The 111,940-nt window shown below is 45.6% G+C and overlaps 2 protein-coding genes across 2 annotated transcripts; one reads left to right on the top strand and one right to left on the bottom strand.

The window, feature by feature from the left end:
* Window positions 1-1,980: 1,980 nt before the first annotated feature.
* ptpn4a (protein tyrosine phosphatase non-receptor type 4a) lies at window positions 1,981-84,450 on the bottom strand. Its single transcript, XM_061233814.1, has 27 exons — window positions 84,008-84,450; window positions 51,174-51,328; window positions 42,302-42,409; window positions 41,127-41,169; window positions 40,959-41,037; window positions 36,323-36,367; window positions 35,970-36,022; window positions 34,030-34,150; window positions 33,579-33,666; window positions 31,381-31,469; window positions 29,452-29,515; window positions 27,441-27,613; window positions 26,120-26,188; window positions 23,341-23,475; window positions 22,607-22,765; window positions 17,949-18,108; window positions 16,922-17,005; window positions 16,787-16,843; window positions 15,581-15,737; window positions 13,537-13,703; window positions 11,673-11,763; window positions 11,530-11,591; window positions 10,763-10,909; window positions 10,304-10,432; window positions 9,801-9,949; window positions 8,317-8,452; window positions 1,981-7,212 (listed from the first exon to the last, which is right to left on the bottom strand). The coding sequence occupies exons 2-27, from the start codon at window positions 51,309-51,311 to the stop codon at window positions 7,126-7,128; spliced, it is 2,790 nt and encodes a 929-aa protein (XP_061089798.1). The 5' UTR covers window positions 51,312-51,328; window positions 84,008-84,450; the 3' UTR covers window positions 1,981-7,125.
* A 12,363-nt stretch (window positions 84,451-96,813) lies between these two features.
* On the top strand, window positions 96,814-111,134 carry mrasa (muscle RAS oncogene homolog a). Its single transcript, XM_061234463.1, has 6 exons — window positions 96,814-96,988; window positions 101,274-101,480; window positions 102,287-102,440; window positions 104,333-104,432; window positions 108,140-108,219; window positions 109,592-111,134. Exons 2-6 carry the CDS (start codon window positions 101,288-101,290, stop codon window positions 109,692-109,694), a joined length of 630 nt encoding a protein of 209 aa, XP_061090447.1. The 5' UTR covers window positions 96,814-96,988; window positions 101,274-101,287; the 3' UTR covers window positions 109,695-111,134.
* Window positions 111,135-111,940: the final 806 nt, after the last annotated feature.

Below are 111,940 nucleotides of genomic sequence, written 5' to 3' on the forward strand. Positions count from 1 at the left end.
CCACTGCTACGTGGATGATACGCAACTCTTCATCTCATTTCCCCCATCTGACACAAGTTTCAGCCCGCTCTCTGCTTGCCTGAGTGACATCCAGAGCTGGATGGACAACCACCACCTAAAGCTCAACCCAGGTAATGGATAAGAGAGTCTGCCAAATGCCATTAATGTAATGTAACAAGATATTGTGTCTTCTGAAGGGAAACACTGCACCACCCACATGTCCACGGCTACCCTAGGACAGAGACCACAGCATCTCTTGCCATTTTCCCAAAAAGCAAAGATGGATTTTCACTGGAGGATGACTCTGGATCCATTTTGTTTTTTCTTCCTATCAGTTATTTTGGGTTAATTTTCTATGCAGTTTGTATACTGATGCTTGGTTACTCCTTTGAGACCAGCGTAAAACATTTTCATGAACTGTAGTCTGATTGGGCTAGTTAAAAAATGAAAGAGGACTTTTAATTAGATACCAAAATCAGATCAGCTCGTAAGCCCCCACTATGGAGTATTGACAATATCTTAATAGCTAGCCACCTGAAAACCTGGATTCACATTGTTAAAATGTATAGCCTATATATTCTTTGAAAGTTATATTGTGAATTCGTAATTGTGACTCAAATACAAGTAGGCCACTGGCACGCGTTTAGCCCAGATCAGGGAAACTCTTTTTCCCCTGGCTAAGTTTCTGCTTCCTTGGACAACATATATTGATGCAAAGAATGATCTTAAAATATTGCAATTACAAATTCAGTGTTCTTTTGATTGATTGGAGGCAACCTTTCTTACAATTATGGTACCGTAAAGATGTTCAGATAGATTTTCATTTTTTTAAATCACAAAGTAAGGTTAGCGCGTTCTTTTGAGTTTGAGTATGCCTAGGCTGTTATGTGCAAGCTTCATGGGGGGCGACATTGGCTGGTAAGAGATGTCTTCTGGCAGTGTGTCGAAGTGTCCCTGAGCAAGACACCTAACCCCTAAATGCTCCTGACGAGCTGGTTGGTGCCTTGCGTGGCAGCCAATCGCCATTGGTGTGCGAGTGTGTGTATGAATGGGTGAATGAGAAGCATCAATTGTACAGCACTATATAAATGACAACCATTTACCATTCATGATTACTACACATCCACACTCAGTGCCTGTCATATTTGCTTAGTGCTTGTGATGACAAATCATTTTATGGAATCATAATTCCAGAAAATTATGCATCAAGGTCACTTTATAATTTCAGATTGTAAGGTCAGTTCATGCTTCACAGAAGCCCCTCCACTTGACAACAGCACCACCCCCTGGTCAAACTTATGAGTCACACCTTCAGGGTGGATTCAGTAGGCCAGGGATCAGCAGTGCACAGTCCACGAGGGCTGAGAACTGCTGGTTTTACAGTCTCCGTTTACCTGGAAGTCATGTATGAAGACAGTCTGGCCAATCAGTATCACTAATTACCCAGGAGAAAAGAAAACCAGGGCTGGATTTGGATTCGATGGGCCAGAGTTTGATGATCCTTGCAGTAGGCAAATTACCACTCAACGATTTTGAATCAATGCTGACCAGGCTTGAAGACCAGGGGGCAATGGGGGGGGGGGGGGGGGGGGGGGCTGTCAATTTCAAAACCCTGGGCACAAAGCAGCCCTGTGTATGAGCACCTTCATGCCTTTGAGTTTGGAGCCCAGAAGACGAGACACCGAAGTCGAGGCAGAAGTGACAAGGCACTCAGTGCCACATCAACTAGCTTCATTTTAATAGTCAAGTCAGAGTCTATTGTACAGCAATTTACACAGATTTTCTGTTGCTTTTTTTTCTTTTTTTCTTTATATATCCACGGCAACCTATTCTACTATTTTGCATGGTGTTCACCCAGACGGAAAAAAAGGAAAAAAGATTCTGATGAAAGAATTCACACTGACTTAAAGATCCTGAATGAAACCCTTCACATACCATAGCTGTTGACAGGTAATAGGGAAAAAAACATTACAACAGAAGTAGAGGAAGAAATCTTTTAAATTGACAACAAATCAGCATACTTCAATCTTTAAGCAGAAATAAAAGACTTTACAGAACATTGGCACTAAACTGACATGATATTGCTCTTATTTACAATAAAAACACATTTAGGGGTCATTCCACAGCTCATGTCATGTCCCAAGCTAGAGTTAAATTGTAGATTTGGACGAAGACCTGTGAAATAACCCTTTCAACCTGCACAGACACACTCACACACCACCGTGTGTACTGTATATTTATATATCTATGGAAGTGTTACAAACTATTGTCCTTTTTACAAGTGGTATGAAAAAATATCTTTTTCCTCGAAATCCAACAGTCGAGATTCACTATCCCCTTTGATTTCTAGTATCCGAAAGATTGATACATTCATTTTCGTACAGTATGACACCAAAGAACATTTGTATATCTTTCTATAGTCAGTTGATAATGTACAGCCTCCCAACAATAGCTTTAATTAAGAGCAGCCACTGATAAAGTCTAGCTATTTATATCAATTGTGCAGTTTGAGGAAATAACTCTTGAGCAACTCAATCTATTTAACATATAATGAGAGAAAGGATGACATTTATGAGAAGTCAAAACAAAATACTTGAGTTTTGTAGAAAAGCTAAATTTTTGATCAAGGACAGGCCCACACTTGGATGTCTCAGCACTGCAAACTCTGATCATAGTCTTGAGCACATGGTTTAAGCAGCTTATGTAAACACAAGTGAATTTTCATCTGACAAGCATTCATTAATTAATGATTAATGCAGCTGAACAAATTCAAAAGAGCTATCTGCGTCCCCTTGTGAAAGAGGATGTTCATAAGTTAGGCAAAGATGTTTCAAAAGCAATATCAAGTTGCAGTTTTGACAAAGCCAGCTTTTCAAAATATCTAACAGACCTTAAAAGTAGATACACTTCTCTTATCAGGTCTATAAACCTTAACATTGATTACTGAGAAGAACAGTAATATTCACAATGGGATTTTCAAATCAAAAGGTCATGGTTTTCCCATGCTCCCTTGTCATTTGCACAAATATTACTAGCACATATTCCTTTCAGCATTTAAATATCTGGAAACATCCAAAGGCAGTCTCATGACAGTCAGTACCATCAGAACTTTTGATCTTCTCATGCAATATTAACCAGATTAATATGTGCAATGACACAGCAAAAGAAAATCCCACTCATAAACATTTAAAATTCACATTTTAATTTCCAAAAAATACGTTTCATTTGAGAAGGAATTTCTATAAAATCAGTGGCTTGAAAGAAAAATGTCTGAATGTGGGAGAGAAACTATTCAATTTGAACTGCCTCCCCTCTCTCAGCATCGGTTAAGTCTCACGGTGTTAAGGTGCAAGCTTCTTTTTTTAATGGGGGGGGGAGAAAAAAAAAAAAAAAGGAAAAAAATAGAAAAACTGTAAGTGAAACTGATCAGCTATCACAAGACCAGCAGCTCAGCATAGCAACCCGAAACACATCTTACAAGATGAATGCGATTCCTCCATTTGTCCACATGCTACAGAAACCCTGCAACATGCAAGCGTCCTGCATTGTGAGCTCAGCCCCTCCCATTCTAATCACAGCCCACCACTATGTTCCAGTGGATTATGGGAAATCTACCAAAAAAAGCATCACATAATAAGCAGACCTGGGCCAAATACGAAATGTTTTGGATACAAATACTTTTCTGTGCCCGACTAATTGTGCCTAGTGCAACTGCGCCAACCAGGAGGACCAGAAGGCTGGGTCAGGACTTTTTTTTTTTTTTTTTATTAAAATTTTTTTAAATTTTTTTTTTTAAAGAGTGTTTTTCATAGACCAGTACACCAGACGAGCTCTGTAAAGTGTTGAAAAGTATTAGAATCCAAAACAATTATGTGTTTGACCCAGGTCTGATAATGAACATGTTCAGAAGTGACAGGGTTGCGAAATAAAGCGTTAAGACGAGTTGCTCTTTTTTGGCGTATCTTCTCTCCCGGTTTCTCCGAGACGTACCTTTCATTCAACCGTGCTTTCGCCCCTCTCCGCATGTGTCTGGAACAATGGAGAGCACTTTATACCAGCAATCTTTTCAAATGTTGTCCAATCTTTAAAGTTGCTGCATTTGTTGTGTCGCAGGGAAACATGCATTTCAAATGCATTTCCCAGACCTTTTTCCAGTTTTTTTTTTATAAAAATAACATTTAAACTCAGACATGATTTTCCTTTTTATTTTAAAGATTTTTAATATACAACATTGTATTTACACGCTCTAATTTATTTACACAAAATTAACAAGTGGCACTATGAAGTTTAGATTTTTTTCCCTATAGGTGTCTTTATTTAACAAATAGTAAATGATAAATAAAATTTCAAAATCACGTAATTTCTTTCCCCCCCCCCCAGGACGACTTGTTGAGTAGCACTAAAGGCTACATAGTCAGCTGCAAAGTGCTGTCCATTCCCAAGAAGTGTTTCTTTTACAAAAATACAACCTACCCAACCCTAACCCAGTAATATCCCATAGCAAATCTATAGCTTATGCTATTACAACACTTGGTTAATTCAGACAAAGCTCTTTGCTGAACATTCGAGAGGATGAACAAATATTGGTCCTGCAACCCCAGTCCTCTTATGTGTCCCATTTTCTTAGCTGAATGAGTGAAGAGCACCGAACTGGCTAGGTGGCCATCTTTAAAAGCCTCTGACATTTCTGTGGAGATCGTTAAACGCCGCTTTGAATGCAGGGACGGCCGTACGGGTGACGAGAGTCTCCGCGGAAACGGCAGACTTGCACGTGTCGTTTTAAAACGCGCTACCACAACCGTCAGGAGGTCACTGCTGACTGCGGCCTCCGGCGTTCAACCTCCTTCCCAGACACCACATTCAACTCACCGGGCCGGTGACTCGGCGTCCACGCCAGCGAGGCTCGGACAGCGTGAGAGAGAGCGAGCAAGGGCTTGAAACCCTGGCTGAGACCTACGTATGGACCGTCTGGGTTTTTATATCAAGTCTTGCTTGGTAGTAGGAAGTAGAACTGTGATGTGGCATTTCCTTCCCAGGGTAAACGGTTGTGTACCTAATCGAAGGAACGGATCTGAAGCACCCTGCTAGCCACAGAGCGGGGGGCCAATGGCTGAGAGTTTGTAATTTGCCTTGCCGAAAGATTTGAGGTGACGCTGTAAGGACCTAAGGGGGTGCGAGGGGGGAGGGGGAGTCACCACTGGAGCTGAAGTCAGTGCTGATGTAATAGTGTGTATAAAATTAGTACTGTACAGCCTACTGCAGGAGGGGGGTGTTAGATAGACTGGATTTTGTGTGTGTGTGTGTGTGTGTGTGCGTGCGTGTGTGTGTGTGTGTGTGTGTGAGAGTTGGGTGGGGGGATGAGTCTTATCTACACCAGCCGGCATTGTCGAATGTGTTTTTATCAGCGCAAATGATGACCTCACACAGACCACATGCTCTCCAGCACCCCCTACAGGGCCATGCAGACTGTGCAAGGAAATGTGATAAACAAGAACCTGCCCTGCCCACCCACCCCACCAAAAAAAAAAAAAGCTGAAATAATATGACAAGTACAAAAACCTCACTTAAAACCTAACGGCAACAACAACACAGTTCAACTACTCAGAGTACAAATTCTACGTCAAGCTTAGTGGCGTTAGCATCACTGCAAAGAACCTGGTGTGAATGCCAAACCTCAGTCGCTTGTACCTCATTGACCTGTACCCAAATCTCATTTGCCTGTACCCAAAGCGCAGTTATCTGTACCGAAACCCAGACATTATCTCCAATGAAAACGGAGTACCTTACAAAAAATATATCTTCAGTCTAAACAAATAAAACTAACTGGAAACACTCATTTTTTGCAAGCTCGCATTTTAAGATTCGGAAAACAAAAAGAAATAAAAGAGAGAAAATAATTTAAAGGGGAATTCATACTGATAACTTAGGTTTCATTTTGTACCAGGACTGTGTCTCAGAGCTTCATTCCCAACCAGACCTGGGTCAATTGCTTCAGCATTTTGGATTCAAATAACTTACTGCTCGTGTGATCTTGCCTGAAGCAATTGAGCCAAACAAGAGGACCAGAAGACAGGGCTTGAACTTGGGAGTATTTCATAGGTTCCAAAACAAGACAACCCAGTAAAGCGTAGCATATTTGAATCCAGAACGATTATATATTTGACCCAGGTCTGTTCCGTGCCTCTCAGACGTACGATGCTTTGGCACGGTGAGAAGCCTGAAGCCTCTGCTGCACCAGACAGCGGCCATTTTGTAACTACAGACACACTTAAGGATGGGAAATGCAGGCAGGCAGAACGTTCATCTGATTTGAGCAAAATAATCACGAGCGATACTGATGGCGAGAGAGATCGTCTGAAGCTCACCGCGAGAGAGATAATATAGAGAAAAAAAGCATGTGTGGCTCAAAGTGCTCTACAGTACCTGTCTACCATGGAAGTACCTTTCAAAAGAAAGCAAACAGGATCTTCCATTAAAAAAAATTATTAACAGGATCTTAGAGCAATTAGCACTACCTTATGATCTCTGCTGCAGAGGGATAACCTAGAGGACAGAAATGGAATCCATAGTCAATAGACTTTAACATTAACCTAAAACAATAAATATCCTTTAAAAAGAGCTGCTGTTCATGGAGGTGGACCGTGCGGGTGAAAAACAATGTCCGTCTCGTGGATTCGCGTGGTGGTGCTGGAGGGAAGTTGGGCAACTAGAAAGAATCAGAAATGCTTTTTTTTTTTTTTTTTTTTTTTTTTTGACGGTGAAGGTTCTGGCCCTTCTTAGTTATGGCACTACAGCAATCTCTGTTTTCACACTTCTCTTTACCCTGAACACACGCTGTCCCTACGAGTCCCTATTCATTTTGTGGTGGATTTTTTTTTTCTGTTTTTGAATGCATCTTCTAGTTTCTTTTTTTTCTTTCTTTTTTTTCGTCAACATAAAGTGCAGCAGTGCGGTTTTCCCCAAAAATGTCGGAAGCTCCCAAGGTTCCGCCCGGCGTCTCCCCTGGTGGAGTGGTGGAAGAGGAGGAGAGGAGGACGGCGAGAAGCCGCTGGGCGGTGCCGGCAGCCGGGCGCAGCCCGAGCCGGTCTCCCCGCCGTGCTGGGCTTCGGTCGCCGCGCTCCCCCTCTACTCGTACAGGGCGGCCTTCAGGGGCTTGACCAGTCCTTCCTCATACACCTTCAGGATGGCTTCACACACAAACCTGTACTGGCTCTGAAAGACAGGGACACAGACATCAACATCGGCTATGCTTTACTGCTGAACCCGCTGCCCAATCACTGTTTATATTACATCACAAGCGTTTGACGCCGTTATTTGCCTTATTATTTGTGCAACGATTGGTCATACTTCGCACGGTTGGAGCCGGAAATGGCAATTGTCAAAAAGCTGACCAATCGTTTCAGACTTTAACGTCACATGGTGGAATTTGCCTCTGGAAAATGCCGACCTGTCTGTCTGCTAGGCAATGGGCTTCAGGTCATAAAGGAAAAGCCACCCAGACCAGAAGCCCAGAACTGGAGAAACCTAAACAACACTTAGCTGCGGTAATATCAGCTTTCTGCTCCGGGTCATTATTATTATTATTGACCAAACGTTAGGAAAAGGCCAATTTTTAAGTCCAAAAGGTAGTCTTTATATGGCATTAAGCTAAAGTTAATGGCAATGCCTAGCCACAGGATGTTTATTTAGGGTTAAACTCATATTTTAATCCTGATATTTATGTTCATTTGCAGAAATTTTTGGTTAGCCTTCCTACTGAAAGCACAGCGGAACAAATGCTTGAGGTTTTTGTTACGGCTAAATTTACACTGGCTCGTATCCTCACACTGAAAACAACCAGCCGGCGGAATTAAGTCAGCCGTTGGGAGTCTAAGTCTTTGGCAAAATGGCATTTACAGTATGCAGAGGCGCTCGTAATGAGCATTATGAAAATGCTAAACCTTACGTAGCGCTTACACCAAGCTTCTTTTTATACGCCCCACGTGCAAAACGAGAGGAGAACGGATACACAACGAGAGCCGCTCTCAGGAAGCGCTGTGGGTGGATTTTAAACAGAAGAAATTTGTTATGCTACAAGGTAAACATCTCTAAACAACTAATATTTTATCGCGAGAACAAACACACCGTAATAACTGTATTCACGATGTAGTAAACGATGTGGTGTGGTGTTGTCGTGTAGCCGAGTTCCTATTTAGGCCTCCCCCCCCCCCCCCCCCCCGAATTTTGGGCGCGAGTTCATGGGCGATTTGTGGAAAGGACACCCGTGTTTTGGAACAAACGAGCGCAGGCCGAAGGAGGAGGAAGACGAGTACTTACGGGGGTCTGAATCATCATGGCTCTCTGGTCTCGCATTGTCCTCACGATGTCTAACGGGTACACGGGCTGATTGCATTCGATCAAACACATCGCTGTTTCCATGGTGATGAGAACTCCGGTCCGGCCAATCCCGGCGCTGGGAGACAGAGAGAGCATAGGCTGTCATTGGACTGAGGGCTGGGCTTCGCTCAGCGCGTGCAGGGCGGGGGAGACGGGGGGGAGGTTTGTGCTCGCCGCAGCTGGAGGGCTTCCAAGAGAGGAACGAAGGACAACAACATGAGCAACATCACTTGGAACACTCCTTTCGAATGGCGCGTGCAAAATGACGTTACAAAAACGTTCCCTCGTTTTAAAAAATGAGTGCCGTTTCTTCCTTCCGTTTACTTGTGTGTTTTTGGAAGATCTCCTCCTCTTTCGAGCTTAGAAACCCTTCAATCTACAGGCTGCAGTCGAGCGTTCGAGACGAACGAAAACTGCCTTTAAACAGAATGGACTGTTTCCAGCAGGTCACCTTAGGTCAACTCTGACTCATGGACTGGAAGTTTTATATATATATATGTATATATATATATATATATTAAAAATCACTTTGCAACAAAGTGAGCAGTAAATGGACTAAACAGACACACTCTTGGATTCAGACAGATCCCACCAGCCCGGCACAAAACCGGAGAAGACGACGAAGTGCTTAATTTAAGGGTGCAGCTCATTTGTCACGCCAGTTGTGTCTGGGTTGCAGCCCCTCTGTAATAATGCCCTCGTGCAGACTGCGCAGCTTAATAAACCCTGCTGGTTAAACTCAACCCACATCTCTCAAACGCTTCCTCTCTTTAAATAGCACACTGCCAGCCAAGAACGCGGCAGTATTCACACGTTTACACACCGACATGTAGCTTTATGCTTATAGAGTGCGTCAACCCTACCCCACCCAAAGGTGTCTCTTTCTTCTTGACTGGTTCTATTTCTATTCAGGTCTGTCAGGATTTTATGTATTGGGCCAAATATTAGGATATCCCTGGATCAGGACCCAAAATACAGAGGGATATGCAGGCATATGGTACATGCTTCAGAAGCGCACTCAAGGCAGCAATAAAACCTACCTGGAGTGTATGACCACTGGAGTAAACCCTACCTGCAGTGTACCAGCACTGGAGTAAACTCTACCTGCAGTGCACTACCACTGCAGTAAACCCTACCTGCAGTGCACTACCACTGCTGTAAACCCTACCTGCAGTGCACCAGCACTGGAGTAAACCCTACCTGCAGTGCACCAGCACTGGAGTAGACTCTACCTGCAGTGTATGACCACTGGAGTAAACCCTACCTGCAGTGTACCAGCCCTGGAGTAAACCCTACCTGCAGTGTACCGGCACTGGAGTAAACCCTACCTGCAGTGTACCGGCACTGGAGTAAACCCTACCTGCAGTGTACCGGCACTGGAGTAAACCCTACCTGCAGTGTATCAGCACTGGAGTAAACCCTACCTGCAGTGCACCACCACCGGCTCGTCCTTCCCGGCCCTCTTGCTGCGCACCAGGCTGACGAAATCCAGGAAGTCGGTGGAGTCGTCCGGCACTCCGTGATCGGGCCACGCCAGGTACTGGATCTGGGTCAGCTGCCGGCTCTCAGCGGCCTGCGACAGAACCCCACCCCCATTCCCGTCAGTGTAGATTTCCACGGAAACAAACACCGAGCGCCGCGGTTGGCCACCACGGGAAACAGGCAGTCGGAGCATTCCGCACTACTGCAAAGCGCGGTCACCATGACAACTCTGCGAACTTCACCATGGTAACACAGTCAGGCCTCTGCTCTAATAGTCTCAGTCACCATGGTAACTTGGCCTACTGCTCCAAAGCAATTCAGTCAACTGCCCGGGGAACACAATCGGTGCAGGCAAACCACATGTTACAGCCCAATGATTGATGAGATATTATCAACAGTTAACACGGTAAACTGGAGGTAACACAGGGAGGATTTTTAAACTCACTTCCAGGTTGGTGAGAGTCATTTCCCTGACGAGAAATGCAGAGTTCCCTTCTTCAGAGAGACAGGCCACCTGGAAGTTCCCGTAAGTGCAGGTGACAGAGGGGTTGGGCCAGTACTGATGACACTTCACCTGGGACAGAAGGAAACACCGATAATCAGCCGACAGTATCACACAGGAAGGATCCACCGTCAGTATGTTTTAAATGAGCCAGTCAGCTTCAGCCCCTTCAGTAAGCATGCTCTTAGACTCAGGGCCAGTTCCAAACTATTGGAAGCCCTCTGCAAAATTCTTTGGAGGCCCCCATTTGAGGTGTATCCTACACAGGCAGAGGGGGATTTAGCAATTTGTGGACCTAGATGGAGACCGAGTCGATTGCCTATGTCGCCTATGCCTAGAAGCTCCACTGCTCGGGCTGCTGTGGGCTGCTGTGGGCGGGCGGGGTGGGGTGAGGTGACATACCCGTCCTCGCTCCACCTGGGTGGTGAGCATGACCACCATGGAGGAGCCCTGCTCCCAGGTCATCTGCCAGAAGTCTGGGCAGGTGTTGGGCAGCGGGCCCTGGCAGGCGATGTAGCGGTTAATCAGGCTGGAGGCAGGGATCTCCATCTGAGGGGAGCAGAGCCGGGGGTGAGACGTGTGGCGTGAGTGTGTGTGTGTATGTGTATGTGTGTGTGTGTGTGTGTGTGTATGTGTGTGTGTGTGTGTGTGTGTGTGTGTGTGTGAGTGTGTGAGTGAGTGAGTGTGTGAGTGAGTGAGTGTGTGAGTGTGTGAGTGTGTGAGTGAGTGTGAGTGAGAGAGAGTGTGTGAGTGAGTGAGAGTGCGAGTGAGTGAGTGAGTGTGTGTGCGTGTGTGCGCGTGAGTGTGCGTGTGTGTGTGAGAGTGCGTGCGAGTGCGTGCGAGTGCGTGCGAGCGCGTGAGTGCGCGTGCGTGCGCGTGAGTGCGCGTGAGTGCGCGTGAGTGCGCGTGAGTGCGCGTGAGTGCGCGTGAGTGCGCGTGAGTGCGCGTGAGTGCGCGTGAGTGCGCGTGAGTGTGCGTGAGCATGTGTGATTGAGATTATGTGGGCACATACGCGTGTGCGCATGTGTGAATGCATACGAGTGTGTGCATAGGCGTGCCCGCATGCATGAGCGTTTGTGTGGGAGTTTGCTGTAAGTGTGCGTGTTCATCTTGAACTGAAAGAGGCACTCCTGTGGGGAGATATGAGAATGAAGAGCGCGTCTGCTCACATTGATGTAATTTGCGTTGATGTAGTCGTCCGCGCCCTTCAGAATAACACGCGTCGCATCATCTATGAGAAGAAACAGAGTTCACACATCACAGCTGACATGCAGCCGTGTGAAAAACGGCAGGCAGGTGAGGATATACTCACAAGGTGAGATGTCTCTGTATCGGTTTTTGGAAATGTTCTGAGGTAATTTGGCACACGACATTGTCATTCCAGGCCTTTTCCGGTAAAGTTGCTGCCAAAAAAGAAAAAGAACAATAATCGATTCACAAACATTAGAATAACGTGAAAGTAAATGTTTTGCATCTGCAACGCCCCTTAAATACGTTTAGCTCTCTTGTTTATCTGCCAGGACCACATTTTATAGATATTTTAGATTGTTATCCCATTTGGCTCTAAATCACAATGTTTTAGACTGCCCTCTGGGGGAAGCCATTTTCCTTTCTTTTAAACAAACAGATGGCTCCATTTTGATAGAGCATGATGCAGTGCTAATAGGTAATCAATTGGTTAATTCAACAAAATGCGCTTCCTGGGGAGATAGCTCAAAGAAAGCAACAGGAAGAGAGACCAAGGCAACCATTACGCAAGATGACTGCGTGGAATGTCTCCAGAGTTTAGCTATGATACTATATTTAACTACACTGCAGCACCCATTAATGCAATACTAATGTAGCCTCGTACAAATTAAAGAATTGCACAACAAATGCAAATGAAATAGTGATTTATGTCTGAGGGGGTTAGTGGATTCAGTCATTTAGATGACAAAATGCTGAACAGACTAATGTCAGCTCATTTGTAGTGCTTGCATCTTTGCATATAATGTGAATTACTTAATTATCCTATTTTTTTTTGCATATAAACCCCCCACCTAAGGTCCCAAGGCAACGGTGTCAGGAATTACAATACTGCATAATCTACCAATTTAATTTAGCACAGCTATAATTTGCTCCCAGAACAACTATATTAGATATAATTACGGAGTTTGACTTTTCTGCAAAAACTATATACTATATACAGGTAGTCTTGGCTACGATCTCAGCAACCCTTTCCTGTGCGTACTTTAAACGACAATCTCTATCGCTAATGGCTTATCGGGGGGAAGCAAACAGGAAACTGTTGAGGCTGCTCAAAGAATAACAGGAAGTAATAGGATTTTACAAAAGACATAACCTACTGTCAGAAAAGCAGCAAGTCTGACCGAGTGTCGCATGCTAAAAGCCAGCCAACGAAAGGAGCGGAGACCAAAATGCAGCATTAACCAAATGTGAATTTTACAGTTGAAAATGGAGGCTATCCTTTATTTATCTTGATGGTGATTGGCTAAAAAAAAGGACTTTATAACTAAAGAGGGTCTTAAGTGGTGTAGAGGGTGTAATCCTGACACAAATCTTCTCAAATGTAGTGAAAAGGACAAAACGTCCACAGCTCTAGTCTTGGAGGGCTGTTGGTCTGCAGGAAGTCAACGGAGCCGGATGAAATGTGTAATCGTTTTGGATTCAGATACTTTTCTACACCTTACTAATCGTGTCTGGTGTATTGGAACCAATGAACTTCTCAAAAACTGCAATCCCTGCCTTTTGGTCCTCTTGCTTGCAGCAAGGGGCAAGATAAATCGAGCAAAGAAAAGTACTTGAATCAAAAACAATTATGTATTTCACCCAGGCCTGGCTGGCAGTCAGTAAACCATTGGTCCTCACTCCTGGCCCTGGAGACCCGCAGGGTTTCTGCCTTAATATCAGCAACCAATTCAGACCCAAGAAAGCAGGAGAGGTGAATAAACTGTGTACTTAACTGCTTTAATAGATCAATTACATGCGGAGTAACAACAAAAGCCAGCACACCCTGCGGCTCTCCAGGACCAGGAGTTGCACTAAACCAACCCCACTCGGACCAAAGTTATCCGGACTACTTCTTTGCCGGGCTCTGAGAGCATTGAGGGGTTTCAGTAACGGAAGGGGGGGGGGAGATGGCGTTCACTCGTGTGTCAGTTGACGGGTGGACTCACATCGAACTGAGCCAACAGCGCACCGCTGCTCAGACCCTCCTTCAGCTGCTGCATGGCGCCCCTCCACGCGTCCTCGTCCAGCTGAGACGGGTCCACCGGGGACTTCTCCGGGATGTACTGGAAGTCCGGCTCCGTCTCCAGCTTCTCCTCCACCACGTCGTAGATGGCTGCGGATCGGGACACATATATGAATAAAAAATGGACAGAACGGGTCCGGGGGACCGAAACGAAGACCGGAAAATTCCAAAGACAGGAAGCCAATTTAAGAGGCAGCAGCGAAACTCTGACATGCGGGTTTGATGCTAAAATGGTAAAATGACACCGGAGGAGAAGAGATCAAACGATGTGCAGATTAGGGTTGTCAGCTGGACCGAAAAGCCCTATTTGAACATTGCATTTGAAAAAATAGCAGATTTGATTATATTTGAATATTTATAGAAACATTTGCATAATTGCTTGGCATACTTTTAGGCACTTCCTGTTATGTTCCCATTATGTCCAAAAGAGGGTGCAAGAAGGGCACAAAGGGCAAATGAAGGTAGCGACACTTAGATTTTACGGAAATTGTTAGCGAATAGTGACCAAAAAAACAGAGTAAACATTCACATCATAAAATAAACAGTCTTGATGATGAATTTTAACATAATTAATTTATTTTACATTTACCACACATTCTCTTTCTGTAATGACCTGGGTTCGAAATTAGGCTACGTTGTGGTGAAAAATTCAAACACAGCAGCCTGTGTTAGCCCCTTCCTTTTTTCAGATTATCCGGTAAAAAGCCTTCATGGTCGACTTGGTTAGAGACGAGCAGGACGAGTATGTAGTCTCTTTACCCTGCTGAGGTAAAAACCTGCTTCAGTTGAGCAGGAGTCGCAAGAACCCTCAGTTAATCCTGCGCTAGCTAAGCAGCCAGTTTTCCACAGCAGTAGAAGATTCTGGTCCGCTGGTGGCATAGGCCTAGGTTTAGTCTGAAATATGGACCACACCTATGGCAGGACCACCTAGTAGCAGTAGCTACGTAAAACATCAAGTCTCTCAAGCATACTAGCTAGTCTAGGAATTGATTCGTACAAAAAGCTTTCGCCTTTGAACTTTAATTAGCAGTGCCATTTTTTTTTTTGTTCAAGACCTGATTGGCCAAGCACCAATGGTAAAAGGGACAGAAAAGAGGCCACATTTTTCATTGTGCATACATGATAAAATGATTACATATTCAAATGGTAATTTTAGCAATTTGAGGAAAATTCACATTTTGAGTGCATGTCTGACTGCACAAGACAGAGCGGTCTGTGCTGAAGAGCACCGACCCCTCCAGCAGCTAAAGGCAGTCGGAGACGAAAGGCTTTGAGGTCGACTTCGCTCCAGGAAACAAGAGGCTGCAGCCGTCTGAAAAGACAAATCTCTATCCTCTCTCTTGGACAGGCTCGCTCAATAACCTTTCCATGGATACGAGCTAGGCAAGATTTCCAGCCATCAAGCAATCTTTTCACACTATTAGAAGAGATGAGAGGCTATAATTTCACTGAAGTATGTCATACAGGAAGATGCAGCAAATCAGCGTTAAGGCGTTATGCTGGAGTGCTAAACAGGCCAAAATGATGCTGGGATTCACAGCAAAAAGTACTGAGAATGACTCAAAAGAAGGTCATTTTGCTGTTATCTAGTGCCTTGTTAGACAACGCTTGCAGTATTGAGTACAGACAATGATATGTAGAAGTTCCAGAAAAATGCACTGAGAGCGTGTAGTGCGTAGGCAGTGTTTAGTGCAGGGATCATCAACTCCCGGTCCCCAAGGCCCGAGAACCGCTGGTTTCCCTCCCTCCCTTTACCTGGGAGTCAGTAGCACTAACTGCTCAGTTAATGACCCGTGAGAAAAGATAACCAGAGCAGGATTTGGATTTGAGCGTGAGATTTGATGACCCCTGATCTAGTGTACTGGTGGGTTTGGAATGCAAGAGCGGTTAGGTGTGTGGGCAGGGTCTGGAATTAGGTTTGGGGTGAGGGGGGAAGTGTGGGCGTGGCCTGGCGTGGGGGCCCTCACCATTGGGCCGGACCAGCAGAACGAGCTCTCCTGAGTGGCTCTCGCAGCTGGCTTTGATGAACATGACCACCTGGTCGTGGGTGTGCTCGGAGATGTCCCGCCCGTTGATGAGCACCACCTGGTCCCCCTCGTTCAGACGAGGCACGCACAGGTCGGCCTGCGGGCGGGGCCGGCACACGGAGCGTTAGCGTCAGCTGCAACACACTCAGTGCAGTCTGATAACACCGCTACACTTTTTATTTAACATGCGCGGTACACTCTCAAAGGCATGGGCCTTTATCTGTATCAGTATAATGCTGGGCCTGAACATCACCAGGAGAGACCAATAGGTGTCACTGACTCTCAAACAGACACGGACACATACAGAAACAAAGACACACGGACATGAACAGATGTATAGTCACACACACCCACAGACATGCGCGCACACACACACACACACACACACACACACACACACACAGAGGCGCGCACACACACACGCACACATACACGCACACATACAGATAAGCACACACAGACAGGCGCACATACAGATAAACACAGACACAGACAGACACAGACACACACACACACACACACACACACGCGTGCGCGCGCACACACACACACACACACACACACACACACACACACACACACACACAGACAGACAGACAGACAGACAGACAGACAGACAGACAGACAGACAGACAGACACGCACACATACAGATAAACACACACAGACAGACGCGCACACACACACACACAGACACACACCCACACAGATAAACACACACAGACAGACGCGCGCACACACACACAGACACACAGACACGCACAATCAGACACACACACACACACACCCACAGACACGCACACACACCTACAGACACGCACACACACCTACAGACACGCGCACACACCTACAGACACGCGCACACACCTACAGACACAGACACACACCCACAGACACGCACACATACAGATAAACACACACAGACAGACACGTGCGCGCGCACGCACGCACGCACGCACGCACGCACGCACGCACACACACACACAGAGACAGACACAAGGATACCGGTCATGCTCACATACGTGCTACTGATCTGAGAACAAACATTATGTCACCACGTCATTTCCCTGAGTGCTAAACGATGGAGCATCATCAGGCAGTTACAATTACAGCAGTACCGGGGGGATGAGACGAGCCCAAAACATACCGACGTTCCGGGAGCCACCCGTGACACTATGATAGGCATCTTCTGATCGGAGCCACCCTAAAGTGCAGAGCGGGACACGGGTTAGAGAACGATCCACCCTGCAGAGAGAGACTGCAGACAGGGGCGCCCACTCACCTTCACGTTGAAGCCGAACCGGCCGTTTTCGTCAGGCCTCATTTTGATCAGGACAAGATTGTCATGAGGAACGACCCCGTTCAGCTGCAGTGAGAAGAGGAGCGGACTCAATACAGCATTGATTTCCGCAGCCGCAGCCACAGCCACAACATTTCTAAATGTTCACAACTATTTTCTCAAAACAAAGGACACAGCCAAATTGATTTCAGCCTTTTTATCTCTAAATTATACTGGTTTTGTTAAATAGGCTACAGGGGAAATGTGTCGTGGCATATTGCAGGCACGCAGAAAAGTGCTAAAATGTACCACAAGATCATTTCATTTCTTCAGCCATAATAAATTCAGCACGCCTCTCCCATCCCCTGCTCCTATTCATCAATTCCATAGAGAAGGCTCAGCTTCGGTGGTTTGTGTGAGCAGAGACCACGTTCAAATCGGTACATTTCCCACAGTCGTCATGCAGTCCACTCAGATCTCAAATTCACAGTTTCAGAGAAAAACTGAAAATACAGCAGGCACCACCTCATCGGAGTTATAAACCTATCATTTCTATAACGACAACTTCCACAATTATTCATTTCCAACCTAAAGGTCGTATCATGGCATCATTCAGTTGTTGAATAGTGTTGGAGAAGAGGGACCCATTCACTGCTACGGACCAATACCTGTTGCTTATGGTCTGGAGTGGATCTTTTATGAAAGAATTGGCTGAACTGCCTGAATTGCTTTTTTGAATTTCAAAAAAGCTATTATTTTAAGCCCAAATATATGGTGGCGGTGGCTCTGGCTTGTCTAGCGTTTAAAACATGTAATAAAAATATGCTTGTGATGTCAAAAAGGGAAAAAACAGCTTGGGAAAGGGTGGAAAACACCCTCACGTTACATGCGGTCAATTGAACCACAATGGACCAGCTTTAAACGGGGGGGGGGGGGGTGTAGGGGAACGTGAGCAGCACTGTGTTTATCCCTCAGCTCAGAGGCACAGTGCTGAATGATAGAGTTGGGGGGGGGGGGGGGGGGGTCTCACCATGGATTTGTCGGAGGTGGCCGGAACGTCGTACATCTCGTTGACGTGGTTGTCCAGCTCCTGCTGGGAATGGGACTGGATTATCTGGCTATAGACGGTCTTCCGGGACTGTTTGGGTGGCAAAGCGGGAGGCTGCCCATCGATGGTACCATCCGGAGACCTGGGGGACAGACAGAGAATGACGGACTGAAAGACAGACAGACAGAGGGACTGCCTGTAGCCTAGTGGCTAAGACGTATGACCGGGACCCGGAAGGTTGGTGGTTCAAGCCCCGGTGTAGCCACGGTAACATCCACATAGCTGTTAGGCCCTTGACCCCACATTGACCCAGAGGGGACTGCCCCTGGCTTAGTCAAATCAATTGTAAGTGGCTTTGGATACAAGCATCAGTGAAATAACAAATTATATTATTATTGTAATTATTATTATTAGACAGACAGACAGACAGGAGGGTGTACAGGTGGAGAAGGTGTAAAACAAACTGCGGCAACGCTGGCCCTCCTGATCCTGTAAAGGAGCGTCAGAGGGAAGAGAATCGGGCTGCGTTCCCCCGCCCCTAATGGCGGTGACGTGTAGCCCTGTGAGCTGTGCCAAACCTTCTGTTAGCGGGCGGCAGGGGAGCGTTTGGCTTGGAGCTCAAAGGTTTCGGGTTTAACTGCCGGCTGAGAGCTGCTGCCATCGTAACCTTCAGCGAGACGTGCCAGCCCACAGCGCGCCGGTGATTCTGGGTAATGTGCATACGCTGCATCTGTGTGTGTGCCACGGATAAGGCCGCGCTAATAAATAAAACACGGGTGGTGAAATGCAATCTGGAGGGTCGCGTTCCAGCATGCAGGTGCTCTGGAGGGGGGGGACTCAGATAAAACGTTGGTTGTCTTCTATGGCCAGTGTTTACATTTCACATGTAAATGGCTGATCTCTGGGCACAGTGTCTGCACTTGTGCACATCGTCCTGTGCCCTGCACTCCTTCCACTGCATGTGTCAGGAAGAGCGGGGGAGAGCGGGGGAGAGCGGGGAAGAGCGGGGAAGAGCGGGGGAGAGCGGGGGAGAGCAGAGGAGAGCAGGCTGGGGCAAGAACAAGTAAGGAAAAACAGGAAAGACCAGGGAAGGACAGGAACAAGTAGGGAAGGTTAGGGAACGGCATAGAACGGCAGGGAAGTACAGATTACATCGACATCGCACACTGGGCCACCCTGTATGAAGCGCCTCCATTCGACATGGATTCTGTGACCAGATCATCACCACCCTAGAGAAGTCCTGCTTTCTTCAGGAGGGGGCAGCAGTGTGCACTGTGATACCGCATAAGCCGGACAATGACAGGGACCTCTGTAAATAACACACAGCCCTGCTCCACTAGCACGCTAATGCACTGACCAGAGCCCGGGGCCTCAGTCAATCCATCACCACACCGCCTGCGACAGTCTTAGAGGCTGCAGGTGCAAGGCCTCCCCCCTCCCACTCACCCCAAACTCAAACTGACCCCCTCCGGCTTCCCCAGCCAAGAAAACACAACCCCACAACACAGCATTTAAACTCCATCAACTCGAAATACATGCACCGCACATCAACAGAGAAGAGGAGGAAGCCCTTTTTCTCGGTGTCAGATAAAGAATTTAATGGCGCATCCCACTGTAGCGTATTAGCATAACAAGCTGCGAGCACTAAGCATTATGCCCACAGCCCAGACTCCAGGTCTTTATGTTTGCCCAGCCAAGTTCCAGCCTCATTATGAATGCTTAGATGACAGCCATGAAAGCAGCCTGTTTTGTAGTCTGGAGGCAGAGCTTGATGCTACAGCCCAGAGGCCATTTACATAATAAAAACAAACGGTTCAGAAACATTGGTAAAATAAACAGAGACGTGGAACGAGGGGGGAAGGGGGCGGGAGGGGGAGGAGTGCGTGGGAGTGTAGTCAGATTATACATCCGCAATACTCTCCTACTGCCGGGATGTGCATCTGCGTTTTGGAATATCTGTTTACCCTGCGCCGGGGCGGAATTTATAGGACTTAATTACAAACAGGAAATTCTTTCCTGTGTTTTAGGAGCGGCGAGGAGACGCCGAGGTGTCCCGTGGGGGCAGGGCATCAGGGCAACGAGAGCCGCTCGGGGCCGAGGGCTTCAGTGCGCACACGACTCCCCGACAGAACGTTTTCACGAGCATCATCACCGCCCAACTCGCTCCTTTTTAACGAGAGCGCCGTACGCACGTTTTACGGGATTTATTTGAAGCGCTTCGTTTCAGACGGGGCTGAACGGCCTTTGAGGTCGCGGCGAGGTTCGCTTTCAGACTTGCGGTCAAGACAAAGTGGAGGGGAAAAAAAGGCTTTTAATGCAAAATAAGACGGAAAAACCTAAACGGCACTGTTGTTTGCGCAATTAAAATGCAGACTCGCCCTGCGAGCAAAAAAGCCCTCAAACCTAAACTGTTCCAGTTTGGTTTCTGGTTGGAAGGGGCAGGCAAACGGGACTCAATTTTCCACACAGTACAGTGTTTACGGTTTACATCTTAGCTCCAGAATGGTACAATCTGGATTGTAGAAAGTATCCCAAACCACTAGGGGGCAGTCTACCCGGGGGGGCGGGCACCCTCAAAGGGCAGCAAGCCCTGCAGGGCACACAGCACTGTTTTGGCTCTTTCGTTCTGTGATGCAGCACCTCTTTGTCTGAGCAACACAGTACGAGTCCATGGCGGTGTCTGACATAGCTTTCTTGCCAACTACTGCATAGGTAAATTGAGTACATTGGATGAGAGAGTTGTTAATTAGCCAAAAAGTAGTTCTAAATGTAGTACTGATCACAGACTCCAGGGTTTCGCAGAGCGTGGGATTGCCCGAAACTATTGTGTCCTCAAATACACTCAGTGAGCACTTTATTAGGTAGACCTGTACACCAGCTAGATAAAGCAAATATTTAATCAGCCAATCATGTGGCAGCAACTAAATGCATAAAAGCATGCAGACATGGTCAAGAGGTTCAGCTGTTCTTCAGACCAAACATTAGAATGGGGAAGAAATGTAATCTAAGTGACTTTGACAGTGGAATGGTTGTTGGTTTGAGTATCTCAGAAACTGCTGATCTCCTGGGGTTTTTGCAGGAGTCTCTAGAGATTGCAGAGAATGGTGAGAAACAGAAAAAACATCCAGTGGCAAAAACACCACATTGTTAATGAGAGAGGTGAGATGAGAAGGGCCAGACTGGTGGAAGTTAACAGGAAGGTGACAGTAATATAAATAGCCACATATTATAGCCACACAGTGGTTTGCAGAAGAGTATCTCTGAATACACAACACGTCAAACCTCTAAGTGGATAGGTTACAGCAGCAATAGCCTATCCAATAAGTCTAAAAAATTCAAATTCTAAGTCTAAAAAATAATAATAACCTAATAAAGTGCTCACTGAGTGCATGTAGTTTCCTAAACATACTGCAGATTGTGCGACATGCTGTTTTCCAACAGTACAGCAGAATTTTGTAAGCTTTCAGCCCTTGTAATAAGAGACCCCCAAACTATTGGTCTGTGATTGGACCCAAAGTTGGCTCCACCTCTTCCTTTCTGTAGGACCTCCTAAAAAGTATGGTTTATTTCCCGAAAATCCTGCTCGCGAATACACTCAGCGAAACCCCAAATATGTGTATTTACGTGCACTACATTTCACCTACTTAACATTCGCATCCAGGGTACTTGCATTTGGTATCCGGGAACATTGCGTGATAATAAAAGTAGGTAAAGTAAGTTTAGTAGACGGTATATACTTTAAGGATGCAGTATATACGTTTCGGACACGGCCCACTTCATAACCTGGGAGACTCAAACGTTAATACCGCCTACTTCCCTCCTCAGGGCGCAGAGGGGCACCCCCCTATCCCAGAAGCCCCAGGTCGCGTGTCGAGAGCAAACAGAAAGAGCGTTCATCCAGCACGCGCGGAACGGTCATAAGAACCAACTGCGAGGGGCTACAAGGCCCAGAGACTCGCCAAATCTCCAGAAATCTCAGAAGCTGCCTTCATGCGACGCGCTTGTTTATCCTCTGGGCTGACGCGGGTATCCAGGGAGACTAACGCAGGCCTGCGGTTTTTACAGCTGGATACTTAAGAGGAAACGGAGGTTCAGGACGGACCCCCGAGGGGATGCCACCCGGGATCTGAACCCTTTGGCCTTCGGGGGATGGGTTTCCGGTTCATTTAGCTTCCTTAAACGTTCCCCCCCCGTAGCCCACTGGGAGGTGTGCGAGATCAGGCCGCACCGAGGTTAATGGAAAATCCAGGCGTTCGCTGGCCATAAACACAAATCCCTGGATCAGTGAGCTCACACTAATGTGAACAAATCATCACTGAGGGAGAAGCCTCAGCTGATCCTGGGTCAGTGAGGAAGGTTTATCTGAAACCCCAGAAAAAGCACCTGCGACGTCACCCATTTTTACTTTCCACATTTTGACACCGGGGAAGTGGAGTTTTCGGGTGCCGTTGTACACACTGGAGTCAGAGACAGTGCAGTAGGGAGAAGGGGGACCCACGGGCAAGACGTTCCGCTAAATCGTCCACTAAGCTCATGAGATACAGTATTTTTACCTAATTGCAACCTCGCATTCAGTGAAGCTGGTGACTGGGGTTATCTGCAGAAAGGGTGGAGGAGCAAAGGGGAGAGCAGACGCTTACGGTGTGGAGTCCAAGCTGATGCTGTTGGCCTGGGTGGAGGAGGCTGACTTGTGGTTGGCGAAGACCTGACCGGGCGAGGTGTGGATGATGTGATCCACCAGGTGTCCGACGGAAGACGGTCGTATACGGGTCCCCTCTTGTGCAAACATGGAGTTTCTGCTGTGGGGGGAAGGCACAAGGGTTCAGTCCTGCTCAGAGCACAGGGCCCAGCCGGGGGGGGGGATATCATAGGGGGAGACAATGCCTGCCTGCCTGTGCGCATGTGCCTGTAAATGAGTGTGTGTATACACGTGTGTGTGTGTGTGTGTGTGTGTGTGGAAAAGAGCAAAATGCGTGAGTAAAATGGTAAAAACGGCGGTGTATGGAAGTGAAAGTTTGTGTGTGACAGTAAAAGTGTGTGTGTGTGCGTGAGAGAGAGTGTGAGTGAGTAAGAGTGTGTGTGTGTGTGTGTGTGTGTGTGGTTCCGCTAACAGGCTGTGTTGGACACGGTACATTTGGAACTGCTGCTTCCTGACCTGATTTCTCCCCCAGAGCTGGAGGGCTGAACGCTGCTGCCCAATCCCCCCTGCCCCATACCCATATTCTCCTGCTCCTATGACTGCCAGCCCCCCCACACCGGGCTTCTGTCCCCCTCCCCCCCGCTCCAGTCCCCACCACCTTGCACAGGATCTCAGCGTTTGGACATTTGGGCCGAGCAGCAGGCGGGGGTGGGGTGGGGTGCCTCCTGTACTCACTGGTTCGGCGTGCCGGGCGGAGAGCGTGTGGGCAGGCTCTGGGTCTCCAACCGCTCGTCCGACAGGGAATTCCGGCTGACCGTTTCCCAGTCCGTTCCGCTGATCAGCTTCCGGGCCAGGGGTTTGCTGGGAGACCTGCGGGGACAGTGAGGGTACAGTCCATCACGTAACGACAGGGGAAAACCCTCAGAACAAAAATGGAATGACGGGGGTCTGAGCCGCGACTGACCCCAGGGTTTGGCCCCTGGTGCTCCCCAGGCCCCCAGGGAGGACACTGCTTTCACTGTATTCTCGGGACACTGAGGCGCTTTGAGCCTCGCCAGATCTCCTTTACACATCTGAGTGCGGCAGATCTAAACCCTTTTCTAACAGACACGTTCAGGCACTTCTCCATATACCCTATGATGGTTTTCCTGTGGCCATCGTGGGTTAGAAATGAGTCAAAGAAATGTGTCTCAGAACGTCAGTGGAAAATGTACTTCAGGCCACATTCTCCTCCCTTGTATATATCATTTTACACAAAATTATGAAAAGAAATGAGCACAACACACACTGAATTAAACTGGGTGTTGGTCCTACATACCAATGAATGAGAAAAGAACAATTCATTTAGAAATCTCACCGGCCAGTCAGCACTGCCAGTGACACTAGTACAGTCAGCATTAGCACAGTCAGCACTGGCACAGCCACAATAGCACAGCCACAGTCACAATGTCGCACTGGCACAGCCACAATCTCACTGGGAGTCACCCTGCGGCCGTTGGTGCTGGCACAGTGGGGATGCAGTGTCACTCCACACCCAGGGCTGAGACTCGTTGAGCGAGCGTGCCGATAACGTGGACAGGCCTAGATCGAGCTTCAAGCTCTGAGGTGCAACATCCAGACAGACTCACGCGCAGCAGCCGAACCGTTAATGACCAGCTTGCCCTGGCGATGCCCTCCGAGCCTCGCTCCCCCTCCAGCTTCGCGTGCGGGACAAAAGTTTCATAAATAATTAAAATAACGAAGCACTACACAAGTTGGAAATAGCACAGGCCCCGCGCAACCTTCCAGCGGAGAGACGTTTCCATGAGAACGGAGCGCACGGCGGCAAGGATTTCTAACCGGGAACGACCGAGCGGGGTCACGTCTGGACCGCGGAGGCCACTCTGTGAAGCGGCCGGCATCTCCAGCACCTTCCACATAATGAAAGCCTCACCGAGCGGCCGTGATACTCTCACACACGAGGGCTCCAGCCTGCAGAGACGTGACAGGAAAAGTTATACTCCCGTATCTGCTGCTGGCTGGAACAGACGTTAAAATATTGAAGGTAGAAAAAAAAAAAAAAGGAAGCTCAGTCACACAGGAGAAAATGTGCTCAACTTCCATCTTATCACCAGCCGCAATTTACACTTAAAACGTGCAGTCACCACATTAATTCATATTCTTTAAAGCCGTACTAGACATTCTGGAGGTTTGTTTCAAGCCAGCACAAGTGCAAACATCGCAAGAATGAGCTGAGTATCAGCCTCAGCTCTGAGGTCATCATTTTCGTCATCAAGCTTACAACAGACAACCTAGGTTAGAACCCGTGTTACGGCCCCCCACACCTGCACGAATTATGGAAACGCTCGTTCTGCCTACCTCCCCTGCACCTCAAAAAGCTCCGAACCGCTCAGCTGGGCGACCGTCGACATGACTGCAGGCGAAGAGAAGTTTCTATGCTCTCACCCCCCGACGCAACTGAGAACACGAACGTGTTCAAAACAGGCGCGGCTGAGGCAGGGTTTGGAGGGGTCGAGAGAGAGAGGGGGGGTACCTGACAGCAAGGGGGGAGGGGGGGGGCGTGGGCGAGGTCTGCTTCAAGCCAGGTGCTTGGGTGCCGCTCTGTCCTCCAGAGGGGACGGAGGGGGAGAGAAGGAGGAAAGGGAGGGGAAGGGCGTGTTTTTCGTGTCGTCGAAGGGCTGAACCCTGCAGCTACTTCCTGTGTGGCTCGGCTCGTTTCTCAGAAAACGCAGACCACAGCGGGTAACTCTGCGCCCGTGCGTGTTTGTGTGTATGTGTGTCTGTGTGTTTGCGTGCGCGTGTGTGTGTGTGTGTGTTTGCGTGTGTGTGTGTGTTTGTGTATGTGTGTGTGCATTTGTCTGTTTGTGTGTGAGTTTATCTCAGTTGCTCTATAGCGCAAGCCTTCTACCGCATCACTCTCCTGCCCCCGACTGCGCAAGGCTGCAAAATTCCAGCTCCCAGCCATACCGCTGGGAACAAACCGGGATGCTCATCGGGGAATTTCCCATTCCTGCAGTTCCCGGCTGCTGTGCTGGAGTAACCTCATGCGCGTTGGGTCTCATTCAAACATGAATCGCAGTTCCTGAAGTATGCGGCCCGGCTAATTGCATTTAATTAGACACTTTTAATAACTCATGAGGAATGACGTACCCTCCCATGGCAGACATTTGTGTTACAAAGAATGATTATTCTGGGCTCCAGAAGCCCTGCCTGAGGTGTGATGCAGTAACTCTGGGCTCCAGTACTCCAGCCTTATTCGCAATACAGAATCAGTAACTCTGGGCTCCAGTACTCCAGCCTTATTTGCAATACTGAATTAGAAACTCTGGGCTCCAGTACTCCTGCCTTATTTGCAATACTGAATCGGCAACTCTCGGCCCCAGTACTCCTGCCTTATTTGTGATACAGAACTGTGATATCCAATAGCTAGGTGTTGATGTGATTTGTCAGTCAGTGCTCTGAGACACTTAGTCCAGCATGACTAAGACATGCACAGTGACACAAGATGCCTTACCTGGCGAACACCCTGTCTTTGATCCCCTTCTCCTTTCCATACTGTACAGACTGCACCTCCGTCCTTCCACTGCAAGAGGAAACACTCATCTGAGACATTTCAAATATCGCTCACCCCAGACACACAATCCCCTCTGCACACCAACCAATCAGGAACATTTCATTTTTTGTGACAAGATTTAGTCCCACAATTGCTTAGATGCGATTTCTCCAATTTGCGAAGGGTAAGGGGATTTTACTCTGGCACCAATCATAAGGGGGTTTTGTTTCTCAACATGCAGTGTCCAGTGAGAGGAGATAAATATCTACAGTTTGTGCCATGTAGTGGCGGGGAGAATTCAGTCAGCTCATAAAATAAAAATAATTCATTCCAGCATGTGAAATTCTCAGCGCTGTTACCCAAGTAATTAAATCTGTTTATACAGTTAGAGCTCTGTTAGTAAGTGACACATTAAAGAAGTATATCTTTTTAAATTATTAAGTATTTCCTTTCAAAAAGAAGCCTAAAATACCCTCCCTTTTAAAAGTACAGTGATAAAAATGGCCTCTGTTTTTGGAGCCTAATAAATATTGCAAATGTTTCTTTATTTCTGAAGAATACGAGTACATGTGACAAGCAACAACAGTTTGATCAAAACGCTCTAGATTTTAACACTTTGCCGAACAACAGCATTCCTGCATTCAAGGTCTCCGTGGTGGTAGGACCACACGGGTCATTTTTAGCAACTGAAAAGCCTGGCAACTCCCACAGACAGACACTGCTGCCCAGTGGTGATGTCATCGCATACCGTAAAGCGCACAGAGCATGTTCACTGAGACTGAAAACAACAAATATTCACACGGAAAATATAGAAATTCTGTACTGCTTTCTTCTGCCGCCTGGTACTCCGAATCACGTTCCATCGCTGACTCGCCCTGGCCATGCACGTTTTCCGAGGACACCAAACTGGGTCAATTACATAACTGTTTTGAATCCAAACAGTTTTCTGTGCCCGATTGATCTTGCCTGGTGCTACAAGAGGACCGGAAGGCAGGGTTCGCACTTTTTGAGAGTATTTCATTGGTTCTAATAAAAGTAAAGTACCTGAACCCAGAACAATTTGACCCAGGTTGGACCAGCCATTGCGAATCACTAGCTGAGCTGTACAGCTGCAGCCACTCACTTGACCAGAGGGGTCGCTATTGTGCAGCAGGGAGTGAGATGCCCACGAGAGAAACACTCACTCCCTGTTTTTTCCACAACACAGCACCTCTGCATTAAGGTAGGCAGTGGTCGTTTTAACCCCCCCCCCCCCCCCTTAAGCCACACAGACGACACTGACCAGTAGCGGAACTTGGAGCCCAGGGTGAAGTAATGCGCGAAGAAGTTCTTCTGCGGGGGGAGGGGGCGGTCGAGGCGGAAGAAGGTGTGGTGCTCCACACACGCCTTCCACAGGTTCTTACAGGCCCTGTAGTTCACCATGTTGAACCCCAGCAGAGTCTCCCGCGTCTCATGCTGGGGAGGGAGATGGAGAGAGAAAGGGCGAGACGGAGGAACAGAGGGAGGGAGATGGAGAGAGAAAGGGCGAGACAGGGAGGAACAGAGGGAGGGAGATGGAGAGAGAAAGGGTGAGACAGGGAGGGAGAGAGGGAGGGAGATGGAGAGGAGGACAGAAATGGCGTCAGGTGACGTGAGGCTTATGGGTATACTCCCAGGGCGGGGGCGTGCAGGTGGATTCTGAGTGTGCGTGGGATTATCACCGTCACACCATCGGCAGTGCAGGATTAGCACATGTAGCCAGCGCCTGGTGTCATGTGAGAGTGCTAATCCACCCCTGCATCATTACTGGTCAAGGTCTTTCCTGACATCATTAGTTCAGAGAAATGGATGGTAAGAATTGCTACCTGGACTGCCTTATTAGAAAAAAACAACATGCGGGAATTTTGGTGCTTCCTTTTTTCTGTAAGAATGAACAAGTTGATAATATGACTATGATTAAAGAAAAGGGAAGTGGGATCTTTTACGCAGGAAATTTGCTCTGACTGTAGATAAGCTATAATGAAATATCCAACCATTTTAGATTTTTTTTTTTTCCCCCCACACGTCAGGCAGGGCCAGGGAAGCGATGGCTCTGACTTTTCTGCGAGACGGAACTTATTCAGTGGGCCAAACGCACCGAACTGGGCCGTCTGGGTCTAAATTATGAATCATGAAGCCACCGAATCCTGCTTTTAGTACAACTGCTTTAAAAGTCTCCCATGCATTTTTAAAGTTGGTGTTTCTGTGTGTTTGGCAGGAGAAAGTGTGGCCTGTGCTTCCCTGCGAGTTTGAGGCCCGTGGTGTTTTAGATTCCTTTCCAGACTGCGCACAGGCCACACTTTCCATGGTCAGTTTGCGCATAATGCGTCCATTATCCATTCTCCATAACGAATAACTAGCAAAGACTTCTCCTTGACTCCTGGTAGGAGTAATAAGTTATGAAGAACAGATGATGGACACAGCACACACCGCATCCATTATCAATTCTTCAGAACTAATAACTCGGAGAATCCTGACAGAAGCAGCAGGTAGCAGCTAAACAGATGTGCTTACGAGACCGTGAACATTCAGCAAACAGTTACCGTTGGAACGATTTTAAATGAACATTCCATTTAGTTTGCCACCAACTTTTAATACAAATGGGTGCGATTTAGGCCAGTAATGCTAGCTAACTGATTTGTTGCTTACCTGTGATTTATTAAAGGTAAGAAGAAATATTATATTGACTAGTGTATCTTAACAAGTGTATCATAACAGCCAAATAGCTGTAAACTTGTTCTCTCAATGTTTTACCCATCAGCAGCCAATTTTGTTTGTGAACTGACAGCTAATGTTAGACAACGTTCATGGCGAACAGAAAGAAAAAAAAAAAACTTTGTTGCCAAAGGTTAGTTAACATTTTCAGTCTTGAACGCACGTCAGATAAACACATTTTTCTCTCACAACCTGCAATACACTCGTTAATGCAGCAGAGGAACACTCAGGGAACCAAACGACAAAACAGCGATTCATGAATTCAAAATTAATTAATGGACAGCGCTACAGATGCTCCTCGTTTTGGACACGCTGAAAGTCTCGGCTGAAATGCACGCTTTCAATATTTAATCCTTTCGTTATCAAGTATAGTCTAGCGAAATTGCTCCAGCAATGCTAATCAAGCCACGAGGCCAGTTTAAATGTTACAGTCCTTTGGAGGTTTGAATTTCAGACCGCGGTCCATGGTAACTGGGCAGACTGTCAGCGTGTACAACAAAGACAGGGCAGCCATAAAAACGGTGGCAAAAGCTGAGAGCCGCAGGAAACGGGATACCTACCAATTCTCTCCGGAGTTGAATAAAAAACTGTTTACATTTAAAAGATATTTTTACAATCTTCAACCTGCGAAAGAACAAGAAAAAAATTCAGTTGTGACCATCACAGACCATTCTCACTTTCAGTACATTAAAGCAGCATTACTCCCAATATCCCTGGCTCCTGACCTAGTTCCCTTTCTCTTACCCAATACATGAGTCAGAGGTGGTCTAAATATAACCTTAAGTTGCCAAATGGACACCGTTCTGATGACTAATGGCAGTTACAGAAGAACACTGTTTATTAATCACAATGTATTAGTCATAAATAGGTTCCCGGAAGAATCTTCATAAGGTAGGGAGGCCTATTGAGGTCACAGGCTTCAAGGACACATGAAGAAGAACTGGATGCATCTATGGCAATGGACAGTTTCAAGCGCTAAAGGCCATTTTATAGTCCGGCCATGTATGATCGCTGACACCAGCGATCATCACAGTTGAGGGTTGGTCGCAACAACTAATCAGCTAGCTTCCCTGTCTTGAGCTCGCAATGACTGCACTTCAGCAATGCGTTCTACTTTTTATACACTGCCAAACTATAAATTGGCCTTAACTCTCTAGCCTTGGTTAGCACAAGTTTCGCCAAAAACGGGTCAGGGAAAATCCGCCCCAGGGATTTTAAGAATCAAGGCACCTCTTCCAACACCCGGTGACATTTCAACACCTGCCATTTCTAAGTTTCGGAAGAAGCCCCCGTAAGTGAAGCCTGCAGATTTGGCTCAGGTGCGGGAGAACTCAGTGGATCTCACTCAGCTCCCAGCACTCTTTCTGCCAAAAAACTGGAACGTTTGCAGATGAACAGACATTACATATCTGCAGTGTTGATATATTGGTACACAGATTACTGTGAAGGCCAATTTATAGTCCAGTGGCAAGAGTGTAGCACGACTGACATCTCAGAATGTTCATGAATGTATTGTCACCCGACATAGACTGTGGTCACTGTCCTTAGCAAAAAAAAAAAAAAATAAAAATAAATAAAGAAGTATAAACGCACTCCAGTCGGCTAGAGTATAAATCAAATGTCGCTGCGACGGCGACATCCAATGGATGTCGCCGGTCGCAGAGACGCTCTGTCACTGGACTATAAACTAGCCTTGAGGCTGAAGAACCCATCTGATGAAACGGCCCTGCAATCACGGTTCAGAGGCCCGAGATGATCCTGGATCAGGATGGACGTGCTAACGTTGAAGCTCTCACTTGCCAGAGTGGATGCTTCTGCCTCGTCCACCTCAGTCATGTCAGACACACGCACGCACGCACGCACGCACGCACGCACGCACGCACGCACGCACGCACGCACGCACACACACACGCACACACGTACACACGTACACACGTACACACAAGCATGCACGCGCACGCGCACACGCACACGCACGCACGCGCATGCACGCAAACGCACACGCACACACGCACACGCACACGCACACGCACACGCACACACGCGCACGTGTGGACGTGCTAACGTTGAAGCTCTCACTTGCCAGAGTGGATGCTTCTGCCTCGTCCACCTCAGTCATGTCAGACGCACGCACGCACGCACGCACGCGCGCACGCGCACACGCGCACACGCGCACACGCGCACACACGTACACACGTACACACGCACACACACGCACGCATGCACACGCACGCACACGCACACGCACACACACACACGCACACACACGCACATACACGCACACATACACGCGTACATATACACACGCACGCACGCGTACACGCACACACACTCTCTCGCACCAAGTCTAGGTTCACCCAAGCTTCAAATCTCAGTCAATCCCTAACCCGCGTCATTATAAGCCTGTTGGTTCACGAACGCATCGGCCGGATTTCTCAGACTCAATAACGGCTTAATTAACAGAGGAATCGAAACTCTGGCGAACTCACCATGGAAAGCAGTTGATTCGTACCCTGTTCTTATAAATGACGATCCCTGCTGACATCACCCCAATTAAAATCTCAGTGTTACTTTGATCCTGGAACAAAAAGAAAGTAGACAGGCAGTCAATCGATGGGAACGGGCAGGATTAAGCGTTTAACCACCCTGATAGAGAGCGAGGCCTACCGAAACCCTGCGGGGTTCGCACCGAACCGCCGCTCATCACAGCCTGAAACCTGGCCGCAGAGGGGTTCAAACGACACCTAAGCCACTCCTCGGATTAACATTCAACATCTTACTCGTCTTTATTCTACCTTGATTTGACTCTATATTTTCATGGAAGTTTGCTGGACTTCCATGAAGTTTGGTGCTTTGCTGTAATGTCTACCAGTTAAATTAAAGCACATGAAAGAAGCACATTTAACTGCCGTGAGTTCTGGTGACAACACGAGCACACAGGGACCTGCACCTAGGAAACGATTGTTCCACTGCAAAAACCAAGTAATAAAACGAAATGAAAAAATCTCAACATGCTCTTCTATTTAGACTTAAAATCGTATTTCCTTAAAAATCTTTTGCTAAATAAGACAAAAATATCGCCAAAGGGTTGAGATGGCGTGACTCATTTCACGATTTGCTAAGGTGGCAAAGAAAATTTCAGTGTGCACTTATTCCTCTTTTTTTTTTTTTTAAGAGAATTTCAATGCTCTAGCAAACAGTGACTTAAATAAGATTTTAGGTCTCATTACAAGGCTAAAATACTTGTGATGGTTTTTCTGTGACGTTATTCTTCACACATTGTGATTCTGTGATTTCCTCTGGACAATGGAGTGTTAAATGTATATGTAAAATAAATCTGAAAGTGCGCGCGCACACACACACACACACACACAGGCGAGACATGTCTCCTGCACTTTTAGATGGCCGTATCAAACTTAACAAAGCCCCCTCACCCACACTCTCCATACACCCGCACCCCCTCACCACATTTTAAACTGAACTTATGTCCCGGCTGTCTTGCGAGTCCAACCAGATACCCGATGCAGTCCCACAACTAGGCTGCTGGAAAACACTAAGGAGTGCGTGAAAGAGAAAGAGAGAGGGATGTGGGTACACAGGAGGCTTTTCGTGGCATGGGGCTGTGGCTGTTCTTTTGTCTGTGCTTGACGTTATGGATAATGAGATGCGTTTGAGATGCATCTTTGCCAGTTGTTATTTTAATATCCGTACTTGTTGTAAGAGGTCTCCCTTGAAAAAGACTACCTGTTTGAATAAAGGAATAATAATAACAATAATAATTAACGTCTCAAACCAGCACAGTGTTAAGCCGAACACTTCAGAAGTGAGGGGAGAGATCGAGCAGCCTAATCTAACGAAGTAAAGCGAATGAGACTCATTTCAGGTCTGAGCAGTGAGGACACAGAACTTCATCCCAAATGACCTCCCGATACCCCGACTCATTCCTTGACGTCCTCAACTCCCGTTTTCATTTTGAGCTGCCGTGCGCAACAAGACCCCCGTCGGATACTCACAGAGAAAAGAAATCATCTTCATACAGGATTTGATGAAGACCTTTTGACATAAGAGCTCTTTGCCATAAAAGTACACAGTAACACAGACTCTGTCTTGCATGATCGTCCGTACCTCAAGCTAACAAATCAGTGGCAAGGCATCCATGAGCTTATATGCTTTAAAAGGTTCCAGGGGTCAGGGCTTTTCAGCACGTATGCATTGATATGACAAGCACATCACCAGATATTCTTAGAGGTAACCGACCACCTTAAGAGGTTATCCTCTACGAACTGGGTTACTGTCAACAGACCTTTCAGAAAAAAAGAAAAAAGAAAAAGAAAAAAAAAAGATCTCTGCTTACACTTTGTTTTGCTCTAGAACTCCACTCTCGGAAACCTGCGTCATTTTACATGTGCAGATCAATATCACGTTTACTCAGAAAAGGCTCTTTGAAAAATTAACAACCCCGGGCTACATTAAAGATGGATGGTTTAGAGTTCTGCATTTGGCCGTCAAGTCTGTATGTGCCGTGTTGTCATAGTGAAAATCTGTGTCTGTGTCTGTAACCTAAACAGACTTAGATCACGCCAATCAGGTTGGTATTGTCTGCGTGGGCAGTGATGAATGCAAATGGGGGAAAAGGCTCATTGGACTCTCGGGGGGTGGGGGGGTCTGGGGCTTGCTGAACACTCACCCTTGCATAGTGCAACTCGACTCCGTAGAGCTCCAACGTGCGCGCAGAGTTAAGGTAGCTGAGCTCAGCCTGGGCGGGGGACAGTGCTCTGTGTGGAGAGAGAGGAGAGAGGGAATGAGAGGGAGGGAGAGAGAGAGAGAGAGATCTGCAGGTGGGGCGGAGAGCGGCGTGTTCGGACAGGACGGGTGCTCAGAGGGACGCCCCGGCGAGCTGCCTGTCACAACGTGTCTGCCGATGCTGCCCACTAGTGCCGCATGTGTGCGTGCGTGCGTGCGTGCGTATCTGGGTGAGTGACATGCATCTCTGTGTGAGATTGCAATGTTTATTTAAGTGCATGTTTGCACCTAGATTTGTTAGTGCGTGCGTGCGTGTGTGCATATGCACACTGTTGGGGAGTGTGTTCGGAGATCACAGGTCAGGGGTCAGAGGGCAGGCCGCGGCGGGTTCTTACGTGTGCTGCTGATGGTGCTTGGCGATTTCCTTCTCAAAGTCCTGGGGCGGGTTTTGGATGAAGCAGAACTCGGAGAGGTAGCCGGGCAAGTGCTCAGAATGACTGTAGTCTCCCAGCTCGGCTGCGGACACAAATCAAGAGAGCATGTGCGTCAAGACACAACGCAGCGGTCTGAGTGTGTGTATGTGTGGATGTCATCAAGACACAACCCGCATTGGTCTGTGTGTGTGTCTGTGTGTGCGCCGTCAGGACACAACACGCAGCGATCTGTGTGTGTGAGTGTGTGCGTGTGTGTAGGCATGTGTGTGTGTGTGTGTGCGTCTGTGTGTGTAGGCATGTGTCTGTGTGTGCGTGTGTGCTTGTGTGTGAGTGTATTCGTGTGTCTGAGAGTCTGTAGGTGTGTGTGTGTGTGTGTGTGTGTGTGTAGGCGTATGTGTGTGTGTGCTTCCGACACAATGCACAACGGACCCCCAGCCCCACCCCCCCCTCCTCTCAGACCCTCGCAAGTGCTCCTTTCCCTTTTCTGCTCCCACCCTTTGTGCTCCGCCGAGGAGCATTAAAGAAAAGAAAACGGACGCTGGCCTTTTTCAGCGCGGGCGGCCGAGGGTTCTGGCCTTCTCCTGCACGTTTCACGAGACGAGAGGGAGAAGTGTGCTCTCCCGCTAACCGCGCGAATAAAACCTGCCCGGAGATTAAAGGGGCTCGGGAGGACAGAGAGGGGGAGGGCGGGCGGAACCTGTTTAAGTGCCTTTCACTCGCGGGGGTAAGCGGTAAATGGAATCAATTAATAAAGTGCCTCCCGCGGCGGACGGTCCGCCGGGTTATTGACGGAGAGAGACGCGTCGATTGATCCGAGCACAAAGAAAACCGTATGGGGGGTGGAGAAGACCGACCTTTGTGGGGGAAACGCAGTCCCAGACCGCACAAATTTTTTAATAGGCGACGCAAGAGATGTCCGTGCACCTCTTTTTAAAGCACTGCAGTCTCGTTGAAGGCAAAAAAATATAAATAAAAATGGAGAAATAAAAACAAATAATTTTATCCCAGCAACCACACTTGGAAACCACTCTTGACCAGTCTTGGAAATAATGTTTGGGGGGTGTGGGAAGAAATAAAAATAAACATGTACAAACCGCCACAGGGAAAGGTTTTAAAACTTCACAATTGTGGAAATGTTAAAATCGCCACAGTTATGAAGGGGGTGGGGGTGGGGGGGGATCAAGACAAAATCCATCCTGACCTATATACTGCCCAAATAGCAGGTTTAAAGCCCCCTGAGAATTTAAGCGCTCTATTAAAGACAAAACAAATGTGCTTTGCTTCCCCCCCCTCCCCTGTGAGGATATTGGGGTCAATATGGAAACAAAGGAGAGCAACTCCCACAATAAATAACCTCATCAACGCACATCATTTAGAGACAGCAGGGGGTAGAAATGGCATAATTATATTACCATTGTGCCCCGGAACGACCATCAGTGTGAGGTTTAGAGGAACAAAGAGGCACATTAAAAACGTTTGCTTCAGAGTGAAAGAGCAAAATGGATCAGATATTCTGAATGCATAAATGTTACGTAAGCGAGTCAAAAAGGGAAATGTATATATAGAACCATGAAAGCATACGGCCAGGAATTGCGTGGATGCGGTGATAAGATGATGGGGGGAAAAAATAGTGCTTTAAATGAGTCAAAAGCAACTTCTGAAGAATTAGCATGTTCAGCGCTAACTGGAGAAACAGTATGGCTTTTTAGTTCCTATAACAAACTGACTTCAGAAGAATTAGCACGTTACCGGTGCCGCTCCTTAGCGCTAGGAGCTAATAACAAACTGACTTCAGAAGAACAACACTAGGGAGACAACCTGGCTGTGGTGCTGTCAGAAGCTTGGAGTGAGCGAGTCAGAGTATGAGGACAGGGGAGGTGTGCGAACAGGAGTGTACTTACACTGAACTGAGAATGAAGCCAGCAGGGCGGCAGTGTTGTGGGGGCAAGGCAGCCTGTGGAGACAAACAAACACATCACCAACTGAGCAACAGTGTTCAAACATCCTCCTGAAACCAGGCAGAACAATTGTTTAAGTGTTCCATTTTTTTTTACACAATACACGTGCATGGATGACAAAAACATTTGTCAAAGAAAATATTTTCTAAAATAAGGGCACTCACTTTTATGTTGTTTTATATCCAGAGACAAAAACTGGCAGGTGTTAGGAGGATAAAGATTGTTACAGCGGCTTCAGAGCGCGGCAGCAGAGCCAAAGCGACTTGAAGAGTATTGGCCGTACGAGAAGGACTCACCTTCCACTGAGGATGTCCTGTTTGATCTGCAGGAAATACTGGTACCTGCAAGAGAGGGGGACAGTATGTTTGGGGGGACGGCAACATAGGAATTATGCATTAACTTCAGTAAACTCTACCTGGTCTCTCACAGACAACCGTGATTACTGTAGGTAGGAAGAACTGTCACGTGGTAACTAGTCTTGGAAATAATAATAATGAAATAACCACCTGGCAGTAGTATGCCTTGCAGTTTACATCCCTGTCTGCCCAGCAAAAACTAACTTCTGAACTTGATGAATCCACAACAAGTAGAGCTTAATTAATTTTTTAATGATGTTTATACATTTCATTAAAGAATTCATGTTCTATTCCTTTGTCATTTGTATTACCTATAATATAAACAACATTACATGTGTCATTACAACCTGAATATTTATTTAAAGGCAGAGTAGTGGAATGATAAGACCAGTACATTTTTAAAATACAATTGCACATGTTTAACCAACATTGTAATAATTTATTTGATTAGCACCATAATTGATTTCTGTCAAACCAACAACAATTGAAAAATATTCAAACAAAAACTGTTTGATACTCTAAAATATGAACTAATAATTACAACATGAACCAAAAAACGAAATAACCCTTCATCAAAATAATTGTTCTCAGCTCAAGTGATTACCAAAACATTGTATGTCACGGCAAAGTTGACCTTTGACCTTTTGGATATAAAATGTCATCACTTGAAGCTTTTATCCGATTAGACATTTGTGAGAAATTGTCATAATTAGCATATTCTTGAATTATGTGCAAAAACGTCTTTTGTGAGGTCGCAGGGACCTTGACGTTTGACAACAAAATTCTAATCGGTTCATCCTTGAGTCCAAGTGGACATTTGTGCGAAATTTGAAGACATTTCCTCAAGGTGTTCCTGAAATATCGGGTTCATGAGAAAGACGTGAAGCCACAGTGACCTTGACCTGTGATCTTTGACCACCAAAATTGAATCAGTTCATCCTCGAGTCCAAGTGGACATTTGTGCCAAATTAAAAAAAAATCCCTCAAGGCGTTCCTGAGATATTGCAAGAATGGGAAAGAACGGACGAACGGACAGACAGACAACAGATGGATGGACAGACGGACAACCCAAAAACATGCAATGCCTCCAGCCACGGCTGTCGCCAGTGCGGAGGTACAGTGGGAGCAATAATTATTTGATCCCTTGCTGATTTTGTAGGTTTGCCCACTTACAAAGAATGGAACAGTGTAGAATTTTAATCATAGGTACATTTTAACACTGAGAGACAGAATATCACAAAAAAATCCACAATAACATCATATACATTTTATAAATTTATTATCGTATTTTTGCATGAAATAAGTATTTGATCCCCTACCAATCAGCAATAATTCTGGCTCCCACAGATCAGTTAGTTTTCCATTAAGAAGCACTCCTAATCTCAACTCACTACCCAAAACACCTGTGTCAACTCGTTACACCGTTATGTAGCTGTATAAAAGACACCTGTCCACACAATCAATCAGATTCCAACGTTTCCACCATGGCCAAGACAAAGGAGCTGTCTAACGACATCAGGGACAAAATTGTAGACCTGCACAAGGCTGGGATGGGCTACAAGAAAATACGCAAGCAGCTTGGTGAGAAGTTAACAACTGTCGGAGAAAATGGAAGAAACACAAAGTCACCGCCAATCTCCCTCGGTCTGGGGCTCCACGCAAGATCTCGCCTCGTGGGATATCAACGATCATGAGAAAGATCAGGGATCAGCCCAGTACTACACAGGAGGAGCTTGTTAATGACCTGAAGGCAGTTGGGACCACAGTCACGAAGAGAACCATCAGTAACACACTACACCGTGAAGGATTAAAATCCTGCTGCGCGCGCAAGGTTCCTCTGCTGAAGAAGGCACATGTACAGGCCCATCTGAAGTTTGCCAAAGAACACCTGGATGATCCAGAGGAGGCTTGGGAGAAGGTGATGTGGTCAGATGAGACCAAAATAGAGCTATTTGGCATCAACTCGACTCGCCGTGTTTGGAGGAAGAGAAATGCCGAGTACAACCCCAAGAACACCATCCCCACTGTGAAGCATGGAGGTGGAAACCTTATGCTTTGGGGGTGTTTCTCAGCTAAGGGGACAGGACGACTTCACCGTATCGAGGGGAGGATGAATGGGGCCATGTACCAGGAAATTTTGGTTCAGTGAGAGCACTGAAAATGGGTCGTGGATGGGTCTTCCAACATGACAATGACCCAAAACGTATGTATGCCAAGGCAACAAAGGAGTGGCTCAAAAAGAAGCATATTAAGGTCCTGGAGTGGCCTAGCCAGTCTCCAGACCTAAATCCCATAGAAAATCTGTGGAGGGAGCTGAAGCTTCGAGTTGTCAAGCGACAGCCTCGGAACCTTAAGGATTTGGACAGGATCTGCAAAGAGGAGTGGACCGAAATCCCTCCCAAGATCTGTGCAAACCTGGAGAAAAACTACAACAAACGTCGGACCTCTGTGCTTGCCAACAAAGGTTTCTCCACCAAGTATTAAGTTCTATTGTTCTATGGATCAAATACTTATATCATGTGAAAATATGATATTACATTTATAAAATTTATATGATGTTGTTATTGTGGATTATTTTGTGATATTCTGTCTCTCAATGTTAAAATTAAAATTCTACACAGTTCCATTCTTTGTAAGTGGGCAAACCTACAAAATCAGCAAGGGATCAAATAATTATTGCTCCAACTGTATAAACTCCATCCTGGATACTTGGGTCAAAAACTTAATAGTTTTCTATATTTTACTTAGCTAGTCTGGTGCATTGGAACTTATGAAATACTATCAAAACTGCAAACCCTGCCTTCTGTTCCTCTTGGTTTGCTCAATTGCTCCAAGCAAGACAAATAGAGCACAGAAAAGTATTTGAATCTAAAACGATTACGTATTTGACGTAGGTCTGGTGGTGAGCTGCCCACACAGATAAACAGCATCTGAATCAGGACAAAGACTCATATTTGAAGGCAGTGGCTGAATCTGCACCTACCCTGCATGCTTACGATCCTGTTTAACAAGCGCTCTCCAGCAATTCCGCTTCTCCCGAGTTTAACACCCCCATCCTTGTCACCTCATTGGCCCCCTGTGGGATCGCCGAATACGGGCACCACTGTGTCAATCAACCTCTCCGAAAAATAAACGCTGGCTAAATGTGCTTTGGGCTTTTTTACAAGGCTGTTAGAGCAGTGCAATCAGCCTCCCGGTCACAGATGGCAGACAGTTTAAGGGCAGTCCATCTTTAAAGAGTAGGGGGAGGGGAGGGTGGTTTCTAGGTTGTGGCCTAATCTGAAATAAGCAAAATATGGGTGGAGCGAGCGTTTCCCTGAGTGAGGGGGGGAACAACACCTTTGGAGAAGGCTGCTACTACCAGACGGGCTTGCGCAGAACGGCCGATTTGAGCCTCTCGGGCCTTCCTGATTTCAGGGGAACCGGAGGAGATGCGAGCGGCCGGCTGATAAAAATAGCGTCAGCGGCAACTGCCATTTTCAGCAAATCCCAGCAACATACACCCCCCACTGCTCAGAGCGTGGGCTACATCCAACAGTCAATCTGCCCCCGGCGTTCCTGGACTGCGCTCTTACCATTACGGACAAATCAAATGCAGGCCCTGACAAGTAAAGATGTGCAACTGAGCCAGCGAACGAGAGGGCAGAGAGATAGGTGCTGGGAGACTTGGCTCACCGCTGCATGCCTGCACTGACGCAACCCGCAACCGGCGCCGCCATTTTGGCTCTGCCTGGGGTTCACAGGCCTTATTCTGAGTTTTACTTCTATTGAGTTCAACTGACCGTTTTAACTAATCTCACGCCACAGCAGGACCGGTGCACGTCAGGCTACACGCTTCATCAGATTAAGGCTGAAAAGGGGGTGCGCGGCCCAGGTCCAAGGGGGCACGGCTGTGTCGGATATCGACTCGACTCCCGCTCTTAATTGCCCGATTAGATAAACGAGCCGGCTGACAGGGTGACGGGTTGTTGCGTTTGATCTTCTGGAAGCGGATGCTCAGAGAGAGACCAGAGGAAGGCCTTTTAACCGCAGCTCTCCAGCACACAGTCAGCAGAGGTAAAGCCGATTGAAAGGGAATCTAAGGCTCCCGCATAGTGGGTCACATTATAATTATAATGTAACGCCACGTTTCCCAGAGACTGTGCTGTCAGGCAACTTCAGGTGTGCCGTGTGAAGAAATTGCAATGTAAAAAAAAAATACCAAAAAAAATGTAATTCACATGAATAAAAATTTTTTTAAAACATCAATGAACAAATCCCATTCACGAAAGCATACAGCTATTAAAACGCATATTGCATCATTTAAAACTATGAAAGAACATTTCGGTCTACTACTGACATCACATCAGCTCACTCGTCCCTGGTTATGGTCATGCACTGTGTTGTACGTCGCGCTGGATAATAGCGTCTGTCAAATGCCTACAGTGTAATGTAATGTAACATCAATGTCAGTAAGTGGCAGGCTTTTGAGCGAGGTGTGCCATGACATTCTGTGAATTTGTGAAGTGTGTCGTGGAAATGTTTGAGCGCACATTTATAAAACATCCACCCGCCCAATCTCACGGCCTGTGCTTACCTTGTGTAATCTTCCTGAAGCTTATTCGGGTCGCTCACAAAAAATTTTACTCTGAAGTTTAAATTGTGAGGAGATCCTCCTGAAATGAAATCGACAGGCAGATTAACATTCTGCTTAACAAACCTAAAGCAAATACAATTATTCATATCAAATTAAAGATTGACCTACTTTTTAATTGTTTTCTAATGGGTTTGTTTGAATCCAGCCACCTCTGTAAAATATTAATGCACAAAAATCAATGAGAGTACAATTCCAAAGACAAACAAATACAACTGAATAATTCAATACATTGTATTCCTTGCAAAAACAAGAACAGATATGTAATTCAATACAGTAACTGAAGTACAAATAAAGATCTCAGTTGTGAAATATGAACCCCGTCCCCACGTAAATTCTTTCAACTTTAACAACCTGAGGGCCCTTATCACACTCCCGTTACACTTCCCCAAGGACATTTACCACACTCCCCCAAGGGCCCTTATCACACTCCCATTACACTGCCCCAAGGGCCCTTATCACACTCCCATTACACTGCCCCAAGGCCCCTTATCACACTCCCATTACACTGCCCCAAGGGCCCTTATCACACTCCCATTACACTGCCCCAAGGACATTTACCACACTGCCCCAAGGGCCCTTATCACACTCCCATTACACTGCCCCAAGGACATTTACCACACTGCCCCAAGGGCCCTTATCACACTCCCATTACACTCCCCCAAGGGCCCTTATCACACTCCCGTTACACTGCCCCAAGGACATTTACCACACTGCCCCAAGGGCCCTTATCACACTCCCATTACACTGCCCCAAGGACATTTACCACACTGCCCCAAGGGACCTTATCACACTCCCATTACACTGCCCCAAGGACATTTACCACACTCCCCCAAGGGCCCTTATCACACTCCCATTACACTGCCCCAAGGCCCCTTATCACACTCCCATTACACTGCCCCAAGGGCCCTTATCACTCATTACACTGCCCCAAGGGCCCTTATCACACTCCCATTAAACTGCCCCAAGGACATTTACCACACTGCCCCAAGGGCCCTTATCACACTCCCATTACACTGCCCCAAGGGCCCTTATCACACTCCCAGTACACTGCCCCAAGGGCCCTTATGACATGCCCCAAGGGCCCTTATCACTCATTACACTGCCCCAAGGGCCCTTACCACCCTCCCATTACACTGCCCAAAAGGCCCTTATCACACTCCCATTACACTGCCCCAAGGGCCCTTATCACTCTGCCCCAAGGGCGCACAAGTTATACATTAAAAAAAACCCCAATTCTGTTATGGTTCCTCCACAAAGCCTCAGACTGGAGGCAAAGTTCTCACCGGACTATCAGAAGAATCGTCGGCAAGCTGCAGCCCAAAGTAGTCCCTCTCCGTCAGCTCCAGGTGTTTGAAGACTACATCCAGCAGGACCTGTCCTTGATCGTGCTTCTGCAGAGCGTGCCAGGCAGAGAGAGAAAAGGAGAGAGGAGAGAAGTTTTAGGCACAAGCCCCTGTCACATCGCTATGTCCTGGACTGCCAACAGTTTCCAATGCTCAAGAACCCCGCCCTATATCGGATAAAAATATTTTATCCACTTTAAAACTCCGGGTATGGCGATCCTGAGACATGGAATTGTCTTCCTTTGCCCATATAACCCTTTCCCTGTTTTCCACAGATAGGAGAGTGCTGTCCTGCCCACATATTGCACAACGTGAATTATGGGTAAATATGGGCGTCTCTCTGGCTCGGCCACACAGCTCGTACACTGAAACAAAACTCCATGGCATCTTCAAAGCCTGCAGACTGCCGTGTTTTGCTGGGACCGCTTGCAGGGGTCCGCTAAAGGCCATCACAGAAGATAAAACACCAGCAGGAAGAGGATGGCAAAGTGGGAAATAACAAAGGCCAGAAACATCAGGCTGGATTTATGAGGATGGAACAAACACAAACACACACCAACACACACCAACACACAGCAACACCCACACACGTCTCTCACACCCACACACACACACACACACGTCTCTCACACCCACACACACACACGTCTCTCACACCCACACACACACACGTCTCTCACACCCACACACACAGCTGTTGTGACCCGTAGTCTTACCCACTGCAGTGAATTAATACACTAGGTTAATTGGGTTATAAATTTAAAGCGATTTCGATCAATTAACTGCCTGGCAGAAAATAAGACAACAGAGAAAGAACTCCGCAGACAGAAAAATCAATGGCTGCTTTAAACTGACCTCAAGTCAATCTCCACGCAGGCGGCGGTTGCAGCCGCATTGCCTCTCGCAGTTAGGACAGCGAGCGGCCCAGTCGGGCGTCTAAACTGCACCATGACGCGATGGCACTACTACTGAAGGGGACATGTGACCAACCCCCAACCCAGGCAGCACGTATTGCAGTGAGGACTGAGAAAGAGCCCTGACGCACTGTCATTTCTCATTCACGCATGCTAATGCTAGCGCATGTACACTTCATACACTGGTCATTCAGCCAGAGGACTGGGTGGAGAGGCTGAAGGTCCTGTCCAAGCGTACGAGTCTCAGAGAGGCCTGGCGACGGCGCACTTAAAGGAAGGTCAACGTGACTAGGGGGCGGCATCTCCGGAGGTCATTTACGCACGGAGGAACTTGTGCGAGATGTAACCCGATCGGCGTATCACCCCGAGCGTAGGGCTCCACTGTAACACAGGGCTGAGTGTGTCGTGGGCATTCCACCCGATCTTTAACGCTCTGCGCGTGTGTGTGTGAGGGTGTGCATGTGTGTGCGTGTGTGTGTGTGTGTGTGTGTGTGTGTGTGTGTGTGTGAGAGAGAGAGAGTGTGCACGTGTGAGAGAAATGCGCAAGATCATTTGAAATGATTTCAAATAGAGCAAGAGCAAAAGGGAAAATGGATTTAAACTGTGGCTGTGATTTTCTCACACAGGCAAAAAGAGAGAGCTGAAATTTGATTTGGAAAAGGACACGTTTACATAGCAGCTTCCTCTGTCATCCCTTTTCTCTTATTAAAAGCCCTTGCCTCCAAGCTGCTGCCCCTGACAGGCGCTGTTAGTGGGGCTAGCCGCCCGGAGTGCGCTTTTTGCAGAACTGAAAGTTGGGGCAGTGGCGCTGCCGAGCTTTTTATAACAGCCCCGTATATCCAGCTGTCTCTAGCTTTTCTAAAAGTGTCAGGGCGACGAGCAGAAGCAGGCTTTCAGGACTGGGGCCATGCATTATTCACAGAGTAAGCGCTGAACACGCGGGCCTGTTTCCAGCCTGGTAGGGCGGCCCGGCGTCCGCCCAGGGGCGGGACAGGCCTAGAGAAGAAAGGGAGAGAGAGGGAGTGGTGCAGAGGGGAGTGAGAAGGCGTGAGGTGAGAAGGAGAGGTGTGCAGAGAGAGAGAGGGAGATATGGAGAGAGGTGTGGAGAGAAAGAGGGAGAGGCAGAGATTGGTAGAGAGGGAGATGCATAGAAATAGGGAGAGAGTGGAGAGGGGAGAGGGAGGGAGAGATGTAGAGAGGGAGAGAGGTGTGGGGAGGAAGGGGGAGGAGGAACGCACTCCACTTTCAGACCCTGGGGGGACATAATTTCATAGTTGTGGGGGGAGGGAGGGGTGGGGGGGGCTATCTGGCAGAAGGGCTGCACTCGTACTTGACTGACTGCCCTTCCAGCCCCGCCCCGCCCCACCCACATCAGCCTCGCCCCACAACGACTAGCACCGTCACCTGACAGGGCATTACCTCTATGACTGTGTCGCTGACGGAGAGGGATAAATAATGTAGCGGACATGAATGAAAACGCAACACCTTGTGTACGAATGAATAAATAAACCGTCTGTGAGGAGTCGACCTGCCAAAGAAGACAGGCCTCCTCGGTGAGTAGGGGTATGTATGTCGAGATGGGGAGGAGTCGAAGGGGGTGTCACAGCACAGCGGCCCCCGGCGGCCAATCAAACTGGGGGGGGGGGGGGGGGGGGGGGGGTGCAGGGAAAGGTGGAGGGAGTGGTCTGGAATGCAGCCACAGAGGGGACACAAGTCTTGATGCCTGACTGAAGCAGTGTGGAGCCTCTCTCTCTCCAACCGCCTCCCACCCCCTTTTCTCTCTCTCTGTCCTGCATCCCCCTCTCTCGTCTTCTCTTTCTTTCCATTTCTCGTTCTCTTCCTTTCCCCCTCTCTTTCCCCATCTCCCTTTCTTTCCTTCTCTCGTCTTCCCTTTCTCCCTCTCTCTATCCCCATCTCACTCTTTCGTTCTCTCTCTCTTAGGAATGTTTGAGGAAATGTCAGGGGACATGAAGCAGCGTGCAGTGCGCAGTGGAGTTATGCGTGTGTGTGTGTGTGTGTGTGCGTTTACACACATACCTGTACGCACACAGACTCAAACACGCACACATTCATAAACATCTGCTTGAACACCAAAACACGTTCAAACGTACATGCCAGAAGTCAAACGTGCTCACACGCTCGTAAACATGCGTGTACACACGCATAAACACGCACATTCATAAACACACTCATAAATGGACAAACACATTCATAAACTCCCACGCACACTCAAAACACGCACGTACACATGCAAACACATTCATAAACACACCAATAAACACGTGCTAACATACATACTGCCATTTTATTCGAATTTGAAAGCAGACACCAGGCGCACGGACACGCACATGCACGCACTCGCACGCAAACTCATTCATAAACACACAATACAGAAATAAATATACGATAACATAGTCATATGTATTCCAATTAGAAGGCAAACATCACACAGACAACACAAAGACACACACATGCGTGCGCACACATATACACACTCATACACATACAGATACACATTCTCTGAAACACAGCCATTCCCCACAGGTCTTCAGAGAAACCACTCAGGCGATGCATCTTGCTCTAGAAACAGCGCATGCCTTCGCGCCCCGCCCGGGATTGAAACCCGCAGCCCCGCTCCTGACACAGCAGGCCTATTTAATCTTCCCCCGATTCTCCACGGGGGCCGCGGAGCAGGCCTGCGCAGTCCTGAAAAGCAGTTTAACAGGCAGCCGGGGCCAGGCCGCACGCAGGCCGACCCACAACAAAGCCGGCCGGGTCAGGCGGAGGTATTTATATTGTGTCTGCTGAGGGAGAGGGTAACAAGAGTGCCTCGCAAAGGGGGGGTGGAGGGGGCGCGATCGAGCGTCTGCTCCAGTGCCCTGAATGCAGCTCTGCATCCATATGGAGCTTCGAAACCCCCAAAGGGTCCAGGGTGGGGGAGGGAGAGGGGGAAATCGGCTCTGCTCCCTGTTTGTGTGTCCGACAGAACAAACAAGGCTCCTGAATCAAAATATTTACAGTGACCTTCCCCTCACACCGGCCAGCTTACAAACACCGGCTCAGTTCCGGCTCGTTCCACCGTCCCGACCCGAGTTCGATGCTCTCCTCTCAGCTAAACACATCGATCACGTCTGGAGCCTCCTTCTGAGCCTTCCGCTGGTATCTACTCGTTACCGCCGCGTTCCTGCAGTTAAATAGGTCACGGCGCAGCACGGCTCCGCAACCCACCCGCATCACCACCCAAAAAAAAGTTTACTGGACTCCTGTTAGGCCAAGGTAGCTTTCCAGGAAACGGGCATATAGTAAATCTGATTTTGTGGGTGGAGCGAAGGAGCTGCCGGTTGTCTACCTTGGATAAAACGGGCAGCTCGTACTGAGCGTGCCCGGCCACCCGGGCCGCCACACTCCCGTTACCGCCCCCTATCGGGTAACAACGGGCCACTGCCCCGAGGAGTATTTTCAGTTTACTGCAAACTTATTTTCGTCTGTCCGTCTGCGTTTGTTAAACCGTTTAAAATTAATCTTGTCGTAAAAGGAGTTGTTTTTTTTGGGCGGCGCCACTGCCGGAGTTGAAGCCACGGTGGTCTGTTCGGAGCATTAACGAGGGCCGCGCGGTTCCGGTCCTTTCCGCGGGCGTGTTTACATAAGCCCCGCGCGGGGACTCTGGCTGGAACAACGGGGCCCGACGGAAGCTTCCAGAGGACCAGCTCTCCCAGCGCGTGTGACAGGAGAAGCCGGATTGGCACTGAAGGGCGCACTCGCCAGACCTGGGTCAAATACCTAATTGTCTTGGATTCAAATACATTTCTGTGCTTGAATCATGTTGCCAGGTGAAATTGAGCCAACCAAAAGGACCAGAAGGTGGGGTTGGCACTTTTCGAGAGTATATCATAAAACACCAGACAAACTCAGTAAAGCATAGAAAAATATTTAAATCCAGAACAATTACGTATTAGACCCAGGTCTGGCCCTCACTGAACACGGAGTGGATGAGCACCAGAAAAAGCTGCCCAAAGGGAGGGCAGACATGCCCCCCATCGGGTGAACGGCCCGTTTATTACATCAACACACCCTGCCCAGAGCCCAAGTCTATATGACCAGTAACAAACCGGCCTGCCTCAACTGTGGCCCTAGGGTTTAACCAGTGTGGCTCCTATTACAGTTACAGTGCACTCCATAATGTTTGGGACAAAGGCTCATCATTTACCTATTTGCATCTGTACACAACAATTTGAGATTTGTAATTTAAATTTTAAAAATCGGATGTGGTTACAGTGCACACTGTCAGATTTTAATCAATGGCATTTATACATTTTGGTTACACCACGTAGTAATTACAGCACTTTGTATACAGAGTCCCCCCCATTTTAGCTTTGAAAAACTTCAGCAGTACGTTTGGGATCACTGTCATGCCGTAGAATGAACAGCCGGCCAATGAGTTGAGACAATCGCTTGAACTTGAGCAGATAGGATGTGTCTATACACTTAATTTTGCTACTACCGTCAGCGGATACATCATCACTGAAGACAAGTGAGCCAGTACCTTCGGCAGCCATACATGCCCGGGTCATAACACCCCCACATGCTTTGGATCTTGGGCAGTTCCTTCTCTCCTCCATACTTTGCTTCTGCCATCACTCTCATATAAGTTAATCTTCTTCTCATCTATCCACAAGACCTTTTTCCAGAATGGGAATCGTCTTGGCAAACTGTAACTGTAACCTAGTCATCAAGTTTCTGTATTTCTGTTCTTTGGCAGACAGTGGTCATTGACAAATCCACACCTGTCTCCTGAAGAGGTTACTGAATTGTTGGACAGGTTTTTGGGGATTTCTTGTTTATTATGGAGAGAATTCTTCTGTCATGAGCTGTGAAGGTCTTCCTTGGCCTGCTTGTCCCTTTGCGATTAGTAAGCTCAATAGTGCTCTCTTTTTTCTTAAATTATGGTCCAAACAGTTAATTTTGGTAAGCCCATTGCCTCTAACAGATTTATTTCTGTTTCTCAGTCTCATAATGACTTCTTTGACTTTCATTGGCACAGCTTTGGTTCTCATGTTGATAAACAGCAATAATAGTTAAAAGACTAGAGGAAAGACTAGGTGCGGAGAGTGCTCTTATACCTGAGGCAATTAAACACACCTGAGCAATTACAAACAGCTGTGAATCATGTGTCCCAAACATTATGGTGCCCTGAAATGGGGGGGAAGACTATATATATATATATATATATATATATATATATATATATATATATATATATATATATATATATATATATATAAACACTGCTATCATTTCTACCTTGTGAAACCAAAATGTATAGAAAAATACACACCGGTTCTTTAGAACTGAGCTCAAAGTCACGTTATGGCATTTCACTGTTGCTGTAACATGTATTTAATACCAGTCGCAAGCCACTTGGGAGAAGAGTGTTAAGCAAATAAATAAATAGATATATGCTTTTAGACGTGCGGCGAAATGCCCTCAGTGTGGAAAGAATGCACGATAACAGAAAACAGAACTGTGCTTTCTGCAGCTCTGTCATGACTGAAGGATCTTGATAAGCACCTCAGGAGGCGTGCCGTGCGCACTCCTAAGACGCCCCGTGCCAGTACATACTTGAGCTCTCTCATAGCCCCGGGAGAGACTTTTAACACTGGAATGCCAAGCATTTAACCATGAATAGACCGCAACGCCTCCAAGCTCTCCGGGCTGTAAATGACAGGGGCGCTGGCGTCTAAAATTAACCCCCTGGCCCTGGCCCTGCCCCCACCCCCCCACTCCATAACTCGCAGCTTCTAGATGTTTCTGGTCTGTTTGGACATCTTGCTCATCGTTTCGGTCATAAAGGACAGGATTCAGCCTTTTCAGTACAGTGTACATGCAGGGCTAAGACTCTACAGACAGTGGAGTCGAAGCTGGTGTGTGACTCTCCTCAACAATCAGTAGAGCTGAGGGTGGAGGGTTTGCCTTAAAAATCAGTGTGTTCCTTCAACGCAACCACTTAAAAGGCACCCAAAGCTTTAGGTCACAAATTACAACCAAGAGCCAGTGTTTGGTTGAATGGCAAAGTATTTATAAGCATGAACCGTGAAATAAACAAAAACCCACTAATGGCACATCCACTAAAACAGTTTCTCTCAGGTTCATTTCTTTAATACTGATTCAAGTTCTTTCAATCACTTGACATTCTGTTGAAATTGCCATAGTATGCCTGAGCTTGAGTGCCACTTTTCCAATAATAATAATAATAACAATAATAACAATAAATGGCTTCCATTACAGTGCTTTTATCACGCTCAAAATGCTAACAGTGATGCGGGGGAAACCCAAAGCACGGGAGCCATTTTGCACCTGAAAACACACCACACATCAGCAGGCGGAGACAGAGAGAATGGACCGGGGGATGATTAGGTTCCAAGTTGAGGAAAGCCAGGCTGGGAATTAGCCAGAACACTGGGGAACCATAACCTCTTTGCAATGAGTGTAACACGATCTTTCATGACCACCGTGAGTCAGGAGCCCAGTTCATCCTAGTGTCCCCCATCAATGCACTGGTGCACATTTGACCAAATGGAAGATTGCCCCGTAATGGTCCACCAATATCAATTCCAGCAGCAACCATGGGCTCATTCCGATCACTTCATTTTCTCATCTTTTTTTCCTTTTCTTGCAATTCTCTTATACGCCTAGCTCCACCCATCGAGAGAGGCTAGGGAAGGGGCAAGAAAAAGAAATGAAGCTGAAATCAAGAAAATGTGAAATCAGCAAATGGAATGTCCTTGCTCCTTCAAACGTCAGTGGCAGAAGGGGAGAGATGGATCCACAAGTCGATCATTTATATGTCACACTTTCCAAAAAATACTTCCACAAAGGATGCGCAAAGACTGGGAGTTCCTAACTTGTACTTCTAACACATAGAACGAACATTTAATGGGTCAAAAAAGGCGGCCCTCGATCGATTTCCAGATCAGGAGCAAGTAAAAGATAAGACGAGGAAAAAAAAGCGAATGGAATGAGCCCCTAGTTTTTCCCAGGATGTCTCCCATCAAAGTACTAACCTACTTAGCTACAGCCATTCAGCAGCTCAGGGATAATTAGCAATATTTGGGCTGGAATACAATAGCAACAGGAAACACTGAGGTCAACAGTGTAAGAGAGGAGTTACCTTATGTTACCGTTATTCTGCCTATGGCTGATCCTTTCAGAAAATGAGCCTCTTATTCTACAAAATGCACACTGTTCATATTTCACTGGCAGGCTTGGCAGAGACCTGCAGTTAATTCGAAAATCAGGTGATCTCATTCCAATTTAATGATATTCCAGTTATGGACAGGTCGACAGTTTCAGAGAGCTGGTGTGCAGCTGCTCTTTGGCTTCAACCTTATTTGTAAGGTTTTGTTCAGCGGTCTTATGAAGGCTGGTGTTTTCTTTCCTATTACTCCCTGTATTGTATTAATAACTTAAGAAAACAGTTCACAAAGAGCACCAGACTACTGTGTTAGCAATAAAATAAATAGCAACAATGCATGATAAAAATGAATGACATCCCCGCTGAACAATTTATTTCTAATTTCACGCTCTCTCAGTGTTTTTGGGCAATCATAATTTCTTGTAGCACAAACCAAAAGTGAACCTCCTAAAAGATAATATAAATCCACAGAGAAAAGCTTAAAGCTCCAGAGAAAAATGCTAATTTTGGTTTATTTTGTAGGAACTTTTATCTTTAAAACAAAAATTGCATAACAATCTCAATTATTAATTATTTTAATTTTGAAAGAAACTTGTAATCCAATTAGTGAGGAGAAGCCCATGGGAACAAGGGCGGAGGCTTACACCTTTGTGGAGTGTCTGAGGATGGAGGTGGGGGTGGGGGGTGGGGGGGATGCAGTACTTACGTTAACTCTGAAGGCCTGAACAGTGTTGTCGAGCAGAAGTACGTTACAGACCACCTCTGTGTGCTGTCTGTCTCGTGCCAGCTCCGACGCTCGGACATTGTAGGATCTGCCAGCAGGCAATCGGAAGCGTGCGCTCATTACTGTCCACACAAAGTCTGCAGCAGATGGAGAGAGGGAGAGAGAGAAGTAAAGAGAGGGAGAGGGGGGGGAGAGAGTGAGAGGAGAGAATTACACAACATTCTAGAACATCACCCGCTCCCTGCTTTCTTTCTATGCGAATTCCAACCAATAACGGACTAACAATAAGACTGCGTCTTCCAATAGGAACCCCTCACACTTAATCTGATGAGAATGGTTATGAAATCTAGGCTGTTCTTCTGTAGAGGATAAAAAAAAAAACATTAGCAAGAAATCCACTGGAAAGGGTTTATTGCAGATTAACCAACCGGGTATTACAGAGAAGTAGTTATACATTTGATATCAAATGTGAGTCTTGGACTCTTTTCTAACAACTTTAAAAATAGATTAATATTTCACATATGAAAATGCTGAGAAAATCTTACTGAAAGCAGATGGTTAACAAAAAAAAACATCAGTATAGCAGAAAAAGAAAATGACAGGAAACACAAAACAGACAGGAGCTCAAATGGACAGCATTGTAACACTGGGCAGGGATTGATTGTAGTTTGTGGAGTGATTGGGATTGATTGTAGTCCTTTGCTTGCCATTAGCATCAAAGGAACACTCCCATAAATAAAGAAACATGGTAATGACCATCCTGCATGCCCAGCAAATTCATGCTTTCATCTTAGCCCCTCAGGGGTACAACAAGAATAGTGTTCTCTTGTTAAATAGCTTCATAACAACTACAAGCTACATAACCAGCTAGTTCAACAAAATGAACGGCATAACAGTTCCACATAAAATATGGCGTACTTCAAATTCTTAAACAGGGTATTTTTTTTTTTTTTTCTAACATTTGCCAGCTCGGCTGAACTAAACCTCTCATTGCGAAGTCAGACTATTTTTTATTTCTTTGTTCGGAAAAGCAAATCAACACAATTTCGTCCCCAACATTAAAACCGTATTTCACTCCGATGACTCCTGTCGAGCTCATAGAGGAAGACCTTTCATAAGCGGCTTTGACAAGGAACACGATAGATCAGTGGGGCTCGCTAGAGAGTGAAAGCACACCCCTTATCAATAGAATCCTCCGATACCCTAGGTGATATACATTACATTAATGCCATTTGGCAGAGCGACGTACAGTTGATTAGACAATCCAACCTCGGAGACATGCAGGGTTAAGGGCCCAACGGCTGTGCGGATCTGATTGTGGCTATAACGGGGATCGACCACCAACCTTGTGGGTCCCAGTCACATGCCATAACCACTACGCTAAAAGCCTTCTACAATCATCAATTGCAGAACGGCCACAACTGGCACTGGCACGGTCTGGACTTGATCCGAGGCCATGAGGTTTATCAATGCACCATAGCCTGGTGTTGCAAGTATTCCTGGTAAACATTTTACTCTGTAAGCTGCCATGTCCTGCTCCACTAAAACATGTGGCAATCCCTGGCACCTGGTCAGAGAAATTCTAACATTCATTCACTGCAATGTTTTTCATTTCCAGTGCTATTTTCAACCAGTACAGTTTCTCTCAAAATATTAAAAAAGTAGCTCAAGGAGTTGTAGTTGTAGTTGTCCAGTCTGCATTTTATTTCAATTATAATGTGCTGGAGAGCCAAAACAACAAAAATGGCATCACTGTCCAAATACTTTTGCATTTGACTATATATGAATAACAACAATAAGTAAATTCACAGAGTAGTTTAATTTTCAAATCCGTTCGTAACCACACCTCACGCAACAGTTTCATCCAAAATGATAAAACATCCAACTTTTCAGATATCTTAACACATTCACACACACACACACACACACACACACACACACACACACACACACACACACACACACACACACAAAAGTGGGCAATAATTAAATCCTGAGGGTCTTAACATTCAGCTTGTTTCAGAAACAATTAGTGTCACTTGTCAGGTTCATAACTATAAGCCCGACTAACTCCTGAAGAATCACTTTTGCAGGGGGAGGGGATTCAGATTACAGGGAATTCAAAGCCACGCGGTCGTACTTTGGAAAGTGATGTACAGTGAGGTCCGTAAGCATTTGTACATTGGAGCAATTTCTGTTCTTTTGGCTCAGTACTCCAGCACATTGGATTTGAAATGAAACTGGAATATTTAGGGACCTCAATGTACACACTGTCCTATAACCATCCACAATTTGACCTCAAAAGACACAAGGATACCTCCCCGCTGGGTCCACAGCCATGCCATCCATCCAAAGGCTGGGTCCTCTACCGTGCCAAACACACTGCCAGAAAAACGAAATGCGGAACCGACAAAGAAAAAAATCTGTCGGGCATTGTGGGTAAAATGAGGCACTGCATCTCTTTTGACATGATACTACGTCCCCAGAGAGTGTGAAATACATTGATGCTAAAATTATAAAGGAATTGAGAAACATGAACATGCAACAAACACACCCTTCGATGTGGTCTCCGAAATTAACTACATCCGAAAGTAATTTTGTTTCACACATGGACATCTATCGCTTGGATAAAAAAAAACATGACATGTAAATAAAATATGAGCCTTTAATATTTTAGGAGGGGGGAATGTTGACCCCCCCCCCCCCCCCACACCCACTTCTGTGAAGTATTCCTAGGGTGAACATTGCCTTGGGAACGTTCTCCAAAAAACTCCCCAGCAAGACCTCTTGAATGCCTTGTGCTCAGTTCAGACCAAAGACTTGCAATGCAACGAGCTGCAACTGGCAACTCTTTGCAAGCTTCTAAAACTCGCCTGCACCGGCATCAGACATTCTGAGACGGGCAGGAAACACTGCTGTAACTCCTCTCGGTTTGGCCAGAGCCTAGAAGGGCCCCTCGGGTCAGCGGTGCTAGCTCTCCTGCAGCACTGCTATTCCTGTAGGGTGGAACACGGGTCACAATGGCACAGGAAACTGTGTGGGAAGGGTGCGTGCTGAACTGCATGTGTGGGAGGCTAGCAGATACATCAGAGCCCAGCATGTTACAAAAGAACACCGCATCACAGCCCCCAATAACTGCTCCATAAGACCAGTCCTGGTTCAATTATGTAATTGTTTTGGATTCAAATACTTTTCTATGCTTTACTGAGCTTGTCTGGTGTATTGGAACCTAGGAAGTACCCACACATTTTGAGGGTATTTCTCACCTTCTGGTCCTCCTGGTTGGCTCAATTGCACCAAGCAAGATCAATCGAGCGAAGAAAAGTCTTTGAATCGGAGAGAATTACGTGAGTGACCCAGGTCTGAATAAGACACAGGCAGCTGGAACGATCCAGAGAGAACGTTAGAGAAACCCCATTACAATGTCAGCAGAGCAAACGAAGGCCAAAGGACTGAGGCCCGTTGCAGAGAATCGTTCTTCAGGGCCAGACATTGGTTTTGCCGACTCTAGATTCTCGCCCAACACTGAGAACCGAAGATTGCCCATCCCCCAGAATTCCTCCACATGTATTTCAGACAGTGAAAATCACAGAAGATCCCGAAAAGCCTCATGGGATGCTCAACGAATGCCAAACAAGACATGGATCCTGTGCAACAGATGGTCAATTATAGGTGTGCATGCACAACACTGCTTATCGCTTGTAATCTTCAAGCTGACAATATCAAAAATAACATCAAGTGCCCAAGGACAGCTGATGAAATTCACAGCATGACAATAGTAAATGGTTTCAATTAAAGCAAGCAATTAAAAAAAACCTCTGGTTTCAGACTTTTGGTTTACTACAATTTACGAAAATAACAGTCAAATGTCGTGGATAATTTTTATAAGTGAACTGCACTAAGAAGCTTGAGCTTTATTGGAAGAGAAGAGAAGCAAGCAGAGATCTGCCACAATATCCCTTCATGTTCCAACAATGTCTCTGAAACGAGAAATCAGAGAAATGAGAGACACTCGGTTAAGTGGAGAGGTCACATCTTGTAAGAGCGCAATATTAAAAACAAAGATAGCCTGAAAGGGTCCTGCATTACTCTGGGGGAAGGGTTCTATGCCAGCATGTTTTCCAAGAAGCACAATCCTAATTCACAAAAAGAGTGGCACACTAATGTATCCCAATTAGTAGATGCTAAATTATTTTTTGAGTCAGCCCACATCAAATTTTAACCATAGGAAATCCTGGGAGCACATTGTGATTGGACAGTGACTGAGGGGGGAGAATAGATTCGGGGGTGGGTGGCAGCAATTGTACTATGATCTCCTTTCCCCAGTCAGACACCCACCCATTGTAGCAAGGGGTACGCCTCGTATTAATTCCCGCCATCATCTGGGCGGCTGTCAAAGTCACGACAATGACAGGGCGACATCTGAACGAAAGGGAAAGCCCCGGGGCCAGACAGGACCTCATAATTCATCACCTCAGCCAAGCAAGTCATTTTAATAGAAAATGGTTTGCTTTACCCTGTAAACTTTCCATTTACCATGCTCATTTCTGGGAGCCCTACACCAGGGATCATCAACTCCGGCCCTCAAATTCAAATCCAGCCCAGGTTTCCTTTTCCCCCAGGAACAATTACTGTTACTGATTGGCCAGACTGTCTTCACACAAACAGTGGCTTCAGAAAGTATTCATACCCCTTCACTTTTTGCACATTTTGTAGATTTCATTTTAAATGCCCTTCTTACCAATCAATAACCCATAATGACTTATTGAAAACATTTTTGCAATTTATACAAAATCAAAAACTGTAATCTAACTGTAATGTAACATTTATATAAGTGTTCAGACCCTTTGCTGTGCCACTCCAAAATGGGGTCAGGTGCATACCGTTTGGCTTTAATTACATTTGAGATGTGTCTTCATTGGAGTCCACCTGTGGCAAGTTGAATTGATTGGACACAGTTTAGAAAGGCACACACCCTTGTATATAAGGTTCCACAATTCACACAGCATGTCAGGTGACAAATCCAAGAAGACCAACAAACACAGTGATAAACATAGTGAGGCATAGATCAAGGCAAGGGTATAAAACCATTTATAAAGCTTTGAATGTTCCCAGGAGCACAATGGCCTCAATAATTGTGAAATGGAAGAAGTCTGGAGCCACTCTTCCTAGAGTTGGCCATCAGGGCAAGAAAGGTCTTGGTCAGAGAGGTGACCAAGAACCCAATGGTAACAGAGCTTAGGAAGTCCTCTGTAGAGTTGGGAGAACCTGCCGGGAGGATGACCATCTCAGAAACACTCCATCAATCAGGCCTTTATGGTATAGTGGCTAGACAGAAGTTACTCTTGAATTTGGAGTTTGCTAAACAACATTTAAGCGACTGAGAGCATGAGGAAAAATATTCACTGGATTGACAAGATAAAAATTAAACTCTTTGGGCAGAACTCCAAGTACTATGTCTGGCAAACACCAGGCACTGCTCATCACCTGGCTCATACTGTAGCATCCCTATGGTGAAGCATGGTGGTGGCAGCATCATGCTATGGGGGTGGCAGGGACAGGGAGACTGGCCATAATTGAGGGAAGGATGAAGAGGTCCTTGAGGAAAACCTGCTGCAGAGTGCACGTGACCTCAGACTGGGGCGACGGTTCACCTTTCTGGAGGCCAATGATCCGAAGCATATAGCAAGGACAATACTGGAGTGGCTCTGACTGTCCTTGAGTGGCCCAGCCAGAGCCAAGACTTAAAACCCCCAAACCCCATAGAACATCCAGGGAGAGACCTGAAGATGGCAGTTCACAGATGCTTGCCTTCGAATCTGACACAGAATGAGAGGATCTGCCAGAAAGAATGGGATAAAATTCCCAAATCCAGGTGTGCAAAGCTTGTAGAGACATGCCCAGGAAGACTCAAAGCTGTAATTGCTGCCAAAGGGGCTTCTACACAGTACTGAATTAAGGGTCTGAATACTTTTGTCATTATTGGTAATTGAGTGTACATTTTTCCATTCTAAAGTAAATCTACAACAGAAGTGTGCAAAAAGTGAAGGGGTCTGAATACTTTCTGAAGCCACTGTAGGGAAAGCAGCAGTGCATGGCCCTTGAGGAACACAAGTTGATGATCTCTGCCAGTGTCGTTCAGCGGATTTACGGAACGACAACAAAAATAAAATAGTTTGTCTTGCGTTTTATCTTCCGGTGCTGCGCTTCCATTTTTGAAAAGGCTAAGTCAAGCAAGCTTGAGTCACCCATGGCCGTTTGTAAAATTAATACCGCTTTTGAAAAAAGACTATGCGTGGGGAAACAACATAAAGAGGTGACTGAGTCACGTTTAGCCTCTATCCCAGTTCCACAGCATTGGCTTATTATTTTGCTTTCAAAGACTATGGCTTCACAGGTTGCATCCTCTCCCCAACAAAAAATAGTTATAATGACACTTCCTAAGAGATTCACTTGTTCAGTTTGGTAATTGCAATATTTATCAGTTGGGCAATTGTGATATTTGGGTAATTAGGACATGTATCAGTTGATTATCAATGTGACGACATCAAAACTAGAACAGCCCGGACCCTCAGGGGCCCTCGGGGCCGCACCACAGAGGCCCCCCCGGTTTGTTTGTTTGTTCGGGACTCGCCAGGCTGTACAGCAGCCACCACGCTTGGAGGCACCAACATGGCGTACGGCTCCGTAAGGTTTCCCTCATGCTTCGTCTTTCTGAGCTGGGGCCTCTCTCTGTCCTCCACCTCGTCCGTCACCACACCACCCAGCATCAGGCACATTTATCCTGTCCGATATTAAACAGAGCTTTCACCAAAGTGAGATAAATTAAATTACAGAAAGCGGGGTTGGGGGGAAAATTGGCTTCCCGGACATGTTCTCCAGCCTTCCATATTTTAATATTTTTAGTCCTGATTGGTCTCAGTCTGAGAGCTGTGTCAGTCATGGGTAGCCTTCTCAAAAAGCACAGACTTCATTTGGAGTAGTTTGCTCTCTTTTTTTGGGGGGGGGGTTTATTTAGCTAAATGTTTTTGCTCACTGGACCTTGTGAGGAAAATGACTAACTCATATCCGACCGGCCAGCAAGCCCAGGGGCAAGACTGAGGCTGTTCAGAAAACCGCCGTTTTTCACACAAGACTTCTTTTCCAGGAACCTGGATTTAATGTATTCTGGACACACAAACAGTGTGCAAAGGTCAACACGGAACGGCAGTCAGAACGTCCGAGTGCACACGCCGTTCCGTAGCCAGCCCCCGCGACCTTTATGGAGAGATTTCCTGGGGTTGCGATGCCAAACAAACGCACGCTTGTTTCTCCTTTTTCCCCCTGCCCTTGGTAATTCAAACCGCTTTTAACCCCAAGTTCATTCCTGGCAGCTATAAAAATTCTGGTAAAAGAAAAAAAATTTTAAAAGAAGAAAACTTCAACTGGGGGTATTTTGCCAAATCTTGTTCCCTTACCAAGCTATCAATTTAGCATATGACTTCTAAGACTAACTACACTCTCATTAATATGGCTAAAATAACTAGTTCCATCAGCAAGACCATTCACACCTTTTTATTCATGGAGTTGTTACACTCATTAAATTATTATTTGTTATATGTTGGAGGTCTTGCTCTAGGTGCACTGACCACTACAGCACTGCGCCACCACACTCAAGGCTATATTGGACACGAAACACAGACACACATTAAACCCAACACACAGACTAACACACATTTGACTCAACACACAGACTAAGACACATTAGACCTAGTATGCGGACTAAGACAAAATAGTTGTATTTTGTGTCCCACCCAGGGATCAGAGTTTATCTACTGTCCAATCAGCAGTCGGCATGGTCACGGCGATTACACAGCACTCTGGGAAGGAGTCCCATGACCTGCTGATGGGGTCACCAACCAACAACACACTGGTACAGAAAGACCCACAGGGGACTTCTATTTTTACTCTGATACTGTGACTGCACACACACACACACACACACACACACACACACACACACACACACACACACACACACACACACACACACACACACACACACACACACACACACACACACACACACACACACACACACACACACACACAGCTCTGTCACAACCAGCTGCTTGTCTCTCCTGCTTTGTGTGCAGTGCTTTCAGCCTCTCGGGGAGTCTGGAGCGTCCATGTCTCAGCTGACTGCTCCACTGGAGGGCCACAATGGCGCAATGAGAGGCTTGGGGGAGCAGGGTGGGGTTAGGGTGGAGCGTGTGTGGCTGCTGCACCATCAGCTGACCCCACCACCCAGAACGTGCTGTCCATCCATCAGCATTCCACAACAGAGAGAGGGAGGGAGAGAGTGAGAGGGGAAAGAGAGAAAGAGAGAAGAGCGAGCAAGAGGGAGGGAGGAAGGGAGAATGTGAGACAAAAGGAGACCGAGGGAGAGAGCGTGAAAGAGAGATCCAAAACAGTCAAGGCGAGAGAAGAACGGAGGGATGACAGAGGGAGACAAGTAACGAGAGAGAGCAGAGGGAAGCGAGAGGAGGAATAAAGAGAAGTGGGCGAGAGGACGCCAGCGCTCTTCACTCCTCCAACTTGGGCCCCGCCCTTTCAGTTACGTAATCCTAATGTGTTCCCTCACCACCCCCCCTCCCAATACATAGAACAGCGCAACAGCGCGCTATAATCCTGCAGCAGCACGAAAGGCACCGTTTAACGCTTCAGCTCGGTCACGGCTGCTACTGTGGAAAATTACACCGCTGGGCTAAACCACAATACACACTACATCCATATTCTGCCCCTTCAACAGAAAAGGAATACCCTTGCTCCAGGGGAAAGATGCATTAAAATAATCGAGAAGTGCCAGGCGAGGCTAACAATTGCGGAGAAAAATGAACAGCGCCCACATCGTACCCACAGCAGTCTTTGTTAGATACGAGCGCTGGTTACGTAACCTCATGAATACTTGAGAATGAAGAAAATAAACATCTCTTTTGCACGACGCGGGTTCAAGAGAAGCCGGCAGCTACCATGTATTTAGAGGGGCACGTTCATGAGCGGTTTCTGTTTTCTACAGCAGGTTGAGGGGTAGAGTACCCCTGAGATGATACGCCCGGTCTGAGTCCCTTCATGCACGCCCCCCCCCCCCCACACACACTTAGCAACCTGCCTGGGCTACCAGTACACACAAACCCTCCCCTGCTGTGAAGAAACACGCATCTCAGAGCAAGCAGACAGCCAAAAAGACAACAGCGCTCATGAACATCAAACGTCAAACGAATTTGATATTTCCCCCGAAATCCTGTTCCATAAGTGCTAAATAACTGCTAACGACTGACAGCCAGCAGGCAATCGACGGTTAGCGATTAGCAGCTTGTCAGGGGGCGGGTTGAGCGTAGCCCCGGGCATCAGCCTGGGGATGCCTCCCACCGTCTCGTGCTGAAGGCTGTCGCTGCACCAAGGACATCCTCCGCCCTCTCCGAACATCAAAAGCTACCCAGCCATCTACCAAATGAAGCCTCATTTAGTGACCTGTCCAAACTAGTGATGAAGAGTATGGAGGGAAACATTACAGCAATGTTTACAACCGTCAAACTGGTAAATGGTAGGCATTTATATAGCGCCTTCATCCAAAGCGCTGTACAATTATTGGTTCTCATTCACCCATTCATACACACACTCACACATCAACGGTGATTGGCTGCCATGCAAGGTGCCGACCAGCTCGTCAGGAGCATGTCCCTTGCTCAGGGACACTTCGACACAGCCCGGTCAGGGGATCGAACCGGCAACCCTCCGACCGCCAGACGACTGCTCTTACTGCCTGAGCCATGTCGCCATACAATGTGATCTACATATCATTTAGTGACAATAAGACACTCTGAACTAGACAAGCTGTTTGTCATCGTCAAATTAATTGTTTTCAATTGTTCGACAAACTGTGTGGACCCAGGACCTTCTGGGCTTCAATGCATTGCTTAACTTAAGTGACTAATATTAGTCACTGAGTCCACTCACCTGATTTCGCAGACCTAAATTGACTGCTGATTGAAAGAAAATCTACAGCAAACACTACAAACCTTCAGGACGTGAGCTTGAGAAAATCAGGTTTTTTCTTTAACATTCCTGCACTGGACAGAATTGGACGGTGAGCAATTTATCGAACCATGTTAAGTTCTGCAACGGCTCTGCAAATCAGCATTGGCAAGCGAATAAATAACTGGTTAGCAAGGAGGATGCAGCAGTGTGCAACACCGAGATCAACGTGAGTTAGGGCCCCGCGGCAGAGCGAGCGTCAGGGCCCCGCGGCAGAGCGAGCGCCAGGGCCCCGCGGCAGAGCGAGCGCCAGGGCCCCGCGGCAGAGCGAGCGTCAGGGCCCCACGGCAGAGCGAGCACCAGAGCGAGCGCCAGGGCCCCGCGGCAGAGCGAGCGTCAGGGCCCCGCGGCAGAGCGAGCACCAGAGCGAGTGTCAGGGCCCCACGGCAGAGCGAGCACCAGAGCGAGCGTCAGGGCCCCGCGGCAGAGCGAGCGCCAGGGCCCCGCGGCAGAGCGAGCGTCAGGGCCCCGCGGCAGAGCGAGCACCAGAGCGAGCGTCAGGGCCCCGCGGCAGAGCGAGCGCCAGGGCCCCGCGGCAGAGCGAGCACCAGAGCGAGCGTCAGGGCCCCGCGGCAGAGCGAGCACCAGAGCGAGCGTCAGGGCCCCGCGGCAGAGCGAGCGTCAGGGCCCCGCGGCAGAGCGAGCGTCAGGGCCCCGCGGCAGAGCGAGCACCAGAGCGAGCGTCAGGGCCCCGCGGCAGAGCGAGCACCAAAGCGAGCGTCAGGGCCCCGCGGCAGAGCGAGCGCCAGGGCCCCGCGGCAGAGCGAGCGTCAGGGCCCCGCGGCAGGGCGAGCACCAGAGCGAGCGTCAGGGCCCCGCGGCAGAGCGAGCGCCAGGGCCCCGCGGCAGAGCGAGCACCAGAGCGAGCGTCAGGGCCCCGCGGCAGAGCGAGCACCAGAGCGAGCGTCAGGGCCCCGCGGCAGAGCGAGCACCAGAGCGAGCGTCAGGGCCCCGCGGCAGAGCGAGCACCAGAGCGAGCGTCAGGGCCCCGCGGCAGAGCGAGCGTCAGGGCCCCGCGGCAGAGCGAGCACCAGAGCGAGCGTCAGGGCCCCGCGGCAGAGCGAGCGTCAGGGCCCCGCGGCAGAGCGAGCGTCAGGGCCCCGCGGCAGAGCAGCCTCGACTCACAGGATTTCACAGCAGTTCGCTCATGATGCCAGTCAGCTTGATAAAAAGCACATTGTGTCAGCACAGTTCTCTAGACACAGCTTTAAGGAGCCCAATGACAGAACGGCATTTAGGAGCCCAACTACTGACAGGAATAAAATAGGCTAGTCTTTTTAAATGTTGCCATGGGAATTGGCTAATATGTATAAACTGCCAGTCTAAAGGTGCTGTTACCGAACACAGTCCTTTCGGTTATTTGTCAAACACATAATTATGTTTTGCAATGCAATTATAAAGCTGCACATCAATGGTCTGTAATTATTACATTATGAATGGTTATTTCCAAAGCGCCTTTTAATATAGCCAGCCCCCCTTTAGCCTACATTATGACGGATCATCCATAACGGTATTTCTCACGATGCTTCCACTCTTACAGGACAGTAGCAGCTTCTCGCCTGAATGCAGAACTCCTCAGAGCCTGTCCTTCTCACGTGTAAACTGACACGGTCTTGTCAATAAAATGGCACAATACATGTATGCTTAGTAAGCGGTCTTACCACAGCGCCGCGGCAAGTCCCTTCATGCCCTCAGAATGGAAATAAGAAGTCACAAAGCTCTCAGAAACAGACCAACTTCCTTATTTTCCTTTCCAGACTTGTTACTCAACATGGAGACTGGAAACGGGAGGAAATGTGTTATTTTTATCGCTCTGGACAGGCCCGGTCACAGATGAAAAAGCACATCACAGCTGCTCTCAATCAATATGAGCAAACTGTCCCGCACAATGGATCACAACTCTGAAACACAATAACGCTGCCATTTACATGCTCTTTGTGACCAAAAAGGGCAGAAGCCACGGGGCTTTTCATTGGGTGTACAGTTTGTGTTGGGGGGGAGATTACCGAGTGTTCAGTGTGGGTTGGGTGGGAGTTCACTGGCTGTACAGTGTGTGTTGGGTGGGAGTTCACTGGCTGACAGTGTGTGTTGGGTGGGAGATCACTGGCTGACAGTGTGTGTTGGGTGGGAGTTCACTGGCTGTACAGTGTGTGTTGGGTGGGAGTTCACTGGCTGTACAGTGTGTGTTGGGTGGGAGTTCACTGGCTGACAGTGTGTGTTGGGTGGGAGATCACTGGCTGACAGTGTGTGTTGGGTGGGAGTTCACTGGCTGTACAGTGTGCGTGGGGTGGGAGATCACTGGCTTACAGTGTGTGTTGGTTGTCAGTTCACTGGCTGTACAGTACATGTTGGTTGTTAGTTCACTGGCTGTATAGTGCGTGTTGGTTGTTAGTTCACTGGCTGTACAGTGCGTGTTGGTTGTTAGTTCACTGGCTGTGTAGTGCGTGCTGGTTGTTAGTTCACTGGGTGTACAGTCTGTGGTGGGTGGGAGTTCGCTGGGTGTGCAGTGTGTCTTAGTTGGAAGATGACTAGGTGCAGTGTGTGTTGGGTGGAGGTTTACAGGCAGTAAATTTTGTGTTGGGTGGAAGTGGTTTGTGGATTCTAAAAATCACCAGCCATTTTCAACATTTTAAGAGACACATTACCTTTTAAAATGGAACATAATCGGGTTTGTTACCTGCCGGAGTGGTTGCTTGGGTAGAAAATCTAGAAAGCAAAACTTTACCAGTGCTTGCTTGGTGCTGGGTATATATTTCATACTGGCAGACAAGGAATTTCACCAGTTGTACAACATCTGATGTAAAAAGAGCCCAGCTTGACCCCTGAACCAGGGCCACTGAGGTCACACTTGGCAGGTGGCACATCTGGTTTCGGGTTTCACTGGCTTTTACCGCGAAAGGGATCATTTATGAAACTGGACCCCATATTTTTCAGGTCCCCAGAAGGGTGGTTAGAACTTTCAACAAGTTGCCATGCGGAGGAAAAGGGCGGCGGTTTTGATCCAGGGGATTATTTTCCCCCTTCAGCGCAGCGGAGATCTGCGCAGTAAACACCTGTACAGGTCATGGAGTGCCACAGTGCCTGTGCCAGCTCATTGTGCCCAGTGACAAAGGCCGAGGTGTCTGAAGAAACTGCTAGTGATGTCTTCCTGTGTGTGCGCGTCTGTGTGTGCGTGTCTGGGTGTGTGTGCATCCACGGGTTAGCACGTGCGAGTGCGAGTTAGCACGTGCGAGTGCGAGTTAGCATGTGTGTTAGCTTGTTAGCGTGTGCGCTAGCTTGTTAGCGTGTGCGTGTTAGCGTGTGTCTGCGTCTGGCATATAGGGCGGCTGTTATTGTTCAGTTGGCGGAACACAAGGCCAGAACGATGAGCTGCTCAGGGTCAGACTGGGTTACACATGCAGCGATCTTTCACCACAAGTGTGGGTGGGGGGACTCCATTCACTATTTGAAAGGTTAGAAACAAAGTAAACCGGAACAACAGACTGGTTCGGTATGTGTGCAAGTCAAATGGTCACACACATACCGAACGGTTCAAAAGTTGGGCAAAAAAAGAAAAAAGGACCACGGTGCCAAAGGACCTGACAAAAGAACTATAAGAGCTGTGGCATCAGGAACGTGAGACGGGTCGTCCGAGCTGGTCCGTCAGGACAGAGCGCTCCCATTAGCGTACACTGAGCCTCACTGCACAGACATGGCAGCACTGAGCCTGGGGCTGTCATTAGCTGCCTCTGCCCACAGAAGACTGCGGAGGCTGGAGCGTTTACCCCTGTCCGCTGCACTGCCCGGTGCCATGTTACAGACCCGACACATCAGTGAGGCAGCTACTGAACAGCACAGCTCTGAAACAGCAGGGATGTGACGGGGCGCTGCGTACAGGGCAGGAGGAGCTCGGCTCAACACGACTCTTTAGCTTCGGGGCCTTGGGCTGAAGAAAGGGAAATTCCACTGATAGGTAATGAGCTTAAGAGCAGAGACTCCATAACATGGGCTCATGGACTGGAGGGAGCTAAATATAGGAGTAAACAAGTACAAGTCATACACGGCACTATGAGTTAAACAGAGCGCCAGTAATGGCACTGTACTACAAGTTAAATTCAGCCCCAGTTATACACTGTACTACAAGCATACAAGACCAATAAACACAAACAATACAATACGGCTTTGAGTTAACTGGATCCTCTGTGATATTGAGGTGCAGTACTCACAATAGCACTGTACACAGACTCAACTTCATATTTAAAAATGGACTGCCATTACACATAGCAAAAGAGCTGCATATTGTGGTGACAAACTATTTACTTAAAGGGATTGTTCACTTTCCAAATTATCTCAGTTTTAGTGCGCTTGCCGTTTTTGAATGCGATGAAGGAGATTCTAGAAAAAACTGGGTGTTTGTCATATAAGTCACTTGTATTTTATGTGATTTTTTTGGACGCTAACTGTCAACCCTAGCGCAGCCTAGAGGGTCAGTCGTATCGGCAATCACATCTTTTAACAATATTGCCAGATGCTGGGAGAAACAAAGTGTGACAGTGTTGGCTGTTCTGGTTCTGGAAGGGGATAAAGATTTCCGTCCCTGTCCGTTGTTGCAATCCGATGTTTGAAGTGCCCTGTCCACAATGTTGATGCCAAATGCTCCTTCCCCCATTTCCCATGACAGTCACATTCAGTGACAAAACATTCAGTTTTGTACAAAACAAACTTTAGAGGAATAAAGGACACACAGTATCTGTGTTTTATCTTAGTAATGCATTTTGCTCTATTTTGAATAACATTCTGCTAACGTTGCCGTGACTGCTCTGTGACTTCAGCCAACATTTTCGGTGACAAACACCAAACCTGAATTACAGATATTTAAAAAAGCTCATTTATGATAGCTGTTAAAGGGCCATTTTGAAGTTGGTGGTCTTAGGAAAGGATCACTCCAAAGCAGCTAGGACAGCAACACCAATTCTTAAGTACAGTGGAGTTGCATGGAAGTACACAGGAGTTGTGTTGAAACAAAATTAAGCCTGTTGGTAAATGAAAATGAGATCATTGCAAGCAAGCACTTCCAGTAACAACGTTTTAAGAAAGCCCTGATGAGAAATGTTCAACCAGTCAGTTTCATCCGTTCAGAAATGTATCGGTTTTTACAGAGAAACAAAGTAAAAACACGTTCACTCCGGCCCCAGAGACCCCAGGCTGTGTCAGTCAGAAGTCGGGTTTCCCGCGGGTGCTGCAGATATAAATTACAGCTGCTGTCCTCCCAGACGCCAGAGTGTTTAGGGGCGACACCGTGTTAACCCGAAGCACCCCCCTCCCCCCTCCCGCCCTCTTGGCCCCTCCCCCAAACCCCTCCCAACTCCTGCTCCTGTTTCAAGTTTCAGTTTTCCCAGATATGAGGACGTTTGACCTTTCGGCCGTGGTAACTGGGACCTGGGTTCCTAGAGCAAGCCCACGCCACCTGCCAATGCAAATGACACATTCCGACACCCGGCCGCATCTGCTGCCCCCACCCCCACCCCCACCGCCAACTGCCCCATGCTCCCCACCCCCTGTCCCACAACCAGTCCGGGCACATCTCCAGATCACCCAAAAGTGCTGCAGGAGGTGGCCTCAATTACATATGACGGGAAGATACAGTTTGAACATTCGGCTGCTGATGTCACGATCACTGCTGGTAACTGTAGCAATGGAGTTCCAGAACACCGACTTAGAAGTGTGGAAAAACAAAAGATGAACCCCTCCCCCATCCGTAGAGCGGGGCACATCAGGCACCTGAAGCTCCGTCACACACTCAGAGCCTACTGGGCACCCTGAAGGCACTCCAGTGTTGCTCAACTGCCGAGCGCCGCAGTCAACAAGCGCAAGCATTCGACACGCCGGTGAAGAAACCGCAAAAATGCGCCCGGCACCATCTTTATAACAGACCGACCACCTCCTCCACCCCAGAAATGACCTCACTCCGACACACTGCGGGGATCTACATCTACAGGGCCCTACACTCTCCACATTTTTCTCCGAAGAACATTTGTTAGGAGCTCCTAAATTATGTTCCTAGTTAGCAAATGGCCCAAAAGCAGAAGCACTGTAGAGCCAAGAGATTCCTGTAGATAGTAAATGCATTTTTCCCCCTGCTACAGCAGCAAAATGTCCCTATTTTCTTCCCCAAAGACGTACATAGAGCAGCTAGCACTGCTCAGCGGAAATGTGATTCCAAAGTGGAACCCTCCTGTTACTCTCGCTACGTCCGGAGGTGTGGAGGACCGGCGCGTCCCATCTTCCTCGGGCCCACAAACGGCGCAGAGTGCCTGAGGGAGAGGGCGTGGCCTTGCTCTGGCGCAGGTGAGCAGACTCACGCTGAAACTATGCGCGCGGGCCCGGTAAGCCGATCCGCCATCGGCTCGCTCTGATGGGGCCGGCCCATTTCACAGCCTCCAGCTACATTTGGCACCGTCGCCACGGATACGACGGCTCAGGGAAAACAAGGTTGTACTGATCCTTTTAAAACAAGCCCGGCAGGTAGAGTTTGGGAGCAAATGGGGAAAAAAAAATATATATGCACAGAAAAAAGGCTGTATACAGTAAACACAAACATATAGGAAAACTATATACTTTCATTTCAATACATTTATTCTCATGGTTGCAATGTTTTTTATTAAGTATTCTTTTTTTTCTGGTATAGGTGTTGGTGTCAAAATGATTGGCATCCATAACAATTATTGTAAATTAAATCAAACAAAGTGAAATTGGCAATAACATTTCACTGAACATAGTTAATCTCAGTCTAAAGGGACTATTTTCTGTCATCCCATCACTTGCCGTTTCACTAGAGTATAGAAATGAAGTAACAAGCATGCAAAAATTTAGAGAATTCAAGAATTACACCATCGACATGTTTGGCGGTAGAAGAGGAATGCATACAAGGAGAAGCACCTCATACCTACTGCCAAATATGAAGGTGGGTCATTGGTTCACGGTTTGGCATGGCATAATGCATTTAACAAAGGACCAGGTAATTTTGGCAGAAGATCTGGTTGTCTCTCAGTGGCAGAAGCTTGTTATGACGAGCTTATCATCTCCAGAGCAAGATTTATTTTAGACATCTCGTTTCGTGTTGTTCAGTCCCTCCCGACACGAAGTTAACAAACGTCCTAATATATTGCTTGTAAAGTTACATCCCTGTCCCAATGTTTTGGTACAGAGCCGTTACCTGTATATTTTGAAAACTGAATTTAAGGACTATAAACACAGGCTGCAGATAATTCAACATGTCAGTGAGCCTTTTTCAATGATAGAAAGGGATTTACAGTGGTCTTGTAACAATGTTTCAACACTTACCTAATCTTACCTATTGTACCTTTAATACGACTTTCAGAAAGAGGATCAGCTAACTCATAGCCAGTACTGACTCTCTTGTAGTTGGACGTAACTTATGGGTGTTTTGTTAACTTTCTCTTTTTTAGTAGGACTACAATTTTGGCCTATTTTACTTCAGTCCCTAAGTGTTAGACGGATTTCACCTAGATAATAGAATTCACTTTAGAGAAGGAGCATTTTCCTGTGGATTGCACCAGTTTTGCTATTGAAGTTCTGTGAAATGATGAAGGCGATACACTACATCTGTTTGCTTCCGCTCTATGAATGTTCGACGTGAAATAGGCGCGCACTCCGAAGGCTGGTAAGTGCCTGCAGGAAGGTTCTGAATCCTGTTAAGGGCACGTCAAGATCATCGCTGCGGGGCCCCTGCCCATCGTCCGGGATTTTGCAAAAACGCGTTGTTAATGAGAGAGGTCAGGGGAGAAGGGCCAGACTGGTCAAAGCTGAGTGACAGGAAGGTGACAGTAATGCAAATAACCATGCATTAGCTACAACAGTGGTATACAGAAGAGCATCTCTCAGTGGATAGGTTACAGCAGCAGAAAACCAGTAAGTCTAAAATAAGTTGTGCTCACTGAGTGTATTTTTTTATATCTACATCCCAAATATGTTCACAGCCATATTTCAATTTGGCACACAAAAAATATTCCACTGTATTGTCAGCTTCAGTGGCCATTAAAACAGTGAGAATAACCACTTCTCAAATTCTTAACGTTCTGAATTATTCTTGCCTGTCCCTTGTCGCACAGATAGTAAACAGGAATTATGAATGGTGAAAAAGAAATTCCATTCACAAACCAGCTCCCGTGGATTTAAGAATGAAGAGCGGGGCATTAGGAAGTTTATGGCTTTACAATGCTGCGGCTAAGCGGGTGTCATTAACGGCTCTTTCTAAAAGTGCGGAGTCAATGGAGTAACAGGAGTTAATCTCTCTGGAGCGATACCTCTGCCTCAGTCGCACGCGCTGGGGGACGTGTCACGACAGGCGCAGCCGATCCGAGGCAACAGGAACGTTCCAGAAACGTCCAGGGGCTGCGATAGCGCCGGCTGGAATGCGTCGCCTCGAGCACAAGGCGACTGCAAATTTAACTTAAAAAAAAAATGAACTCCTGCTTCACCGTTTAAACAGAAAGGTGTAGCAGCAGGGGGGGTAAGGGAGGCGCGTGTTGGTGTCGTCGAGCTTAATCTAATTTCCGGCTGGGGAGCGGTTCACGACCCTCTCTGCGGTGCTGGTTTATTCCTTCGTGGAGCAGACCTCCGGAGAAATCCTCCACACAAACTTAAGCACATACACAGGACACGAAGGTTCGCTAATAACGTTTAAGTGAGCTAAACGGCAAGGGGAAAGCCCTTTGAAGACCTGCAGATATGTGCACCTCTGTTCCGCTCCAATTACACACCACACAATGCAATCATGCAGGAACTTTCAGCTGGGAGTGCGATTCCAGCTGCTAGGCAACCGCAGCCATATCTTCATGCCTGCATCTTTCCTAGAAGGTTCCGATTAACTGCAGCCTTTTGTTCTACCAGAAGCTTTGCACAGTATATTAAAAAAAAAATGTCTCGACCCTCTCAGACGGATTAATGCACGCAGACATCATAAACTGCGAAAAGGAGACCTGGAGCCATTTTTCAGGTTAAAGGATAATTCCGTTTTTTTCCAACCCGCGTCTTATTTTTGTAGTATGATTATTCCTATCAGTTCTGATAATATTTTACAGATCATTGAGTTTTCTTTTTTGATGTCAGTTGCTTTACAAAGGCATCATTGGAAGTAGTAGGTTCAATTTAACTGAAACAATTCCAGTTTATTCAGAAGTGAAAACAAATGTGAAAACCATTCATATGCATACATTACCATCAGAAACCATAGTAAAGATGAAAATAATATGTCCATATAAAAAATAAAAAATAAATTCTCCTTTGAGACCATTGCTTTAGTTCAAATACACTATTGAGCAGTGATAAAGCAGTTGGTACAATGCTTGATTTTCATTGGTTTAAATCCCAGGAAGGACAAACCTATTCAAACTTGAATTACATTCTTTAAATCAAAAAATCAACGATTCATCAGGATCAATACACATCTGTGAAATACAAAAAAATACAAATAACAAAAACATAAGGCCTTTCTACAAGTACATTCTAAACGCGCGTCATATTGCACACCTGACCAGGAGAGTCAGGTGTTACCCATGGAATACAGTAATTATGGGTTGATCATGCAAATCGGTTAATCTGCTTACTGATCTACCTTCAAAGCCACAGCAGCCTCCTTAATCTGTTAATCGGACCTGGGCTGGGCTGATGCGACACGCGTAGCGGGATTAGAGCCGCACACCTCATTGCCGGTCACGTCACCGTGGGGACGTTCCGGGGCGGGGGGAACCTCCGCTCCGCTCCGCACAAAGGACCGCTTCCCCGGTTCCACCAGCGCCCACCTGACACGCTCCGCAGCCTGTCGCGAGCCTCCAATCAAGCGTCCTCAAACCTTGTCGTTCCCATTCCGTCTCCACAAGCTGTTGCTACGCCAACTGTTGTGATAGCGATTTTCAGCAGCCGCTTAGACCCCCCCCCCCCCCCAACCCTATCCCATCCCCCAACACACACACACACACACACACACACACACACACACACACACACACACACAGACAGACAGACAGACAGACAGACAGACAGACATAGTGCATGCATCTGCAAGAGAGGCACAGAGAAAAGAGGAAGAAAAAGAGAGCAGCGCAGATGAACGATTGGAGCTGAATGCTGTCCTTTAACAGCTCCAGAGAAGCCCAGCGCGTTACCATTGGCCGAATCGCCGCCCGCCATTCTCATTCTTCGCCCTGCGGTTCCTTTCATTCTTAAAAGCTCGGCAGCGATCGGCGGCAGCGGGGGGGTGCCTTCATTCATATTTCTCCACGCCGCACACACCCCCAGCCCCCCCCCCAGCTGTGCCGAGGTGCCCACAGGCCCGGTGGAGCCTCCGCCTCTCGCTCACACACGTGGGCCGCCAGCCCCGTCCCCCTGCTGCAGCACAATGCTCTCATCTCATCCAGCGCCCGCACTTCCTCCCTCTCTCCCTTTCACATCTCTCTCTCTCTCCCTTTCACATCCCTCCCTCTCCCTTTCACATCTCTCTCTCCCTCCCTCCCTCCCTCCCTCCCTCTTCATCTCCCTCCCTCTTTCACATCTCTTTCTCCCTTTTACATCTTTCTCCCACCTGCTCTCTCCCTCCCTCTTTCACATCACCCTCTCCCCTTCACATCTCTCTCCCTCCCTCCCTCCCTCTTCATCCCCCTCCCTCTTTCACATCTCCCTCTCCCTTTCACATCTCTCTCCCTCCCTCCCTCATCTCCCTCTCCCTCCCTCTTTCACATCTTTCTCCCTTTTACATCTCTTTCTCCCACCTGCTCTCCCCCTTCCTCTTTCACATCTCTTTCTCCCTTGCACATCTATTTTTCCCTCCTGCTCACTCTCTCCATTTCACATCACTTCCTCCCTTCCTTTTCATCTCTCACATCTTTCTCCCTCCCTCTTAATCTCCTTCTCCATTTCACATCTCTTCCTCCCTCCTGCTTAATCCCTCTTTCACATCTCTCGTTCTCCTATCCTCTTCATCTCCCTCTCCATTTCACATCTTCATCCCTCCCTCTATCTCCCTTTCACACCTCTCTTGCACTCCCTCTTCATCGCACTCTCCCATTCATATCTTTCTCCCTCCCTCCCTCTTCCCCCTCTCCTCATCCCCTCTCTCCCTTCCTTTCTCATCTCTCTCGTTCTCTTCCTTCACCTTCTCTCTCCCTCCTCTCTCCCGCTCCCCCACCCCCTCCCTGCAGGAGAAGGGCACGCAGCACACAATACCTGGCCCACACTCGCGGGCTGAACCCTGCGCTGCTGTTATGGAGACGTTGTGAGGACTGAGGTCTCCATCTGGCTCGGATCGTCACTCTGCACACTATTCTGAGCGTGTGTGTGTGTTGGTGTGTGGGGGGGTTGTGCGGTGTAATTAACAGCGGCCGGCTCTTCCCGCTGCCTCCCTCCGCGCTGCTGGGAGAGCAGGAGAGAACGGCATGACATCACAGGGAGAGATGCGATTCTCAGAAGCGCGCTACGCCAACCAAGAAACCGCGGAGAGCGCAAAGCGCCGTCTCTCCCGTTTCACTTAATGCACCACGCGAGAATAATTACCATCCTGACCAGGTCCGGGCTCTGCCGCGACTACGAGCAGGTCTACGCTGCTGTTGAAGAAAACAAAGCAAAGGAGTGACAGCAAAACGGCTAAAAAGGCGAAGGTTTGAAGAGATTCAGCGCATGGAAATGGCTCAAACACCGTACCTTCACATGCTAACGGGTCTCCCACCTGATGCCTGTCAACAGCGGTCATTTTCCTAATGTGGGCTGTAACGCTGTCAGATGCCCCCTGCTCTCCCCCACCGCAGCGTAAGAAGCCCTGAAACTCCTCACAGCCTAACAAGCCCTAAGACCCCTGCGCTACAGAGCCAGCAGCAGAGGCAGCAATGCCCCCTGTGCCCAGACTGAGAGCCCCTGCCCCAGCCATTAAACACTGAAGATCCACTGTCCCCAAGGAGCTCCATTAAAACCCTTTTCAACAAAGCCTGAACAAGAATTTTGTCAATAAGCATCCCATTTTCATTCATGGTAACAGAAAATAAAATGAAATAAAATGTAGTCTGTGCCAAACTAAACTAATACATGGAAAACTGAATAAATGCAAGGGTATGAAGATTAAATTCATGGCAGCTTCAGTTCATGTGGGCTAGACCGGCTGCAGTTTCCCGTGTTCTCGCACATTCATGTGCAACCTAAACTACTGCATTCATTTGGTCACCGATTACTCATTGTGTTCATTGAGCACACCGCGTTTATTGTACTGTGAAACTGCCATGTTCGTCAGGGCTCCCAACTGCCCAAGCACACTGAACGGGGAGACAAAGGTCAAAGGTCACATCGATATGTTTGCCGCGAGGGATTGTCTGATACGCCACATCTACTGCGTGAGGTCAAATAACTGCTGCTAAGCAGGGGCTTACATCAGTCATGCGAGTTAGAGATCTTTGTGCTTCTCACCTTTCAAAAGCCCAAATTAACTGACAGAGAATTTATCAGTGTGACAATAAATGAGTGAAACTAGTTTTCCTGAGGCTTAAATTCAGCCACCCCCCTCAGCTCCTCTCACGTGTATCTGAAGGTACAGAAACGGATCAGGGAACAAAGGGAACTGCTGAAATGCAGTCACCTGACTGCTAGCATTGGACTGCACCAAGGCAGCAGACGCACTCTCCCTCATGCAGGAAGCGTGTGGAAGAGGAAGCAGCCCTGGCCCGGACCGTAAGCCAACATCGACTACAGGAACGGCAACAGTCACCCGGAATAATCAGCACACTGACCACCCGGGATAATCAGCACACTGATCACCCGGGATAATCAGCACTAAGCAACACGAGGCAACCGATCTTCCCTTCGTTATCGCCAAAATTAAACTCGCAAGCACACCTACGATGCGCCCCCACAGCTTTCCTAAACGTACCTCCGCAAATAATTAACGGATTTGAGAACCCAAGGCTCCAAAAACGTCAATGGGCTTCACGTGCAGACGGGTGCTGGCTCGCAAAAAAGATGACATTTTACGCCCTCTCATGAGATTAGGAGGAGGCTTCTAAAGAAAGATTGGGACTTCATGGTGAGAACCCAGCACAACACAAAGCGTTCTCACAATGTTAATGGAATGTTTTATGAACGTTATAACATTGCCACAACATGGTAGGAACATCGTGAGAACTGGCTGGGAAGTCGAGTCAGGAAAGGAAACGCAAGTCGTCGTAAAAAGAGCGATAAAGATTACCCCACCCCTAGCGGCACGTCTGCATGAGGGTGTGCCAAAGCCGGACTTTGCTCAGGGTGTAGTGTCACGAGGGTGTCAGAGACAGGAAGGGATGGGTATTGTTTAGATTTCACCGAAACCGCTGGTAAAATGATACTTTTAAAATGGTGCCAGTGTCTAAACAGTGCCTGAACACATGAGCAAAGGCAAAGAAATTTCACAATTTTCTTGTTTTACTTTAAGGCCCGCCCAGTAATCAAGCTAATGGCTAATGGAGAAGAATTCTGAGGATGGTAAGGAATTAACCGGCTACAAATTTGCTTAGCCATTTTTATGGTCACATACCAATACTGCGGTAATGACAAACACATGTAAGGTGGTTAAGCATGGTTGATTTGGAAAAATAATAGCCAACTATTTATTTTGATATTTTTACTGACGAGTGAGCAATGACTTGGTATCTGAAAAAACACTGATATCAAAAACGAAGAAGAATGAAATGTTGAAGCCTGGAGATGAAGAAGGAAGTAGTGCCTGTCCGTCACTTATTTTAAATACCTACATCTCCTCGTTAACTACTTTGATGAGGATCTTTACCGTTACTTTTATTAGAAGAATAATTCAATATTGTAGTATCTTGTCTTGGTCTTTTAAACAGGGTTGTACCGTTAATAGAAGCATTACTGTTAACGTTAGCATACTCGGTTTAACCATGCTTAAAGTAACGGCGGTAAACGCTACGACCAGGGCCTTTGGGGGAGAGGGTGTGTTGCAGATAACTTGCAGATTACTTGCAATAAGAATCAGTATAAACAATACATGTGATTAATGAAACTACAAAATGTAATGTAAACAGTCACAGAACCGCAGTTTTGAATAAATGGCTCTGAGGAGCCACATTTCTACTTGAAGGAAAAATATGATGTTCTTTAGTTACAATGAATGTGCTATTAATGCAGGCTACCACTCGACATAATTATAAGTTTGTGTGTGAGGCACTGGAATGGTAACTGTACTCTGTGCTTGAAGCAGAAAAAAAAGAAATCAGACGTAATCTACAATTTTACTAGCATCAAGTAGATATGCTCAGAATTCAAAATTTCCGTTAATGTACTGGGAGGTGACAACTGCAGTCAGAATTCTAGTGTCATAAACAGTGCGTTCCACAGGCAGGTTATCCAGTGGATACACAAATGTATCAGGAGGTATTAGCTGCTGTTAGGATCAGAATTCCTTAGACGGCAAAGACCGTACCTATATTGTAAAAGTTTGCAAATACAAACTTGCAGCCTAAAACTCGTCTTGTGGTAAATAACTAGCTTGAGTTCCAATAGCCACGCACAAGTGGCGTTATGCGAAACGAAGCTAGGGGAGGCATATGGGCAAAAAGTAAGAGTGAGTACCGGCCCAGATCAAGAGCTGACAGGGCAGAAAGAGTACCAGGAGCTGAAAAAACCAAGGTACTCCAAAGAGCAAAACAGATAAGTGCCGGTACTGTACTCTTCAACCACTGGCTACACTAGTGTCTTGCTTGCTATGTCGTGCGCAAAACAAATAAATGAATGACCTAGATTGGCCCATCGTCTCTTAATTTTGCTTTTCCGCGAGCAGTAAGTGCACAGAAGAGCTGGCGTCACCGTTGATTCAGGACAAGACTAAAGGCTTGCCGCACAGTGAATTTTTTATGTTGTCGCCAGTGCAAACACCACCCCCGGCGGGTCAACACCACCGCCCACTAATAAAAAGTTTGTAGGGGAAACACTGCCTGCTGTCACTGACTTGACGGAGCTATCGTGAAACGCCAGGGTCTGAAGGCATGTGGCACCAAAATGTGTCGCGATTAGGTTCAGAAGGTACCGGTCATATGGGAACCAGTGTTGTAGTGGTACCAGGTTTGGGTAATGGAGGATGGACTGGTCAGTGTGTAGCACCAGGTAGCATCGTAAAAATGTGAGCGTGTACAATTTTAGATTCCTAGGACCCTATGGAATCACAAAGGCCCAACATCCGCACAGATACACCACCAACCTCCCAGGTCGAAGTCAAGCACCGTAACCATGCTACAGACCTAGGACCCCGATTGAATCACCCTACGTGCCTAGGACCCAATGGAATCATCCTATATGTCTAGGACCCTATGGAATCACCCTATGTGTCTAGGACCCTATGGAATCACCCTATGTGCCTAGGACCCTATGGAATCACCCTATGGGATGACAAAATACAAACAAGAAGAGCATAAGGAATCTTTGATCGCCACCAAAGAATAAGCTTTCTGCTTGTACACCAATTTCAGGAGGTTCTAACTGAACCAAGCGGAATGCAGCCAATTTTGCGCAAGCAGTGTCTAACTGAGTAGGCTTGTATTCTGCATTTCGCCCATATAGGCCATTCTGTCCAGGTCAGTGCTGCAGTATTGAATAATAATCTGGCACAACCACGCATCTCAACCAAGGCGCATAAAAAAGAAGACAAAAACTGAATGCAAATATATCTGCCGCTCTTGGAGAGCAAGGTCAATGCTGCAGCCCCTAAAACATAAAAACCTGACATGCTAGCACACCATCTACTAGCCTACACCATCAAGCTCTCAAAGTGACCTTTACAGGTTGATTTGATTTGTATTATTCATCTATTTGCACATAAGAAAAGGTTTTTGTTTTTTTTAAAGAAAAAAAGCAATTAAATGGCACGGAAATACAAACAGAATGTGCAGGTGAGGTAAAAAGAAACCCCGTGGAGCTGATAACAAGGGCATTCAAAAAGAATCACAACATGATAATCAAACAAAGACACATTCACAGCTGTAGTGACAGAAAAGTGTTGAAAAAACTCAATTCTTCAAAAAAAAACAAATGACATCTACGGTAGTGAGGGGGTTGCTTTGTAAACTCTCAATATTCTGTTGTGGATATCAAAATTATGCTTATTATGATTAGATGCACAATACGAAAATTCTGGGAATGTTTGCGTGGCTATATCCGCAAATACCACCCTGTTTTACATTACAGGACAAAAGCAAACTGCCAGTAAGTTAGCACATTCATGGCACAATGAGCAAAGAAGGAAAACGTATTTGTATAAGATATTCCAACCTGCTGACTCAATTATTAGAGAGTATGAGTCTTGAGCTACTCTCCGAATACCTTTCCTTGCATGTTTGACGAAATAAATATAATAAATAAGGCTAGTATCAGAGCAGGTCATGTTTACTTTATTTACAGCATTATCTATTGATGCTGTAAATACCTCTCTGGCGTTTGCATGTTGGACCATTGTATCACCCAATCACATTGGCCTTAATATGATGGAGCAGTGATAGAGCATTTGTCAAGCTTTACATTTATTTCTATCAGTTTATAAATATAACGGAATCCTTTTTTTCCTGGTCAGTTGATATAACTTAATATCAAAATATAAAATATACTTTTCCTCAATTCAAATCCATTTCCATGCATTTGTGACCTTTCATTCCTCCGTTTGGCATTCTTTTGTCTTATGTGACAATTCTTATTTAATGTTCAAAAATATAAATGTCTGGTTTGGCCTTGACAGAAGCACAAAGATGATAAATGTGCTAAAGTTCAGTTTGATCTTCCTGCCTTTGGTTGTCAAGAGACCTACAGCAACTTACGTAAACTTCCATAACTGCTTAAAGAGAGCGAATGCACAAGCACACCTAATTGTCCCATCATGTATGGTGCATAATGCTGTTCACCACAAATAACTGTCTGAACAAATCAGTCCGTCGGCACAGAGGGGAGTACATGGCTGCCAAGCTAGTACATTTTGATTACAATTCATTGAAGAACTACAAAGAAGACCCTGTTTGTTTAGAGGCTACGTTACACAAACCAATAAAGGCTCTTTCACACTGCATCAGCCTCCAATGAAGCGCTGATGCGTTTTCCTCCATTAATCTGCTGACTCTCCTTCGGTGTGAATGGAGGCTAAAACAGTTGGCGTATTGGCCTGAATTTCTTCCTCGCATCGATCCAAGTGGGGAAAGGTTAAAAAAAAAAAAAAAAAGTATCCAAATGCGAGCAATAGCTGTGAGTCAGTGCATGCATAATGAAACATGCTTAGCAATCGGAGACCGACTGGAACAGGCAGTTGAAAAACCACACATCTGCGGAGGTGCTCATACTGAAAGCCCGTGGGCTCAATAAATCACTGCAAACATTCACCTTGCCCTGTATTTACACCAGCAAAAACATTCTTGGAAAAAAAAACAAAAAAACAACTTCATCAGCATCATATGCTCAATTACATTTTCATCGTCAGTTGCTGAAGACAATCATCCAGATTTGAACATTTATGCAGAACTGCAAGATCATTCAACACCATTGTTCACATCTCGAGCAGCACACTACTTAATTGTTTGGACAGAGCTGAACAAAGTATTACAAATGAAAGCATTTGCATTACACATTTCTTATCAGATAAGAAAGACCATGAATCTGTTCTGTAACTTGGTTAAATGATATAAATTCTGCCCAGCTGCCCATAAATTCCACCTCCAATAAGCCCCGCTGTCCCTCCCGAGCAGTAAACTAGGTACCCTCAGGCAGGCTGACAACTATAACTACTCACGGAGAGGCAAATCCAATTACAATCGATATAGCTAGCTAGCAATGTATTCCCCTTGGTTTTTCAAAGGGGCTTGGTGTTTTTCCCCTTGTTTTAGATAGTTGGGATAAATGAGTAGTGAAACAGAACTTACAATACAATTAAAGTATAGACAAGGAAAGTTTTTTTTATACTCTGGAAAGTAGTTTACCTGTCTAACTGGTGAAGCTGACTGCAATAACCGACCCTTCCCACAAGGCTCAAGCGGCTAGCATTAGCGTAGTGCTAACATACGGCAATGGCCAATTGCAGTCTTGCTTGCAGTTTCTTACTCTGGAAATAACCCATCTAAAATATTTAGGTTTATCTAGGTTATCAGAACTGTCTTCATAACTTGTTTTTCTGCCTGTGCCTGCCATTGCCTGCCATGGTAACTCCAGGGAAGTGTGGGGCTTTGGTAAGCGAGCGCATGCAGGACAAGTGTCCAGTGCCAATTACCATTTCAATTTCCTTTTTGAAACAAGCTTCACATCTTCCTTCTGAACAATTTGTTTGACCTTGCTACAATTCTGCAGCATGTGATCAACGCTTCAGCACCGATAACATTTTGGTTCACTACTTTTTGAAGAAAAAATGTATGTGGTTGACCTGTTAAAACAAAAAGGATGTACACCACCTGTGTGATCTGAGTTATTACACTAGTCTTGCCCATGTCTATACTATACGAAGTGTTCAACCTGGGATCTAAAAGCTTGGTTTCTGGGAGGATACAGTAAATAGTTGTTTGTTTATACAGCATCTTTCAGTGTGGATTTTAATAAACATATGTTGCCTAATTGTAGGCTATATCAATGTTTTTTTTAAATAAAAAGTAACAACACCAGAATAATTCATAGGGGATCATCAGCTTTAATTGCACATATGGAGGCTTGTATAATGTGAAGGATGTTTAAGGCAGTCACAGACTACATAAACCACATGGACACCACAGTGAATCTTCAGTTCCTGTCATTGTTGAAGTTATGTGCTCAGATTTGTTACCTCTTAAGTATTCATTCCAGTTGCGGTTTAAGACCGAACATCCCTGGCTTGCAATGTGGACAGTACCGGAACATTCCGCTGCCAACCAGAATCTCAGAGATGCAGAGGTCAGCAGAAAGGGAGGAATGCAGAACTGAATGTGTGTTCATTAGACGGAATATCTGCAACACTGCTCCATTTCATAACGCAAGCCAACGCATGCAGTAGTATCGCTGTAGTGGGCGTAAGCATGGCATTACATGTAATTCTCGCTCTGGGACTGAATGGAAAAAATATATCTGACTTGGTAATCTATTTATTTTCAGTTTTGCATTTAATTACATACAAAGTGGGGAACAGGTAGGTATGGAAATTACATTGCGCTCTCAGCCGATATGACGGGGAAGAGGCATTAATGACTGCGCTATAAAGGGGATACCTCGTGGGTTACAGTATGATGGCGCTCCTGTGAACAATGAGGGTATGCACTTCTACGTGGCATGTGTATTAAGGATAATTGAAGCTTCCTGAATACTTGAATGGCCTTAGATCTGTACAAATGACTATTTTAAATTACACTGCTTATTCTGTTCCACAATATGACCATATTTATATGGCAATATGAACCCAAAGATTGACATATCTTCAATAGGAATATTCAAGGCTGTGATAACATACGTTATGCATACATTACAGTATATTTATTTAATGAACATTCATCTTGCACTCTGTTGGCCTACATGTCATTTTAAAATGAACACATCTGAACTGACAGAATTCCTCCTTGTAGAGGAAAACAGGATGAATATCCCAGAGTGTAGCTCTGGGCACTAGTATGCACCGGCAGATAAAGACTTGAGTCAGAGTTTCTTATGCCAAATGCTCTCAAGTCTGGACGCCGCTCTGAAACCTGGAGCAGAACCTGCCGTACTGTGCCTTTCACTCGGTTGCTTTCATGCGTGTGCTAGTCCAGCACGAGAGGTGGTCGGCCTCGATTAGTCTTGTAACCAAACTGAACCCGGGACAGATGTCTCGCCTCATAGAAAAAGAAGATTATTTCTTTCCTTTTGGGGTCTGCTCAACCCGGACAGAAAAAAAAAACAGCAAAACCCCAAAGCAAACAACCTCCCCTACTTCAATGAGGCCTGAGGTAGGCGTCCGTGGAGTGGAGATAAAAAATACCTGAGCATGTTCTGAACTTAACATTTTTTTAAAAATAAAAAAAACATGCACACACAAAAAACTTAACTGGTGGAACCACAGCAAAGACATGTCAAAAGGACGCAAATGGAGCCTTTGACTGCTTATGGTGTCTCGCCCTTGAGAAGAGGGGGGGCATGCTGGTTTCAGAGACACAGAGATCCCCAGCATGACTGAATATGACAGGGTGTGGCCTTTCCCAATCATCCAGGCACCTGGTCCCCTCTTTTATTCCTTCCCAGAGGGCATAGAGTCTCAGGTGTTCCTCGCAACACAAATGCGCTTCGCCCAAACTATGTCCACTGAGCCAGCTGACTCCTGCCTCTTCCTTCCCCTACACCACATCCTGCCCTGTCCCTTCATTCTTAAAAAGCCCAAGTGCAGCCTCCATACTGGGACCTTTCGCATGCGAAAAAACGGTTATATGCTACACTGATACAACAAGTATGGCAAGGTTTTAATTAAGCTTACCGCAGGGCTCCCATCAGCGTTTAACTCCTGTCTGGATCTCAGCATGGTCTTCCTAGCCCTGTGCGCTTGATCTAGAGCAGTGCTTCCCTAACTCGGTCCTGGAGTACCCCTGTGTATGCTGGTTGTTGTTCAAAACCCCAGTTGACGTCAGATAATTTTAACAAGCTGTTAATCTTTCTTAATTGGGTACTTTTCATCTTAAGATGCATTTACCTTAAACATTATACCAGAAATAGCTTTGCAATGGTATGAAGAATAAAATGACGACATTCATATTGTCCTTATTGCACCATCTTGTAAACAATTGCATAAGAAGAGGTAACAAATAAGACTGATGTTAACTAATAGGCTGACAATTAGCTAGTTGAACAGGAGTTTCATTTCATTTGTAATTTTATTTCCCTTAAATGCAATGCAGGGTTGCCTTATCACTTGCTTTGCCTTTGAACTCTTCTTCCAAATGGTTAGGTTTGGTGTCACCACATTCACCGATTAGGAGCCGACTGATTAATTTCTGCCAAATGTATGCAGTGTTTGCAATATAGCACGATAAGCACAATATGACCATGGAAATGTAATTGTTTTTGGCATGCATAACTATCAGGCAAATTGCGATTTAAGGGGGTAGTCCCCCTAAACATGAAAAGTACATAATTAAGAAAAATTAACAGCGTGTTAAAATTCCTGTATTGCAACTGTGATTGGAACGAAAACCAGCATACACAGGGGTACTCCAGGACCGAGTTTGGGAACCACTGATCTGGGGAAATTCAAACCAGATTTTTGCAGGACCATAAACCAGAAAATTGCTCAATCCAGATATATCTCGCATCAGTCACACACCAAAATATTCTTAACACCCCAATGCACCTGTAGTACGAGGGAAATGACTCTACTATTGTGGACATTTTGGCTAAACATCTACTGGATAATTATAATTGTCTCTCTCGTGCACACACGCAGACGGATAACGTTAATATAAAAATAGGGTGTGTGGAGTTCATAATGTCAATAAACAGAAAATTCTGGATCATCTGATCGTGTACAAGCGTTACCCAAACGAATATTTAATGTCACCACACGACACCAAGGAATCATTTCTTAGCCACTTAGCTAGCAAAAGATAAATAAAACAATAATGCCAATTGGTCTTCGCTTTTGATTTTTCAAAAGTAAAAGATTGCGATTCTGTCGTAGCAAAATTAGGACAGCTATCTCGAACAGAATTAAACGCTCAATATTCGACAGTCGAATTTGCAAGATAACGTTTGCCAAATGTATCCTGAAAGCGGCGAATAGCACCTACCTGCTAATGTCATACAGGTCTACGTATTCGCTTTACTGACACGACAGATCTGTAACCCGGAGAAAAGTAGTTGGTCGTTTTAGTAGCTTGCTAGCCAACCAATCCATTTCTACTCTCCCATTACCCAAGTTAGCTAGCTCTAGTAGGTAAAACAACGAAATATTGACAATGCATCCTTACTTTAGTCCGTAACTAATCTAGCTAACTTACGTTCTCCAACTATCAATTTGTATGTGCATATACCAGCTAGACAAGACAGACTAAAAAAGCTAAAAATATCGTAACGTTAACTGAATCGAACCAATCCAACTAACGATATGGCTACTACGCAATTGAAGCTAAGGCTGGCCACCTAGCTCGCTAGCCAACTATACTGCTAACGTATGGTTACTAAATAACGAGCAGTACTCGGCGTTATTAGACTAGCAGGCTAAAAATGACCTCTCTTGCTGCTAAGATAGCTATCGGTAGCCAGTTGAGAACCAAGACCTAGCTAGCTAGTCAGCTAGTTTTGCCCACTGTGTAAAACAGCGTAGCGTGTCAGTTAGCGATAGTGGGAACATAACTGAACAACTAGCGTTAGCGCTAACTGAATAGCTAGCTAGGTAGCAAACACCACTCAACTCCAACATTCAGCTATCCAAGTTAGCTTGGACCAAATGTTACCTAACGGGGTGCTTTAAATAGCTAGCCAATAAATACAACTTAGCAGCTAGATACCAAGTTAACTAACAACCTAATGTAAGTTAGCCAGTCAGCTAACGTTAGCCAGATATATTCCTTTGCGCGCTGGGCAGCTAACTTAGGTAATTACAACCCGAAAAACAAGGCAAGCTTGGTTAGGCAGTGCGAGTTAGCAAGCTATATACTAGCTAGCCATCTTAGCTACATACCACAAAACCCCCTTCTAAATATGCACAACAGAAGCGAACTGACACACACTTTCAAACAATAGATAATGCAGCTTACCTTCATAAACAGCTCCAGGAGGGTCCAGTTTTTGGGGGAATTATTTTTTATGAAGGTAAGGGAAATCAAAGTGGAGAAGAAGAACATAAAAGCCCAGTTCAATTCACCCGCTGCAGCCCCACTGAAACCTCATCATTATCATCCCCGAGCCTGCACACACGCATTCACCGCGGGGCCTCCTGCTTTTTCAACACAGCGAACAATAATCCACACAGCGGAGAGAAAACACCAGCTACAGCGTGCACTCGGTCATCCCAAACCGAGCAGCTAATATTCGCAATCCTTTATAACTGATAATATTGATGCAAATAACGTTTGGAGAAACCAAAAAAAGTTAAGCCTTTTCTTCTCTCGGTGGTCACGGTGCGCTCGCTCACTGAGGCTGCCCGGTTGCTCAGTTGTGGCTCTTCGCTTGGTTCGCTGCAGCAGCAGCGGGAGCAGGAGCATAGCAACGTAACATGGCGCAACCTCCGCAACGCCGCCAGCGCACGGGGGTGGAGCCACATGGCGCAACCTCCACAACGCCGCCTGGGAGGCGTGGTGTCAACATCTGAAATAATATCGCGGGAGCGCATATGCTTGCCAGTCAGTTATGTGGAAAACACAGATTAGGCTCTGTGTATCTCTCTCAGACCATGAATATAAACCTGTTGAGTTACTTCTACCCCTTCTATACAACGCTGTTCAGAAGAAAGGACTAGGTTAGTGTTAGGGATTCGATTTACTTATTTTATTTTTACAGTGGTCAAGTTGAAATAGGCCTCTTGTGCTCTACTGTTAGATTTGTGTGCCTCGGCACATACACAACCAACTCAAAACAAGTTGTCACGGAATGAACCTATATATCTTCAGATGACAAGGATGTGGGCTGTCATTTGACTGCAACAAGTACATAATGACACTGGTATACAGCAAACCGGTTTTCTGTTCTTGGAAACAGCTCGTCCTTACGTGGAAACAACTCGGGGTTTTTTTTGTTTACATTTCTGTATGAACATATAACGATAAGCATAATTTGTGCATAAGATCTTAGATTAGTGTGACAGTAAAATTGATCCACAAGATAAATGTATGTATTGCAGAAATATAAGTAGCCTAATTAGCCGTAACTATGCTAGATGATTTAGCCTGTGACTAAAGCCAATCTGAATCAGAGGTCCTTGTTTGAGCTGATAGCATTAACCCCAGTTAGTATTGTGTCCGTACGCACACAATCGTTAAATGGCATATAGCGACATCTTGTGGAATATTGAGGTACTACTGTTCAATTTTATATCAGTGCGTACTTTCATGTAGGTAGGCTGTTGATTCGGTATTTCGCGCTTGTATGCATTTCAGACTGAATTTCAGTGCCTTTTCTATATAGCCTACTACGCGGGAAATTATAAGTATGTGCTTCTCCTCGAGAAAGCACGTGCACAATTAATACAAAATATATGATCTGCATGTTTTCTTGCTGGACATGGACATGGCATTTTGATGACAGGTTATATGATGGTAGATTTCTTTTGATGATAAATAGGTCTATAAATTGCAAACCCAAATCGATATAGTGCTCAGAAAGCACAAACAAATGTGGCTTTCTTGTAGTACCAACTACAGACAGAAAGCACAATAAGATCAATGCACCGTTCGAGTCCTTAACATTTAAATGGATAATTGGTTATAGCCTTCATACACACGACTTACGTGACTTTAACATTGGTGCGTTTTATATTAGTAAACCCGAAAAAATAAAGCATCCCCACCCATATGGTTATTACTTGGTTTAGCCTAGCGGGTCTAGTTCCCGAGTTTTGCACATGTGCGCCGTTAACACTCTACCGGTCTAGGCTTTTAACGCGTTTTCATTCCACTTGTGGTTAGAGGTTTGGTCGGGTCGTTCTTCTTTCTTTCGTTTTTTTTTTAAAGCATGAATACAGCTTGGTGACAATCTTGTAATGACAGAAAAGAAACAGCCTTCTCTGACAGCCCTCGCTAATATGAAAGCCCAACAGGAATAAAATGACCTAGAAAAATATTTGGAATGTGCCATTTTGGTGCTGCAATGACATCACCCCGGTGGCACAGCCAGTGGCGACTGCTATAATTATTCTGGCCATTAGGAGGTAGTGTTTCAGCGTCTACTTCATGGCTCGGAGCAGCGAAAGCCGTGTGAGCTGCAACTGATACTGCATCTTGTGAAAAATTGCCCAGTTGCACATCGATTTCAAAGCTGTGTTTAGTGAGCTTCAGACACGCCAGCGCTGGATATTATGACAAACTCTTTGCAGCAAGTATGTTTATGATCTTAACAATTCCGAATCATTGTACAGGTTATCCAATGGCTTGTGTGAGAATACAGTAATTCCAAAAATAATTGTGGCAGTGTATTGCAGCGCATTCAGACAACTACGTTAGTTAAATGATCACACTTTCATTCATGGTGTAAACCAATGCTTGCATTTTCAGCATGTGCTTTCATTGACTCATTTTACAGTCAAATATTCATAGATGTTAAAAGGGTAAACCTTTTCTCTAGTCATGATTCAGTTCCATTGCTAACTGTAAGATCATCAAGTTGTCCTGTGTGATCCCTATCTTACTGAACATAGAACTGAACAGGTTTATTAGACTTAACAATCCAGAGCCCGTCGCTACATTGAGTCTGACTTGAAGGGACTTTGCTGTTCTGTCCTGATGCCACGCTGCAATGAGAGAGATAAATACATCCTCTGGCCCAGCCAGCAGTGGCTACATGCTAACTCTCTGGGGTTTCTGCCATTACTATCATTTGCAAGGTTATTTTCTGAACTGCCCAAGGGGCTCCAAGAATGTCCCCTTGTTCAAATGTGACTAAATTGAAATATAAATGTTTCGATTTAATATTCAGGGAAATTAAACCAAAAAATGGAACTCAGAAGTCAGTAGACAGGAAATTGAAGCTAGATAGCAAGGATGCTTTGCTGATAAAAAAAAGTTTGTATAAGGAAGGGAAGCAATTTCTAGGAGTTTCTCAGACAGTGTGCTCCCTTTCTCTCTGTCAATACACAAGTTACCAGTACAGTGTAATTTCTTTCTTAAAGAAGCTTTTGAGAATTTCAAGCTGACTTGTCTTGCAGTGTTTAGCTGTCTAATAAATCAAAACATTTGGCTTTTGAGTACAGTATGTAGCAGGATGGAGGACATTCTGAATGAATGCTTTGAAATTATTTGACGTAATCAGTGCGAGGAAGGTTTTCAGTATGTATTTTCACAAGCATGCTAGCTCTGAGGTAATGGATCCCCTGGCAATATAAGGCTGGGGGGCTAAACAGTATGTGGTAGCTGGTTCGGTTCACTATTGACTATTCACTTCAACTATAGTCTGCAAATGGGCAAGGGAAGAAGTTAACACTTGTTGCAATTAGCACACCCCTGCCCCTGCCTTGTTTACCCCCATCCCCCACCCCACACATCCCCTCAATTACAGCACAGCATCTGGAGAGATGAGAATGAGGGCAGATCTGTTCAGTGACTGACTCAGTGGTTTTGTGTTGAGGAGGTCAGAGGCCGATTTGGCTCCTAACTCTTCCCAATCTCCTGACAGTTTGAGCCCCCTTTCCTTCCTGTCAAATATCATCACCGGACGCACATTCTTAACAAGACTACCCACTGACGACAGGGAAAGACTTTCATTGTGAGTGCTTTGTGTGTTCTCTCTGTTGCCTCATCCTTCTTTCTGAACACTGAGTGTATTCTTTTGCTCATTTTCCCATCAAAAATGGACAAAAGATCTAGTTGTCAGAGCATCTTACTTGTCATAATAGACTTTCCGAAATAAGCTATTTCATATTAATCACCCTTTCTAAAATATTATCCTTTTTTTTTTTTTACCCTAAATTTGTTTTATCCTTATTTTTTACCATAAATTTGTTTTATCCTCTAGTACCGCAATGGCTACCTGTTTCTGCAGTTAGCCAGACCACAGATAAGCACAATTTACTCTCCTTCAGAACACATGATGTCAAACTATGACTTTTTTTCACCTTGCAGTCCTCCACCTGAGCTCCCATGGGCCACTTGCATTGTTAATGTAAAATATAACATTGCATCCCTCTAAATATAAAATTACAGCTGGGTGTTGCTATTGTACCCTTGTTGCTGTTGTACCCTTCTGTATGTTGATACTTAACCTTGGCCTCAGTAAAAATATCCAGCTGCATGAATATCAATTTCATATTTTTATCTGTGTATATGTTTTTAAAAATGTGTTCTGTATCCTTCTGGGTATGACCATCTGCTAAGTGCCAAATGTATTTACGATATCAATAACTGTGCATTGTGGTGTGTGTGCACTTTATGTCAGCCGTGCTGTATTTTAAATATTCATACTTTCCGCATCAATATTTAATGAAAGCAATAGTATGTATGTCCAAGTGTGTCCATCCCAGGATGTACAAGAAAATTGCTTAGAACAGAGAGCAAAGAAAGGTATTAAACAGCTAATTTAATGTAAACAGGCTCAAAGGCCTGAATCCCACTATCTGGGGAACCTGAGTGAATCAAATTCATATCTGCTCCAAGGGCCCTCCCATAACATGGGCCAGTGGCCAGTTGAAAGCGGGAGATGGGCTAGGGACAACTGTCACAATATATGTGGCAGATAATAAAATCAGTTAATAAAAAAGGGTAATTCAGTTAACCCACTTTGCCATGCCACTTAATAGGCAATGGACAGTTTCTCAAAGTATGATGCACTGCTAATTGAGAAAATTCTGTAATGACTTCCTGTTTACAGTCCTCATCTGACATACCTGGGGAATAAATTGTTGCTGCACGATGACTGAAGTGATGTCAGCAAAAGTGCATTGCCTCCAGTTCTGTCGAGTTGTACCTTTTTTAGTGTTGTTCCGCGTCACTAGTTACACTGGAGTCACTGCCCCAAGAAGCTTGAGTGTGCAATTATGAAATGCTGCTCAGAAGGAAATGTTCTGTTCTAGAGTTTAAGGTTTTGCTCTTGAAGCAGGATAGTGGTGGAGATCCAGTCACTTTGAAACCAGTCTTTCATCTGAGTGTACCAGCAGGTTCACATGGTCCACAGCCGGGCCCTTAAAAAGGTCACTATTCAGGTATTATTTGCAAGAATATCACTATAAGAATATAACAGCAATATATGCCTAATTTATACCTTCTTTACTTGGAAAATATACTCATTTGTACCCAAAGAGAACATTACTCTCGGGGTACATTTAGAAAATGTGATCCTTGAAGAACAAAAATGTGCCTACATTGTCACTTTATTTCTGAGAGGATGCACTGATGCAGGTTTGTGGCCATTTTGGCTCCAGAATGGGTGCTGCTGATGGTTATTGTTTCCTCCTGGCGAAAATGAAACATCAGTGGAACCCTTTATACCCCCCAGCCACCCATCCTCCCACCCCCAACCCCAAATCTGCAATGAACGGTAAGACTCATCCTCAGATACAATTTATTGTTTAGTCATTTGGCAGAGGCTTTAAGTCAAAGCGAAAAGTAAATTTGACATGGTAGAGCTCATCCTCAAAAATCAACAGACAAAATAATAGCCCTCTCTATCATTTTGTCTGCAGGATCAATTTAATTCTGTAAATTGGATTGCTAGTTTTCTGTTGTTGTCTCGAATCTGAGGTATTTTGTCGATTGGTGCTTCATGCAACAGCAGTGTAAACTCATATCCCTATTCTGGACCATAGCAAAAGTGGTGATAGATGATGAATGTGTGTGCGTGCGTGCGTGCGTGCATGCATGGTTGTGTGCGTGCGTGTGTGCAGAATGCAGAATGTTTGCATAATCATACCCTTAATCCACCGCACAAGAGCCCCCACAGAAGTTCACTCTCATCTAGGTTGCCATGGCGACACACTCTGGAAGCTTGGAAGGAAGCTGAGCATCCATGTAAATGAAACGGCTTCAGCTGAGCGACCCCCAAGTGACCCCGGCACACCTCTGGATTATAAAACAGTGTGGGACAGCTTGCTTTCCATTTGTGTATCCCAGATATTGATTTCCTTAGATTCTGATGCACTTGCTAAACTTGATTAAGTGTTTTTTCCCATATGCTTACTAGCGTGTACAGAAATAATAGTTTGTACAAGAAACCAAATCAGCTATAGCAGCAAGGTCGTCAGGGTTATGCGGCCTGGTATAGAACTCAGTGTAACTGACCTCTCTCCCAGCATCCTTCACTCTGTTCCCAAAAGGAATGTGTGGGATGTTCACAAAAAGATGGCAGCTGTTACAATGAACTCCAGAACATGAGCTACTTCACTTATCGCTCTCTCTTAGTCTTTGAGCATTTAAAGACGTCAGCGATAGCGCCAATGAACACATTAGCACTCATGGGACACTTTAATCCTCTGTTGATGTGACCCCTGAATTAGTTTTCTCACATGGTCTCACCTCTCTTGTAAGATCTGAGGTGGTGGGGTGGGGTGGGGTGAGGAAAGCAGCCAATGAAATGACTGGCAACTGCAGTGACATCTTAGAATCGGAAATTTGAGTCAATGAGAAATCAGGGATTACAGCATCATGCCGGTTTATGTCCCCGAGAAACAGTACAGTGGAGAGGGAGAGGTTGCGTCACCACTGTCAATGGACGTCAGCACCCCATTAATGTGAGGGAGTCAGTCATTAACCCCTCCACCCATGGACGTGGATCATATGCGTTACATAACTCACAGCGGGCCGCAGGGTCTCTGAGAGGATTATACATTACAATGGGAAAGGGTCCAGGCATCGATATAGACAGAGTTATCGTCTCAGTGGAGTCCTGTCAGCATGCACATGCTGCTGACTGTGGGGCAGATCTGTGTTGACCTGATGGTGGCCATTATTTTTTAGCTGTCAGTGTCCTCAGTGAATATCATGGCCTGATCAGAAAGAGATTAGTGTATACAATGCCACCACCAAGTATTTGAACCAGATGGTTTCAGACAAAATGTAATATTCGATTATTAAAAATGATTGCTGCTGAAGGTGGTGCAACCAGTTATTAAGTTTAAGAGAGCAGTTACATTTTCGCAGGGTTACTTGATCATTGTTTATTAAATAATAATAATACATTTGTTTTGTGTTTACTCAGGTTCCCTTTGTCTCATATTACATCTTGTCTAAAGATCTGAAACCATTCAGTGTGACAAATGCGCAGTAATAGAAACCAGGAATGGGGCAAATTATGCAGTGTATGTCTGCATGCTGGCCGTGCTTGGGGTTGTGTCTGGTTATTTGTCACCAGGTGAGATAATGAACAAAAACGTCAAATCCAAAAACATTAAAGAAGAATGTGGAATGGAGCAGCAGTGGGCGATACCTCTTTGTTTCCACCACTGCCAGGGAAGAGAAGACAACATCTAGGGCATTCCATCTACGCCGTCTTCACTCCTGACATACAGTATGTACTGTATTTGGCTGTATGCATTTTACTAAATAGCTGCTGCCATTTTCTTCTTCTCTAAGCTCTTTGTCATTTGGACACTCTTTATATATGATGTATCTTCATGCATTACATGTTTCAATGTAAAACAATTCTAAAATATGTGAATAAAATGGAAAATTTACTATTTAAACGTCCTATATAAATAATGAGGTGATGTATTATTTTTATAATTGCATTTTGTGGGAACATGGTAGATGCTCTACAACTGGGAATATGAAGAATTAACAAGAAGAACATAGATATTGTAATGTAGAGAGAATAATATTTAGTTGAAATCTTATTTTATTGAAACACGGAGACAGACCAGGACACCATTCCACAAAAAAGCCTCTGCCAATCCTTGGGTAGTGTGTTGGTCTGACACTATCCTTTCATCAAATAAGAACTAAACTAAACATTTTCCTTCCTCTGTTATTCCTAAGACTTGCAAGCCATTTTCTTTTCTTTTTTTGTTCAGAAGCTTCCCAGATGAGGTGTATTAGGGTATTATCACCACAGACATAAAGCTTTTTGCAGTAAAGCTGCCCGTTTATTTTTCAAGCACATTTCATAATTTTATGTGTGTATGTTTTTTCCTTTTTGTGGCATCCTAGCAAAAATAAAAACCATACCTGTGGAAACTGTGGGATAAAGAAATATAATCCTTTCTTATAAAGCCTTAATTGTCATTCCCCTGGCTTACCATTCCTCTGAACGTCTCTGGGAAGGTACAGAAACCCTCCATCGTGGAGCCAATGCTGTGTTCCCCCAAATAAAACCCAGTGAAATGGCAGCAGCCGGCACTTAGGGGCTCTGACCTCTGGGATCTCAGCCAACGGGTTTCCGCATGACTGTTGCCAATGGCGATGTTGAAAAAGAGGCGCTCTGTGCTCTCATTGGCAGTCTCTGGGATCAGGGTCCTTCTTGTTGTGTCCTCCGGCTGTAAAGACATCCCTGGTGTGTCCCAGCTTGCACCATTGCACAGCCCCTAGTGTGATCTCACATTTCCCCTTTCCCAGAGCTGGGCCAACTTCTACACAACCGGCCTAAATTTGAACAATGAATGACATGGAACGAGGTCAAAACTGCCCTTGATTTATTGTATCGCTGCCTACTTTTTTGGGTTATCAAGAACTGCAAAAGCAACTTATTGAGTGAAAGCCTCATTGTTTGTTAGCGAATAGCTCACCCAGAGCATCATTTGTTTGACTACCGGATGAAGAAAGCACTAATAAAGGTCTCAGCCCTTTAAATGTACCTGTTTTTTTAACCTTGCTTCTAGGAGGAAATCTGGGGGTTTGACACGTACATCAATCAAGTCCAATGCTGTGAGGTTTGAAAGTAGTTCAGTCGGCAGATCGGAATTAGGTCAGTCACCTAGACTATCTTATCCAAAGTCCCAGAGAGCTCACCTGGTACATAGTGAAGTTTTCCTCTGCAGGTCAATTCTACACATCGAGTGCACACTGAGATTCTTACAAGCAAAAGCTATTTGAACTTTTAAAATCTAGGAAGAACACTTGTCAAGTTCACCCATTTATGGGCCAAGATCACGACGTTTAAGGACCAAGATCATCCCTTATAATTTCCCTACAAGAGCAAATATCTGCATGTTCAACATACAGTATTATGTGGTTATTATATACAGGCGTTCTGTGGTATCTATGCGTAGTTCTCCATTGGTTAGGAGCAAATGTCCAAGATAGACCTATTATGAGAGTGCTGGAGGCACGCTGTAGTCAGAGCGACATAATGTTCTCAGAAAAGCTACGTGAGCGCACCTGGAGAGCCGCTCCGCTCCTGTTCCCAAGCGATGAGGGGATTCCAAGAGAAGCCTGGCTGTTGCTAGGCAACCTCCATACTCCTTAATAAAAAAACAGGGATTTTAAGTACAAGTCCATCACCTCCTGGGCTTTGAGAGCATGCTGTGACCACTGATATGGTTTATTTAATTACAGCCTTAAACAATAGTGCACCGGGTTCTAAACTTAATCACTCATGTGATTAAAAAGCAGAAGAACAATTTGATGAATTAGATTGCAGTTTGTTGAATGTGGATTATAATTGACATCTGTGCACTAAACATTTCACACAGTAACTTATTAGGAATGATATAAATTATAATGATTACTAATTAGCAAATAAAATTAGAAAATGTTATTGTCATTTCCTGGTAATTTACTCCAGGGAATGTACTCTCTAGACAGTGTGATATGCATAACCACAGGCTAATGGTTGTGTTCAAATACTTGTAGACAGCAAGATATCTCTGCAGGTTTTGGTACCAAAAAGCCCTTTATCCTGGCTGCAGCTATGCAGGAAGCTTCAATGCATGTTTCTTTCACATGTATTTGTCTAAATATAGCTTTCTTTTGGTGCTTCAACTGGGAAAATGAGAACAGAGAGTACGGCCCACTCAAAACCCTGTTAGGTTGCTGAAAAGATTGTGTGCGTGCTGTGTCACATGTTTGTTATGAAATGCACAGAAGGATAGATTATTTGTTTGCTTGTTCTGTCCAAAGCCTCCATTAAAGCAAAAATTAAATCATGTGTCTGTGCATGCATGACTGTAATGTTGGCTTTTGTAACAGAATTTGTAAGTAATAGTACAGCACACAAGGGTGTCAGTGTACTAGAATGGTTCTAAGGAAACTGGGCTGTAAGTTGGCAGATTCCATTCCCAGGTATGATACTGCTGCTGTACCATTGTGCATCACATTACAATCTCTTGTTCATTTGAGGGTTGCAGCTAAAATTATGATTGTTGTTATTTTTATTTTAGAAGGAGCAGGAGCACATTGTTTAATTGTGATGAATTGGAACTGTTTGTCTTTTCAGTGCTTTTAGTTTGTATTGAAAAAAATAGGACCATTGAAAAGTTTGAGGCTGCCTATCCTTGAACAGCTGTGTTGGATCAGGTTTGGCTCTGCTTTGCCCAGCTTCCTGGCTTTTGTGCTGATTGTCAGAGTGTTTCCTGTTCTCCCCCTCACAGGTCCTCACTCACTTTGATTAGCCATGGTTCTCTCCCTGTGTGTGTGTGTGTGTGTGTATTTATGTGTTACTACATTAATGTGGTTGCATTGTCAACTTTTCTGCATTCATATCAAAAGTTTAGCATCGGTTTTGTATCATGCTCAAGAAACAAGGACAACATAATAAATGCACAGAAATGTTACTTGTACAAAGAAAGCACTAAAATATATAGACCAGTTTCTGTCTCCCTGAAATTGAGTTTTGGAAGGGGTAGACAGGAGGGAGAGCAAATACAGAATGATACCCGGTGTGCTAGACTAGACTTACAATAAACAGTCCCACTTTGTACCACACTTATGTAATTAGAATGCGTTTATACTGCTGTGCAAATGTATAATGGTAAATAGTGTGAGACACTCTGGCAGTTGCACATGTTATTTTTACTGACCAATCCCATTCCTTGTCTCTGTGCTCTAAATAAAAACCCAATTATAATAAGTCTGACCCACACCAAGAACAAGACGCTATATGAAATTTACAGTTACATAAGCTTGCACTTACATACGGTACCAGCCACAAAGTAATTCGTTTGGTGGTGAATTATGGAACACGTTCAAACACTTACCGTACTGCCCTCCATGTAAAAACAAAAACTGACCAAACCAAACATATTCATAATTACATTACCAAGGCATGTGTTAGAATAATACATTTGAAAACATATGGTATTAAAATACGGGATATGCCATATAAGTTATATAATAAGAGACACAAAGCTAATTGTTGCATCAACAAAACACCTCATGCAGTTAAGTCAGAAACAATGTAATATGCACCCATTAACATTCAACCAAGTTATGAAATACTTTTATTTTTTTATTTTTTTATGGATAAATAAATAAAGAAATAAAAAATAAGCACACACTATCTAGTTGCATTGTATGCTAGGTGAATAGGTGAATATCGTATTGGATTTCACATACATCCAGTGATCACTTTATTAGGTACACCTTTTTAGTACTAGGTAGGACCTCCCTTTGCCCCCCACCACAGCCTGAATACTTCATGCCATGGATTGAACAAGGTGCTGGAAACATTCTTCAGAGATTCTGTCAGCATGTTGTTCATGTTGATATGATAGCATCATGCAGTTGCTGCAAATTTTTCGGCTGCACATTCATGCCACGATTCCCCCATTCCACCACATCCCAAAGGCGCTCTATTGGATTGAGATCTGGTGACTGTGGTGGCCATTGGAGTACACTGAACTCATTGTCATGTTCAAGGAACCAGTTTGAGAGGACTCATGCCTTGTGACATGGTGTGTTATTCTGCTGGACGTACATATGAGAAAATATACAGTAGCTAGACTGTGGCCATTAAGGGTCAGCAACAATACTCATGTAGGTTGTGAAACTTAAACAATACTCAATTTACATTAAGGGGCCTAACATGTAACAAGAAAACTTTCCCCACACCGTTACACCACCAGCAGCAGCCTGAACTGTTGACACAAGGCACGATAGATCCATGGATTCATGTTGGTTACACCAAATGCTGATCCTACCATCTGCATTTTACAATCTTCAACTGTCCAGTTTTCATTAGCCTGTGCCCACTGTAACCTCAGTTTCTTGTTCTTAGCATACAGGAGTGGAATCTGGTGTGATCTTTTGCTGCTGTAGCCCATCCACTTCAACGTTTGACGTGTTCAGAGATGCTTTTCTGCATACTAATGTTGTATTACATGGTTACATGGTTATTTCAGTTACTTTGCCTTCTTGTCAGCTTGAACCACTCTGCCCTTTCTCTTCTGACCTCTGTCATAAACAAAGCATTTTTGCCCACAGAACTGCGGCTCACTTTTTTTCTTATTCTCTGTGAACTATATAGACCACTGTGCATGAAAATCCCAGGAGATCAGCAGTTTCTGATATACTTAATCCACCCCATCTCACAATCACTCCATGGTCAAAGTCACTTTGATAATTTATGCTCTGAACAACAGCTAAACGTCCTCAGTCCTGACCATGCATGGAATTGGTGCCACATGATTGGCTGATTAGAAATTAGCATTAACGAGCTGCTGTGTAGGCGTACCTAATAAAATGGTCACTCGAGTGTATATTCCACCTTAAATTTGAGCCGACCAGGCGTCAACATGACGGAATAGACCATTTGTTTGGTGGAGGGATGTTAAAAACCATGGAATGTTGATTTCTTGAAATGCGTTGAAATGACATCTTCTTAAATTAACTAAATGTGTTGTTATATGTGTTCCGTATTTATTCAGTGGTAAACAAAAATAATACACGTATAATACTTTAAACGCCGTACTAACAAAAAACTGTCCACCCCTATGAGGTAGTTCTATTTATAGTATCAGCTGTTGCGATATAAAGAATTGCTACAGTGTAAATTTCACAGCGGACTAGACTGGCCCTTCGTGTACGAATTGGAATGCGATTTGATTTAATGAATTATGTGTCATATGGAACAATTGAGTTCTGTCTTCTGAGAGAAGAAGACACATTATGAGGGCGACGTATCTGGAACGTGGGTGGTTTACTAGTGTAGCATTAAATCGTTATTCGGTAAGTTGTGTATCATTTTAAATAGCCTATTTTTGGCAATGAGATACTGCTTTGCTAGGACTACAAGACTATATTATGAGGAGTGATTTAGTCATTCGTTTTTTTTCATTTTCATCTGTTCTTTAAAAATGGAATACAATTGAATTTAACTTCCAAACTTCACGAAGTTGATTTTCGAGTTCGAGAACTGAAAAAGACGATGAATCATTTTTTGATAGACGATTACCATAGGTCGATGTTCCATACGATCGGTTTGGGAAATTTATCTAACTAATTAGAACATAGGCTATAGACAGTTTTTCACGAAGTGCCATTGTCATTTATGAAATGTATGAAAACAAACCGATATTTTTTGATACGGTCAGTGACGTGTATTTGTTAGTACTGTGTCCATAGCCTGCAGAACTGGCACTTTCCCTGCTAAGCAGTCTGTTTGTTTCATGATTGTCAACAGTCTTAAAAGCAAGTAGGAAGTAAATGCTAGGGGACGTGTGCTTGTTTGATAAGTCCCTTTATAACTGGTATCATTATTGTTAGGGTTATTGCATTCGAATCGAGTTTATTTACGAGTCTACAGATGTGGTGTGATTGGCATTGGGCGGAGGATTAACGAATGAACGAAAGTTTTTAAAGACTTCTGCGATCCGCATTAGTTGTGTTACTGTTTTCAATACTGGAACAGAATACACCATTTAGCTGCACACAAGGCACTATTCATTGACTTAATTTGACAGTCCGTGACAGCCATTATTAGTAGCATATAAGGAATATTTACGCTATGATCCTGTTACCAGGCTAACGGCGAGCGTTCTGCAAATTATACTTTATGAGTCAGAATGAGCCGATGAGATCACCACCCTTTACGTATTGTCTGTATTTATAGTTCGACTTTGTGGATGGATCATGGATTTAAAGCATCCCCGAAGAAACTGAGTGAAACTTTTCAGTGTTTTGAAGAAATAGTTAGTTCCGTTGGGTAGACCAGTATGGTAGCTTTCACGTCATGATGACTATCATGACCACCTGATGTCTGTATTCCGCTTACTTTTCCCGTCTCCCTCTGTAACGGACAGCGCGTAACTTCACTGACCACATAGGGACGAGAAAGCGTGTTTACCAACCACTAGTCTGCTTCACGTGTGCCATTGTCGTCACAAGGAAGATGGGAAGAGATTCATCCGTTATTTTAGTAGGCTACGAATCCATTCGAAGCATCCAGGAAGTCTTGAATAGCGGGGTAGGCCAACTTGGTAGCTGACAATGGCTGCTATAGTTGTAGTTATTAACTTCCTATAGCTTGAATAATTGCAACCTGTCTAAAATGTAGCAGGATACATTACGTGGATGGATCGTGGAATACATTGCATTGGGGACAAGCTGACAAAGCCGAATTGTGCCTTGTACCAGGGTCTGATTTCAGGGCAAAGCGTCTTAATGTTTCCTGATAGAGTCTGAGGCTCCATTAAGATAATCTGAGGCATTCAGTCCTCAGTGGATATCTGCCCAATGTTGACCAAATAACAGAGAAGTGCTCTAAAAGGCTGAACATAAGCCAAGATGTTTTATAAGTGTTGGTTACAAAAGTGCATCCATCCGCACTGCAGTAATAAGCCTTTCCTTTCTGTGGCAAATGAAGCCATGAGAGCAGGGCTGTTTCTGGATCTACTGCCCTGTAGATTTTCACTCCAACCCTGATAATTCTACTAATCAGCAGCTCAAGGCGGCCTCTAGCTGCCGAATGCGGTGTGCTTTGCTGGGTTGGAGTGAAAACCTCCAGGAATGTAGATCTCCAGGGGCTGGGTTGGGCAGCCCTGGATTAGGGGAATAATTTGGGTCATTTTTAGATGCATGTATAGAAGTTACCATGCGGTCATGTTGGCGCTGGAGGACGCACTGCAGAAACTGCAGGCGATGTTCAGCCGCCAACGCTCTGAAGACAGCCCGACCACGGGAGACGGCCAGCGCTCGGCTTGGTGTGGTTGGACTTGGGGCACGGGGTGTGGACCAGTGAAGAGGCAATGTGTTTTAGGGGCCCGGGTTTTACAAATACAAGTGTTCAGATACTTTTCTGAACACTGATCTTGTCTGGTGCAATTGAGCCAACCATGAGAACCAGAAGGTGGGGTTTGCATTTGTGACTCACAAATGCATTGGTTTCAGTACACCACGCAAGCTCACTAAAGCCTAGAAAAGTATTTGAATCCAAAGCTTGTTTGACCCAGGTCTGGTCGGCAGACTGTCCTGCCAGCCTCAGCCTCCCAGCCTGTCTGCTGGGCTGGGTTTTAGTCGTACCCCCAGCAGAGCGATCAGCCCAGCCACACAGGGCTCTTGCTCTTTACGGGAAGGACAAGCCCTGTGTACCTGACATCAGTGGTTCGCTGCAGGTTCAAATTCACTTCCAGTGCAGTCGGGTCACAAAATGATTGAAATGAGCCTACATTCATTGTGTGAAGAAAATCTTTTAGAACATTATTTTTCATTTGTTAATGCATTCATAGAATTTCTGACATTTTGTGACTTTTTTGACTTGACTGAACATGGAACTGGCCCCAAACCTGCCCCTGACACTTATCACAAGACACTGTTAGACCATAATGAGGTCAGTATAAAGCCCAGAAGTGCTTGGTTTGAGGAGGCTGATGGTGTGTCAGTTGTCTTGATGTTGGGTGGGTGGGGCTGTTGTGTGGTGTGTAGGCAGTCCTGAGGAGGGATGGGGGTGTGGGTTTGTGGTGTGTAGACTGTCCTGAGGAGGGATGGTGGTTTGTGGTGTGTAGGCTGTCCTGAGGAGGGATGGTGGTTTGTGGTGTGTAGGCAGTCCTGAAGAGGGATGGGGGTGTGGGTTTGTGGTGTGTAGGCAGTCCTGAAGAGGGATGGGGGTGTGGGTTTGTGGTGTGTAGGCAGTCCTGAGGAGGGATGGGGGTGGGCGTTTGTGGTGCGTAGGCAGTCCTGAGGAGGGATGGGGGTGGAGGTCTTTCCTGGTCCTGACTGCAGGGCTGGTCTCACTGAGGAAGGAAACTCTCAGCTTCCTCCTATTGTAGAGCTCAGGAAGGGCCGGCGTTCTCCGCTCACAGGAGCCGCCATTGTTCCCTGTTCTCACACCCTCACCTGGGCGGTATGCTGACTGAGCAGCGTGAGCACAGGAAGGCTGCACACACCACAGCTCTTCACTCACTGTGGAGAAGGGCCTTTATCAGCACAATATGGACAATATGAATTGTTCGTCAGAGATGCTCAGAGTGTCTTTTGAGTGTTTGTGTTTGTGGGCATGACCTAATAAACTTCTGTTCCGGTTTAGCGCTGCCAGTAAATGCCATGTGGGCTGTGTGACCTATATGTGCATATTCACTCCTCCCTGTGGTTTATTATGAGCTGTTAAAGGAAAAATATGCATACTATTTTGGAACCGTTACAGTAAAGCCGTATCTGCCTTAGCCATATCTGTAGTTTTCCTGCTGTTTGTATCAATGTGATGAGTGTTTGTGAGTGAAGGTTGTGCTGTCCAAAAAAGGGGAGGGCCTCTGGAATGTGGGCACTGCTGAAATGCCAGGTCTGCTGGGGGTGTTGGATTTAGGGGATTACATCATTATCAGGGAACATTAATAAGGCATTAAGGCTCATTACAACAACGAACGACAGCGGAGGCCAGTGGGTATGAAAGCTGAGGACCGGAGTGGGGGCGGGGTATTGCCACAGCAGCCGTGGAGCTGGAGAAGCGGAGGATTATATTTAGGAAAAGCCGGAGAAAAGCCATAATCACAAAGCAGCGCAGTCCAGGCGTCTAGACCGCTCTTCCTGGCTGTGGCTCGGCCTTTCTGAGGCCTTGTGAAAGATCAGCGCTTTTTCAGCCTTTCCTCAGGAGCAGCGAGCATTTTCACCCCCTGAAAATGGCTGCTGTTTTGCAATCCTGCAGCGAGGAAACCTCGCCTCCTCACAATCAGCGTTGCAAAATCCTCCTTAGTCTGGTGGCCTCTCCTTTTCTGCCCTTTTAAAAGAAAATGTTTTTTTAGCTTTGCTGCTGTCGGTCTGTGTAGCAGCAGCCTGTAGTGGATGTGTATGAAATATCGAGCCTAGCGATCAGGCAGCACAGATCACATGACTTATTAGCCTGGTAGCTGAAGGCGGTGTAGGCTCCGCCCCCCCCTGCTGTGATTGGTGCTTCTTGACGGGGACTTCGTGCAAATGGGAGAACTGGGGGGTGGGGGCGGTATTGTTAGCCGTAGGCACGGTGTGAGTGTCTCTAACACTATTCCTCCATTCCCCTTCCCCTCCCTCCTCTTTGTTCCAGGTGTAGCTGTCACCATGGCAACCAGCGCCGTTCCCAGCGACAACCTGCCCACGTATAAGCTAGTGGTGGTGGGCGACGGGGGAGTGGGGAAGAGCGCGCTCACCATCCAGTTCTTCCAGAAGATCTTCGTGCCCGACTACGACCCCACCATCGAGGACTCCTACCTGAAGCACACGGAGATCGACGGCCAGTGGGCCATCCTCGACGGTAAAGGGAAAAAAAAAGAAACGCAAGAGCCTTCGCCTCCTCTCTCGCGCGTGCGTTTCCTGTTCCGCCGCCCCCCCGCGGGAACGGAGGCAAACGGGCGGTTTGTCGCGCACAGGATGCGCGCTTCTGTGCGTTTTTTTCCACGCTTTTCTGCTGCCGTCTACCCGAGTTTAAAAAAGTGGTGATTCACCGATTGTGACTCACGCTCAGGAAATACTGTGAAACGGTTCACATATTTTGGAAAAAAAATAAAACCCAAACCCTCCCACACAGTGCACGTTCGGTTTTAAAAACACCTCAAGAGCTGCTTTCCTGCTCTCTGAAAAAACGGTTTAAAAATGTTTTAATATAAATATAAAATGTGGGCTTCAAATAAATGTTCTGGAAATGGTCAATGCATATATCCACTCTTAAACCAACACCTGGTCCCTTGAAAGTATATTATATCTGAACTTATGCATAAGACTTTTACTGTGTATCTGCTTGTCCACAGCACACACACCCGGGGGTGTGTCACAAAGCAGGGTTACTGAGTAAGCTGAATAAGTTCGCAGTAAAACCAAGAACAGCTATTTTTACTTTAGTTCATGTTATTGTTTTGGAAGGGTTCCGGGTTTTACTCTGAAGTTAGCCAGCTAACTCAGTAATCCTGCTTTGTGATATACCCCCCCGGTCAGAACATTGAGTTGCACCCGCTGTAGGAAATGTGCTTTGTAAATAAAGTTTGATTGATGGTTTGATTGAACAACAGTGGGATGGTGATGGTGATGATGTCAATGTTAATGTATGTGTGTGTCTGTGTGTAGTGTTGGACACAGCAGGGCAGGAAGAGTTCAGTGCAATGCGGGAGCAGTACATGAGAACGGGCGATGGCTTCCTCATCGTCTTCTCTGTGACGGACAAGGCCAGCTTTGAGCACGTGGACCGCTTCCATCAGCTCATCCTCAGAGTGAAGGACCGGTGAGTGCTCCCCCTGCTGGCTGGGAGGGGAAGGTGGGGTCAGGCTCTGGCATCGCTAGGATGTGCTGAGAGAGATTATGTAGATGGCCTGCACGCTGTTAGTGGAAAGAGGCCAGATCACTTTTTCCACTATTAAAGCATTATTACAGCGTTGCCATATGGAAAATATATTTTAGCAAGCTCTGTGTGTGTGTGCACTTCTGAGCATGCATGTGTGTGTGCGTGAGCATGCACGATAGATAAAATGGAGATAAAATCCAAACGGTCCATTCAATTTGATTAGGCTCTTAAAACTAAACGCATTCAACTGATATTTCAGTCCAGAATAACCCGCAAAGCTAGTTGATGTCTTCCATTAAGTAAATAATGTCAGCTGTAAGAACCACAGTAATTCACAGTAGATGCAGTATAGCTTGACCTACAGTGAGTCGATGTGGCTGAAGGTAATAGTGTAGGTGTAAGTGCAGTAAAGACAAAGAAGAGATGCAGTTCAACAGCTCCTTAACTGCAGCATGCAGCTGTGGTGTGATCACACTGCTATTATGGGTGCCGAGAATGCGAATGACACAGCTGGGTGTGTTCAGCCCTGACACCCCTTCCTTCCTTCAGGAAGCGCCGCAGCAGATGCCCATCACTTCCTCACACACACAGATACACATACATTACACACACACACACACACACACACACACACACACACACACACACAGATACACATACATTACACACACACACACACACACACAGATACACACACACACACACACACACACGGATACACATACATTACACACACACACACACACACACACACACACAGATACACATACATTACACACACACACACACACACACACACACAGATACACATACATTACACACACACACACACACACACAGATACACATACATTACACACACACACACACACACACACACACACACACACACAGATACACATACATTACACATGCACACACACACACAGATACACATACATTACACACGCACACACACACAGATACACATACATTACACACGCATACACACACACACACACACACACACACACAGATACACATACATTACACACACTCACACACACACACAGATACACATACATTACACACACTCACACACACACACAGATACACATACATTACACACACACACACGCGCACACACACACACACACACACACACACACAGATACACAGACACATACATTACACACACACACACACAGATACACATACATTACACACACACACACTCACACACAGATACACATACATTACACACACGCATACACACACTCTCACACACACACACACACACACACACACAGATACGCATACATTACACGCACACACACACTCACACACACACACACACACACAGATACACATACATTACACACACACACAGATACACATACATTACACACACGCGCACAAACACTCACACACACAGATACACATACATTACACACACACACATACACACACAGATACACATACATTACACACACACAGATACACATACATTACACCCACACGCACACACATACACACACAGATACACATGCATACACAGATGCACATACAGTACACACACCCACGCACACACAGATACACATACAGTATACACACATACACACACACTCGCATGTACACACACGCAGATTCAAATACTCAAACAACATTTTCAGGGAAAACATTAATGAGTGCCGTTTTTGGAAAGTCTCAAAAAGTGTTGAGTAGGATGTGCAACACAGTTTAAGGCTTCAACAAGACTTGACAGTGTTTGGTGTGTCCAGCTAGCTTTTGATATCCTCTCACAACGACCCTTAAGGGGGTGCATGAAGTAATTCAGGCATGTTTCCCTTCCAGAGAGTCTTTTCCCATGGTTCTGGTGGCTAACAAGGTGGACTTGGTTCACCTGCGGAAGGTGGCCAGTGAACAGGGGAGAGAGATGGCTGCCAAGCACAGTGTGAGTGTCTCTATCATGATCACTATCATCTATACATGAATAAGGTGGATATATGCATAAGGTAGATATACTGTACACTCAGTGACCACTTTAAGTGTTTATTAAACGTATTGGTTTTTGCTGCTGTAGCCAATCCACTTCAAGGTTTGACGTGCTGTGTGTTCAGAGATGGTTGGCATTAATGTTTCTCATTCATACGCTCGTGCACCAACGGCAATTGTCTGCCATGCAAGGCACCAACCAGCTCCCCAGGAGCATTTGGGAGTTAGGTGTCTTGCTCAGGGTCACTTCAACACACCCAGGGCGGGATCGAACCGGCAACCAGACATCTGGCCATTCTCCTCTGACTTCTCTCGTTAACAATACATTTTCGCCCACAGAACTGCTGTTCACTGGATGTTTCTTGGTTTTTGCACCATTCTCTATAAGCTCTAGAGCAGTGGTTCTTAACCTTATTGGAGGTACTGAGCCCTGCAAGCTTCATCAGTGCATTCACCGAACCCTTCGTAATTGGAAAAATAAAATATGATTTCTTCAAAACATAGGTATATATTTTATTGGAAAATAAAATATATACCTATGCTTTCATCAAACCCCAAATTTATTAAAAATAAAAAACTAAGAAATCACGTGTACAAAAGTATTCACAGCCTTTGCTCAATACTTTGTTGATGCACCTTTGGCAGCAAGTCTTTCTGAATATGATGCCACAAGCTTGGCACACCTATCTTTGGGCAGTTTCGCCCATTCCTCTTTGCAGCACCTCTCAAGCTCCATCAGGTTGGATGGGGAGCGTCGGTGCACAGCCATTTTCAGATCACTCCAGAGATGTTCAGTCGGATTCAAGTCTGGTCTCTGGCTGGGCCACTCAAGGACATTCACAGATTCACATTAACTTTGATATCTTGGCTGTGTGCTTCGGGTCGTTGTCCTGCTGAAAGATGAATCGTTGCCCCAGTCTGAGGTCAAGAGCGCTCTGGAGCAGGTTTTCATCCAGGATGTCTCTGTACATTGCTGCATTCATCTTTCCCTCAATCCTGACTAGTCTCCCAGTTCCTGCCGCTGAAAAACATCCCCACAGCATGATGCTACCACCACCATGCTTCACTGTAGGGATGGTATTAGCCAGGTGATGAGCGGTGCCTGGTTTCCTCCTAACATGATGCCTGGCATTCATGCCAAAGAGTTCAATTTTTGTCTCATCAGACCAGAGAATTTTGTTTCTCATGGTCTGAGAGTCCTTCAGGTGCCTTTTGGCAAACTCCTGGCGGGCTGCCATGTGCCTTTTACTAAGAGAGTGGCTTCTGTCTGGCCACTCTACCATACAGGCCTGATTGGAGGATTGTTGCAGAGATGGTTGTCCTTCTGGAAGGTTCTCATCAGGTTCTTGGTCACGTCCCTGACTAAGGCCCTGCTCAGTTTAGACGGGCGGCCAGCTCTAGGAAGAGTCCTGGTGGTTCCGAACATGCACTGTCAACTGTGGGACCTTATATAGACAGGTGTGTACCTTTCCAAATCATGTCCAATCAACTGAATTTACCACAGGTGGACTCCAATTAAGCTGTAGAAACATCTCAAGGTTGATCAGTGGAAACAGGATGCACCTGAGCTCAATTTTGAGCTTCATGGCAAAGGCTGTGAATACTTAAGTACATGTGATTTCTTAGTTTTTTATTTTTAATAAATTTGCAGAAATCTAAAAACTTTTTTCACGTTGTCATTATGGGGTATTGTGTGTAGAATTTGGAGGAAATTTAATCAATTTTGGAATAAGGCTGTAACAAAATGTGGAAAAAGTGAAGCGCTGTGAATACTTTCCGGATGCACTGTATATGACATTAGTTCCTCATTCTCACATTTGGTCTAAAAAACAACTGAACCTCTTGATCATACCTGAATGCTTCCATTCATTGAGTTGCTGCCACATGATTGGCTGATTAGATATTTGCATTAAGTGGTCACTGAGTGTACTGTATGTATGCCCTCTCGGTGTCGTTACACAGCTCTGAGTTGCAGAATAAGTGAAAACCGACGTCATTCAAACTGGCTCAAATTTGGGAGTGCACAATAGCGGTTAACCCAGGGGTCGGCAACCCTGGTCCTGGAGAGCCGCAGGGTGTGCTGGCTTTTGTTGTTACTTGGCATTAATTAATCAATGAAAGCCATTGATTGGACAGTTAACTCACCTCACCTGGTTTCTTGGGTCTGAATCGGTTGCTTATTTTAAGGTGGAGACAAAAGCCAGCACACCCTGCGGCTCTCCAGGACCAGGGTTGCCGACCCCTGGGTTAACCCATAAATAAATGTTTATATCCATTTTAATATTCCGAACAGATAGCGTATGTTACAGTGCAGCTCTGAAGTTTATGGTGTTCAGAAAGTGTCAGAGCTAGCGAAGGCTTCTTGGCAGCTGCCATGTTGCTAAAGGTTGCTTGGAAAGCTCCTGGAAAGCTCTGATTTACGGAGCTACGAACTTCCGAGTTCGCAAGGTCCGAGTTCATAAGAGCACAAATAACGGGATTGGAATGTTCTGAACTGAAAATTCTAACGCTGATGTCACAATCACTACCGGTAACTGAAAGCAATGGAGTTCTAGAAGACCCCAAAAAAACACCTGCTCTTCAAAGGGTTAAGGCTCTTGTCCAGAGGTTTAGGGATCAGTGGGAATTTGCTTCTCTCGTGTTGCTCCAGTGAAGGAACAAAGTAGCTGTTGAGCCGGTGCAGGAATGTGTTGGTGCAGGCGATGACCTCGGACGTGCTTGAGCAAGGGCATTGGGCCTGCAGGCTGACCTTTACCCTGGTCATGTCCTGTCGCATGACGAGGATCCCTGTTAAAATGTATCACTGAAAAGTACTCTTTGGGGAGAAAAACAGGTCCCATGGTCGGCCAAACCCAGCCTTGCACCCTTGTATAACATTTTGTACAGGATAAAACGCGAATCATTTAGCTTTAGTCTTTTCATGTGACGCATCTTCACTTGTGTGTGAGCAATAAAGAAAACCCGATGTTGCATTTTTAAAACACATTGTATTTATTTTTAATCTTAGCAGAACAAGATTTATTAACAGCAGCTGTGAATGTGAGCAGGTTTTAGTTCAGACTTTATTAGAATATTTACATGTCCTACTGGTGTTTTCTTTGTGTATTAAAGAAGAAAATTAGAATGCATTTAAAGCAATGTAACGGAGACAGTAATACGCAGGTAAATCATATACAGTATGTTTACTGTAATTGTTCAGGGTGTTCATAGTTGGAAAGCGTGAGTACTTAAAGTGAATGAAAGACTTGTAGCTCTCAAGTCACCTTTAATTTGGCCCTTGCTTCATGAAATGGTGCCCTTATGTTGCAAATGGCTGTGATTCATCTGGTATATTCACACTGTCCAATCACTGGTTTCCACCAGCCTCTTGGGTGATTTTAGCAGGCCACTCCAAAAAGCCTCTTGGTTAATATAACTGGCCACTTGGTGGCCAAAAGAGATATGGATTTGTCAATCAAATATGACTTGTGTTTGGATTTCCTTATGTGCCACTGACCAATTTTTGTTTTGCGGCACGGCTTGACTCAACGTTTTATATTTAAGAGGATTGCTGGTGCCCTGAATAAAAATTTCAAGGACTTTTTCAGGAACAATCACGTGCAGCTACAATTGCATTTTGTAACCCATTTTGTTGTGATACTTTGTTCATTGTTTTCCGGTCTGCAGATTGCTTACATTGAAACAAGTGCCAAGGATCCTCCAATGAATGTGGACAAAGCATTTCATGAGCTGGTCCGAGTGATCAGGTAGGTCAGCTGTATGATTTTGCCATAAGATTGAATGGTTATTACATTACATTTATTTAGATTTATTTAGCAACCTCTGAAATGATCAAATCAGGATGCCAAATGTTGTTCTCTGATATGTTCTCACCACCTTAATAATAACAACTATATCAATATTTAAAGCTGTGGTACATAAACAGTCAATAAACATTGTCAAACATGTCCCTTGAAAGCTGCATGTGTGTCCCTTGAAAGCCAAACTCATTGATTTTTTACACATGCTCCAAAATTATTCTTTCCTCCTTAAAATAGTGTATATGGATTAAGTCATATAGGGCTGGTTTGATGGACACAGATTGGACTTTGTCCTGGACTAAGTCAAGGAGTAGATCTGTCTCTGCAAATCTGGCCCATACAGTTTTCAAATTATGTTGCTTTCTCTATGTCTTACACAAAATTAGTGAAGATGTACAGTGCCCTCCATAATGTTTGGGACAAAGGCCCATTGCCTCTGATTTGCCATAGCTCAATTAACAGGTGGTTAAACATTCTCCGATTTTATTAAAGGGTATTTTTATACATTTTGGTTTAACCATGTAGAAATTGTAAAACCAGCATTGTGTATGCAAAGTCCCCCCATTTCCCCCCCCATGTTGGGGACACATGGCTTTGTTTGATTGTTAATGGTTTAATTGCTTCCTTAATGCAGGTATAAGAGCTCTCAGCAACCTAGTCTTTTGTCTAGTCTTTCGAACACCTTTGGAAACCATTATTGCTGTTTCTCAATATTTGGACCAAAGTTGTGCTTCACCAGCAGAGGTTCCACAGGGAATAATGGAGTGTAGAATAATTTAATAATACAGCAGGCCTTAAAAAGCACTGAAAGCATTACATTAATGTAATAGTAACAATAATACTGCTACTAAATGTATGCAGAAAAATGTTTCTGGATCATAACCAGTCTGGATCTGGGGGAAAGAAATCCCTGCCACCCTTTGCTCAGCATGTGTTCACGTTTCATACTGCATTTTGGATAATGAGCAATCACATTGTTATTCATAACTGCAGCAGCTCCTCTTCAAAGTCAAAGTTTTGAAGCAGCGCTTAACTTGGCATAACTGTCGCACTGCAAACAAAATGGTGATTGGCTGAACAGGGCAGCCAATGAGAAGAAGCCTGTTCATGGCAAAGCGGGCTCTGTTTCCTGACTGAAGCCGCAGTGTAATTTCACTGGAATTTAGCGAGTGTTGATTTTTTCAGTGCAGTCATATCCTGTTTGAGGGACCGCTGGGCTGTGCACTGAAAGCTTGTGAGGCCCTTCAGCTGCCGGTATGGTCTTTGGGTTATCTCCCTAAAAACCTCCCTTCTACCCGCCCCCCCTTCCTCCTCACAGGCAACAGATCCCAGAAAAAAGCCAGAAGAATAAGAAGAAGAAAGCCAAGTGGCGCGGAGACCGTACCGCCAACTCGCACAAGCTTCACTGCGTTATCTTGTGAAGGGCTTCCCACCGCGCTGCCTGTTCTAAAAGCCCTGGCACCTTGCACTCGACCCGCTGGGAGAGCCAGATCTTTGGGGAAAACAAAAAACAAGACTTTTGACTGTTCAGACTCTGCAGAACGCCCAAAAAAAGCGTTCTTCTTTGGTTCTGTGGGGACCACGCCCTTCCTGGCCAAAAGTTACCACCTCCCTCCTGACTGCAGGGACTTTTTATGAAGGGATGAAAGTAAACTAATGTTCAGTACTGTACTGTAGGGTTTACAGACTGAGGTGTTACTGGAGTTGAATCATTTCATATTACCGTGTCCCCCTCCCCCCAAATTCTTTGGTTCATGTTTTGTAGCGTGCTTGTGAATGTATTGTTGCCCTTGAAGTATTGTGAAACAGAAATGGCTGTGGGAAGTTGGGACTTAGATTTTTTTTCCCCCGGCTAAGAAGGGAAGTTCTCTTGGTCCACAGGAGAGTGGGAGAGAAAGAAAGTGAGAGAGAGAGAAGGAAAAAGGAGAGAGACATGGCTGTTTGCATTAGGATCAGCTGTCCTGCCAGCGAACATAAGTGATAGTAAAGTGGGTAAAAGCTGGGATGTCTAAATGAATTCCAGCTGGTGAGGGCTGGGGTTGAGGGGGGCAGAGGGAAGGGGGTGCTGGGGACTGCAGACATTGTGTCAAAGGCTGGAAGGTGTCCAAAGACCAGCCCGTAAGTTACACAAAGAAAAAAGAAAAAACGCTCACATTTCCAACAAGACTTCCCTTTTTATACTGGCATGTTTGAGATCACTCCACCCTTTTTTTTTTTTTTTTATGTTTGGGCCAAACTGGGGTGCCTGCCAAGCTGGTCTATAAATGACTCTTTGAAGGATATCCATTTGCACTTTTAATAGATTTCTCTCGTCGTATTTGCATGTGTTTCGAGGATAGCGGGAGTATTCATTTGAGGGAGTGTCGGCCAGTCGGAGGTTACATGGCGGAATGCGAAGCCTGTATTCATTCTGTGTGTCACGTCGTCCTGCCTTCCTGTCACTTGCGTGTGGTTCTCTGGTGACGCGAAACTGTTTCTGCACGACGGTCTTTCCGCCTGTCGACAAAGAAAAAAAATTAAGTAACAGGTTATGGTTGATGTGGAGGCACGCTTACACAAAAATGGTTTGATGCTGAAGAGGGGGTGTCAGTACTGTGTTATACTATGTGTGTGTGTCCGTCCGTCTCAGAGGTGATATCAACCGCTGAAGTTGAGTGGTCTTTCTTGTATTGGTAAATGATTTTGATCGGTTACTTTTTTTGTTACTTACTAATTTATTACTGTTACCTAACTTTTGTACTGTGCACATTGTTTAGTTAGCAGCATTGCAGCTTGTGAGACTGAAGGAATTCCATTTTTCTTAATCCCAACTGCAATGGTAAAGATTTGTAAACAGAATAAAAAGATATTGTTATGGAAAATTGCCAGTCATGCTTTCTTTGTATTCAGTGGACTGCAGAGTGTGTGACTATTCAATTTTCTCTTGTTTGGTGCAGCATACACATGTATACGTTTAGGGTTTTTGAAGCTGCCATAGAAACCAAACCTATCAAGATACCATGCCATTTTTTTATTTTTTATGAAAGGTGATCTTGAGTGAATGTTCAACCTATCCAAAGATGAGGAGGGTATTTTTGAGGGGGTGTCAAAATATTCATAAATTAACTCAATTGCATTTTTTACAAGCTTTATCTTTGTTGTTAATCACCTGATGTATTTGAATTTGTATGGGAGAACGGTTTCTCATAAGCCTTGCACAGATGAAAAATTGACAAAATATCACTTAAGGCCCTATATCTTCAAAGTCAAGGGATGTTTTTTAAGACCAGATTTGAATTTGATGTTCTATCTCTTGAAATCCAATTTCATTTAAAGAGATAGTAAATTTCATGCAAATGGGCACTTTGAAGTGAAGGCCCCGTGAATTTTAGACGGCTCTGGTACACAAACAAAGCAGGGTATGAAGCTCAAATTTTCAGGATTTCTATTCTTCATCATTGCCTACCACCACACGAAAATTTAAAGAAATTGAAGAGATGCTGCGGTGCACTTGATTTGAGTTGACACGGAATGGCTCTGTATCATTTGTCCTGGACAGTTAAATATAATAAGACTTTCAATGGTTGGTTAAGGCTTCTCTCTGAGAAATAAGCTGTCACTGTGTGCTGCTTTCAGATACTTTTATTCATGATTATTTAAGTTCCACTCCATGATCCAGAGGCTCTGC

The sequence above is a fragment of the Conger conger genome, chromosome 3, assembly GCF_963514075.1.
Source record: "Conger conger chromosome 3, fConCon1.1, whole genome shotgun sequence".
Taxonomy (NCBI): Eukaryota; Metazoa; Chordata; class Actinopteri; order Anguilliformes; family Congridae; genus Conger; species Conger conger.

Bases quoted from the DNA above. Each gene is read 5' to 3' on its own strand.
- ptpn4a (XM_061233814.1), bottom strand. From the start codon at position 51,311: ATGAGCGCACGCTTCCGATTGCCTGCTGGCAGATCCTACAATGTCCGA. The intron at 22,766-23,340 runs GTGAGTACAGGA...TTCCCCCCACAG, and splicing joins CCGCCCGGCACGCCGAACCA to CAGAAACTCCATGTTTGCAC. The intron at 18,109-22,606 runs GTAAGCGTCTGC...TCTGTCCCCCAG, and splicing joins ATCAGCTTGGACTCCACACC to GTCTCCGGATGGTACCATCG.
- mrasa (XM_061234463.1), top strand. From the start codon at position 101,288: ATGGCAACCAGCGCCGTTCCCAGCGACAACCTGCCCACGTATAAGCTA. The intron at 101,481-102,286 runs GTAAAGGGAAAA...GTCTGTGTGTAG, and splicing joins CCAGTGGGCCATCCTCGACG to TGTTGGACACAGCAGGGCAG. The intron at 102,441-104,332 runs GTGAGTGCTCCC...TTTCCCTTCCAG, and splicing joins ATCCTCAGAGTGAAGGACCG to AGAGTCTTTTCCCATGGTTC.